Source organism: Dendrobates tinctorius, unplaced genomic scaffold, assembly GCF_039654945.1.
Source record: "Dendrobates tinctorius isolate UK_male_01 unplaced genomic scaffold, ASM3965494v1 ptg000059l, whole genome shotgun sequence".
NCBI lineage: Eukaryota > Metazoa > Chordata > Amphibia > Anura > Dendrobatidae > Dendrobates > Dendrobates tinctorius.
The window spans coordinates 19,401,704-19,545,882 of record NW_027361727.1 but is presented as its reverse complement, the minus strand read 5'-3'; the positions used below and the strand labels follow the sequence as shown (position 1 = coordinate 19,545,882).

Here is a 144,179-nt window from a genome sequence, read left to right as displayed (position 1 = left end):
TAAATGACTTCTCAGGTCTTTACATCCGCTATAACGAAATATAATAAATACAGAAAATAGGCTCTTTTATATCAGAGCGCTAGATATTAAAGTATCTTTAGCATCCATTCTCAGTTTTCATCATCTTCTCCATCATTTATTTCCAAGAATGATAAGTAAATGACTTACAGGGATATAACTGGCATTAATATAACCAGAGGAGTTTTTAAGGGTCGACAACGTAACTCGAGTTTTATCATCTGCAATATAAAATATATATATATATATATATATATATATACAGTATAATAATAAATATTATCATGACAAATTACATGATTATATTATATGATAGTGATAGCTAAAAAAGAATTATAATAATAGAATGAACAATAATACTAACAATTAGTAATATATCTTGTAGAATTCAAAAAAGACTTTCCACTAGTGTGATATTGATTATCTATCCTAAGGATAGGTCACAAATATCTGATCGGAGGGTGCGGACACAGACACAGAATTTCAATAACAATAGGCGCCTGATGAAGAAAGCCGCAGCTTTTGAAACACATTGGATATTGCTCCTCTTAACCAGCCCGACTTTGATTCGGACTTGAGTGACGTCACTCTCCACAATCTGCTTGCGGTGTATCACCGCTCGGGTCGACCGGCAGTGATTCCTCAGCGCACGCCACCAGCTGGGACAGCGCTACTGCCTCTTGATCGTCTCACATACTCCGGACAGCGAATACCCACCACCCGGACCAGCTGGACACCTTGGGGTCCCTTGGTATCCAACAACAGGATCTGTGCACCACGGCACTTTCTCTCATCACTCTCAAGGACTAGAGACAGCGAACCTCACGCATCTATGCAGTGACACAGCAGCAGGTAAAATACCTTCTCCTCCTATAATATCGTCTTATTACACATTTTAACATTAATTCCAGAGACTGACAGCGGCATTTAACATGTTAACAGCCATGGGTGGATCGCGATTCCACCTGCGGATGTTAGGGCCACATTTCAGCTGTTCAAATCAGCTAACATGTGCCAGAAAAGTTGCGGGCTCATTGCCAGAGCCCACAGTAGACAGGGGGAGCCCACCTTAGACATAACTATTCGTCTAAAAAACACCAAGAAAAAGATGGAGTACATAAACCACCAAAAGGGTAATAATGTCCAAAGATGTATTTAAGCAAGATTACATACACATAATATAAGCCATATATTGGCACCAAAGAAGGGAATAAGTGCGGAGACATGCTGGTGCAGCAGAGGAGAAAACAGGAACAAAAAGGCAACCGGGGTAAGTCAGATCATAACTTATATGAGGAAATAATATGGAGATAAATACAGTCATGGCCAAAAGTTTTGAGAATGACACAAATATTAATTTTTACAAAGTCTACTGCTTCATTTTTTCTAATGGCAATTTGCATATACTCCAGAGTGTTATAAAGAGTGATCAGCTTAACAGCAATTACTTGCAAAGTCAATATTTGCCTAGAAAATTAACTTTATCCCCAAAACACATTTCAACATCATTGCAGCCTTGCCTTAAAAGGACCAGCTAACATCGTTTCAGTGATTGCTCCATTAACACAGGTGTGGGTGTTGATGAGGACAGGGCTGGAGATCAATCTGTCATGATTAAGTAAGAATGACACCACTGGACACTTTAAAAGGAGGCTGGTGCTTGGCATCATTGTTTCTCTTCTGTTAACCATGGTTATCTCTAAAGAAACACGTGCAGTCATCATTGCACTGCACAAAAATGGCCTAACAGGGAAGAGTATCGCAGCTAGAAAGATTGCACCTCAGTCAACAATCTACCGCATCATCAAGAACTTCAAGGAGAGAGATTCCCTTGTTGCCAAAAAGGCTCCAGGGCGCCCAAGAAAGACCAGCAAGCGCCAGGACCGTCTCTTAAAAGTGTTTCAGCTGCGGGATCGGGCTACCAGCAGTGCAGAGCTTGCTCAGGAATGGCAGCAGGCAGGTGTGAGTGCATCTGCACGCACTGTGAGGCGGAGACTCTTTGAGCAAGGCCTGGTCTTAAGGAGGGCAGCAAAGAAGCCACTTCTCTCCAGAAAAAACATCATGGACAGACTGATATTCTGCAAGAGGTACAGGGAAGTGGACTGCTGAGGACTGGGGTAAAGTCATTTTCTCTGATGAATCCCCTTTTCGATTGTTTGGGACATCTGGAAAACGGCTTATTTGGAGAAGACCAGGTGAGCGCTACCATCAGTCTTGTCTCATGCCAACTGTCAAGCATCCTGAAACCATTCATGTGTGTGGTGGCTTCTCAGCCAAGGGAATGGGCTCTCTCTCAGTCTTGCCTAAAAACACAGCCATGAATAAAGAATGGTACCAGAATGTCCTCCAAGAGCAACTTCTCCCAACCGTCCAAGAGCAGTTTGGCGATCAACAATGCCTTTTTCAACATGATGGAGCACCTTGCCATAAAGCAAAGGTGATAACTAAATGGCTCAGGGAACAAAACATAGAGATTTTGGGACCATGGCCTGGAAACTCCCCAGATCTTAATCCCATTGAGAACTTGTGGTCAATCATCAAGAGACGGGTGGACAAACAAAAACCTTCAAATTCAGACAAAATAAAAGCATTGATTTTGCAAGAATGGACTGCTATCAATCAGGATTTGATAAAGAAGTTGATTGAGAGCATGACAGGGAGAATTGCTGAGGTCCTGAAGAAGAAGGGTCAACACTGCAAATATTGACTTGCTGCATTAACTCATTCTAACTGTCAATATAACCTTTTGTTACTCATAATATGATTGCAATTATATTTCTGTATGTGATAAAAACATCTGACAAACACACATAAAAACCAGAGGCCAGCAGATCATGTGAAAATATCATATTTGTGTCATTCTCAAAACTTTTGGCCATGACTGTAGAATAAAGGGTACAGAAAAAAACACTGATAACTCAAAGGTACAAAATACATGAAACACCAAACTCATATGCACCCCATTGTTACTCCTGCTCACCCATTGTAGCTGGCGATGTCCATGTGTCTCCCTGCTGGCCCCCTTGATGTAAATTTTTGGATTTTATTATCTTTTTGGTGGTTTATGTACTCCATCTTATTCTTGGTGTTTCCTATCCATGGGGGTATTCCATCAGTCTATGCTAGTTCTCCATTTATGCATCCAATCTGGGAGCGTGGGCTTAGCCTCCCTCGGCCTTGGTATTTTGAATTGCTTATTTTGACTTTTGTTCTATATAACTATTTGTCTAAGGTTGGATAAGGCTTAACATAGCAGTGCTGAGTCTATAATATTTATTTATTAATTTTACTCAATTATATGACGCCATTAATTCCACAGCGCTTTACAGACATTATCGGCATATGGACTAGTAGGCGCTTTGTTTATTGCGATGCTGACTTAGTGGCAAAGACTTACATGGGTAGGCTTCATCTTCACGGTTCTTCTCTTTATTTGCAGGATGAGCGGCCACAGCCCTTGATTATAGGATACCTATGGGCTGAAGCCTCTAAAAAAAGTGAGAAGAACATATTAGAGCTTAGTTAACTATTGAATGCTGTAGATAAGCCCCTGATGGCGGTGGCCGCATCTCATAGGACAAAAATGGAGGTGACAGATTCCCTTTAAAGACAAACGGCTCTGGAGCGCAGTGTGAGATTCAGTAAATGTTCACATATCAAATCTATGGTAAAATATTGCAGTGTCTAGAAAGTGGAATAAAGTGTGTAACTGTAACTTCAGCTTAATGATGACACTGATTGTCTTCTGACATGTTTTTTTTTTTTTTTACTTACTTCATACTCCGAAACGAAGCCTAAACCGTGATTTGCGTGCAGGTTTTTGAACAAAGATTCATAGTTTTCTTTCTTAGTAGGGCAGTTTCTGAAGGAAAATAAAATAATTAAAGAGTAAGATGAGAGGAATTCATGAAAAGAGACAGAGACGCAGAGATACACATAGAGTGCTGCAAATTTCTATTGTTTATCTCCACCCCAGTGCTGGATTTACAGATACACAGATCATTACTGCTCTATAATGTCATCCATGCTGGCGCTAAGAAAGTGCTTCAGAGTGATCTCCTCATACAGTGGGGAAAATAAGTATTTGATACGCTGCTGATTTTGCAAGTTTTCTCGGAGAGGTCTGTAATTTTTATTGTAGGTACACTTCAACTATGAGAAACCGAATCTTTAAAAGAAAATCCAGAAAATCACATTGTATGATTTTTACATAACTAGTTTGTATTTTATTGCATTAAATAAGTATTTGATCACCTACCAACCAGCAACGATTCTGGCTCTCACAGACTTGTTAATTTTTGTTTAATAAGCCTCCTATTCTGCACTCATTACTTGTATTAATTGCACCTGTTTGAACTCGTTACCTGTATAAAAGACACCTGTCCACGCACTCAAGCAATCACACCCCAATCTCTCCACCATGGTCAAAACCAAAGAGCTGTCTAAGGACACCAGGGACAAAACCGTAGACCTGCACAAGGCTGGGATGGGCTACGGGACAAGAGCCAAGCAGCCTAGTGAGAAGGCAACAACTGTTGGCACAATTATCAGAAAGTGGAAGATAAACAAGATGACTGTCAATCTTGCTCAATCTGAAGCACCATGCACGATCTCGCCTTGAGGGATAAGGATGATTCAGAGACAGGTCAGGAATCAGGCCAGAACTACACGGAAGGATCTGGTCAATGACCTATAGAGAGCTGGAACCACGGTTTCAAATATTGCCATTAGTAACACACTATGCCATCATGGATTAAAATCCTGCAAGCAAAGCATAGTCCCCCTGCTCACGCCAGGACATGTCAAAGCCTGTTTGAAGTTCACCAATGACCATCTTGATGATCCAGAGGTGGCATAAGAGAAGGTCATGTGGTCAGATGAGATCAAATTAGAACTTTTTGGTATCAATTCCACTCACTGTGTTTGGAGGAAGAAGAAAGATGCGTACAACCCCAAGAACACCATCCCAACCGTGAAGCATGGTGGGTAAACATGATACTTTTGGGGGTGCTTTTCTGGAAAGGGACAGGATGATTGCACTGTATTGAAGGGAGGATGGATGGGGTTATATGTCACAAGATTTTGGCTAGTAACCTCCTTCCCTCAGTAAGAGCAATGAAGATGGGTCGTGACTGGGTCTTCCAGCATGACAATGACCCAAAACACACAGCCAGGACAACTAAGGCATGGATCCGTAAGAAACATTTCAAGGTCCTGGAGTGGTCTAGCCAGTCTCCAGACCTGAACCCAAAAGAAAATGTTTGAAGAGAGCTGAAACTCAATGTTGCCCAGAGACAGCCCTGAAACCTGAAAGATCTGGAGAAGATCTGTATGGAGGAGGTGGCCAAAATCCCTGCTGCAGTGTGTGCAAACTTGGTCAAGAACTACAGGAAATGTCTGACCTATGAAATTGCAAACAAAGGTTCTGTTTTCTTTTGTATCAAATACTTGGGTCCCCCCTCACACCCAGGGCAGCAGTGCCAGGGGGAATGTGTGTCACAGCAGCGGTGACCCGGTCCGTGGCCCTGGGCGCCCAATATCAATGGCGGTGTTAATGGTGTAATAGTTTATTTGGATAGTTCGTGACGCCACCCGTGGTGTTTGGCAAGTAAGATGTTGAGCCAACGCTGTATGCAGATCCACTGGGACTGATGGTGTGGTGCAGCAAAGATGGTGTAGCTCCCCACAGGTGGAGCTGTAGTCCCAGGGCAGTGTAGGTGCAATGGATGAGGAGAGGCGCAGAATGGTATAGATGTTGTTACCCAGATGTAGCGGTGCTGGAATAACTGGAGGACACCAGAGTATGCGGTTCCAAAGCTTTACTCACTGTTTGCAGTTCACACAACTGCCTGCCTCCGCACTGTGTTCCTCAGGTCAGGGCCCCAGCCAACCTCCAGGCAGGATAGGATTCTCCCCTCCGCACTCCGCCAATATATACCTTACTGAGCGACTCCTCCAATGCGCCTTTAGGTGCGAGGCACTCCAGTACTTAGTTACCCTGGAATGCCTCTCTCTAGGTGTTCCTAGTCTCTACTTGTATGACAGACAGCTGTAGCCTACTTCGGGGACTCCTCTCTGCGTCCCGCCTCTCTATTCAGTTGCTGTTGTGTCCCAAGTCTATGATGGGAGTAAAGGTACTGTCACACTAAGCGATATCGCTGGCAATATCGCTATAACTTGTGACGTTATAGCGATATTGCTAGCGATATCGCTGTGTCTGATACTTACCAACGACCCGCTCCCCCGCTGGTTATCGCTGATCGTGCGAGAACGTCCTGGACCGCTTCTTGTCGTTAGCTTCCTGCGGCGCTTCCTGTGGAGAGACGAGCGACGAGCATGGAGCCGGGCGGGAGGACGCAGGATCGCCTAGTGTGACAGGTAAGTAGCGACCCCCGTCCCCAGCGATGTCGCTGGTGAGATCTGCCTGTGTGGCAGCTCACTAGCGACCACTTAGCGATGTACCAGCGATCCTGACCGCGTCATATCGCTGGTCGGGATCGCTGGTACATCGCTAAGTGTGACAGTACCTTAAGGCGTTAGTGGCTCACTACTCCTCCGGTGTCTGTTGCCGGACATAAAGATCCAATCAACCTCGGGACCGGGCCCCAGCCTTTGCGCTCTGGACTGGAAGGGTTCTCTCTCTTTCTGAACCTGCTTCCCACCGTCCTTCTATTCTCCTTCGTTCCGATCTGTTCTATCTCTCTTATGGAATCTGTAGTCTCCCGTCTACGTCTCCTTCCTTCTTTTCCTTTCCTGCGCCAGCTGACTCAGGTCACTGAGGCAGCTGCAGCACTCCTTCCTCCATCTCTCTTCCAGGGATCCCCACTCCTCCTGAGTAGCTTCCTTCCTCACTGACCTTCTGTCAGACTGACCTACTGACTGACTTGAAATCCTACACCTTCCCTCTCTTTTATAGCTAACTCCACCCACCTCCCCAGCACCTCCCGTGTTACGAAGCCAGGGACCACAAAAGGCACCCTATGACCTTTCCAGCATAAAGCATGAATGGGTCCCTGCTGAACTATCCTGTTGTGAGTTCATTTTCCCCTTTACCACTGAGGCCCGATGAACTCCCTCTTCTAGTAAAGAAAGATAGTGAGCCTGATTATCAGGCATCTGGGTCTAATGATGATGATTGGCTGAGTGGAGTTTCTGACTGGATATAAGGCTGTCCACGCCCGTCTGCTCTGCGGGTGATTTCTCTGTGGATCCTTGGATACCAGTCTGAATTCCTGCTCTCCAAAAGCTAAGTTTTCTGCTCTGCCGTTTGCATTTGTACGTTGTTTTTGTTTTGCTGGATTTCTGTCATTCCCTTCTGGGGGTGATCTGAATTCCTTCGGCTCTGTCTTCAGAAAATACCTGAGTGCTGATATAGTTTTTGAAGCCTAGCTGCTTCAGGGCCTTTTTCCATATCAGCCTGTTGGCTTATGTCTTTTCAGGGTTTTTGCAGATTGCAGACAGCAGCTGTCCTATCCTGTCCTATTTTAGTGAGTTTGGGCCCCATTGTTTGCTCAGCCTATCTTTCTATCTGTGTGTGTGTTTTTTCATCTTGCTTCACCGTCATTATATGTTGGGGGCTGCCTTTTACTTTGGGGTCTCCTCTGGAGCAGTTTAGTTTTCCTTTTCTGTCTTTAGGCTATTTAGTTTCTCCGGCTGTGATCGAGGGGTCTAGGGCACCGTAGGAACCCCCCCACGGCTACTGCTAGTTGTGTTGTTAGGTTCAGGGGTCTGCAATCTGATAGTTGCCAACTTCTCCGGTTTTCTGGACTTAGCTGCTATTTTTGTGTCTGCCTCCTACGGTGACTCATTCATAACAGAATCACCCGCCGAACCGCAGATCCTAGGGTACTCAATAGCAGGAAAGAATTGTAAAATAACAAAAAAAAAAAGTGTGTATATTTTTTCCTCTATATCTCTGAGGCCGTAGGAGGATTTTTTTTCTCTCAATGGAGATAAAGCAATTGTCTGATCGTGTGGAGCAGCTCACTGCGGAAGTGCGGAGAATTTCCGCCTACCTTGCTCATTCTCATACTCCTGAACCAAAGATTCCCACACCTGATGTATTTTTTGGGGATCGGTCTAAATTTTTGAATTTCAAAAATAATTGTAAATTATTTTTTGCCTTGAAGCCTAACTCGTCAGGGAGCTCCGTGCAGCAGGTTAAAATTGTCATCTCTTTGCTGCGTGGCGATCCCCAGGATTGGGCGTTTTCTTTGAAACCTGATGATCCTATTCTGACTAATGTGAACGCATTTTTTCAAGCCTTGGGGTTGTTTTATGACAAACCTAATGCCATTGATCAGGCTGAAAAGACCCTGCTGGCATTGAACCAGGGTCAAGATTCTGCAGAATCGTACTGTCAAAAATTCCGAAAGTGGGCGGTACTTACTACCTGGAATGATAATGTCTTGGCTGCTCTCTTTCGGAAGGGTTTGTCAGAAGCCATAAAAGATACTATGGTGGGATTTCCTGTTCCCTCTGGTCTTGACGATTCTATGACATTAGCCATTCAGATTGATCGGCGTTTGCGCGAACGCAAAACTGCACGAGTGGTGTTGCCACTTATTGAACGAGTGTCTGAGCCTATGCAATGTGATAGAGTTTTGTCCAGAGAGCAGCGTCAGGAGTTCAGAAGGCGTAATAAGTTGTGTTTTTTCTGTGGAGATGCCTCGCATATTATTTCTGTCTGTCCTAAACGAGAGAAACGCTTTGCACACACGTTTTCTGTTGGTGGTGTTCAACCTAAGTTTCTTCTGGCTATTACTCTGATCTGCTCCCTGTCCACATTTTCCGCCAAGGCTTTTGCTCTAAACCTAATGGACTTGGATTTTGCTAAACGTTGTGGATTTCCGATGACACCTCTGCAGACGCCTATTCCTTTGAGGGGGATTGATGCTACTCCTTTGGCAAAAAATAAACCTCAGTTTTGGACCCAGGTGGTAATGCGGGTCGCCCCAGACCATCAAGAAAATTGCAGATTTTTGGTGTTGCATAATCTGCATGATACCATTGTTCTGGGGTTTCCCTGGTTGCAAATTCATAATCCAGTTTTGGATTGGAAATCTGTGTCTGTGGTGAGTTGGGGTTGTCGGTGTGCCTTTAGTGAGGCTCTGGTGTTTTCCACCTCTCCTCAGTCGCATGATGTTCCTGATTATTTGGCGGACTTTTATGATGTATTTAGTGAGAATGAGTCTGCGTCTCTGCCTCCTCATAGAAGTTATGACTGTGCAATTGAACTGAGCCCGGGGTGTAAATTCCCCAAGGGTCGGCTCTTCAATTTATCTGTACCCGAGCACGAGGCTATGCGATCCTATATTAAGGAGGCGTTGGAGAAGGGTCATATTAGACCATCCTCGTCACCCTTAGGTGCCGGTTTTTTTTTGTAGCCAAAAAAGATGGATCATTAAGACCTTGTATTGATTATCGTGCCCTCAACAAAATTACTGTTAAATATCAGTATCCGTTACCCCTGATTTCGGATCTATTCTCTAGAGTTAAAGGTGCTTGTTGGTTTACCAAGCTTGACCTCAGGGGGCGTATAATCTTATTCGCATTAAGCATGGGGATGAATGGAAGACGGCGTTTAATACTCCGGAGGGACATTTTGAGTACCTGGTGATGCCTTTTGGGCTCACTAATGCCCCTTCTGTTTTCCAGTGCTTCATGAACGATATTTTCCGAGATTTTGTCGATAAATTTTTGATTATTTATCTGGATGATATTTTGATCTTCTCCAAGGATTGGGATTCTCATGTGGAACATATTCGGACTGTGTTCCGGATCTTGAGGGAGAATTCCCTGTATGTCAAAGGATCTAAATGCCTTTTTGGAGTACAGAGGATTTCTTTTTTGGGATTTATTTTGTCTCCGTCAACTATTGAAATGGACCCGGCCAAGGTACATTCCATTCACGATTGGGTTCAGCCCACTTCTTTGAAGGCCCTTCAGAAGTTTTTGGGTTTTGCTAATTTTTATCGGAAATTTATAGCAAAATTTTCTAGTATTGCCAAGCCATTGACTGATTTGACTAAGAAGGGTGCTGATGTGTTAAATTGGTCTCCAGAGGCTGTTTCTTCCTTTCAGGAGCTGAAGCGAAGATTCACCTCCGCCCCGGTTTTGCGGCAACCTGATGTCTCACTTCCGTTCCAGGTAGAGGTGGATGCTTCTGAGATTGGTGCAGGAGCTGTTTTGTCCCAAAGGGATCCTGTAACATCTAAAATGAATCCCTGTGCTTTCTTTTCCCGAAAGTTCTCTCCATCTGAACGTAACTATGATGTGGGGAATCGGGAACTGTTGGCCATGAAATGGGCATTTGAGGAGTGGAGACATTGGTTGGAGGGAGCTAAGCATCAAGTCGTGGTCCTCACTGACCACAAGAATTTGATTTACCTAGAGTCGGCTAAGCGCTTGAACACTAGACAGGCTAGGTGGGCCTTGTTTTTTACACGTTTTGATTTTGTGGTTTCTTTTCTTCCTGGAACTAAGAATGTCAAGGCAGACGCCCTCTCTAGGAGCTTCTTTGCTGATTCTCCTGTGGTGAACAAACCTGCTACCATCTTAGGCGAAGGGGTAGTTCTTTCTGCCATCTCACCCGATTTGAGACGTGCTCTGGAAGAGTTCCAGGAGGACAAACCTGAGCGTTGTCCCAGTGGAAAGTTGTATGTTCCTGACCAGTGGAAGAGGAGAGTGATGTCTGAAGTTCATTTCTCTGCTTTGGCTGGTCATCCAGGTATTTTTGGTACTACAGATTTGGTGAGTCGGTCTTTTTGGTGGCCCTCCTTGTCTCGTGATGTCAGGAGTTTTGTGCAGTCCTGTGGGACTTGCTCCCGGTCTAAATCGTGTTCTCGCTCTAGTGGGTTGTTGATGCCTTTGCCTGTCCCCAAGAGGCCATGGACCCATATTTCAATGGATTTTATCTCTGATATGCCTGTCTCTCAGAGAATGACTGTTATTTGGGTAATTTGTGATAGATTCTATAAGATGGTCCATCTTGTACACTCCCTAAGTTGCCGTCTTCCTCCGAGTTGGTACCCCTGTTTTTGCAACAGGTGGTTCGCTTGCACGGGATTCCTGAGAACATTGTATCTGACAGAGGGGTTCAGTTTGTGTCTAGATTTTGGAGAACTTTCTGTTCCAAGCTGGGAATTCAGTTGTCCTTCTCCTCTGCTTTTCACCCTCAAACCAATGGGCAGACAGAGAGAACAAACCAGACCTTGGAGTCATATTTGAGATGTTTTATTTCCGCTGATCAGGATGATTGGGTTTAATTTTTGCCCTTGGCCGAATTTGCTTTAAATAATAGAGCTAGTTCTGCCACTTTGATGTCACCTTTTTTTGTAACTTTGGGTTTCATCCTCGATTTTCTTCAGGGCAGGTGGAGCCCTCTGCCTGCCCAGGTGTTGACACTGTGGTGGAGAGAATGCACCAGATCTGGGACCAAGTGGTGGATAAGTTATCTCTCTCCCAGGAAAAGGCCCAGCGGTTTTCCAACCGACATAGGACCATTGGTCCCCAGTTTAAGGTTGGTGATATGGTGTGGTTATCATCAAAAAATATTGCTATGAAGGTGGCTTCTCCTAAGTTTAAGCCTAGATTTATTGGACATTACAAGATTTTGGAGATTATTAATCCGGTCTCTTTTCGTTTGGCTCTTCCTGTCACATTTAAAATCCATAATGTGTTCCATAAGTCTTTGCTGAAGAGGTTTGTTGAACCTGTTGTTCCTCGGGTGGCACCTCCAGACCCTGTATTGGTTGAAGGTAACATGGAATATGAGGTAGAGAAGGTACTGGATTCCCGTCTGGCTAGACGGAGACTCCAGTATTTGGTTAAGTGGAAGGGTTATGGTCAGTAGGATAATTCCTGGGTGGTTGAGGGTTCGGTAACCCCTCCTCAAGGGGGAGGTACTGTTGTGAGTTCATTTTCCCCTTTACCACTGAGGCCCGATGAACTCCCTCTTCTAGTAAAGAAAGATAGTGAGCCTGATTATCAGGCATCTGGGTCTAATGATGATGATTGGCTGAGTGGAGTTTCTGACTGGATATAAGGCTGTCCACGCCCGTCTGCTCTGCGGGTGATTTCTCTGTGGATCCTTGGATACCAGTCTGAATTCCTGCTCTCCAAAAGCTAAGTTTTCTGCTCTGCCGTTTGCATTTGTACGTTGTTTTTGCTTTGCTGGATTTCTGTCATTCCCTTCTGGGGGTGATCTGAATTCCTTTGGCTCTGTCTTCAGAAAATACCTGAGTGCTGATATAGTTTTTGAAGCCTAGCTGCTTCAGGGCCTTTTTCCATATCAGCCTGTTGGCTTATGTCTTTTCAGGGTTTTTGCAGATTGCAGACAGCAGCTGTCCTATTCTGTCCTATTTTAGTGAGTTTGGGCCCCATTGTTTGCTCAGCCTATCTTTCTATCTGTGTGAGTGTTTTTTCATCTTGCTTCACCGTCATTATATGTTGGGGGCTGCCTTTTACTTTGTGGTCTGCTCTGGGGCAGTTTAGTTTTCCTTTTCTGTCTTTAGGCTATTTAGTTTCTCCGGCTGTGATCGAGGGGTCTAGGGCACCGTAGGAACCCCCCACGGCTACTGCTAGTTGTGTTGTTAGGTTCAGGGGTCTGCAATCTGATAGTTGCCAACTTCTCCGGTTTTCTGGACTTAGCTGCTATTTTTGTGTCTGCCTCCTACGGTGACTCATTCATAACACTATCCTGTGTGTGGGGTGCAGGTGTTGGAATGCGAAAGGGAGTTCCCACCCTACCTGGATGGTGGGGCACCACACCTTAGGAGAAGGTGCAGTACCTCTGTGGCGACTGAAGCCTCAGGGGCGCCACATACTTATGTCATGCAAATGCAAATAAATTATTTAAAAATCCTACAATGTGATTTTCTGGAATTTTTTTATGATTCTGTCTCTCACAGTTGAAGTGTACCTACGATAAAATTACAGACCTCTCCATTGTTTGGAGGTGGGAAAACTTGCAAAATCAATAAATATCACTTATTTTCTCCACTGTATGTACACAGTGACTGCACCAGCAGAATAGTGAGTGCAGCTCTGTGGTATAATACAGGATGTAACTCAGGATCAGTAATGTAATGTATGTACACAGTGACTGCACCAGCAGAATAGTGAGTGCAGCTCTGGAGTATAATACAGGATGTAACTCAGGATCAGTAATGTAATGTATGTACACAGTGACTGCACCAGCAGAATAGTGAGTGCAGCTCTGGAGTATAATACAGGATGTAACTCAGGATCAGTAATGTAATGTATGTACACAGTGACTGCACCAGCAGAATAGTGAGTGCACCTCTGGGGTATAATACAGGATGGAACTCAAGATCAGTAATGTAATGTATGCACACAGTGACTGCACCAGCAGAATAGTGAGTGCAGCTCGGGAGTATAATACAGGATGTAACTCAGGATCAGTAATGTAATGTATGTACACAGTGACTGCACCAGCAGAACAGTGAGTGCAGCTCTGGGGTATAATACAGGGTGTAAATCAGGATTAGTAATGTAATGTACACAGTGACTGCACCAGCAGAATAGTGAGTGCAGCTCGGGAGTATAATACAGGATGTAACTCAGGATCAGTACATGATTAGCAATGTAATGTATGTACACAGATACTACACCAGCAGAACAGTGAGTGGAGCCCTGGGGTATAATACAGGATGTAACTCAGGAGCAGTACAGGAGCAGTAATGTAATGTATGTACACAGTGACTGCACCAGCAGAATAGTGAGTGCAGCTCTGGAGTATAATACAGGATGTAACTCAGAATCAGTACATGATTAGCAATGTAATGTATGTACACAGTGACTACACCAGCAGAACAGTGAGTGGAGCCCTGGGGTATAATACAGGATGTAACTCAGGAGCAGTACAGGAGCAGTAATGTAATGTATGTACACAGTGACTGCACCAGCAGAATAGTGAGTGCAGCTCTGGGATATAATACAGGATGTAACTCAGGATCAGTAATGTAATGTATGTACACAGTGACTGCACCAGCAGAATAGTGAGTGCAGCTCTGGAGTGTAATACATGATGTAACTCATGAACAGTAATGTAATGTATGTACACAGTGACTGCACCAGCAGAATAGTGAGTGCAGCTCTGGAGTGTAATACAGGATGTAACTCAGGATCAGTAACAGTGGTTCCCCCCCACATATCAGGTATTATCGTACTCAGAACAAATTGCACAATAACGTTTGCAGTTCAATTTCTCCTGTTACCCTTGGTAAAATAAAAAAAATTGGACCTGTAGTAATTTTTTTGTGAAAAAAAAGTTAAATGTTCAATTTTTTTTTAAACATTCAAAAAATTCCTGTGAAGCACTTGAAGGGTTAATAAATTTCTTTAATGTGGTTTTGAGCACCTTGAGGGGTGCAGTTTTTAGAATGGTGTCACTTTTGGGTATTTCATATCATATAGACCCCTCAAAGTGACTTCAAATGTGATGTGGTTCCTAAAAATAAAATGGTGTTGTAAAAATGAGAAATCGCTGGTCAACTTTTAATCGTTATAACTTCCTAACAAAAAATATTTTGGTTCCCAAATTGTGCTGATGTAAAGTAAACATGTGGCAAATTTTATTTATTAAGTTGTTTGTGTGCCATATCTCTGTGATTTAAGGGCATAAAAATTCAAATTTGGAAAATGGCAACATTTTCAAAATTTTTGCTAAATTTCTGTTTTTTTCACAAATAAACGCAAGTTATATGAATGAAATTTTACCACTGACATGAAGGACAATATGTCACGAGAAAACAGTGTCAGAGTCACCGGGATCCATGGAAGTGTTCCAGAGTTATTACCTCATAAAGAGACAGTGGCCAGAATTGTAAAAATTGGCCCGGTCATTAACGTGCAAACCACCCTTGGGGGTAAAGGGGTTAAGCATGTGAGTGGATCAATCAAGCTGAAGGGGTTGTGTTGCAGCCAATGGCATGGAAAAGATTTTACAAGTAAAGGGATGAATGGATTCAATGAAATTTCAACAAATTCTTAATGGAAACATAACACCATCTGTAAAAAGGATGAAGTTAAAAGGGGATGGCTTCTACAAATGGATAATGATCCTAAACACATGTCAAAATCCAAAATAGACTATCTCAAAAGGCAGAAGCTGAAAGTTTTACAATGACCCTCACAGCACTCTGATCTGAACATTATTGAAAATCTGTGGCAAGACCTCAAAATAGCAGTGCATGCAAGATGATCCAGAAATCTCACAAAGCTGGAAGAATTTTCCGAGGAAGAATTTTGTAATTTTTAAAATGTAAATGATGAAAATATATATTTTTTTGCCTAACATGCAAAGAAAATATGTCATGTGTAACTTTAGGCCTTTTAGAGATCATTTCCTCTTCTACTTACTTAACTGTTCCCTATAACAGTAATTTTGACCAGGAGTGCCCAAACTTTTATATTCCAAAGTATATGAATTGGGCTATGCTCCAGAACTCTCTCCATAGGAGTGCATTAGACATGTGACATACATGTAGATTGCATGTCAAGAAAGGGATATATTGTTGTTAAGCACAACACTACTTGTACCCTAGTTTACAAGTGTGCAATAAAAAAGGATGATCAGCAGCCATGTGTAATGGTAATGACTATACAAAGCAGTCCAGTGCTATGTATATTCTGCTGAATTGTAATGATCCATAAAAGAAAGCTCAAATATACATGAAATACGCTGACTTCATTAATTACTTTATTCAAGTTGGCTAATGTGGAAGTTTCCATTAGAAGTCAGGACAGTAGTCTTAAATTTGGCCCTGATGATGATGGGTCCTTGACTCCTGAAGAGTCGTCCTTTAACAAGAGAGGAAAAACCCCCAGTGGAGGAAACCTCTAGGGAACCAAGGTTAAAGGAGTGCCCTTCCCTTGGGCTGTGGATAGGTGAGAACAGAGACCGAGCCCGGAATCTGCCTCTTCTTACAGCCGGTACCTCACTTGTGTCGTGGGTACACTTGGCTGCTGAAAGTCTGGTAAATGTCATATGACTGGATGAGAGCAGTCCAAGCCTGGAATCTGCCTCTTCATGCAGCAAGTAAGTCACTCTTCTGTGAGCATGCCTGACTGTGGAAAGTCCGGTAAGTGTCATATCAATTAGGTGAGAGCAGTCCAAGCCTGGAATCTGCCTCTTTATGCAGCAAGTAAGTCACTTGTCTGTGAACACGTCTGACTGTGGAAAGTCAGGTAAGTGTCATATCCATAGGTGAGAGCAGTCCAAGCCTGGAATCTGCCTCTTCATGCAGCAAGTAAGTCACTTGTCTGTGAACATGTCTGACTGTGGAAAGTCCGGTAAGTGTTATATCCATAGGTGAGAGCAGTCCAAGCCTGAAATCTGCCTCTTCATGCAGCAAGTAAGTCACTTGTCTGTGAACACGTCTGACTGTGGAAAGTCCGGTAAGTGTCATATCAATAGGTGAGAGCAGTCCAAGCCTGGAATCTGCCTCTTCATGTAGCAGGTAAGTCACTGATCTGTGAGCATGCCTGACTGTGGAAAGTCCGGTAAGTGTCATATCAATAGGTGAGAGCAGTCCAAGCCTGGAATCTGCCTCTTCATGTAGCAAGTAAGTCACTTGTCCGTGAACACGTCTGACTGTGGAAAGTCCGGTAAGTGTTATATCCATAAGTGAGAGCAGTCCAAGCCTGAAATCTGCCTCTTCATGCAGCAAGTAAGTCACTTGTCTGTGAACACGTCTGACTGTGGAAAGTCCGGTAAGTGTCATATCAATAGGTGAGAGCAGTCCAAGCCTTGAATCTGCCTCTTCATGTAGCAGGTAAGTCACTGATCTGTGAGCATGCCTGACTGTGGAAAGTCCGGTAAGTGTCATATCAATAGGTGAGAGCAGTCCAAGCCTGGAATCTGCCTCTTCATGTAGCAAGTAAGTCACTTGTCCGTGAACACGTCTGACTGTGGAAAGTCCGGTAAGTGTCATATCCATAGGTGAGAGCAGTCCAAGCCTGGAATCTGCCTCTTCATGCAGCAAGTGAGTCACTTGTCTGTGAACACGTCTGACTGTGGAAAGTCCGGTAAGTGTTATATCCATAGGTGAGAGCAGTCCAAGCCTGGAATCTGCCTCTTCATGTAGCAGGTAAGTCACTTATCTTTGAGCATGCCTGACTGTGGAAAGTCCAGTAAATGTCATATCCATAGGTGAGAGCAGTCCAAGCCTGGAATCTGCCTCTTTATGCAGCAGGTAATTCACTTGTCCGTGAACACACCTGACTGCAGAAAGTCCAGTAAATGTCACATCCATGGGTGAGAGTAGAGACCAATCCCGGAATCTACCCTGTTGTGCAGCAGGTAAGTCTCTTGTCCGTGAACATGTCTGGCTGCAGAAACGCTGGTAAGTGTCATATCCATGGGTGAATGCAGAGACCAATCCTGGAATCTGTGTCTGTTTTGCTTCATCACTGGTTGCCTGATCCTCACATGGTAGCCACCATGTAAAGGAGTTTTAGTGGAGTTGTCCCCTCCTGCTGGATTCCTTTTCAAAATAAAAAAATAAAATTAAGTACTGTAGATAAAGCACTGAAGGAATTACAAACTCATTTCTGTACTGTATCAAGTGTAATCATCCAAATAATGGGACAGGGCAGCAATAGTTAAATCCTGTGGCCTGCTGGAATACTGCGATGAAGCATTGCACGTCTACCATTTAACAAGAGACAGTATTTGCAGAACACGTACACTGCACCTTAAATGCCATGAAATCTCCCCTATTAGTGGCTGTAATAATTCCTCACCCAAGACCCCAGTCTTTTAATCAATGAACCTATTCCCATCACAATGGTGGGAACATGTTTTGTGGCTTCACAAATGCCGCCGATCAACATGAATTTGATGAGCTGAGGCTGCCACGCCACCCAACCTGCCCAAGCTCTGGCACTTTATCAGAACTGGGTGAAAATGGCGTGAGAATGCCAAAAGCCACAATATTTTAGCGCAGCCTGTAGTTTCACCAAAATGTTGTGACATTTCAAAGCTTTGTAATGTCAGAATACTGGGGTAAATGAGTTGATAAATCAGGACCCTAAATCCTTTTGAAATAAATCTAAGATGATCTTCTGAAAACTTTGAGCTGAGATAGTAAAACACTTACTTCTTTTTATACCATCCTTCTTTGTTTCAGAAATATCTCATTTGACGTCCAGGTTGTGAGGACTCAGAATCATAGATATAAACATATCGATCCTCCGATTCTTGAAAGGAAACGTTTTTCCCTTTGCTTTTATTTTTCATGGGATTTCTTCCTTTTAGAATAGACGGAGGTGTCTGTCTGTAGCCATCTAAGTCCGGATTAATCTTGGACTCTTTCACCTCCATTATACTGGCCTTGTGCAGCATTGTAATGTCTCCAGATGCACAGAAAATGTCAGATTCTCCTGTAACGCAAAATATTGAAATTAGATTTAATAAAATACAAAATTCTATGTGATTGAGATTATTAACACTTACAGGTTATTATAACGTCTAAATAGTATATTAGACTGAGAAAAGAGGGACCCAATCCCTAGAGAAAAGCTCCAGCAATTCAGAGAAAGCAAAGCTTAAAGAGCCACCCGGGACTAAAGTGAGACCTGACTGGCCCAACGCTGCTCCCAGTCGGCTTCCCCCTGCGCTGCTGCACTTGCTGGACAGGTCTACTCTAATGAAAGATATGGGAGAGACCTGTCAGTCAAGGAGATGCCAGCTTGGGACAGCACCAGATTTGTCAAGTCTCTCCATGTGGTCACTGGTCAGCTCTGCAAAATATGTTTTCTACAGATATCTGATATTATCACCCCTAGAATGATACATTGAATTATGACAACAGAAGGGCTGTGTCTCTATAGCTATCAATATATTAACGGCTTGTTCTCTGACAAGTTCCAATAGAAGACCATTTTTTAATTTATATATTAGGTTGTTTTTCTATTAAATCTATTTCACGAATGCTCGGAGAACTTACTGTCAGAGGAGGTGACCTCATCCTCGTCTGGGCTGTTATCGATTATTACATCAGGAGGTCCAGGCACTGAGATCTTGTTGCCTGTGAGGACGTCTCTCTGTTCATTCCCGGGTCCATGAAGCAAATCACTAATGGTAATTGGTATGTAGTCCTCACGTTTTCCTGTAACACAGAACATGGAAATCAACATTTCTAAAATAAAAGCTTCCATCATGTTTCTCGTGAATGCCCTGAGAACTTACTGTCAGAGGAGGTGACCTCATCCTCATCTGGGCTGTTATCGATTATTACATCAGGGGATCCAGGCACTGAGATCTTGTTGCCTGTGAGGACGTCTCTGTTCATTACCGGGTCCAAGAAGCAAATCACTAATGGTAATTGGTAAGTAGTCCTCACGTTTTCCTGTAACACAGAACATAGAAATCAACATTTCTAAAATAAAAGCTTCCATCATGTTTCTCGTGAATGCCCTGAGAACTTACTGTCAGAGGAGGTGACCTCATCCTCATATGGGCTCATATCGATTATTACATCAGGGGGTCCAGGCACTGAGATCTTGTTGCCTGTGAGGACGTCTCTCTGTTCATTACCGGGTCCATGAAGCAAATCACTAATGGTAATTGGTATGTAGTCTTCATGTTTTCCTGTAACACAGAACATAGAAATCAACATTTCTAAAATAAAAGCTTCCATCATGTTTCTTGTGAATGCCCTGAGAACTTACTGTCAGAGGAGGTGACCTCATCCTCATATGGGCTCATATCGATGATTACATCAGGGGGTCCAGGCACTGAGATCTTGTTGCCTGTGAGGACGTCTCTCTGTTCATTACCGGGTCCATGAAGCAAATCACTAATGGTAATTGGTATGTAGTCTTCACGTTTTCCTGTAACACAGAACATAGAAATCAACATTTCTAAAATAAAAGCTTCCATCATGTTTCTTGTGAATGCCCTGAGAACTTACTGTCAGAGGAGGTGACCTCATCCTCATATGGGCTCATATCGATTATTACATCAGGGGGTCCAGGCACTGAGATCTTGTTGCCTGTGAGGACATCTCCCTGTTCATTCCCGGGTCCATGAGGCGAATCACCAATGGTAATTGTGATGTAGTCCTCACGTTTTCCTGTAACACAGAACATAGAAATTAACATTTCTAAAATAAAAGCTTCCATCATGTTTCTACTCTATGTCTAGGGCTATCACAATGTCTTTCTTATGTGTGGACTGGAAGCTGGTTTCTCATTATAAGTATATGGAACCTCACACTGAGTCTCATAGGAAACCACTACTACAACCACACATAAGACATTTTGTGAGCGGACAAAACTGAATTGCGGTCATATGGTTCAGAAGACGACTAGAATGGTGCTGGAAAACAGAGTAGATTGCAAATAGTAAGTATTTTATCACCTGTACACTAAACTACTGATATCTCTAGAAGGGATTAGACAATACATGTGCAGCTGGAGAGCTTCTGGAATGTCAGATTTGCTAAGCTACAACTGAAACTAAAAAAGAGCCTCCTAGTATATACAAAACTTTTACATAAAATTGTCATAAAAACCTGTCCTTCAGCACGGGGCCTGTCTACTGGACTATTAAGTGACACTGATTTCCGGTGGAATCCAGTGGAGGGAAAGCTATGTTCTGATCGTTTTGGTCAACTTATTTGAAACCTTTACTCCTGATGAAACCCTTGAAATAGAGGGGGAAACACGTTGGAAGCTACAGTCTATCATGTTCTGAAAAAACATCAGGTATAATGCTTATTTATATGTAGACAGATGATATTATATTATGCTGTATATGCACCACTGTTTTTTGATTACTCATGTGCATAAAACCAGTGATCATTAATCTGAGGTTTAGGGAATATTATCCCTTTGTCTCTTTTTGTGTTTGCATCTGGTGTTAAATGGCCGCCGGACGGGTCCTTGAGGGGAGATATATCTCATTGCGGCTCGTAGTCGCAGTGATGTGATCTCGGAAGCATGCTCCAGCACATATAGTGCTGCCAGAGTTATTAGGCTATTACTGGGCCGGGATTTAGGAGCAGTCATGAGAGATGGGTGGGAATGACCGCTCACATATCCTCATCCCCGGGGTGTGGCTTTGCAGATAAAATGGAGGCCGAGTGTCTCATTCAGTGTCTGGAGCCGGAGATGCGTGGATCTCCTGTTTGTTGGGCTGTGCTAAAGCCTCAATAACCGGACACTATCCTGAGCGGGCGGACCCGCTACATGATGTATGGACTTTTTACTTTATGCTGTCACTTTATGCCAGAAGAGGCCGTTCTTTTGCTTTGCTATCCTCAGCGGTTTATGCAGTTTAAATAAACCTGCCCGGACATTTCAGCCATACCGCTTCCTATGCCGACCTCCACCGCAGCCGAGTGAGTACAAACCTCCACACTGGAGACTTCCTAATAATGGTTCGGTATCTGAGGAACGGATTTACTTCTACTACATCCTAAGTGATGGTGCATGTGACTCCCGGCTTAATATTTAGATTGGAGGTGGGAGTATACGACATCCACTAAATCCTGTGTTCTGCCTGTTTTGTGTCCTGGAATATCCTTTGGTTACAGTGCATTTTGCTGGCTGAATATATAGGATGTATCGGGACCATCTGACCTGATTGAGGTGATCTATTTGATGCTTGTACCAGATTTACCACTGACATTTAAACTATCTAAAAATGATGCAGAAAGCCAGTCTGGTGCCGGCGCTCCCGAAAGTTATATCATCTGCTAAAATGGGTTTTTGAAAGTTTTTTTATTCTACATATACCAAGTATAAAAACAATGCGTTTCGGCTTTAAAAGAGCAAAAGCCTTCATCAGGTAAATTATACTTGGTATAAGTAGATCAAAAAATTTTTTAATAAGCCATTTTAACCCGTGATATAATTTTCGGGAGCACCGGCACCAGACTGGTTTTCTGCATCTTTTTTACTTTCACCTGCGGACGATTGAGGATCACCTCATGGGCCAGAAGCCGAGCAGCAGACCGAGTCACCAGGACTTTGGTTGGGATTCCTCCAGGGCCAACACGCTGTTCCTTCATCCTAAATCTGGGGAGCGCATCAGCTTTGCACTTTTCTTTGTGCTATTTTGAATATTGCGCTTAGATCCTGCATTGCGCTGTCCCCTTTATAGTCCCAGTCCTCGGGGTATTACATGAAAATGTAAACTATCCAGTAATATCAGCCGTATTCCTCTATATATCGCTATAACAGTAAGGATTCTAACACCATCTTTTGGGATTATGGCCCTTTAGTATTTTTATCTATTTGAGCTAACTTGGTCCTCTTTTGTAACCGTGACCAAATGCAAATTTTTTGTGCTGATTCTCAAAAACCATCTTATTAATGGCCTCTTTTTTTGTGACGTGAAAATGACATTGTTGCTGTTTTCATTATTACTGTCACCTCATCACACTTTTCTGGTGCATAATAGGGTCTGGGAGGGAGAGCCGACAAGGAGCGGGGGCGCCATATCGCAATATTAGGGTGTGAACCTCCGCAGAAAGGTAGGGGCATTTTTTTAGGCTGCTTTAGGGCCAGGCCCACTTCCCTCCTGTGACTCTATTATATCTATAAGTCCCCGTTTTTATGATAACTTTGAATAAAAATGTTATATATAGTAGGGGGGCTTTTTTAGTGTAAGTTGTTGTAATTTTTTTGGCCCTCTATCCCTCTGATTCAGTTTTGCAGATTTATCCGGCTGTAGTTACCATTTAGATTGGTGTTGCTCTCTCTAAAGTCGTTGGCACAATTTTGACTTTCAACATCTTTCATTGGTTTCTTCTTTTTCAGACAACTATAAAAGTGAAAAAGTAAAAATCACAATGTAAATTACAAAGTAAAACATGTCTGTATTCTGCAGAATGTAAGAATGAAACATGTTGTCTAGTCCTATCTGTAGAGCGATCACCAGTCAGTCATTTTGGTGTCTAGGACAATCAACAAGTTATTTTAATAAAGTATATACAAGTTGTAGCAGAGCCAGGTAGGACAGGGTTAAGTCCGAGCTTTGCAGGATTTGATTAGATGCACCCACTTCACTTAGCTTTTTTTTTTTACTACAGCCAGGACCTCTGTTCACTATTTGTGTCTGCTAGATGAAGCAGAGTCGAGTGTACTGGAGCTAGAGAGTGTTCAGCCAACATTTGAGCTATAGCTGAGAGGAAGATGTGCCGGGATCTCTCTGTGAATGGAGACAGCATGGGTCAGCTAGGAAAGCTGAGCAGTCTGTGTGCAGGAGCGGCAGAGATCCGTTCGTCAGCTGCAGCCTGTATAGTATGAACCGGGCCCAGGAGTTGAACACTTCTGTTTGGCACTGGAGGCTGCTGGAACTCGTACTGAAGGGGATACCGAGACTGGTGGGATCGTGCCTCTTCTATGTTTGAAGTTTGCTTTTGGAGAAAGGACTGTAGTCTGTTCAGGTGAGATCGCACGGACATATGGGCCCTGCTAAATGCATTATTTGCTGTGACACCTTTGTGCCTAGAAGAGAATGTTTTTGGTTTGGAATCCCTTGGAATTTTGTGAAAGCAATAAAACTGCACCAGTTTGACCCAAACCGCATTGACTATGTGAATGGTACCTAATGCCTATCTGAGAGCGTGAATCCCTACAAAGTCTAATATATGCCCATCAGTTACCCGCAGGGCACAGCTCCAGGGTGATGTGTGTGTGAGCCACAAGAGGCCTACACTAAAGTATTCCCATTACTGGAGTAACCTGAAGATGTGACATTTCCTCTACAGACTCCTGTGTAGCCCATAAATCATGACTTACTATACTTACCCATAGATGATAGCAATGGGACGCATGAATACTGCGAGGATGAAGAGAATGGCGGCAGGTATAACCATCCTATAGACGGCATCCTCAGATGGTTCTGGAGGCACGGTGACATTCTCTAAAAAGAGAAAGAACATAAGTGATCAGGTAACCAGAGCTGGAATGTGTTCAGAAGTGGAAACCAAATCCCTGGACCGGGCGGCCTGAGGAGCCAAGTATGACTATTAACAGAGGGGAATTTAGTGTGGAAAATGGTGGATTATTTTTATGTCACATCAATATATAATGGACAATACAGAGATCTGTTCCTTTATATTTCTGGAATAAGAAACAAACACATGATGGGAGACGACACCTGTAATTACAAGTAACACATGAAGAATCCTCCATTCCATGTATGATGTGACGTCATCTAAATCTCCAGTCACAGAAGAGAAGTGACAGAACCCCTAATGACCCGGAGCCTGACGCTCATACACCGGGCCCTAATCATGGAGCCTAATAGTGTCTGGGGCCGGAGGTGAAATGTTCCATGTGAGGGACAGACCTGATTTCTGAGCTGCTGATCGCCTGTCTCTTGTGGGCGCCTTCTGCTGCATGTAGTAGTCGGTGCCTCCAGCCCGGAGAGAACAGGATTAATGCTCGGCGTCTCCTCTATGTGACCCTGGAAGCCAAACGGCCTCTTTCCCCAATTTCACATTACATGGTAAAATGAATAATGTAATTCACAACTACAACTTGTTCAGCAAAAAGATAAACAAGTCCTCATACGGCCATATGAAGGGAAAAAAGTTATGGCTCTTGGAAGAAGAAGAGGAGAAAAAAAAGCCCAAAAATGAAAATTGGCTGCAGAAGGGAAGGGGTTAACCCCGTAGACAGAGTATTTCTGGTAATGCACTTACCTTCGTTAATCCTGATCTGCTCTAGTGATCGAGGGTTGCGGATAAAGATGGGAGCACCTTCCGCGGGTGCTAATAGCACGCTGAGAACTAGAAGTAGTCTAAGCAGCATTGGAGCCTGGAGGAATATCGCTTACTGTGTGCGGCACAATCAGCTTCTCCAGACAAAGGGTCTGACTGCAACATCGCTGGTTAGAACCAAGCATTCCGTGACATCACAGCTGGAACCCAATAGTGACATCATGGTGGGCAGGGCTACACATGAGTGACATCATGGGGCGGGGCTACACATGAGTGACATCATGGGGCGGGGCTACACATGAGTGTTGTCACAATTGGGGCTCATCCACTAAACGTTCCCAATGTATATAATAAGAATATACAAAAGAAAGAAAAGGAAAGAAGAAAAATAAATAACTCAAAAAGGAAAGAACACTTTTTTTTCACATACTCACATTTATTAGATTTTATGTCCTTTTATACAACAGAAATGTGTTCCCATTTGGGAGAATAATCATTCTCACATTCAGTCATTGACTTTTTTCAACATTCTTTACACACTTTTTTTTTTCATTATTTTGTTTTCCACTTTAATTGCATTTTTATTCATTTGCACATACGGTTCATATTCACATAGAAACTTTTCTCCTTTCTACCTTTTTACTAGGTTTTTTCACCATCATTATCACTTACAGTCACATTTTTCCTTTTTTCCACAATATCTTTCTCCCAATTCCCCTTCCCATTAAATATCACTATTCCCCTTTGTTCATAGTCATCAACAGCCATATTATCACAAAATATCTTCACCAACTCTTTTTCCAATGTTAAAGATGACCGCCATGATCGTTGTGCACTGTCCTGACTGGCTAGCTGGTCCCACATCATGAACCATGATATTGTTGCACTTTATTGATGTGTTTCTTGCTGCCGGCCGGCAGCAGATGTCATGCCCATGCGCACGCGGCAGCGCTCAATAAGGTGACGTTTTCCCTGATGACCCATTTGCAGCAGCTGTATTCGCACTTTATTAGCCAGCCGATACCCCTCCACCACACGTCCTGTCACAGCGGAAGCGAAACGCGTGTTGGATTTGTGGCATGCTCACTTGGTCTGTATTATCATATACTCTATCATGTCATTAATTATCAATACAGGATAAGTGAGGGCCCTGTTTGCAAGCTTACAATCTACAAGGAATTGGGAGGGGCACAATAGGTGAGAAGCACTTGTTATTTCAGGTCCAGCCATTATAATAAATAGGGGTTTTCATATAAACCTGCATGATCCAGTCATCAACCAGTATGTTTAAATGCAGATATCAAGTGCGGTTTTTATGTGCATGGTGTCATGATCCATGCTGGATCATGACTGATATAAAGCACAGGTAACCTTTTTTTTCCCTAGGCTGTGATTAAGGTGTTTTTGCCCCCGGTGGCCATTAGGATTATTGCACTGTGTGTCGTTTGTTCTAAGTTTTCCCCCCGGTGGTGGTGAGCGTCATTGCACTCTAGCTTCTTTTGTTTAGTGCACATGATTATAATGCAGGTGTGATTGCTGGCTCTGCTATAAAAGAGTCACAGGTGTTGCAATCAGTGTTGGTGACAGTGTTCATTTCAACCATCCTTGGTGGAGGAAGGTGAGCTGTTCTTATTATTTAGGGTCCCACCTTATTTGTAATAACTAGAAAAGGCAAAGCAGACAACTGTGAGCTGAAATTAATAGGATGTGAAGCACCATAGTTATTGGGCCCTTCCCAGCATAATAAGACCAATTCACTTGCAGTATAAGCCAGCCTAGGCCTGAACTTTTTTGCTGTAAAATGATGGTTGAAAGTGGTTGGGGGTTGCAAAAGGAAGTAAAATTGGGTTAGGAGCAGGACAGCTGCTCTGCAAACAAATGTGGATAGCAATTTCACTTAAAATTACAGAGAATAAAAAAATATAATAATTATCTTGAACCAGGAGGCAGATGCCAAAGTGAAGAGGTGTAGATGGATGTGGCAGTGTAAGTGGAAGAAGCATGGGAGGAGGTATCCAACACTGTTTTTGTGGAGTTTTTGTTTTTTAGGGAATTTGCTTTAAAGTTTTGTTACGGTAATTGCTGGGTTCTGTAGGTGTACTATACAGTGGGTACGGAAATTATTCAGACCACTTTACATTTTTCACTCTTTGTTTCTTTGCAGCCATTTGGCAAATTCAAAAAAGTTCATTTTTTTCTCATTAATGTACACTCTGCACCCCATCTTGACTAAAAAACCTGCAATGTAGAAATTTCTGTAAATTTATTAAAAAAGAAAAACTGAAATATCACATGGTCATAAGTAGAGATGAGCGAAACAGGTCGGCCAGATTCAGAAGTCGCCGACTTATGCCAAAGTCGGGTTTCACCAACCGAAACCCGACCATAGCGTGAAGTCGGCCATGCGGTAGGCAAAACGATCACCAAAGTTGGATTTCCCAGAATGCTTGCAGGTGCCTTTTTTTCAGCCAATGAGCAAGGACGTACACTGTGGGCAACGAGATGACATGTGCAGCGTCCGCCACCATCGTAGAGAAGGGCATTGCAGTGATTGACTTGCTTTGGGGGGCGTCATAGTGTCTATAAAAGCCCTGACCGACAACCTCCATTTTACTTCTGCCGATCTTAACAGTAGGGAGAGGTTGCTGCTTATCAGTAGGGAGAGAGATAGGGCTGTAAAGATATAAGCAGTTCTTATGTGCTTGTGCTGATAGCAATTGTGCTGTACAGTTAAGGGGGTTTTACACTAAGCAATATCGCTAGCAATATCGCTAAAACGTCACTGGTTTTGTGACGTTATAGCGATATTGCTAGCGATATCGCTATGTGTGATACTTACCAGCGACCGACTCCCCCGCTGCTCATCGCTGATCGCGCGAGAATGTCCGGCTCCATTTCTCGTCGGGCGCTTCCTGCTGAGACTTCCTGCTGTGACGTCCAGCGACGCGTGGAGGCGGGCGGGAGGACGCAGGATCGCTGTGTGTGAAAGGTGAGTATCGTGCGCTGCGTCGCTGCTGCATCGCTGTGAGATCTTTCTGTATGAAAGCTCACTAGCGATCATTTAGCGATGCACCAGCGATCCTGACCGGGTCGGATCGCTGGTTGGATCGCTGGTGCATCGCTAAATGTAAAAGGGCCTTTAGTGTGCAGTGACAGGGGAGGATTTTCTTGTGTGCAGCAGTGCTGGTTATTAGGCTGCCTGATAGCTGCATTGCTGTCTGTACACTGCTGTGCAGACTGCTTTTTACACAGCACTAATACTTTTATTCTTTTTTCTGCACAGTTACCGACCATTCATTTTTCAATCTCGAATATAAATACAGAAGGGATCTAGAGTATTATCATAAATGTATATCCTCTAAAATTGGTACTTTATTAATAAAAAACCACTATTGTAGTCATACACCAAAAAAAGTGACAAATTCAAAAGAAAAACGTGTTCAAACAAAAACCCATAATTGGGACAACTAGGAATCCCTGATGAATAACCTGAGCTTACACCTGCCTGGCTGCGGAGGTTGGCACCCTAGGGGGGAACATTGTGGCGCCCCCGCTCAACGATGGCTATCCCTAGGGGCCCTGATGCACCCTGCAGCCACTAGTGATACCCTCTACCCAATAGCTGAGGAGACCCCTGGTTCTAGACAAAAGGTAAACCTGCTCTTTAGAGGGCCCTGTGTCCCATAAAAGTTAAAAACATTAGAACACATATGGCATCAGGAGGTATAAATGGGCAATAAATTGCAATTATGATGTCCCACATAGGGTAACAGTCCTAAGACATGATGCATAGAAAAACATGGGATTCATTACCGGACATATAAGATTCATTCGGCAACATCACAACCTAGCACATAAGAGATATATTCGTGCGAATAAGAAAATTCAGTACCACTAGCGGCATAATTCACTAGTATCACAATGATTTATATCCCATTTGTACCCTTTTGTTCAAAGGCATGCCTAAATAAGCATCCATTTAATGAGCAATAAACACAGAGCTGCAACAGCGATACTCATCTGTGTCACCCGCCACCTGCCATCAGCCAGTTAACGCCTCAACGCGTTTCGCCTGTTTAGGCTCATCAGGAGACCAGATAATGCGATATCATGTGTCCTGTATAAGCTGTTGCAGCTCTGTGTTTATTGCGCATTTTTTTTTTGGTGTATGACCACAATAGTGGTTTTTTATTAGTAAAGTACCAATTTTAGAGGATATACATTTATGATAATGACCATTCATTTTTCCCACACCGTATAGAGCTGTACGCTTCTCACACACTACCGTGTATCGACTGGTATCACGGACAAATACATGCTGACTATCTGTGTGTGTGACTCCGGAAATAAATACGGAGATTTAAATTTTCCCCTACACCGTATACAGCTGTACGCTCCTCATACAGTACTGTATATCTGCTGTTTGTATTACGGTCAAATACAAACTGAGTGAGGGTCTATGTGTGACTCAGGAAATATATATATGGAGATTTAAATTTTTCATTGCGCCGTATACAGCTGTACGCTTCTGGTACAGTACCGTATATCTGCTGTTTGTATTACAGTGAAATCCATACTGAGAAAGCATCTGTGTGTGACTCCGGAAATAAATATGGAGATTTAAATTTTCCCGTATACAGCTGTATGCTCCTCCTACAGTACCGTATATCTGCTGTTTGTATTATGGTCAAATTCATACTGAGTGAGCGTCTGTGTGTGACTCCGGAAATAAATACGGAGTGTGGTACAGTAAAGGGTGTTTAACTGGATGGGAGATACATTTCTCCCAGCAGATTAATGTTTGGCTGGGTTTTTACCTAAAGAAAGGACCTGCGATGATGTCATGGTCACGTGATCAGCCCATGTGATGAGAGGGATTATGGGCTATGTAATGGAGGTTGGTATTTGGCACATGGTGAGTGTGTGTCTGGAAGTTACAGGAACTTGGCTGGACTTAGCATGAACTTGTATACAGGATCCCCGTGCTGCAGGACTATAGCAGCAAGACTCTCAACAACCCTGGGAATAGCACCTGGCGGATGCCGCAGGACCTGGCAGCCGCTTAGTTAAGCCTGTCCCGTGCAAGGGGTGAGTCTGGGACCAGTGGTTCTCCAAGCTGGAGTATATTTATGTTTTTCCTTATTTTCTGTTAACCTGCTGTTTGCAAAGTGACATTAAACCTCTGAAATTAGACTTTAAGCCTGTGTGTTGCCTCGTTACTGCAGCCCTGCCATTACCTACCAAAGTGGATCGCTACAATTGGTGGAGAACGCAGTGAGGCCAGGCTGTTTTTGCTTATTTTTGATCTGTACCCCAGCCTATGTCCTGAGTGATACAAGTGGCACAGTCCCAGGCGGGGAACTTTCCAGAAATGGAGGCCACGGTCAAAACACTCATAGAGGCCATGCGACAGCAGGCTATGCAGCAGCAGGAAACCAATCAGCTGTTGATACAGCATATCACAACAGCACAGACAAAAGGAATGAACCAGGGAATCCATGATCCATACAGCAGTTCCAAAAATGGAAGTCAGACGATGTGGAGGCATACCTGGAGATGTTCGAAGGAGTCACTGACAGAGAGAAGCTACCCTGGGACCAGTGGGCAGAAATCATTGTTCTATTTCTGGCACTAGGACCTTTGAAAGCGTATCAGGACCTACCCACGGAGCAAAGTTCGGACTACATGGTCGTCAAAGGTGAGATACTGGCACGTCTTGGAGTAAATGTGCTAGTTCGGCCCAGCGGGTACACGAGTGGGAGTTTACCCCCTCCAAGCCGGCTCGACCCCAGTATTACAACCTGATGCACCTGTTACGAAAGTGGCTGCAGCCTGAGGTGTTGTCCCCCACGGCCATGCTGGTCCGCGTAGTGACTGATAAGTTTTGGAGGGCTTTGCCCCCCTCCCTCCAGACATGGGTCAGACAGGCATCCCCTACTAATGCCATGCAGATGATAGACCTCATAGAAAGGTATGGGGCTACCAAAGAGCTACAGGGAGGACTCCTCGGAAGGTAACAGGACGGTTCCCTAAGTCTTCACCCTTGGTTCGGCGAGCGGAGCCCAGGAAGGCCGCTTAGGACTTATCTGGGGAAGTAAGGAGCCCCATAATCTGCAAACGATGCCAGGATCCAGGGCATATGAGAGCTGATTGCCCCCACCTGGCTGAGCCCATGGACACCAACTTTGGGTACCACCAGTCTCACTATGCCGAACCGATGTGTTCAATGGGCACCCTGAAAGGTCCCAATATTGAACATTTGTGTGAGGTTGAGGTGGAGGTCTCCCCGGCTGTGGCCCTATTGGACTCAGGGAGTCTTGTAACCCTGGTACGAGCCAGCTGGATACAAACCAGCGAGTATACGGGTCGGAAAATTGGGGTGTTGTGTATACATGGGGACTTAAAAGACTATTCCACCGCACTAGCGGTGATCAGCGCACCAGCGGGGAGGCGGTGCCACGAGGTGGGTGTTGTGACTAATTTGCATTATGAGGTAATAATTGGAAGAGACTTTCCTTTATTTTCTATGCTGTGGCCATCTGTTGTCTCACCCACGGATCAACTGCCGGCACCAGAGGCAACCAGGTTACATTCTCCAGAAGTAGGGCATGAACCTGGTGGCCCGGAGGAAGAAGTGCTGGCGGTAGGTGTAGCCTTCCCTTCGGTGGATGAGGGGAAGAATTCTCCCATAGAACTATTGGCTGGAGAGTTGGAAGACTTGCCGCCGGGACCCGAGTTGTCAGACTTGAATGTGTCAGGTACACAACAAAGAGCAGCCGACAGCACAACGGAGGAGTAGATGCAGGTTCAAAGGTTCATGGACACAAATGAACAATAGTCCAAATGAGGAAGAGGAACAGCATCCGGTCTAGGTGAAAAATTGTATCAATTGATGCAATTTTTCACCTAGACCGGATGCTGTTCCTCTTCCTTATTTGAATGTGTCAGGTGACAATTTTCGTATGGCGCAACTCCGAGACCCTACTTTGGCCCGGGCCAGAGAAAATGTATTGTTTGTCAATGGGGAACCCCAACAACCTGGGGCAGCTACAGTGCTGCCACGCTTTGAGCTACACCAAGATTTGTTGTACCGAGTGGAGAAAATATGTGGGGAACTGGTAGATCAGATACTCATACCTCAGACATATCGTAGGCTGGTAATGGACTTAGCGCATGTGCATGTACTTGGTGAGCATTTGGGCCAAAAGAAAACCCTAGACCAAATTCTGCAGTGGTTCTACTGACTAGGGGTCCATGAAGAAGTTAAACGGTACTGTAATTCCTGTCCAGTGTGCCAGGTAACCAGTCCCCAGCCTCACTTTCGGAGTCCTTTGGTGCCTTTGCCAATTATAGAAGTACCCTTTGATAGAGTGGCAATGGATCTGGTGGGGCCTCTCAATAAGTCAGCAAGGGGGACACCAACACATCCTGGTAGTTCTAGATTATGCTACCCGATATCCTGAGGCCATTCCTCTGAGCCATACATCAGCTAAGCTTATAGCAAAGGAACTCATGGGTATGTTTTCGCGGGTGGAATTCCTCAAGAGATTTTAACAGACCAGGGAGCCTCCTTTATGTAAAAAATTATGAAGGAACTCTGCCGTTTGCTAAATGTTAAGCAGTTGCGCACATCGGTCTATCATACCCAAACAGACGGTCTGGTAGAAAGGTTCAATAAGATGCTGAAAACCATGTTAAAAATGGCAGTTTCCAAAGATGGGAAGGACTGGTATCTCCTATTGCCATATTTGTTGTTGGCAGTGTGGGATGTCCCTCGGGCATCTACGGGGTTCTCGCCCTTTGAACTATTGCACGGCAGACATCCACGGGGCTTACTCGATATAACCAAAGAGGCCTGGGAGAACCAACCTACCCCCCACAAAAGTGTGATAGAACATGTTGCAAAAATGCAAGAAAGAATGGAGACAGTCTTACCCTTAGGGTCGAGATCGCTGATTTTGCGACACATCAGCGATCTCGCCAGTGAGATCGCTGTGCGTGATGGGGATCAGTGACTGACCCCTCTGCCGGTTATCGCTGATCATGCTCGAGCGGCCTGGGCTTTTTTTCGATCGCTGGTCTCCCGCTGCCCAGCACGCATCGCTGCGTGTTGCAGTGAGAGACCAGCGATCAGCGACGCTGGATGCTGGTTTCTAATGTAAATGTCGGGAATCCAGGAGCCGCGGCTCCTGGATACTCGCTGTTTACCTTGGAAACCGGCATACACGCTGGTTTCCAAAGTAAATGTCGGGTATCCAGGAGTCGCGCGGCTCCTAGATACCCGATGTTTACCTTGGAAACCAGCGTGTATGCCGGTTTCCAAGGTAAACAGTGGGTATCCAGAAGTCGCGCTTCTCCTGGATACCCGACGTTTATATAGAAACCAGCATCCAGCGTCGCTGCTCCTGATCGCTGGGGCTTTCTAATGATGTCCCAGTGATCCCATCATGTCAGATCGCTGTTGGGATCGCTGGGACATCGTTTAGTGTAACGGGGGCTTTAGTCCGGGAACAAATGGAGTCAGCACAACAGTCAGAGTTGGGTCTATAACCGGGGGGCTCGGGTAAGAACCTTTAGCCCTGGGGATCGGGAGTTGGTACTCGTGTCTACCGTAGATAGCAAATTACTTGCAAGGTGGCAGGGACCCTACGAGATCATGGAAAAGGTGGGGCCAGTAGACTACAAGGTACACAAGCCAGGACGGAGAAAGCCAGAACAGGTTTACCATGTTAATTTGCTTAAACCATGTAAAGATAGAGAAAACCTTGATGGGGATAGTCCGCTGCCTGCGTTTCAAATGGAGAAGGCTCCATTACCTCGGAGCGAAGCAGGAGAAGCCCAACCCGCAGTCAAAATTGCAGATACTTTGTCTCCTAGACAGATTCAGGAGGTCCGGGATTTCATTTGCCGAAATATAGATTTTTTTTGGAGCTCCCCGGACGCACCTCCCTAATCCAACATGACATTGTCACGGAGCCACAGGCCAAAGTCCGACTAAAGCCATATCGGGTGCCTGAGGCCCGGCGACAATCCATCTCGGAAGAGGTGAAAACTATGCTACAATTAGGGGTCATAGAAGAGTCCCAAAGTGAGGGGGTCAGGCTAATTGTCTTAATACCCAAGCCTGATGGGTCACTAAGATTATGTAATAATTTTAGAAAGGTTAATGACATTTCAAAGTTTGACGACTACCCCATGCCCCGGGTTGACGAGTTGATAGAGCGATTTGGGCAGGCAAGGTATTTTACAACTCTGGACCTCACAAAAGGTTATTGGAAGGTGCCCCTAACAGAGGCGGCAAAGGAAAAAACGGCTTTTGGCGCTGTGTGGGGCTTCTCTTTGGCGCTGTGTGGGGCTTGTCTTTGGCGCTGTGTGGGGCTTGTCTTTGGTGCTTTGTGGGGTTTGTCTTTGGTGCTGTGTGGGGCTTGTCTTTGGCGCTGTGTGGGGGCTTGTCTTTGGCGCTGTGTGGGGGCTTGTCTTTGGCGCTGTGTGGGGGCTTGTCTTTGGCGCTGTGTGGGGCTTGTCTTTGGCGCTGTGTGGGGCTTGTCTTTGGCGCTGTGTGGGGGCTTGTCTTTGGCGCTGTGTGGGGGCTTGTCTTTGGCGCTGTGTGGGGCTTGTCTTTGGTGCTGTGTGGGGGCTTGTCTTTGGCGCTGTGTGTGGGCTTGTTTTTGGCACTGTGTGGGGCGTGTCTTTGGCACTGTGTGGGGGCTTGTCTTTGGCCCTGTGTGGGGCTTGTCTTTGGCGCTGTGTGGGGCTTGTCTTTGGTGCTGCGTGGGGCTTGTCTTTGGCACTGTGTGGGGCTTGTCTTTGGCGCTCTGTGGGGGCTTGTCTTTGGCACTGTGTGGGGGTTTGTCTTTGGCCCTGTGTAGGGCTTGTCCTTGGCACTGTGTGGGGCTTGTCTTTGGTGCTGTGTGGGGCTTGTCTTTGGCGCTGTGTGGGGCTTGTCTTTGGCTCTCAAATTCTCCCCAATTATTTATTTTCCCTAGGGTAACAGGAGAAATTGGACTCCAAAAGTTGTTGTGCAATTTGTCCTGAAGAGGCTTATACCCCATATGTGGGAGAAAACTACTGTATGTGCACCCGTTGGGTCTTGGAAGGGAAATAGTGACGTTTTGGAATGCAGACTTTGATGGAATGGTCTGCGGGTGTCATGTCGTGTTTGGAGAGACTCTGATGTGCATAACCTGTTGAAACCCCCCACAACTGACCCCATTTTGGAGACTACACCCCCTAAGGAACTTATCTAGATGCATGCTGAGCACTTTGAACCCCCAAGTGCTTCACAGAAGTTTATAACGCTGGGGCGTGAAAATAAAAAAATCATATTTTTTCCACAAACATGATCTTTTAGTCCCCATTTTTTTATTTTCCCAATTGTAACAGGAGAAATTGGACCCCAAAAGTTGTTGTCAAATTTATCCTGAGTACGCTGATACCCCATTTGTTGGAGAAAACTACTGTATGGGCAAACGTCGGGGCTTGAAAGTGAAGTAGTGATGTTTTGGAATGCAGACTTTGATGGAATGTTCTGCAGGTGTCATGTCGTGTTTGGAGAGCCTCTGATGTGCCTAAACTGTTGAAACCCCCCACAAGTGACCCCATTTGGGAAACTAGACTCCCCCAAAGAACTTATATAGTTGTGTGGTGAGCACTTTGAACTCCCAAGTGCTTCACAGAAGTTTATAATGTAGAGCCATAAAAATAAAAAAATCATATTTTTTTTCCACAAAAATGATATTTTTGCCCCCAATGTTTTATTTTTCTAAGGGTAACAGGAGAAATTGGACCCCAAGCGTTGTTGTGCAATTTTTCCTGAGTAGGCTGATACCCCATATATGGGGGTAAACCACTGTTTGGGCACATGGCAGTGCGTGGAAGGGAAGGAGCACCGTTTGACTTTTTCTATGCAGAATTGGATGAAATTGAGATCAGACGCCATGTTGCATTTGGAGAGCACCTGATGTGCCTAAACAGTGGAAACCCCCAATTCTAACTCCAACCCTAACCCCAACACACCCCTAACCCTAGTATCAGCCCTAACCCTAGCCCTAGTCCTAACCCTAGCCCTAACTCTAGTCCTAACCTTAGCCCTAATGCTTACCCTAGCCTTAGCCCTAACTGTTATGATTAGGTAACCAAGGAGGATAACCAGGGAATAGGCTAAGCAACCAGATAACCAGAAAGGTTGGTAACTTAGCGGATTGCAGACCCCTAAAACTGACAACACAACTAGAATTAGCCATGGGACGTACCTACGATGCCCTAGACACCTCAGCACAGCCACAGAATTAAGTAAGCCAAAAGCAAGAAAGGGGAAAGCTAAACTGCCCCGGAGTAGAACCCCAAAGGACTAAATAACCCCCAAACATATATTTTTTCGATGAGACAAGATGACGCATAAAACACAGGCAGAAAATAGAGTGAGCAAATGATGGGGCACAAACTGTCTAGATAGAACAGGACAGGAAAGATACTGTCTGCAATCACGCAAAAAACCCTAAGAAAAATCCAACACGTCTGATATGAAAAAATACTGAGGCCACACGACCTCTCCCCCACTAGATCAGAATTCTGGTGTGAACTGGAAGCAAAACAAAAGATACTGATATAACAGGGGACTGACATGAGCTGTGGCATATGGAACGGGGTCCAGCACAGGTCCCAGCAGGGAACAGGGCTGAACTCACACCAGCAAAGCAGAAATCAGAGAAAGGCTAAAACTGGATCAAAAGCAAAAAGATTTCAGCAAACAAATAACTTCTGAACGATGCAAGACCAAGCACGGGGCAAGCAGACAACCAAACTGCACAGGAAGAAAACCAAATCACCAGCAACAACTGAGGGAAGGTTGCTCACTTAAATCTTCCCAGTCTGTAAAACCTGACCTCCAATCATCCTCTTCAGGTGATTGACTTTTGTCAACCAGACCATCTCCATTACCCGCAGCAACTACCAGAGGGAGCCCAAACTCGGAAGCCAGGTCAAAAGTGTTCACAACACCTAATCCTAATGGGAAAATGGAAATAAATACATCTTTTTTTAAATTTTAGTATTTTTCCCTAACAAAGGGGGTGACAAAGGGGGGTTTGATTTACTATTTATAGCATGCGTTTATGTTTGGCAGCTATCATACGCTAAAAGACTCTTTTTATTGTAAAAATAGCTTTTGTATCACCACTATTTGAGAGCTATAATTTCTCCATATTTTGACCCACCGAGTCACTTGAGGTCTTATTTTTTGCAAGACGAGTTGACGTTTTTCTTGGTACCATATTCGAACACATGACTTTTTTTATCGCTTTTTATTCTGATTTTTGGGCGCAGAATGAACAAAAACCTTCATTTCATTAATTTCTTCTTTTGGGGGGGTGGGTCTACATTGTTCCGCATGTGGCAAAATGTATAAAGCGGTTTTATTCTTCGGATCAGTACGATTATACCTCATTTATGTTGTTTTTTGTTTTGGTGCTTTTATGCAATGAAAACAATTTTATATAAAAAATAATTATTTTTGCATTGCTTTATTCTGCGACCTATAACTTTTTTATTTTTTTGCTGATGATGCTGTATGGTGGCTCGTTTTTTGTGGAACAAGATGACGTTTTCAGCGGTACCATGGTTATTTATATACGTCTTTTTGATCGTGGGTTATTGCACTTTTTGTTCGGCAGTATGATAATAAAGCATTGTTTTTTGTTTTGTTTTTTATTTTATTTTTTAAGGGGTTCACTAAAGGGGGTTAAATAGTTTGACAGTTTTATAGGACGAATCGTTACGGATGCGGCAATACTAAATATGTGTACTTTTATTGTTTTCTTTTTATTTATTTCCAAAAAATGAATTTATTAGGGAATATATATTTTTTTAATTTATTTAGGGATTTTTTATAAATTATTTTTACACTTTTTTTTACTTTATTACTTTGTCCCAGGGGGGACATTACTGTGAAGTGTCAGATCGCTGATCTGATATTTAGAACAGCGCTGTGTCAGATCTGCGATCTGACAGGTGCTGCTGCAGGCTTTCTCAGGCCTGCATTCTGCAGGCACTGAGGAAGCCGCCTCTCTGCAGGCCCCCGAAGGCCCCCGTGGGCCATCTTGCATCCGGGGGCCTGCAGGGAAGGAGAACTTCGGAGCAATGCAGCACATCGTGCTGCTCCGTTGGTCTCAGGGAAGCATGTAGGGAGCCCCCCCCGCCGATGCTTCCATAATCCCCTGGTACACTGCAATCCTGTTTGATCGCAGTGTGCCAGGTGTTAACGTGTCGGGGGTGGTCCGTGACTGCCCCTGACACATAGTGCCGGGTGTCAGCTGTGATAACCAGCTGACACCGGGCCGCAATCAGCGGTGCCCCCCCAGGAGCGCCGCTGATCGCTTAGATGTACTACCCCGTCCCCGGTCATACGGGCCTGGGAACCGTGGACGGGATAGTACATCTGATGTCAGAAAGGGGTTAATTTGCTGATATAGTGCTATTAATTTCTACATTGCTTTATGTTGCATGCTCATTTCACTTACAATGCATTCTATATATCATCGAACATACGTATGTCTTTAGTGGGTCGCCCTTCCAGGGCTGTGGGGTACTCAGTACCGGGCCGGTATCAGTGGGATGTGTCACAGCAGCGGTGACCCGGTCCGTGGCCCTGGGCGCCCAAGTAATGGGGTCATATGTGAATGGTTGAATGAATAAACAGTTCGTGACGCCACCTGTGGTGTTCGGCAAGTGAGGTGTTAAGCCGACGCTGCTTGCAGATCCTCTGGGGCTGGTGGTGTGTTGCAGCCAAGATGGTGTAGCTCCCCACAGATGAAGCTGTAGCCCCAGGGCAGTGTAGATGTGGAATTAGAGGGGAGGCACAAGCGGTGTAGAAGCTGGTACCCAGATGTAGCAGTGCTGGGTGCGTTGGCACTAGAATGAATGGAGGACACCAGGGCTTGTAGTTCCAAAGCTTTACTCACAGTCTGCGGTATACACAGGTACCTGCCTCCGTACTGTGTCCTCCGGGTCAGAGACTCAACCAACCTCCAGGCAAGATGGAATGCTCCCTTCCAACTCTCCACCAACATGTGCTTTCTGAACGTCTCCTCTTATAGCGCCTGTGAAGTACTCCCAGTACTGAGTTACACTGGAGTGCCTCCTGACAGATGTTCCCAAGAACTCTACTTTTATGGCAGACAGCTGTAGCCTGCTTCGGGGACTCCCTACTCCTGAGTCCCGGATCATTATCCAAGTTGCTGTTGTGCCCTCAAGTCTTTGATGGGAATAGTGCATTTACAGCTCACTACTCCACCGGTATCTGCTGCAGAACCTTTAGTGTCCATACAACCTCGGGGACCGGGCCCCGGCCTTGCGCTTGGAACTTCTAGGCAGGGTTCTTCCTCTAACCCACGTCCTCTGTGTTCCCTTTTACTCCTACGTTCCGTACTTGTCTTTCCTTCTTATGGAAGCTCAGGCTTCAGTTCAATGTCTTTCTCCTTCTTTCCTTTCCCGTGCCAGCAGACCCAGGTCACTGAGATCTGCTGCAGCACCTCCTTCCTCCATCCCTCTTCCAGGGATCTCCTTTCCTCACTCCTCTCTGAGAGACTCCCTCCAACTGACTGACCTCCTCTCCAACTGCCCTGTAATCCTATATCTTCCCACTCTTTTATGTACTCTCAACTCCACCCACCTCCCAGCACGTCTCGTGTTCCAAGCATGGAACCACCAAAGGTACTCTGCTACTCTCCAAGCAAAGAGCCGCAATGTGGCTTTGCTGAACTATTGTGTTGTGTGGGATGCGAGTGTTGGAGTGTGGTCAGGAGCCTCCAACTTACCTGGATGGTGGGGCACCACAACTCAGGAGGAGGTGCAGTACTTCTGTGGCGACTGAGCCTCAGGGGCGCCACATTAGTATATTCTTTTTGCAATATGTTCAGATTTTTTATAAAATATATATTTTTTTATTACAACAATGCATGTTTTACCCCTTTGCTTACATTAGGTAGTGTTCCCTTTACTTATATGGCTTTTCATCAGTCCATATCGGTGGGTCCTATATTGCTTGTGGGTCGCCCTCCCAGGGCTGTGGGGTACTCGGTACCGGGCCGGTGTCAGTGGGATGTGTCACAACAGCAGTGACCCGGACCGTGGCCCTGGGCGCCCAAGTAATAGGAGAATCTGAATGGTGAAATCTAGTTAGATGAATAGTTCGTGATGCCACCTGTGGTGTTCAGCAAGGGAGGTGTTAAGCCGACGCTGCATGCAGATCCGCTGGGACTGATGGTATGGTGCAGCAAAGATGTAAAATCTCCCCACAGGTGAAGCTGTAGTCCCAGGGCAGTGTAGATGTGGTTGGCACGAGGATGTAGCGGTGCCGGAAAGGTAGGAAGCAGACAAGACACAGCGGGGTGCAATTTCAGTACCTTTACTTGATAACTGCAGTCCAGGGTCCTGATTACAGATGGTACCGGAGCAGGCTAGCCTGGAAGCAATTCAGGGATTCTCTCTCAGCAGATGGGCTGTGCAGTCTCCTTCCTAGCGCTAATTTGAGGGATCTCCAGTACTGAGTTACACTGAAGTTCCTTCTGTCAGATGATCCCAAGAACTCTACTTGTAAGGCAGACAGCTGTAGCCTATCTCGGAGACTCCTCTCTCCTGAGTCCCGGCTCACTATCCAAGCTGCTGTTGTGCCCTCAAGTCTTAGATGGGAGTAGGGCATTTACAACCTCCTACTCCTCTGGTGTCTGTTGCAGGACTGTTAGTATCTGTACAACCGTTGAGACCAGGCTCCAGTTCATGCGCTCTCATTGGAGATGAGCCTTTCCTCTCTGCTCAATCTCTGCGCTTCTTCCTCACGTCTGCACACTTCACCCTCCGCAGACTAACAGACCACTCCTTCCTCTTGGCCCTCAGAGAGCACTCCTCCCCATAATTCTGGTTCAGAGTTCCCCCTGCTGGCCTGGAGTGGAACTGTATTGCATGCATGGGTAAACTGCTGGAGAGACCCCTCACTGCCTCCAAGCCTGGCATTACCCTCCCTGAAGGAAGGCAAAGGCACTGTGGCGACCATACTCCTGGTGGTGCCACATTCCCCCCTAGTCCAAGTCAGCACTCCTGGGCTGAACAAAACATGAAACATGTATAGACAGTATGAACAATAATAATTGTACAAGATTTAAAAATGAAAAAGTTACAAAAAATCAAGTGTTTCAAAAATGGTCCTATGATGATATGTCCAAGCATCAATGTCCATGGTCCATTCCTGGGCAAATGGCGAACTATATACAAATTGGTGACCACACAAGTCCTTTGGTACAATGTCCATAAAACAAGGTAAAAACTGGAAAATTCCAAAGGAAACTCTTACAGATTACCTGTAGGCACAAACTTGAAAAACAGTTACATATATACAGGTACAGGTTAACATCAATTTAACTTACTGTATATGCGATATCTGATGGGTGGTATACCTCGTGTAGTATGGGCAAACCTGCGTAACTCTGGTGTAGTGCGTAATGTACTGGATACACTACTGGGGGCTCTGTGTAGCACGAGGATACTAGATTGTCTGTGACCTCTTAGACTCACCAGGGGCATAACAGGTTCACCACTGGCAGGGCGAGGGTTCTCTGGCTCCACTGCTGGTGTGGCATCTGTTGCCTGATTTTCCTGATCTTCAGGATTTCCTTGAGTCACGTCTTAATGTGCTACCAATTGGGGGAATGTCAACACAGGCACCACTATAGCATCATTTACTTTAGTCCAATTTGCAGGGAATTCTCCAAGTATTGTGCTGACCTTCTCTTCTTCCTCTATGGGTTGGATGTTATCTGGTTCTTCTATTCTTTCTTTTAACAAGTCAGGACATAGCTTCAGATGATCTCTTGATATTGCTGCTGAGGTTTCTCCTTCATCTTTGCTATTAAGACATAACTTGGTATTGCCAAAGTTTGAGGGGAGAATGGTGTAGGGTTCAGCTTCCCATTGATCATCCAGCTTATGCAATCTTCTTTTCCTTTTGAGAACTTGTTCTCCCGGCGACAAAGGAACGGCAGGTGCATTTTGATTGTAAAGCTTCTCCTGCTTTTGTCTTGCCTGAGCTAGACTCTTTTCCACGCATTCTTGAACTCTTCTGTACTGTTGCTGTCTTTCTGTATCCCAGTCAGCATCTGGTGACGTTACTTCAGGTATCAGGACTCCCATGTCCAAATCAATAGGCAGTTTACCACGTCTCGCTCTCATTAGGTATGCTGGAGTGCAGTTGGTGGAGTTCACTGGTATATGGTTGTAGAGGTCTACCAGATCTGGCAACTTTTCTGGCCACAGATTTCTCTCCTCCAAGTGAAATGTCTTCAGTAGGTCAATCACTACCTGGTTCATCTTCTCACACATGCCATTGGTCTGTGGGTGGTACGGTGTTGTCCGGATCTTCTTACAACCATACAAGTTACAGAATTCCTGGAACACTTCTGCCTCGAAAGCTGGACCTTGATCTGTAAGCACTATTTCAGGATATCCATGTGGTCTACAGAAGTGCTATTGGAACACTCTGGCTGCTGTCCTGGCTGTTTGATCTTTGACAGGCACAACTACCAGGAATCTTGAGTAGTGGTCCACAATGGTAAGAGCATAGATGTAGCCTGACCGGCTTGGAACCAGCTTCACATAGTCCAGGGCTAACAACTCAAGTGGCTGTTTGGTGATGATTGGCTGTAGAGGAGCTCTCTGGCTGTTTCGATCCTTTCTGCGCAGGTCACATTGTCCACACTCCCGACACCACCTCTCGATGGCTTTCCTCATACCGACCCAATAGAATCTCTCTCTGAGCAAAGCTTCCAACTTCCTCCATCCAAAGTGTCCAGCTCCATTATGGTATGCTTCCAAGACCATTGATGCCTCTCTCTTTGGGACTACCACCTGCCAGACCAGCTCATGAGTACGGGCATTGATACTCCTCCGATACAGCTTCCATTCATAGATGAACAGCCGGCCTCTCTCCTTCCACAACTTCTGGGTTTTTTCAGGAGCATCCGACTCTGGACATAAGTCAGCTTGTGACAGTAGCTCCTTCACCAGGCGGACTGCAGGGTCACTATCTTGCGTTTCTGCCCAGTCATGATGGGGCAATGAATTGAGGGTGACCTCTTTCAAGCCAGACCATCTGTTTCTCACTCCTTGAGCACGTTGAGCTGCAAGTGGCCGGTGGAAGGGAGGCACCTCTATTTCTTCAAGAGCCTCCAAGTCTTCTCCTGCATCAGGCAAATTAGGCATCCTGGACAGCGCATCAGCATTGGCATTCTTGTGCCCTGCTCGGTACTTGATGGTGAATTCATAATTAGACAGCCGAGACATCCATCGCTGTTCTAGTGCATCCAGTTTTGCAGTTTCCAAGTGGGTCAACGGATTGTTGTCCGTGAAGATGGTAAACTTGGCTGAGGCTAGGTAATGTTTGAATCTTTCAGTCACAGCCCAGACTATGGCGAGGAACTCCAACTTGAAAGAACTGTAGTTGTCAGGGTTCCTTTCAGTGGGACGCAGCTTCCTGCTGGTGTAGGAGATCACTCTTTCTTTGCCATTCTGCACCTGTAACATTTCAGCCAGGTGCTCCAGATGATCTTCATAGGTTTTGGAGAAAACAATGACATTATCCAGGTACAACAGGACCGTCTCAAAGTTCATGTGTCCCAGGCAGAACTCCATCAGCCTTTGAAATGTCCCTGGAGCAGTGCAGAGCCCGAATGGCATATAGTTGAACTCACAGAGACCCATTGGAGTGGTAAATGCTGTTTTCTCCTTGTCTGCCTCTGCCACAGGAACCTGCCAATACCCACTGGTGAGATCCAAGGTTGAAAAGTAATTAGCAGTTTTAAGGGTGGCTAATGATTCCTCAATTCTAGGTAATGAGTAGGCATCTTTATGTGTAATGCTGTTAATTTTCCTGTAATCAACACACATTCTAATGGTACCATCCTTTTTCTTTACAAAAACCATTGGAGCTGCCCAGGGGCTACAACTGTCTCTGATAACCCCTGCTTCCTTCATCTCTCTCAACATACTCTTAGCACATTGGTATTGTGTTGGGGGTATAGGTCTGTACCTCTCCTTTATGGGTGGATGGTCTCCCGTGGGGATATGATGTTGGACCCCTTTTGCCTGCCCAAAATCTAGTGGGTGTTTGCTGAATACCCGCTCATACTCTTGTGTCACCCTGTAAACCACATTTTTCTGGTATGAGGGTGTAGAGTCAGTTCCCACCTGCAGTTGCTGACACCACTCCTCTGACTGCTTCACAGAGCCATTGTCCTCCTCCTGATCGGATGAGACCAAAGGCTCTGCTGCCTGCAATGAGTTGTTATTAACAGTGAGCAGCTTAGCAACTGTGGCGTACCGAGGTATTGTGGCCTCCTCTTCCCCACAATTCAAAAGGCGTACAGGTACTCTTCCTTTACGTACATCAACCACCCCTCTGGCTGTCAGGACAGTGGGCCTGCTATCAGAGTATACTGGTTTGACCAATGCCTGGTAGTCTTTCCCTCTGAGACCTATGGCTGCCCGACACCAAGTCATCATTTCACATCTGGGGGGTATTGCAATGGGGAAAGGATCACTCACTCTGACGCTGCCAATTTCTCCACCAGAGAGTTCTACCTGTTGTCTTTGCATCAGGGCTCTGATCTCCTTCTGCAGGACTCGTTGTTCACTGGAACCAGCAGTCTCGGCTACCTGTTGCAACAAGACAATAACCTCGGAAAGACAATTTTCAATTACATTTGTACCAAGAGTCATCATGGGATTACATTCTCGTTGATCAATATCCACAACTATCAGACCTTGAGATTTCAACTCCACCCTCCCCAATTTAACAGTAATTTCTTTACTTCCTATCTGCGGCAAAGACTGGCCATTACTGGCAACTACTGTTAGTTCATCAGTTGGACCACAGGTGAGTTCAGAATCAGCCCAATACCGTTTGTAGAGGATATAGGGTGTTATGAATGAGTCACCGGAGGAGGAAAAAACAAAAACACAAGCTAAGTCCAGAAAACCGGAGAAGTTGGTAGCTAGCGGATTGCAGACCCCTGATCCTATTCACCACAACTAACAGTAGCCGTGGGGGGTTCCTACGGTGCCCTAGACCCCTCGTCACAGCCGGAGAGCTAAATAAGCCTAAAGAAAGAAAGGGGAAATCTAAACTGCCCCAGAGCAGACCCCAAAGCAATAGACAGCCCCCAACATGTATTGTCATTGAAAAACAGATGAAAACACAAACGCAGACAGAAAGACAGGCTGAGCAAATGATGGGGCCCAACTAACTAGTTAGGAAAGGACAGAAAAGATGCTGGCTGCAATCACACAAAAAACCCTGCCAAAAATAATGTCCAACACATCTGATAGAAAAGACCCTGAAGTCACTAGACTTCAAAATCTCTATATCAGCACTCAGGTATATTCTGAAGACAGAGCAAAGAGATCAACTGATCAGAGACAAAAAATGGAGTTCAGCCCGTCCCAACCAGGGCAGGCTGAATACAAACACTAAGTAAACAGACAAAATCTCATGGAAAAATAGCAGAGCAAAAACTTAGCTTTTAGTAGACAGGAACTAAACTGGATGCCAGAGCTCAGAGCTGAAAGGATCACCAGCAACCCTGTAGGGCGTCGGCTGCCGTATATCCACTCAGAAATTCCGGATGTCCAATCACACTCATGACAGGTTCTTCCCATCCAGATCAATTTCACCACCCCCTTTCACCAGCAGAGGGAGATCATCAGACATCAGAGGTGAAGGAGAAAATGAACTCATAACAGTACCTCCCCCTTGAGGAGGGGTCACCGAACCCTCATCCACACCACCAGGGCGATCAGGATGGGCCCGATGAAAAGCACGAACCAATCTTTCGGCATGAATATCGGATGCAGAGACCCAAGAATTATCCTCCTGGCAATAACCTTTCCATTTAACCAAATATTGGAGTCTCTGTCTAGTCAGACGAGAGTCCAGTATCTTCTCAACTTCATATTCCACATTACCTTCAACCAATACAGGGTCAGGAGGTGCCACCACAGGAACTACTGGCTCAACAAACCTCTTTAACAGAGACTTATGAAACACGTTATGGATCTTGAATGTAACAGGAAGAGCCAATCGAAAAGAGACCGGATTAAGAATCTCCAAAATCTTGTAAGGTCCAATAAATCTAGGTTTAAACTTTGGAGAAGCCACCTTCATAGAGATATTCTTTGATGACAACCAAACTGTCATGGTCACGTGTCTCTGGACGCAGCGGTTACCGCAAGGCGAACCCATAACACACGTGACCCTGGATACACCGCCTCCAGTGGGGCGCATTTAAATAATAAAACGTGCAGGTGGATACGCCGCCTCCACCTGGCGAATTTAGGTATTACACGTTATACAATAACATTCTGGAAACCCCGCCTCCAGTACGGCGAATTTAAATAATAAGGGGGACCTGGGAAACATTAACAGTGGTGGGCCCTGCGATAGGGAAAAGGGAATTGGAGACCTCCTGAGCTCCCTGAGCCAGTGTCCCTGCACTCCTAACATTCCCTATGCCGGTTTCGCATCGGGAGCCGCACGCGTACCTCGAAGCCCTAGCTCGCCCTGACCCTAAACCCTCACTAGGGAATAGGTCGGTGCGGAAACTAATCCCACCACTGCACTAATAACACACATGAGGGAAAGAGACAATACAGGGGGACACCACTTAGCTTTATGCTCTGTGCTTATGCTCCTGCAACAGAGCCCTCCACCTGCGTGCGTCTTCTCCTCCACCCGGATCCATCACCATAACAGGATCCTGCACCATAGTGCTGCCTAGGAGCAGGGTCCACCACCAGTTGCTGCAGCTTAGGAACAGAGTCCCAAGGATGAGTTCAGCTTCTGCCACGAAGTCAAGCATGCTTGAGTCCAGCTCAGCAGCCAAGTCCCACATGGTGAGTGCCACTCTCCATAGTAGCCACTCCACCAGACCATGCAGACACTTCCCGCTGACACCATCACTGCGACCCCACCACGCCATGCCAGCCCTTCGTCCAGACACCATAGCTGAAACACGTCCCCCCTGGCTAAGCTGCGCAGGACTCCTCTCCAGCTCCATCCTTCCACCAGGCTCCCAAACTCAAAGTGAACACAATCTCACAATATCACAGGCAGAGATTGCACACCCCTAGCACACCTTTATAGGGTGTCACACCTGATCCATAATTAAGTGCACAAAAGCCTAAAGTGCAATACCACTAACCACCACCGGGGACAGTCAAGACACCTTGGAACTTTCCAAAGTAAAAAAAGTTCACCCAGTGCAATTTAAAACTGTCAGATCATGACAGTACCCCGTCCTTAATGAGGGGCCTCTGGACCCTCAAGACCACCCCTCATTAGGGAAATACCTACAGCGGGGACGCCCAGACCCTGAGTTCACCCCACCACTACCTGACACTTCAGGTTTATGACAAACGCAACGCTGGTATAGGCAATAAAGTTCATTTTGGAGGCACTACTCCTCTCCACCGCGCCGGCCTGGGGAACGAGTTTATGTATGTGTATGTTTGTTAAGAGCTGATCAGACTCCAAAACACATTTCCACAAGATGTTTTTTGGTGGCACCATACACGCTCGTTCACACACAGGTCCGGACCTGAACGTTTATTGCATACATTCGTTTGTCATAATTGGCGAACTCATTCTGAACTAGACAGCAGAGGCGTCCCCCTGTGTCACCACACTCACACCCCCGCTATTCACCAAGGGACACCACCCTCCAACCCTTTCACCATGAGGTCTGCGCCTCCAGGGTTGGTTAATGGCGAGGGTTGAGATTTGTCCCTACTCCCCCGCAGCACACCTGCTGCACACACCAGGAAGAGAAGGGGACGGGAAATGGAGGAAATATACACTCGCTGGTCGCCTCCACACGACCAGGAGGGGCGGCTTCTTCGATGGTATAGAAGATATGGCGTAAACCCCGCGGACTATCACACCAGTCAGCTCACCACAGGGGCATACCCCTTCACCTTGGGGAATACCAGGCAGCTCCGTGGGGCACCATTCCTCCCACCTGCCTGGGTGCGCCCGCATGCATGAACCAGTCCCGCTCCCCAGCAGCGACTCTAGGGGGCTTTAGCCAGACTGCAGCCGCCATTTTTTGATTTTCTGGTTAGCTGAGCAGAGGCCCCAGACCCTGATAACTGCTGCTGCAGCGGCTCTAACACACCATGCCGCTCCCCACTCACCTCAGTGAGGCCCGGCAGCAATTACTAACAGGTCTCCACATGGCCAAAGCTCACCAGAAAAAAAAAAACTGTACGGCCTGTGATAATGTCATGGTCACGTGTCTCTGGACGCAGCGGTTACCGCAAGGCGAACCCATAACACACGTGACCCTGGATACACCGCCTCCAGTGGGGCGCATTTAAATAATAAAACGTGCAGGTGGATACGCCGCCTCCACCTGGCGAATTTAGGTATTACACGTTATACAATAACATTCTGGAAACCCCGCCTCCAGTACGGCGAATTTAAATAATAAGGGGGACCTGGGAAACATTAACAGTGGTGGGCCCTGCGATAGTGAAAAGGGAATTGGAGACCTCCTGAGCTCCCCTGAGCCAGTGTCCCTGCACTCCTAACATTCCCTATGCCGGTTTCGCACCGGGCGCTGCACGCGTACCTCGACGCCCTAGCTCACCCTGACCCTAAACCCTCACTAGGGAATAGGTCGGTGCGGAAACTAATCCCACCACTGCACTAATAACACACATGAGGGAAAGAGACAATACAGGGGGACACCACTTAGCTTTATGCTCTGTGCTTATGCTCCTGCAACAGAGCCCTCCACCTGCGTGCGTCTTCTCCTCCACCCGGATCCATCACCATAACAGGATCCTGCACCATAGTGCTGCCTAGGAGCAGGGTCCACCACCAGTTGCTGCAGCTTAGGAACAGAGTCCCAAGGATGAGTTCAGCTTCTGCCACGAAGTCAAGCATGCTTGAGTCCAGCTCAGCAGCCAAGTCCCACATGGTGAGTGCCACTCTCCATAGTAGCCACTCCACCAGACCATGCAGACACTTCCCGCTGACACCATCACTGCGACCCCACCACGCCATGCCAGCCCTTCATCCAGACACCATAGCTGAAACACGTCCCCCCGGCTAAGCTGCGCAGGACTCCTTTCCAGCTCCATCCTTCCACCAGGCTCCCAAACTCAAAGTGAACACAATCTCACAATATCACAGGCAGAGATTGCACACCCCTAGCACACTTTTATAGGGTGTCACACCTGATCCATAATTAAGTGCACAAAAGCCTAAAGTGCAATACCACTAACCACCACCGGGGACAGTCAAGACACCTTGGAACTTTCCAAAGTAAAAAAAGTTCACCCAGTGCAATTTAAAACTGTCAGATCATGACACAAACCATATCACCCACCTTAAACCGGGGACCAATGGTCCTATGCCGGTTGGAAAACCGCTGGGCCTTTTCCTGGGAGAGAGACAACTTATCCACCACTTGGTCCCAAATTTGGTGCATTCTCTCCACCACAGTGTCAACACCTGGGCAGGCAGAAGACTCCACCTGCCCTGAAGAGAATCGAGGATGAAACCCAAAGTTACAAAAAAAAGGTGACATCAAAGTGGCAGAACTAGCTCTATTATTTAAAGCAAATTCGGCCAAGGGCAAAAATGAGACCCAATCATCCTGATCAGCAGAGATAAAACATCTCAAATAAGACTCCAAAGTCTGATTTGTTCTCTCTGTCGTCCATTGGTCTGAGGGTGAAATGCAGAGGAAAAGGACAACTGAATTCCCAGCTTGGAACAAAAAGTCCTCCAAAATCTAGAGACAAACTGAACTCTTCTGTCAGATACAATGTTCTCAGGAATCCCATGCAAGAAAACCACCTGTTGCAAAAACAAGGACACCAACTCTGAGGAAGATGGCAACTTAGGGAGTGGTACAAGATGGACCATCTTAGAGAATCTATCACAAATCACCCAGATAACAGTCATTCTCTGAGAGACAGGCAGATCAGAAATAAAATCCATTGAAATATGGGTCCATGGCCTCCTGGGCACCGGCAAAGGCATCAACAACCCACTAGAGCGAGAACAAGGTTTAGACCGGGAGCAAGTCCCACAGGACTGCACAAAATTCATGACATCACGAGATAAGGTGGGCCACCACAAAGACCGACTCACCAAATCTCTAGTACCAAAAATACCTGGATGACCAGCCAATGCGGAGCAATGAACTTCAGACATTACTCTCTTCCTCCACTGGTCAGGAACATACAATTTTCCAATGGGACACCGCTCAGGTTTGTCCTCCTGAAACTCTTCCAGATCATGTCGCAAATCAGGCGAGATGGCAGAAAGAACTACCCCCTCACCTAAGATGGTAGCAGGCTTGGTCACCATAGGAGAATCAGCAAAGAAACTCCTAGAGAGGGCATCTGCCTTGACATTCTTAGTGCCCGGAAGAAAAGAGACCACAAAATCAAAACGTGTGAAAAACAAGGCCCACCTAGACTGTCTAGGATTCAAGCATTTGGCCGACTCAAGGTAAATCAAATTCTTGTGGTCAGTAAGGACCACGACTTGATGTCTAGCTCCCTCATACCAATGTCTCCACTCCTCAAATGCCCATTTCATGGCTAACAGTTCCCGATTCCCCACATCATAGTTGCGTTCAGATGGGGAGAACTTTCGGGAAAAGAAAGCACAGGGATTCATTTTAGATGTTACCTGATCTTTTTGGGACAAAACAGCTCCTGCACCAATCTCAGAAGCGTCCACCTCTACCTGAAACGGGAGTGAGACATCAGGTTGACGCAAAACTGGAGTAGAAGTGAACCTCCGCTTCAGCTCCTGAAAGGAAGAAACAGCCTCGGGAGACCAATTCAGCACATCAGCACCCTTCTTAGTCAAATCAGTCAATGGTTTGGCAATACCAGAAAAATTAGTTATAAATTTACGACAAAAATTTGCAAAACCCAAAAACTTCTGGAGGGCCTTCAAAGAAGTGGGCTGAACGCAATCATAAATGGCCTGTACCTTGGCCGGGTCCATTTCAATAGTTGACGGAGACAAAATAAATCCCAAAAATGAAATCCTCTGTACACCAAAAAGGCATTTCGATCCCTTAACATACAGGGAATTCTCCCTCAAAATCCGGAACACAGTCCGAACATTTTCCACATGAGAGTCCCAATCTCTGGAAAAGATCAAAATATCATCCAGATAGATGATCAAAAATTTATCCACAAAGTCCCGGAAAATATCATTCATGAAACACTGGAAGACAGAAGGGGCATTAGTGAGCCCAAAAGGCATCACCAGGTACTCAAAATGTCCCTCCGGAGTATTAAACGCCGTCTTCCATTCATCCCCATGCTTAATGCGAATAAGATTATACGCCCCCCTGAGGTCAAGCTTGGTAAACCAGCATGCACCTTTAACTCTGGAGAATAGATCAGAAATCAGGGGTAATGGATACTGATATTTAACAGTAATTTTGTTGAGGGAACGATAGTCAATACAAGGCCTTAATGAACCATCTTTCTTGGCCACGAAAAAAAACCCAGCACCCAAGGGTGAAGAGGATGGTCTAATATGACCCTTCACCAACGACTCCTTAATATAAGATCGCATAGCCTCGTGCTCGGGTACAGATAAATTGAAAAGTCGACCCTTGGGAAATTTACACCCAGGGCTCAGCTCAATTGCACAGTCATAACTCCTATGAGGAGGCAAAGACGCAGACTTATTCTCACTAAATACATCATAAAAATCAGCCAAATAGTCAGGAACATCATGCGACTGGGGAGAGGTGGAGAAAACAGGAGCGTCACTAAGAGTACACCGACATCCCCAACTCACCACAGACACAGATTTCCAATCCAAAACTGGATTATGGATTTGCAACCAGGGAAACCCCAGAATAATTGTATCATGCAAATTATGCAACACCAAAAATCTGCAATTTTCTTGATGGTCTGGGGCGACCCGCATTACCACCTGGGTCCAAAACTGAGGTTTATTCTTCGCCAAAGGAGTAGCATCAATACCCCTCAAAGGGATAGGCATCCGCAGAGGTGTCATAGGAAACCCACAACGTTTAGCAAAATCCAAGTCCATCAGGTTCAGAGTCGCTCCTGAATCCACAAAAGCCTTAGCGGAAAAAGTGGACAGGGAGCAGATCAGAGTAATTGCCAGAAGAAACTTAGGTTGTACACCACCCACAGCAAATGTGTGTGCAAAATGTTTCTCTCGTTTAGGGCAGACAGAAATAATATGAGAGGCATCTCCTCAGAAAAAACACAGCTTATTACGCCTTCTGAACTCCTGACATTGCGCCCTAGAAAAAACTCTATCACATTGCATAGGTTCAGACATTTGTTCAACAGGTGGCAACATTTCTCGTGTAATTTTACGTTCACGTAAACGCCGATCAACCTGAATGGCTAATGACATAGAATCGTCAAGACCAGAGGGAACAGGAAATCCCACCATAGTATCTTTTACAGTTTCTGACAAACCCTTCCGAAAGAGAGCTGCCAAGGCACCATCATTCCAGGTAGTAAGGACCGCCTACTTTCGGAATTTTTGACAGTACAACTCTGCAGAATCCTGACCCTGGCTCAATGCCAACAGGGCTTTTTCAGCTTGATCAATAGCATTAGGTTCATCATACAACAACCCCAAGGCTTGAAAAAATGCGTCCACATTAGTTAGAATAGGATCATCAGGTGTCAAAGAAAACGCCCAATCCTGGGGATCGCCGGGCAGCAAAGAGATGACAATTTTAACCTGCTGCGCAGAGCTCCCCGATGAGCTAGGCTTCAAGGCAAGAAATAATTTACAATTATTCTTAATATTCAAAAATTTAGACGGATCCCCAAAAAACACATCAGGAGTAGGGATCTTTGGTTCAGCAGCATGTGAATGAGCAAGATAGGCGGAAATTCCCCGCACTTCAGCAGTAAGCTGCTCCACACGATCAGACAATTGCTTAATCTCCATTAAGAAAAAATTCCTCCTACGGCCCCAGAGAAAAAGAGGGAAAAATATACATTAAAAAAAAAAATTCTGACACTTTTTTTTTTTTTACAACTCTTTCCTGCTATTGCGTACCCTAGAATCTGCGGTATGGCTGGTGATTCTGTTATGAATGAGTCACCGGAGGAGGAAAAAAGAAAAATGCAAGCTAAGTCCAGAAAACCGGAGAGGTTGGTAGCTAGCGGATTGCAGACCCCTGATCCTATTCACACAACTAACAGTAGCCGTGGAGTGTTCCTACGGTGATCCTAGACACCTCATCACAGCCGGAGAGCTAAATAAGTCTAAAGAAAGAAAGGGGAAATCTAAACTGCCCCAGAGCAGACCCCAAAGCAATAGACAGCCCCCAACATGTATTGTCGGTGAAAACAGGTGAAAACACAAAGACAGACAGAAAGACAGGCAGAGCAAACAATGGGGCCCAACTAACTACATAGGAAAGGACAGAAAAGATGCTAACTGCAATCCGCAAAAGCCCTACCAAAAATGTCCCAACACGTCTGATAGGAAAAACGGCCCTGAAGTCACTAGACTTCAAAATCACTATATCAGCACTCCGATATATTCTGAAGACAGAGCAAAAGAGATTTAACCGATCAGGGACAAAAATGGAAATTCAGCAAAGCCCCAGCCGGGGCTGGCTGAACACAAAACTAAGCAAATCAGACAAAATCTCATGGAACAATAACAGAGCAAAACTTAGCTTTAGAAGACAGGAACTGAACTGGAGGCCAGAGCTCAGAGCAGAGAAATCACCAGCAACCCTACAGGGCGTCAGCTGCCTTATATCCACTCAGAGATTCCGGATGTCCAATCGCAATCCACCTGTTCAGGTGACAGGTTTCTCCCATCCAAATCAGTTTCACCACCTCCTTTCACCAGCAGAGGGAGTTCATCGGACATCAAAGGTGAACGAGAAAATGAGCTCACAACACACTGGCCTGTAATTTTGTGCAGTGAGATTTTCATGTAGCAAAATCTCCCATCCTTCTTGGACATTTCTGTCCTTTAGAACATCCAGCCATTGGACCTTTCCTATCCTCTTTCAACATTATTATTATTTATTTATATAGCGCCATTAATTCCATGGTGCTGTACATGAGAAGGGGGTTACATACAAAGTTATAGATATCGTTAACAGTAAACAAGTTTCCACAACAAATTTACAATGACAAACTGGTACAGAGGGGAGAGGACCCAGTCTTGTCGACTTACATTCTACGGGATAGCGGGGAAACGACAGAAGGTCGGGGGTGCAGCAGCTCTGGTGGTGATGAGGCGGCAGAATGGTTATTGCAGTCTGTAAGCTTTCCTGAAAAGATGGGTTTTCAGGTTCCGTTTGAAGGATCTGTGGGTGGTGGATAATCGGACGTGTTGAGGCATGGCATTCCAGAGGATAGGGGATATTCAGGAGAAATCTAGGAGGCGGTTGTGTGAGGAACGAATAAGTATGGAGGAGAGTAGGAGGTCTTGGGAGGATCGAAGAGTATGTGAGTGAAGATTTTGGGAGATTAGTTCAGAGATATAGGGAGGGGAAAGGTTGTGGATGGCTTTGTAGGTCAGTGTTAGTAGTTTGAACTGGATTCGTTGGGGAATTGGGAGCCAATGGAGGGATTTGCAGAGGGGAGAGACAGGGGAGTAGAGAGGAGAGAGGTGGATTAGTCGGGCAGCAGAAATGAGGACAGACTGGAGTGGTGCAAGAGAGTTAGCAGGGAGACCAAATAGGAGGGTGTTGCAGTAGTCAAGGCGGGAGATGATGAGGGCATGTACAAGAGTTTTAGCAGATTGATCAACCACTCATACGTACACAGCCCCTACTAGAGACCCTGCCACAGCAGCGCAAAGTATGTCAGCGACCCCACCATAGCAGCACAGAGTATGTCAGCAACCTCGCCACAGCATTTCTCTTTCTCACTGTTTGTCTCTGTGTATCTGTCTGTGTCTCTGTGTATCCATCTGTGGCTGTTTCTCTCTGTGTATCTGTGTCTCTCTGTGTATCTGTCTGTCTCTCTGTGTATCTGTCTGTCTCTCTGTGTATGTCTGTTTCTGTGTTTCTGTCTCTCTCTGTGTATCTGTCTGTCTCTGTCTCTCTGTGTACCTGTATCTTTCTGTGTATCTGTTTGTATTCACTTTGTGCATCTGTTTGTCTCTGTGTATCTGTCTCATTCTATGTCTGTCTCTCTCTGTGTAGATCTCTCTCTGTATCTCTCTCTGAATCTCTCTCTCTGAATCATTTTCTGTGTATCTCTCCCTCTGTGTATCTCTTTCTCTCTGTGTCTCTCTGTCTGTCTCTATGATGAGGAACATGTTTGTGCTTTGGGGCGGCCTATGGGCAGGTCAGGAAGATTATACTTTGCCTACAGTCCCTCCACGGAGCACTAGCATCTCATTAACTGAAAACTGCTAACACTTATTACACAAGAACCACAAAATGGATTTCTTCACCCTAGGCATCATTTTAACCAATCTAACAGTGCCAACATAACAATGCCTGTAGTATACTTAGCAAAAACATGCTGACAAGTTCACTTCAATGGTCTATATGATAGCATGTTAAAGTGTGTGTATTTCTGTATGCAGTGTTCAAACTGATGAACTTATCCTCTGCAGCACAAGTAATTATTGGTCTTCCTTTCCTTGGGATGTCCACACAAGAGCCAGTTTCATTACATCGATTGATAGTTTTCATAACCACATTTGAGAATACTGTTAAGGTTCAATTTCCAGATGGACTGCTTTTCATGTCTTAAAGTAGTGATGTACTGTTATTTCTCTTTACCTAAATTATGGTTCTTGCCATACTTTGGCTTAAAACAGTTATTGAATAGGTCTTAGCAAGACGACTTGTGCATTGGAAGCCATTATAGGTGACTAGCTGATGCCAAGAAAGTGCCATGGGTGTGTAAAAATGCTAGAATAAATAGGGGCTACTTTGAGGAATCTTAAGGCCCCATTACACGCTTCAATGTCCCAGCGATCCCACCAACGATCCGACATGGATGGGATCGCTGGGACGTAGTTAGCTGATCGCTGGTGAGCTGTCACATAGGCAGACTCACCAGCGATCAGGACCAGCGAGCATGCTAGTATCCAGGGTAAACAGTGGGTAACCATGCGCTGCGTGGTGCTTAGTTACCCGCTGTTTACCCTGAATACCAGCTCCCAGTGTCTGGTGTATGGTGTTGGGAGCTAGCTGATCGTTGGTCTCTCGCTGTCACATGCAGCGATGTGGGCTGCTCAGTGGGAGACCAACGATAGATTTATGGCCCAGACCATTAGGCAACGATTAACGATCAGCCAACTGATCGTTGCTACATGTCACACGCAACGATGTCGTTTCGACATCGCTGCAACGTCACCAAACTGGTGACGTTGCAACGATATCGTTCACAATGTTTCTTTACCCCTTACTTCCACATGTCTTCGCTCGTGACTTTGTTGCCTTCTGTCAGAATCTACAATTTTTACATTCCAACAAGAACAATAAAACCCTTTCGTGAACAGGCTTGTCCAAACCTTTTACCAGTGCTGTATATATTATAGCTTAAAAACCAGGCATCAGAAGACTTGGAATAAGAATATCTATATCTTGTACTTTTAATTATAAAAATATGGTGAGGGTACCTGTACAATAAGCTAGGATCCAGTGGCCCATTGAAATAGGAATGAGTCTTTGATCCACCACCCACAAGAACTCCTATCTTATTTGACTGCGCAGAACTCATAATCAGTTCTTGCTCAAATATGTAGGTGACATAAGTTTCCGTTAGCTTGTTCTTAAAATCATTGTATGTTCTACTTAAAGCACCCCAAAGTGGGTGGTTTCCTAAAAATTAAAGTAAAGAGTTCATATTTATAAGACATGTCCAAAAAAGCACAACAGCACTTATAGTGTAAAAGGTAGCAAACTGTCATTGTGCACGCCTTAAAATTATTTCAAAGGGGTTTTCCCATTCAAATGAGCTCTGTTCATGAGATCCACCTCTATTCATAGATGGTCTTACCGTTCATCTCTGTTGTTACTACGACAGCATATGCCACTATTGGTCCATTTGATGCATCAAAAGGGGAGAAAATAATGTCTAGTGAACCACTGAGTGCAGAAGGACTTATTTGAACGGCATTAGGTTGATCCGGCAGACCTGTTGAAAGATCATGGATAAAACAAGTTCAAGTGGATTCAGAATCTGTAAATTAACATAGTTATATATTGTCATATCATTTACATTGCAAAAACTCTTCAAGTAATTATTTAATTTTAGCTTAAAGGGGTCTACCCAAAAAATCAATGTATTCCCTTTTCACCTACAGTGGGGAAAATAAGCATTTGATACACTGCCGATTTTGCAAATTTTCTCACCTACAAAGACTGTAGAGGTATGTAATTTTTATCGTAGGTACATTTCAACTGTGAGACAGAATCTAGAATAAAAATCCAGAAAATCACATTGTATAATTTCTACCCTTTTTTTCGTATCAACTCCACTTGCTGTTTTTGGAGGAAGAAGAAAGATGAATACAACCCCAATAACACCATCCCAACAGTGAAGCTTGGTGGGGGAAATATGCTGTGGGGGTGCTTTTATGCAAAGGGGTCAGGATGATTGCACCCTATTTAAGGGAGGACGGATGAGGTCATGTATCGTGAATTTTGACAATCTCCTTCCCTCAGTAAGAACATTGAAGATGGGACATGGCTGGGTCTTTCAGCAAGAAAATTACACGAAACACACAGCCTTAGCAACTAAGGAGTGGCTCCGTAAGAAGCATTACAAGTTCCTGGAGTGGCCTAGCCAGTCTCCAGATCTGAACGCAATAGAAAATCTTTGGAGGAGCTGAAACTCAATGTTGCCCAGCGACAGCCCCGAAACCTGAAAGATCTGGAGAAGATCTGTATGGAGGAGTGGGCCAAAATCTCTCCTGCAGTGTGTGAAAACTTGGTCAAGAACTACAGGAAATGTCTGACTTCTGTAATTGCAAACAAAGGTTTCTGTACCAATTATTAAGTTCTGTCAAATACTTATTTCATGCAATAGAATGCAATTTAGTTATATAAAAATCATACAATGTGATTTTCGGGATTTTTTTTAAGTTTCTGTCTCTCACAGGTGAAGTGTACCTACAATAAAATTACAGATCTCTCCATTCTTTGTAGGTGGGAAAACTTGCAAAATCGGCAGTGCATCAAATACTTAATTTCCCCACTGTATGTATGACATTTTGGGAGGCAAACATTGGGTTCCCCACAATCACTTTGTTGGGTTCCTGAGTGCTTCATTTTTCCTCATTGCACTCATTGTTTTGAGGGGCATTTGCTTAAATGTAGCATTGGTCAAAGGAGCTGCCACTTCATTCAAAGTCTGTGCGGTTGTCTCAGACAGCCAAGTAGTTTCCATCACAGAGATATATTAGTAGTTGAGTGCCTGGAAATGCACATGGTGAACCATACACGTTCTTCTGTGATTTGAAAACACAAAACCTAAATGAATTTTTTTTTTTTTAATGGCCTTCGGCTTGATCTTGAGCCATAGCGAATTGGTGGATGAACAATCTGTGAGACGATCGATCTTGTGCAAGTCTAGATAGATCCACCAGGGTCTTGCTCACCATTATTTTGATAGGAAAAAAACAACAGTTTGTTGGTCTTCCCCTTTGTTATGAAATAGCAGTAGAATTTCTCACCCAATAGTGGGATTATTAAACCCAAGTATGTAAGAAAGCTTGTGGTAGAATACAAACCTATGGCAGCAATAAAAAGTTAATATATTCCTTAATTTATAAAATGTATTAGATTATTTTACTATATGTGGGTGTATAGACACTGTCTGATAAAATCACATTTTTTGCCACAGTGTTTACAAAATTGCAAGAAAACACACAACTTGACCAGAAAGGATATTTGCACATGGAACCGAATTTACAGCCGCAAAAATATGTGCCAAATTTTACATATTTCAATACAGAAATGCCACACTGAAGGTGTTCTAGTGTGGCCTCCACTCAAGTCAGAGTAGACGTGCTAGAGCGCCTTGGTTAGTATTTATCTCATAGAGATGTTTTTCCCCAATAGTCAACCTCACAGTTCAAGCTGGAAATTGAGGTTTTAAGCCCCCGTTACACATAGCGATATCGCTACATGTGATACTTACCTCCGACCGCTCCCCCGCTGATTATCGCTGATCGCGCGAGAAGATCCTGGATCATTTCTCGTCGGGCGCTTCCTGCTGGGCTTCCAGTGGCGCCGACGAGCGACGCGTGGACGCGGGCGGGAAGACGTCAGGATCGCCGCGTCTGACAGGTAAGTAGCGACCCCCGACCCCAGCGATGTCGCTGGTGAGATCTGCCTGTGTGGCAGCTCACTAGCGACCACTTAGCGATGCACCAGTGAGCCATATCGTTGTCGGGATCGCTGGTGCATCGCTAAGTGTAACGGTACCCTTACTCATAAAGCATGAGATGTAGTAAGGAATTTTAATCAGTTTTCTGTAAAAAAAAAATTGCAATGTGTTTCACTCTATATTTGCGCAAGAATTTGCAACAGGTCATGAATGTCAGATCAGTGGGGGTCTGTTACCCACCCTCTGCTGTGCAGCAATTTACTATGGGAGCTGAGCTGCAGCACCTGAACAAACAATGATATGTTAATAAGCCACTACTCTGCATACAATGGCATATTTGAGCAAAAACTTTTTGTACCTCCCTGACTTTTCTCATGTATATACAGCTCTGGCAAAAAATTAAGAGACCACTGGAAAATTTTCAGTTTGTCTGATTTTTCTCTTTATATTTTTGAGTAAAATGTAAATTGCTCTTTTATTCTATAAACTACTGACGACATGTCTCCGAATTTCCAAGCAATAAATTTTGTATTTATTTTCTGAAAATGAGAAATGGTCAAAATAATAAAAAATACAGTGCTTGCAGACCTCCAATAATGCTAAGAAAACAAGTTCATAATCATTTTGAAATACTAATCAATACTAATGTTTTAATTCAGGAAGAGTTTAGAAATCAATATTTTGTGGAATAACCATGATTTTTAATCACAGCTTTCATGGTGCTTTTGAGTAACCTTTTGCCACTCCTGGTACAAAAATGTAAGCAGTTCTTCTTTGTTTGATGGCTTGTTACTATCCTTCTTCCACCTGATTACATTCCAGAGTTTTTCAATGGGATTCAGGTCTGGAGATTGGGCTGGCCATGACAGGGATTTGATGTGGTGGTCCTTCATCCACACATTAATTGACCTAGCTGTGTGGCATGGCGCATTGTCCTGCTAGAAAAACAAGTCCTCAGAGTTGGGGAACATTGCCTGAGCAGAAGGAATCAACTGTTTTTCCAGGATAACCTTGTATGCGGCTTGATTCATACGTCCCTCACAAAAGATTAACCTGCCCAATTCCAGTCTTGCTGAAGCATCCCCAGATCATCACCGATCCTCCACCAAATTTCACAGTGGGTGCAAGACACTGTGGCTTGTACGCCTCTCCAGGTCTCCGTCTAACCATTAGACGACCAGGTGTTGGGCAAAGCTGAAAATTAGACTCAATAGAGAAGATTACCTTACTCCAGTCCTCTGTGGTCCAATCCTTATGGTCTTTGGCAAAGTTCAGCCTGGCTCTCCTTTGCTTCTCGTTGATGAAAGGCTTTTTTCTAGCTTTACATGACATGAGCCCTGCCTCGAGGAACCTGTTACACACTGTTCTTGTCGTGCACTTCACCCCAGCTACCATTTACCAGTCCTTTTGTAGGTCACTTAATGTCATCCTGCGGTTGCTGAGTGACATTCGAATAAGATGATGGTCATCCCGGTCGGTGGAGAGTCATTTTCGCCCTCTGCTGGTCTGTAGCTTTGTTGTCCCCAATGTCTGCTCTTGACCTTGTTGTAATGGACTGCCGTCTTAGAAATTTTAAGAATGGAGGCAACATGATGCTCACTATATCCCTCTGCTAGTAAAGCCAGAATTGAGACCTTCTTTTCCTCACTCAAGACTTTACTTTTCAACTCCTTTGGCATAGTTAAATGTTATTTTTTCTTTCCTATTACTTTTGGCATATTATTAGCACTTGTTTTGCTATCCAACTTCTCCTATTGCAAGAGGATTGTGAACACCACAGCAGGGTTTTTTATACTTTCCTTCAGTAAATAAGATTTGGTTCAGGTGATCACCTAATCAGAAGCACATTAAGTAGAATGAGGTGCACTCTGGTTGGAATTCAACTGACACAAGAATGGAATGGCTGCCAGACATGTAGAGAAGCTGATTTTAAAAAAACAGTGCAGTGGTCTCTTAATTTTTGCCAGAGCTGTATATATATATATATATATATATATATATATACTCCTTCTCACCCCCACCGGGAGGTGGTCTTTTATTATCCTTTCTCATTCTCAGGTCCTCTATCAGAGGCCTGGGAGTTTGAGGGTTCTGCCCAGGATCTTAGTTGTTCCCAACATTGCATTCCCAACATATACATATTTCTCTCTATATATGTATATGCAACGTGGCGCCGGGCAGTAGCTGTGGGCAAGGTACTGGTATGTTGTGCCCTGACACATTACAGGAAGGTGGGGGTCCTGACTGGGTGTGTGGACCTGTGCTGTGAGGGAGTTATGCCTGTGAAGGACGCATGTAACCGATGTTGCTGGTTTGTCAGGCCAGGTGTTGAGGGAGATCAGTTCAAAGAGATCAGTTCAGTGAGGGAAAACACCATTCAAAAATAAACTTTTTGATGAACCGGAACTTGGTAGGGAATACACACAAGAGATAGTGGGTACAAAGTCTTATGAACGCTTTCTTTACAACTCTTCTTGGTCTCTATCTTCACCTTTCCTCTTCACTCTTTCTACTGATTCCCTGTTTCCACTGTTTCTCACTAATTCACCACAACCCAGCTCAACACTGCTTAGTAAAAGTCATGGCTTTGTCCCACGGCCCTGCGTCTTCTTTCCCTTAAGGGTGCCAGCACTCCTCTTATGTTGACACTCTGCAAGTCTCGCCTGGGGCACTTTACTACTCTCATGTACTCAGTCCTGTTTAGGCTCGTTACCTTTAAGAGTTATAAATTTTACATGGGGAGTTCATATGTGATCGCCTTGATTTAACAGAGAATGAAAGAATGCTAATTACGTGTCGTCCTTAACCTATTGCTATGTTAAGGTACAAAACGGAGTTAAGATAGAAAGAATGTGGAGAAAATATTGTAAAGGGAACATTTATGATATACAACTGAACAGGACTAGCGAGATTCTGGGAACACAAGTTTAGTTACTTTCCCGGAATCGTGATGAACTAAAGAATACTAGAAGTATTTTAGAAAAAAAAAGTATTTGAAGGACTCCTTGCCAATTGTTAAGTGAGGTGAGGTTTTTGCTTTTCTTTTGGGGTTATGGGATGACAAATCTTATTGGATTTATGCAGAGAGAGGAAGGAATGTATTGTACTAAATACACGAGACTGACAAAACTTTTGGGATGCACCTCACTGAATTCGTATGTGGCCATGTAATAGGGTATCACCATTGCAACAAGTAAGTTTCTGAAATTTCTTCTTTCCTAAACATTTCAAAAATAAAGTGTGATTGGTATTATTGAAAAATGGAAGCATTTAAGAACAAAAAGAAATCCAGCCAGTGGTCACCAACTTAATGTTACAGAGATGGGTCGCCAAGTGCTGAGGCATATAGCGCTTAAAGGGAATCTGTCACCTCATTTTTGGCATATGAGATGCGGCCACCGCCATCAGGGGCTTATCTACAGCATTCTTTAATGCTGGAGATAAGCTCCCGATGTAACCTGAAAGATAAGAGAAACAAGTTAAATTATACTCACCCCGGGGTCCGGTCCAGACCGATGGGTGTCGCGGACCGGTCCAGCACCTCCCATCTTCTAGCAATGACGTCCTCCTCCTTACTTCTGCCGCGGCTCCTGCGCAGGCGTACTTACTCTGCCCTGTTGAGGGCAGAGTAAAGTACTGCAGTGCGCAAACGCTGGACCTCTCTGACCTTTCCCAGCGCCTGCGCACTGCAGTATTCTGCTCTCCCCTCAACAAGGCAGAGTAAGTATACCTGCACAGGAGCCGCGGCAGAAGTAAGAAGGAGGACGTCATCGCTAGAAGATGGGAGGCGCCGGACCGCGACACCCACCGCACCCACCCCTCGGTGAGTATAATCTAACTCGTTTTTCTTATCTTTCAGGTTACATCGGGGGCTTATGCACAGCATTACAGAATGCTGTAGATGAGTCCATGATTGTAGATAAGCCCCTGATGGCGGTGGCTGCATCTCATATGCCAAAAATGAGGTCACAGATTCCCTTTAAAAGACAGTATAAATAAAACACTAGCTCCACAAAGCACACATCAAAAGCTGCTGGGAGATACAGATGGAACTTTTTCAAAGGACGTATCAAAGAAGTATCCCAACAGTGTGTGCATTGCACACTGTCACAATTTGATAGTCTGGAGTCACAGAATAATTGCAGAGATTTCTGCTCAACCTGGAAAACGCCTTTAATATTATTCAAAAGGTACTGTATACTACTATATTGGGTAAGATCACTTATTGTTACCAATGGGTATCACATCAACCGTTAACCATCATCTATAGTTCTCCAAATATATTTTCAATTATGGATGTGCATCCAATACATACTACATATAATAAATAGTGTAAAGGCATTCAATTTTGTCAGAGAGAGACAAAGATTATTTTTTTGTAACCTATACCCCACACAATCACACTTCTTTTCCTCCTTCCACTCACCACTCCACCATCACACTTCTTTTCCTCCTTCCACTCTGATACCAACTCCCAGAAGTCGTGATAAGAGGCTTCAATTTCACAATTTTTTATTCGAATGGCTGGTATTAGATTGAAGATTTTTTTTGTTTGTTTCATGAATAATAAAAAGGAAATGTAAATAGAAAAAAAAATAACTTACTGGTGGTGACGTTGCGGCAACAGCTGATGGAGTCATTCCCATAGTAGATCACATACTGTGTACCAGGCACAAAGCTCATGAGAGACGCGTTATTCCAGCTGTTATCAGATTCCCAAATCAAATTTCCATATATATCAATTATATTTTGCAGGAAGAATCCCTCTTCCAGTCCTGTGATATTTATTCGGGAGGAGGAAATCTGGATGCTGATGGTTTCACATTCAGGTACTTCTGTAATAAATAACACATGTAAACTTGAAAGCTGGCCGGTGATTGAGTACATCTAGATTGCCATACACAAGAAGTGATTTTTTTTAAAATGGGGCTTGTGAGCAGTCATGTTTTAGCATAAAAATGCAAAAAAAAAATGGACCAGTCCTTAAAGGGTTAAAAGAGATGTAACATTCTCAGTTCACCCACCTACGTAAAGAAGAGAGATTGGTAGATGGTGACCAAACGAGAGACAGACCTTTGGGATTCAGAGATCTGGAGTCAGTCTGATGGGCGCGTAAAGTGTGTCCCTTTAGTGGCCATAAATCTTGATGTTAAATCAAGACCTTGTGCCAATGATAAGTGGTTCTCAACTTGAATACCTTTTTTTTTCTTAGTCATTCTTAAAAGTATTATATCCAGTTACTTTATTATTGTTTCACTGGGTAGATTTTTCTCTTATATTTTATGTTTAGACTTTCCAGTATATGTTTCTTCATGGCACCTTGGTAGATGTATTTTTTTGGCACCTCTGACTTATTAAATTGCTGTAGTGCAATGCTCTCTTGGCTAATTGGCCAGCTATCTCTACCAAATCATTTATCCATATTCATGCGCAGTTTGGCTAAGCATGCATGTGTAATTAATGGGAAGAACAGAAAAAAATAGCTGTCACGCATTTTTTTGAGGCATCTTATCTACTCTGGAAACAAAAGGGTCGAGTGTGATAGTTCTATAGACCTGATCATACTTTACCCCTACATCATCTGGCAGTGGAAAGTCAGATGCCCCCATACTTCTTAGAAGGTCAGCCATCACAACTGGAATTAATGGCTTTAGAAGTCTTTTATGATGTTCTCCAAGGTGGTGTTCAAAATGGCCTCCATCATATATTTCAAACAGCAATCCATCATAAGAACGCATGAGGATGAGTTGCAGCCTGAAGAACCACTGATTTAGATTTGTGAACTGACTGACAGGCTGAGAGGCAAAATCATGAACAATCATAAACGATATCTCACTCAACCTGAGAGATTTACAACTGGATGTGGAGCAGGGTTAAAGCAAATCTATCATCAGGATTTTGCTTTGTAAACTACAGACACTGTCAGGACGGTGCCATTACACTGAATAAAATAATACCTGGGTTGATGAATTCCATGGTTGTTGTTTAATCTGTATTTGCAGTTTTCAGTTAATGAGATTTTTGTGCTCCTGGGTGGGATTGTAGGTGGGTCTTTATTTGGTGCTCTGTTCTCATATTCATACTCATGGGCTTAAATGACAGGTCACTGAGCCTTCATTAACCTGCCTCGTATATTAAATACTGCACTTGTGCAGTTCATATTTTGGTACTTGAAAAAAAATAAATAACTACAGCAAAATGGCACTGGCGCATGCGCAGCAGCATCTATCACTTGGTGATAGATGCTACTGAGCAAGCACCGCTGTTGGCGCCATTTTGTTGCAGGAAAAAAAAATTTGGCTGCAACAAAATGGCATCGGTGGCGATGCTTGCACGGTTACATCTATCGGCAGATAGATGCTACTGCGCATGCGGCGGTGGCACCATGTTGTTGGAGGAGAAAAATATTGGCTGCAGATAAAATGGAGCCGGCGGCAGCGTTTGCGCAATAACATCTAAACTCTCTTTGATGGAGTATGTGATGCCAGCCAATTTGGAAACATTCTCGGAAAGTCCCTATATATCTATGTCTAAAAGGCGACCTCAGGGCTTGTGACTATAAGAAAAGCAACATCATTTTATTTTATTATCATGGTCTGGATATCCCAGAAAGTAACAAACTGCAAAATTATCTACAGAGGGAGTACAGTATTGAATTTTTTTTTATAATACTTGCTTGTTCTTAGCTTTAGGTAAAAGTTAATTAATACAGGACTTGCCATCACAGGTTTTGACCTAAAACCAAAAAGAAACACCAATCAAGCATAATGAAAAATATACTTATATATGTCATAAGGTAACAAACAGTAAAACAAAACTCAATATAAATATGATCTTTTCATTTCTCATATATTACATAATTATTTTGAATGATTTTCCTATTTTACTTTCCTCCTTGGGGTTTTAAGTGAAAATTAAAACTTTTTCTGCAATAATCTGACACATGCCCAGCTAAATCATTGTATTTGTGTATTTTGCTTCATAACTACGGTAAGTTCTTTATTCGGAAAAGAGATTTTCCAGCCTCCAGAAAACTTACCTCTCCGACATGCAAACAAAGAAAGAGCAGCAGACAAATCCGCAGCAGCTTCCTAGGATCCATTCTCCACAAAGCCGCACAGATCACCTACTGATATTCTGATCTATTTACAGAAGATATACAGAATCCACCACCATTGACTGCATAGACACTTTCCATGTGGATGAAACGGATAATGTTCAGGTTGTTCCCTGCAGTTGAACTAAAAGCAGCTAAATATTATTTTTGTGTCAATACTTCCTCATTCTATGGGACACGATATTTCTAAGTGGTATTTTTTCAGCCAGATACAACCCTTGCCCTGCAGATATTTCATGAAAATTTTTACTTATGGCAGCCAAAATATTTCCTAGACATTCATCAAAAATATAGAATTAAAAAATGTATCATAACACCTAATGTCATCTACTGTCTGAAAATAAATTATCCCCTTAAAGGAAATCTGTCACCCCATTTTTCGATTATCAGTTGCCGGCACCGCCATCAGGGGCTTATCTACAGCATTCTGTAATGCTGTAGATAAGCTCCCGATGTAACCTGAAAGATAAGAAAAATGAGTTAGATTATACTCACCCCGGCGTTCGGTCTTGTCCGATGTGTGTCGCCGTCCCATCCGGCGCCTACCATAATTTAACCGAAATAAACTTTCAGAGGAAAACTTACGAAAACTCCTAACCCCATGACTCTCAACCAAAGCTACTTTCTGCCATGGGGCCATGACTTTAAAATAATCAATTCCCCACCAGTCTATCCCTTACCATGTGCTGTTTTATGTGGAAATAAAAATAAAGTGCCAAACAAAAAGTAAACATAAATAAGGTTTCTTACAAAAGTAATATGTATAAAATATTGATAAAGTGCCAAACAAAATGGACGTAAGTACGTTTCTTCCCCCAGAAGAAGGCAATAGCCCAAACGTACGTAGGGGCAGGCACTGGCACCCACCTAGAGGTCATTTTTTTGTACTAGTTTGATTTTTTTCTTGTAGCCTGTCACACCTTTTTAGGAGATATGTTGTTTCATTATGATCCTTATGACCTTTTTTGGATGTATTAGGCTGGTTTCACACTTGCGTTTTTTTTTGCGGGATTTTAGCGCTAAAAAACGCATGCGATTTTTTTTCCTATACTTTGCATGGGATGCGCTTATGTGCGCATACACATGCGTTTTTATGCGTTTTTCCGCGCATGCGTTTTTTTGCGGTATGCGCTCGGGCGCACAAAATGCATTCTGTTGCATTTTTTGAGCGTCCAACTTGCCTCAAAAAAACGCATGCGCACGCAATGCGTTTTTTTACAGCAAAACACCCATTATAAGTCTATGGGTGCGCATATGTGCGCATTGGCATGCTTATGTATGCGTTTTTTTGCGCATGCGTTTTTTTTTTTACCATTAGTTGGACAATGGAATTTAGGGGTTTGGGTTAGAGTTAGGGTTAGTTAAGGGGGTTTAGGGCTAGGGTTAGGGTTAGCTAGGGTTTAGGGTTAGGGTTAGTATGGTTTGGTTAAGGGTTAGGGTTAGGGTCAGGGTTAGGGTTAGGGTTAGTATGGTTTGGTTAAGGGTTAGGGTTAGGGTCAGGGTTAGGGTTAGGGTTAGTATGGTTTGGTTATGGGTTAGGGTCAGGGTTAGGGTCAGGGTTAGGGTTAGTATGGTTTGGTTAAGGGTTAGGGTTAGGGTCAGGGTTAAGGTTAGGGTTAGGGTTAGGGTTAGGGTTAGGGTCAGGGTTAGGGTTAGGGTCAGGGTTAGGGTTAGGGTTAGGGCTAGTAAAGTCATGGTTTGGGTTAGTGTGAGGGGCCACCTAATGTTGGAAAAAACGCAAACGCAGTAAAAACGCATTAAAAACGCATACAAACGCATAAAAACGCTGCGTTTTTTTCATGGATGCTCATAAAAATGCTTGAAAAAAACGCAGCATTTGTATGCGTTTTTTCAATGCATTTTTTTGCTGGAAAAACACGCTGCAAAAAAAAGCAAGTGTGAAATTAGCCTTAACCTGTGAAGTGTGTTAGCTTATTTTTGTCTATGCACAACCTCTTCATAACATGTGGTGGGTTCTTGTTGCCAAATTATTGGTTTCTCACTTTTTAACCTTGTCTGTTTTTTGGTTTCTTTTTGTCAATAAAATTTTGTATTTTTTTTATTATGATTGGTTCTTGTGTACATTTTTTCTTTTTCTGATCTAAATTTACTGTATATGTATACTTATATATATATATATGTATATATATATATATATACTGATATAAACGGTGCTATTTACTCAGTGCCCCAGTATATCGCTAGGCATGATGAGAGCTAGTTTGAAACAGACTCATCATGTTGTCTTGTTACCTTTTCGAGAAGTACAACAAAGTGTGACAATATTTAACCTTATCTTTTAGTGTGTCGGTTTCCTGTACCCCAAGTGTCAGTGTCATTATCCCATACCCCAATTATCAGTGCAGGAGACATGTGCATCTCCAAACACCAAAAAATGTTCTTTAGGCTATGTGCCCACGTGGCGTTTTAAAACGCTCACTAAAAACCAGATTCCTTCCCAGAAATCGCGCGTTTTTTTCAGCGCGATTTTACCGCGATTTTACCGCGATTATGATCGCAATTTTGCCGCGATTTTCGTGTGCGATAGTCAAGCACTTTCCAAGCGATTTGAAGCATCGCTTGGAAAGTGATTGACAGGTTGGTCACACTCGTCAAACATAGTGTTTGACAAGTGTGACCAGTTTTTTACTATTGAGGCCGCCTATGCGGCGTCAATAGTAAAAGATAGAATGTTAAAAATGATAAAAAAAATAAAAAAATCGGGGTATATTTACCTTCCGGCGTCCCGCTCTGCATTCTCGGGCCTCAGCGTTCCCAGTAACTCCTTGCGAGACCTGTGATGACGTAGTCTCGCGTTGCTATAGCTAGAGTCACGCGAGACTACGTCATTACAGGGCCTTGCCGCAAGGCATTACTGGGAGTGCTAAGGCCGGGAATGCAGCGCGGGACATCGGAAGGTAAATATACACCGATTTTTTATTTTTTATTCTTTTTTTTACAGGGGTATGGTACCCAGGGCCTGGAGGACAGTCTCCTCTCCTCCACACCATGGGGACCAACCGCACATGAGACGCTTAACTTCCCGCATGTTGGGCATAGCCACATGCGGGAAGTCAGCGATTCTCATGCTTTCCCATGGGTGCGGAATCGCGGCAATTCTTTGCGATTCCGCTCAAAAGAATGAGCATGCTGCGATTTTTTCAGCGATGCGATTCTGCCGCGGAAAAAACCGCAGCATTACTACACCATGTGCGGAATGCCATAGGAATGCATGGGGGGCGTTCTGTACACGATTTTTAAACGTTTTCGCAGCGTTTTCGCACCGAAAATCGCGGCAAAAACGCTTAAAAATCGTAAACGTGGGCACACAGCCTTAAGAATAAAGCTCTGCATGCTTTTTGGGGACAATCATATATTATCATAAAACTGTTAAGTAGTGGCAAATATTGAACTACTAAGGGGGAATGATAACATTAAAACCATATGTGATGGCACAGTATTTATTCTTAATTATCCAGATGTATTATTTAGGTTTCCATTTGTGGAATGGCTGCTGATTAGCTATTGTATCTGTCCTAGTATTACGGTCCTAGTAATGTTCTACTATCCTTGGGAAACAAAGGCACAGGATAATTAAACAATGTTTGTTAATATGTTGATGACCTATTGGTGCTCTGCAAATATGAAGGACAATCCATGCATGTTGTTTTAACACTCCAGCAAGGAGGGATGGCCTCCTTCTACCTTATGTCAAGCCTGTGGAAGAATGCCTGAATGAGAGTTGTGACCTGAAAAAACGGAGGATCTGCCTGTGTTTAGAGAGACTCTAAATTACAGTAGCCATGGCATCATGGCTCCAACTGAAGAAATACAGAGCTCTTTCATTGAGCATCATTGAACCCTCAAAGACATTTAAAGAATCCAGGTTGGGACAATCAAGTCACCTGGCATCGAACATCATTGGGCTGCCAGCTCCCTATCTTGTTGTTACCTCTTCTTGGTGGGTGCCCAACAAAAGCGGGCTGCCACTGACTGGGGGTAGTCAGCCCTAGAAAACCCAAAGTTGCAGGTGCTCTAATCTTGGCAAGCCAGTGGAAGGGTGAGACTCTGTAATGTGCACCATATTGAGTATTTCCTGGGTGTGTTCTATATGCTATTGCTTCTTGGTGGTTCAATAAATTATTGCCACACTGTTTTATCCTCACATGTTGTCTGAGTAGTATTACGTCCACGGTAAATGGAGAGCAGCCATTCAGTGGGATGAGCCCTGGTCCATATACGGTTTCGGCTAGCGGACTAAGGCTGTGTGTCCACGTAGCGATTTTTAAGCGTTTTTGCCACGATTTTCGGCGCAAAAACGCTGCGAAAACGTTTAAAAATTGTGTACAGAACGCACCCCATGCATTCCTATGGCATTCCGCACATGCTGTGCTAATGCTGCACTTCTTTCCGCGGCGGAATCGCATCGCGGAAAAAATCGCAGCATGCTCATTCTTTTGTGCGGAATCGCAAAGAATTGCCGCGATTCCGCACCCATAGGAATGCATGAGAATCGCTTACTTCCCGCATGTGGCTATGCCCACCATGCGGGAAGTTAAGCGTCTCATGTGCGGTTGGTACCCACGGTGTGGAGGAGAGGAGACTGTCCTCCAGGCCCTGGGCACCATACCCCTGTAAAAAAAGAATAAAAAATAAAAAATCAGGGTATATTTACCTTCCGATGTCCCGCGCTGCATTCCCGGCCTAAGCGTTCCCAGTAATGCCTTGCGAGATCGCTATAGTAACGCGAGACCAACGTCATCACAGGTCTCGTAAGGCATTACTGGGAACGCTGAGGCCCGGGAATGCAGCGCGGGACGCCGGAAGGTAAATATACCCCGATTTTTTTATTTTTTTTAGCATTTTAACATTCTATCTTTTACTACTGATGCCGCATAGGCGGCCTCAATAGTAAAAACCTGGTCACACTTGTCAAACACTATGTTTGACGAGTGTGACCAACCTGTCAATCACTTTCCAAGCGATGCTTCAAATCGCTTGGAAAGTGCTTGAATATCGCACGCGAAAATCGCAGCAAAATCGCGATCATAATCGCGGTAAAATCGCAGTGAAATCGCGCGGAAAAAAACGCGCGATTTCTGGGAAGGAGTCCGGTTTTTAGTGAGCGTTTTAAAACGCTACGTGGGCACATAGCCTAAAGCACCCACTGTCTTCACACAATAATACTAGAAAAGGCGTTGATTTTCACATGCATGCAGAACTGTTCCATACTGACAAAACCAAAGAAAAAAAAACAGAATGAGCAAATACCCTGAAGTAAATAAATAAACAGCAACAGTGCATGAAAATAATACAGGGTACTTGGTTAACATATTTTTTATAAAAAAAAGTAATCATCATCCCACCACATCACGGTGACCCTATTTGAGTCGGTCCTAACCTCTAATGCTAAAACCTTACCATGTGTATAACGATGTAGTGTGAATAAGGGCTCAGAACGACTGAGGCCTCGACTAATGAACACTCAGCAGTGGGGAGCTTTTTAAACGTAGTGCCCGGTTCAAAGAAAAGGGAGGTCATGCCCTGTAATGATAAGTAAGATATGTCTTCCCTGTGACATTCCAGAATCTTCCATTCTCTAAACTACAGATGAGACTCTGCCTGTCACATAGCTGCGGACCCTACTTCTTCCCCCACAGCTCACACACACTCACACCGCAACTCTGTGCCTGCTCGTAACCCTGCACCAGACACTTCCTGTGCAAACATTCTCCTCTCCACAGCTAAGGAATGTTAATTAGCTAAGTGGAAAGGATGTTCTTTGTTCTCTACCATGAGGCGAATTCAAGTATGGGGAGATATTAGCAAAGCTATAGCTCGGACTCTGTTCGCGGCAGAAAAATGAAACAGACATTTATGTGATATGCTCTGATCCGGCTTCACTATGGTGGTTCTTGCGAAGTTCTAACCCCAGCAGAAGCCGAGAAATGGGTTTCTGCTAAGTGGTGTGACATAACGACTTCATGTTTAGTTGTGGATGAATGCCAGCGACACGCTGGATAAGATGAGACTATGTGGGTGTTTATACGAGGTACCCTCTGCGAGATATGGTCATTATTAGTTTAGTAGTCAGATTCTAGCTCCAAGAGCAGGGGGAGGACCTTCCCCAGACTGCCCCTCTGGTGATGTCACACACCCAAAGGGATAAGGTATTCCCTCCCAAAAATTAGTCATTCAAGCTGGAGATTTCATGCCAAAAGGAACTCAGATGCAGGGAGATGTCTGGCCCCGCCTCCCCACATGGTTAGCCTAGAACCATCTAAGCACATGTAAGTGTTAACCTCTCTTTTAATCCCGCTTATTTTATATTTGCATTGTACATACCTAATGTCTCAACTTTGTAAATTTCTTTTTTCTCTGTAATCACTGCCCGTCTTTGGGAATAAACTATAAACTTATTAGCTCTGTCTCCATGCTCTAATAAACGAATTTACGTGACTTTAACATAATTACGCTACTAATTTGGGGGTTTGTTATGGGCCCTCTTAATTAACTCATTGATTAGGAGAATCGTAGCTGGTGGCGGCGAAGTGTGGTCTGGGCCCCGGGTACTGCTGGCTGTGACGGAAAGGGATTTTATAAGCTAATTGGGTGGCTGCGGCCAGAGCATTTTTAATTCCCTCACTGCAGCGTGCCGGGTGGCCAGACCTCATTGAGGCAGCCGACCGGTGACCAATTATCCCAAGTGTAATTCCCTGACTGACCTGAGGGTAAGGGGGCGCCGGAGAGCTGCGAGTTCCAAAGGGGAACTGAAAAGTTTCGTGAAGTACTGTGGGCAGCGGTGGGACAACCAAAATAAACCCCCCTGCAGTAAATTGTTCGGGCAAGACTAGCTTGCTGGTTTTTTATCACTTGGTGCCAGCGGTGGGATAACTAAGATAAGCCCCCCTGTGCCTGTGATAGCCGTGTGTTGGCAGTACATCGCGTCCCTTTGTCCGTGACATACCGGTGTCAGCGGCGGGATCATGACATGCCCCTATCTGCCCATGGTGCAGAAACTGAAACAAAGAAAAACATTGAACTGGAATGTAAGTTGGTGTGCATGCAGCATGTAATTACATGTTCACAAAAGAAATGAGCAAATACCCTGCAGTAAATAAACAGCAACAGTGCATGAAAATAATATATGGTACGTGGTAACAAATTTTTGATTAAAAAAAAAACGTAAAAGCCATCTCACCACATCATGTCTTTGCCTTTGCTTGCTCTTTCAATTTCTGCACCACGTGCAGATAGGGGCATGGCCTCCCTTTTCTTTGAGCTGGACATAACATTTAAAAAGCTCCCCTCTACTTGGTGTCTCATAGTTGTAGCCTTGGTCTTTCTCAGCCCTTATTCACACTATGTCATAAGACATATGGTAAGGTTTTAATACTAGCGGTTAGGATCGTCCCGAATAGGGGCCCCATTACCACTTGAGCTCCAGTGCAGCTGCACAGGTTAAATCAATGGCATGTCTGCCCTTGTCTTTAAAGGGAACCTGTTATCCCCCAGGGTGTTTTTCACTAAAAGAGCCACCTTCAGCAGCACTAAGGCTGCACTCTGTGAAGGTGGCTCTTCATTTTCTGACCCCCATTAATGCCAAAATATAGACTTTTATAAATCGCTCCTCATACCTGGATTCTGTCACAGAGGTATGGAGTGTCCCTCTGTTAAGGCTACTTTCACACATCAGGTTTTCGGCGTCAGGCGTGATCCGGCGTCGTGCCGGAACGCCGGATCCGGCAAATGTTTTGTAAAACCTGATGTGCCGGATCCGGTTTTCTGCCGGATCCGTCTTGTTCTTGACAGACAAAACCGGATCCGTCTCATCCGGTTCATCCGTTTTTCTATCCGTTTTTCGACGGATTACGCCGGATCCGGTTTTTAAAATTGACCCTTGTGGCCTTCTGAACGGGATTGGCTACTGGAAAACTATATATAGCGTGTTCCTACAGCCCTTCTTTGACAGGTTGTAGAGGAGAAAGTGCAGGTTGGAGAGAAGAGCAAGTTGGCGAAGATGGATGTTGTGATTGGAAATATTTTGAAGAATTTGGCGGATTTTATAGCGGAGGCGAATCGTTTGAGGGTGATTGTTCTGGAGAAGGAGAGAGCGAGACAGCAGCGCATCAGGCATCGTAGATGACGTTTGTGGATCCACCCCATCACAGCCAAGAGAATGACGCGTGGGGTCTATTCTACACTCTGCATGGACCTTCGACGAAACCCGGATAAATTTTTTGGATATGTTCGGATGAAAATGGAGAATTTTGATTACTTGGTGGAGCGCATTGCACACCTCATAAGAAAAGCGGACACCTATTGCCGCTTCTCTGTTTCACCCGCAGAGCGTCTGATGGTGACTTTAAGGTAAGCCACATTTATTGGATGTGATCGCATCAGAGCACACTTTCACTGCAATCTTGTTGGTGGTAGTTTGTATCTCCAAGTGTTATAGCTGAGTTTTGGTATGTAATGCTGTGATTTAAAACTAATTGATTGTTTTTTAATTCCCCACAGATTTCTTGCAACCGGACAATCCCTTTCGTCACTGCATTTCCAGTACAGACTCGGGATTTCCACCATATCTGGAATAGTGAAGTACACATGCCGTGCACTGTGGGACTCCTTAGCTGAAGAGTTTTTACCAGAGCCCACAACAGAGAGGTGGATTGAAATTTCAGAAAAGTTTCAACAGATATGTCAGTTTCCCAACTGCTTGGGCGCTGTGGACGGGAAACATATCCGCATTGTAAAGCCAGCTGGATCGGGATCGGAATATTTCAATTACAAGAAATATTTTTCAATTGTCCTCATGGCCATCGCTGACGCGGAATACAAATTTATTGCTGTTGATATTGGGGCCTATGGCCGCTCCAATGACTCTCAAGTTTTCAAACTGTCTGCCATGGGGCGTAAACTGTATGGAAACACCTTCCAGTTCCCACCACCTAGACCGCTGCCGCAAACATCTGGTCCACCTATGCCATTTGTCTGTGTAGGGGATGAAGCCTTTCAGCTGTCAGAACACCTTTTGAAACCGTACTCTAGCAGAGGATTGACAAGACCAAAACGCATTTTTAATTACCGCCTCACAAGAGCAAGAAGAATGGTTGAATGTACCTTTGGTATTCTGACAGCCAAATGGCGGGTCCTATTGACTGCGATCAACCTCAAGACAGAAACTGTTGACGAGGTGATCAAAGCTTGCGTGGTACTCCACAATTTTGTTATCTGCAAGGAACCCATTTCCATTGAGGACACCTCTGAAGAAACCACCTTGCAAGATTACCATGACATTACCACTAGAAGTTCTGTGACGGTTTCAGTAATGAGGGACAATTTTGCACTATACTTTATGTCACCTCAAGGCAGAGTACACTGGCAGGATGACAGAGTGTGAAAGATTTGTGCCCAACCAAACTTGTGTACCTTCTGTACCAACAGTATATACCTTTGCCAACCAAAGTTGGCTATCTTGTCATGGTCTCTATTTTTAGCTTTAGGCCACAGGTGTGTACCTGGTTGTGTTTTATGCAAAGTATTTCACCTTTTAACAAAAGTTGTGTACATTGTTAGGAAATCACCAACAATAAACACAACTTTTTAGGTGAAATACTTTGCTTCAAACACAACCAGGAACACAACTGTGGCAAAAAGCTAAAATTTACCCACAGTTATATACCTGGTTTTGAATACCTTTTTACCTTTTAAATACCCTGTATTTAACCTTTTTTTTAAACATATTTCGCCGCAGAAAGAAATGACAGACAACCAGTGTAAACAATAATTTAACTTTTATTTAAAATATTTTTTTTTTGTAAACTGTTTTTAAAGTTAAAAAAACTTTTTTAATCAAGGTTTGAAACCAACTGGGCATTTTTATTACAAAACACATCATAAATCTGTGTAGTGTGGGGTGGAAATACTGCTGGAGGGGCTGCGGGACACTTCGACAATGGGAGTGTGGAGAGAGGACTGGGATCGTGGTGGGGAAGGAACAGTTAGAGGTGATGGTGTGGAAAAAGCTACAGAATGGGTGGACATGTGGGAGGCAGAAGAGGTGGTGGGCGGTGGAGTGGAGGGTTGGGCAGGGACTGTAGGAGCAGATGATGTTGATGGAAAGTTGTATGGGGAAGGAGTTTGGTACGGGGAAGGAGTTTGGTACGGGGAAGGAGTTTGGTACGGGGCAGGTTGCTGGAAGTGGGGAGATGTCTGGTACTGGGGAGGTTGCTGGTACTGGGGAGGTTGCTGGTACTGGGCAGGTTGCTGGTATGTAATAGGAGGGGGAGGATGGAAAGTGGCTGGAGGGGGTGCAGATGTAATAGGAGGGGGAGGATGGAAAGTGGCTGGAGGGGGTGCAGGTGGAGGAACTACAGTGGTGGGAGGTGGAGGTTGGGAGGTAGCCTGCTGTAGAGCACCGTGGCACGAATGCATTACATGCATCTGCTGGGTAGGAGATAGTGTTGCCATGCGCTCCACAACAGACCTGAAAAAGGTGTGGTTTGGCGAAGATCTTGGTTCTGAATGCATGGTTTGCAGAAGTGTCTTCACCTCCAGAATGCTGGAGTTGATCTGCTGATAGCCTGCGGAGATTTGCTCTGACAAGACTTTTAGACAGTTCTGGAAAGATGCATTCAGATGCAAGAACTCTGGCGCATAACTCTTTTCCTGACCCCTCTGCCGCTGCCGCCCAGTACCCGCAGGTGTACTAGAGGTGGCAGGGGCAGAAGGGTGGGGTAAAGGGAAAGCGATCTCCTCACCAGCAGCTTCATGTAATGTAGGCGGCCACGATGCTCCTGTGCTGGTGGATGGGACAGATGGGTCGAATGTGTGGGAAGGCTGGGAAGGTGCAGATGTACCGGGGAGGTCGAAGTGTCCCTCGGTGCCGGTCTCCTCATGGATCGCCTCAGAAGGGTCCAATCGTGCAGGCTCCCGAGTGCTGCTCACCGTGCTGTGGAATAAAGAGAAAAAAAAACAATTAAAATAGTGACATGGTATGGCCCTGGCTGAAAAAAAAAAGTTACATCTAAACATTTTTTTGTCACATGTGGTGTGTAATATTTACCTTCTGGTGAGCATTGTCTCCCGGAGGAACGACAGGGCTCGTGCGTACTTGTACTTGCTCCTGCGTCCTCCAGATCCACTCGGGGCCCGCATCTCTTTATTGAACTCCTTCTTGAAACGATCCCTCACAGACCGCCACCGCTTCACAATTCTCTCCCCTGAAACGAGAAAGGACAAAGTGGTTAGTATACAACATCAGTGTTTCCCAAACTCCAGTCCTCATGGTCCCCAGGGGTCATGTTTTCAGGATTTCCAAAGTAAATAGAAATCCTGAACACATGATCCGTGGGGACCACGAGGACTGGAGTTCGGGAAACACTGGTTTAAATCAAGCAACTGGTACTGTATATACTTACGCTCTTTAATCTGGGCCCGAGCTTCGAGGTCCTCCCAGCGGTCCACAAGGAGCGAACAGATTTCCTCCCAGAGTCGTCGGGTAACGATAAGGTCAGCGTGGCGGCGGTCAGCCATATTCCAGAGCGGCTCCCTTTCTCTGACGAGATCGATGAGGTGGTCCACATCAATCCCTCCATCCTCACCGTCAGAGTCGGGAGCACGCTGTGAAGGCTGTTAAAGAAAAAGACAAAAATAACATAATTAGCCTCCACAAAAGAAATGAAATAAAAAGTGCAAAAAAAACAAAGCAAAAATATTTATAATTACACGCTGGTGACCGCCGCGTTGCTGTCGCCGACGACCCTGGGAGGCACTGCGAGGACCTCTTGGCCGAGCACCAGATTGGGAAGACTAGAGAAGAAAACAAAAAATGTTATGTCTTTGGATGTAGGCATTTGTTTGCTGTGTGTGGTCTGCAGAACATTGTTTTCTATGTGTTGTGTGTAGTGTGATGTTGTGTTTCTGCGTTTGATGCAAAAAACTTACCAATTGTGAGCCCACTCCAAGTGTCTGTCCACCCCTTCCTTCTTCTTCTGGGAGCTCCTCTTCATCTTGTGATTCCTGTTTTGAAATAAAAGGCAATGAATAGACATATATTACAGAGATGATGGATTTTGGAAATAAAAACTTACCGTCAAACGCTGACGATGCGAGGGAGGGCTCCCAGAAGAAGATGTGCTGTCTTCCTCATGGCCAGACTCCATGGCTGTGGGTGGTGTTCCTGCTGCTGCCATTGCTGCTGCTGCATCTATTGGGCGGCTGTTGAATAAAGAGAAACAAAGGGCCAATGAATATCTTGATATTCCATAGCCCTAGTTTGGAGGAATGGGGGATTTGATAATTACCATCTCTCATCTGCTGCTGGACTCCCCTCCCGTTGTTCAGCATGCTGCTCCATTTGGAGTGGTGGTGGTGCTGATGGTGCTGCTGCAGATGTCTGCTGCCTTCTCCTGCTCCTGGTTCTTGGCTTGGGTGGCATGTTGGGTGTGGCTGAGGGTCCCACTGTCTTGCTTTTATATATGTCTTGTGGGCAGAGCTACTGAGCATGCTCAGACCCAAAAAAATGGATCCGGCCACCGGATCCAGCTGTCGCCGGATCAGGCGCATTGCGGCGCTCATAGGCTTTCATTGTATGAAAAAGCCGGACACGCCGGATCCGGCGTGTCCGGCTTTTTCGCCGGAGACAAAAAACGTTACAGTAGCCGTTTTTTCCAGACGACGGATCGCGTCACATTGCCGGATCCGGCGAAAATCGGATGAAATGCATGGCCATCCGGCTCGATCCGGCTCTAATGCAAGTCAATGGGGGGGAAACCGGATCCGGCATTGCATTTCGCCGGATCCGGTTTTAGTCAAAAGCGCCGGATCGCGCCTGACGGCGAAAACCTGATGTGTGAAAGAGGCCTAAGCTGCCTCCCAGCTGTCCATCAAACCCCCGTTACAGCGTCCCTGTGGGTCGCCCTCCCAGGGCTGTGGGGTACTCGGTACCAGGCCGGTCTCTCAGAGGGGAATGTCACAGCAGCGGTGACCCGGTCCGTGGCCCTGGGCGCCCATGTAAAAGGGATTAAGTGATGGAATAAAGTTTATGAGTGAATGATTCGTGACGCCACCTGTGGTATTCGGCAATGAAGATGTTAAGCCGACGCTGCTGGCAGATCCTCTGGGACAGATGGTGGGGTGCAGCAATGATGGTGTAGCCCTCCACAGGCAGGGCTGTAGTCCCAGGGCAGAGTAGGTGAAGAGGGTAGGTGTTGAGGAAGAGGGTGTAGTGTTTGGCACAGAGATGTAGCAGTGCTGGAGAGTTTGCAGGAAGAAGGCAAGGACACAACATGGTGCAGTTTCTTTACCTTTACTTTGCTTGGTAAATGCAGTCCAGGATCCAGATTACAGATGGCCCAGGAGCTGGCTAGCCTGGAAGCAACTAAGGAATCTCTCTTGGCAGATGAGTTGTGTAGTCTCATTCCTAGCGCTTAGTTTTAGGTACTTGCAGTACTGTGTTACACTGAAGTTCCACTTGCTTATTCTCTTTAGAACTCCCTCGTATGGCAGACAGCTGTAGCCTTCCTCTTCTGGCTCACACCTCGCTGTTGTGCCTCCGAGTCTTATGTGGGAATAGAGCATTTACAGCTTCCTATTCCTCCGGTTTCTGTTGCAGGACCATCAGTGTCCATACAGACTTGGAGACCGGGCTCCAAATCATGCGCTATAGCTGGGAATGAACCTGAACTCTCTGCTCAATCTCCCAGCTCCTCTCCTCACATCCACACACGTTGCCCTCCTCACACAAACTCCTCATTTCCCCTTCCTGGCCCCCCAGAGAACAGCTCTTCCCCCAGTTTTGGTTCAGAGCTCCCTCTGCTGACCTTGAATGGGAACTGTGTTGTGTGTTGTGGTTAACTGCCAGAGAGATACTTTATTGCTTCCAAGCATGACATCACACTCCCTAGGAGGACGGCAATGCCACTGTGGTGACCATACTCCTGGGGGTGCCACATTCCCCCTAGTGCAATTCAGTACTCCCAGACTGAAGGTGAAACATGTAAACATATAAACAATTATAAATGTAACAAGATTTCAATGAAAAATACAAAAACCAAAGCTCAAAAATAGTCCTGATGACGATTTGTCCATGCGTCAATGTCCATGGTCCATTTCCTGAGCAGTTGGTAATTATATACAAGATAGTTTTGACCATACATAGTCCTGTGGCCCAATTGTCCATCAAAAACACAACCAAGACTGTTCAAAAGAGTTCTTACAGAGTCTCTGTAGGCACAAAACTTGAAACGTTGCATATTTACAAATTAACAATTACAAAACTTATCTGTATGTGGAACCTTAAGGGTGGAATACCTTGGGTACTACGGACAGACCTACGTAGCACTGGTGTTGCTGGGGACCTTACTGGATGCCTTGTGTTAACTACTACTGGTGTAGTGTGTGTTGTACTGGCTACATGACTGTTGGTTCTGCGTAGCACAGGGATACTAGATTTCCTAGGACCACTTCTACTCACTGTGGGCATGACAGATTCACCACTGGCAGGGTGAGAATTCTCTTGTTCCACTGCTGGTGTGGCATCCGCTGCTTGTACTTGAGGGGTTTCAGGGTGGTCTTGAGTCACTTCTTCTTGCACTACCAGTTGGGGAAAAGTCAAAACTGGCACCACTATGGCTTGATTCGCTCTAGTCCAATTTGCAGGGAATTCCCCGAGTACAGTACTGACCTTCTGCTCTTCTTCGTCTATGGGCTGAAGGTTGCTTTGCTCTTCCATTCTGTCCTTTAGTTGGTCAGGGCACAGTTTCAGATGATCCCTCGATACTGCTGATGATGTTTCTCCTCCATCCTTACTGATAAGGCACACATTGGTGCTGTCAAAGTTTGATGGTAAGATGGTCTAGGGTTCAGCTTCCCATTGGTCATCCAATTTATGCATCCTTCTTTTCCTCTTTAGGACTTGTTCTCCTGGTGACAAGGGAACTGCAGGTGTATGGTGATTGTAGTTCTTTTCTTGTTTTTGTCTTGCCTGAGCTAGACTCTTTTCTACGCACTCTTGTACTCTACGGTACTGCTGCTGCCACTCTGTATCCCAGTCAGCATCTGGTGATGTCACTTCAGGTGTCAGGACTCCCATATCCAAATCAATAGGCAGCTTGCCAGGCCTCGCTCTCATTAGGTAGGCTGGAGTGCAGTTGGTGGAATTCACAGGAATGTGATTGTAGAGATCGACCAGATCTGGCAACTTCTCTGGCCACAGATTCCTCTCTTCCAAAGGCAAGGTCTTCAGTAGATCGATCACCACCTGATTCATCTTTTCACACATGCCATTGGTCTGTGGATGGTACGGTGTTGTCCTGATCTTCTTGCAACCATACAAGTTACAGAATTCCTGGAACACTTCTGCCTCAAAGGCTGGACCTTGATCTGTAAGCACTCGCTCGGGATATCCTTGTGGTCGACAAAAGTGCTGTTGGAATGCTCTGGCTGCTGTCCTAGCTGTTTGATCCTTGACAGGCACGACTACCAGGAATCTCGAGTAGTGATCAACGATGGTAAGAGCATAAATATAGCCTGGACGGCTTGGAACCAGCTTCACATGGTCCAGGGCTACCAACTCAAGTGGTTGTTTGGTTATTATTGGCTGCAAAGGAGCTCGCTGGCTGTTACGGTCCTTCCCGCGCAGGTTGCATTGTCCACACTCCCGGCACCAATTTTCAATGGCCCACCTCATACCAGCCCAGTAGAATCTCTCCCGGAGCAAGGCCTCCAACTTCTTCCATCCGAAGTGTCCAGCTCCATTGTGGTATATTTCCAAGACCATTGATGCCTCCCTCTTTGGGACTACCACTTGCCAGACCAACTCATGAGTGCAGGCATTGATACTCCTCCGGCACAGCTTTCCCTCATAGATGAACAGCCAGCCTCTTTCCTTCCACAACTGTTGGGTTTCTTCAGGAGCATCTGGATCTGGGCATGAGTCAGCTTGTGACATTAGCTCCTTTACCAGGCGGACTGCGGGGTCGCTATCCTGCGTTTCTGCCCAGTCATGATGAAGCAATGGATTTAGGGTGGTCTCTTTCATGCTAGATCATCTGTTTCTCACTCCTTGGGCACGCTGGGCCGCAATTGGCCGGTGGAAGGCAGGTAACTCTATTTCTTTGAGTGTTTCAGGGTCTTCTCCTGCATCTGGCAGATTGGGCATTCTGGACAGAGCATCAGCATTGGCATTCTTGTGCCCCACTCGGTACTTGATGGTAAATTCATAGTTAGACAGCCGGGCCATCCATCGCTGCTCCAGTGCACCTAGTTTGGCAGTTTCCAAGTGAGTCAACGGGTTGTTGTCCGTGAAGATGGTAAACTTGGCTGAAGCTAGGTAATGCTTGAATCGTTCAGTCACAGCCCAGACTATGGCAAGGAACTCCAGCTTGAAGGAACTGAAGTTGTCAGGGTTCCTTTCAGTGGGATGAAGCTTCCTGCTGGCGTAGGAGATCGCTCTTTCTTTGCCATTCTGTACCTGTGACAGTACTGCTCCCAGTCCCACATTGCTGGCATCAGTATACAGAACAAATGGTTGGTCGTAATCTGGGTAGGCCAGAACTTCATCTCCTGTGAGAGCCATCTTTAGTCGAGTGAAAGACCTCTCCAGTTCCTCATTCCATTCAAATGTAGGACTCTTCTTTCTAGCTTTCTTGGGCTGGCCCACCAGAAGATTTTGCATAGGCGTGGCTATCTCAGTGAAGCCTTTGATGAACCTTCGGTAGTAGCCTACCAACCTGAGGAATTGACGTACTTCATGGAGGTTGCTGGGCTTCTGCCAGTCTCGGATGACAGTGACTTTGTCAGGATCCGGTGCCACACCTTCTGCACTCACTACATGACCGAGGTACTGTACCTTGGGCTTCAGTAGGTGGCATTTGGATGGCTTCACTTTCAGGCCAAAGTTGGACAAGGCTTCAAACACCTCAGCCAGGTGCTTCAGATGGTCTTCATAAGTCTTGGAGAAAACAATGACATCATCAAGGTACAACAGGACTGTCTCGAAGTTCTTGTGTCCAAAACAGCACTCCATTAGCCGTTGAAATGTCCTGTGGCGGTGCAGAGCCCGTATGGCATGTAGTTGAACTCACAGAGACCCATTGGTGTGGTAAGCGCTGTTTTCTCCTTGTCTGCCCCGGCCGTGGGAACCTGCCAATCCCCACTAGTGAGATCTAAGGTGGAAAAATAGTTAGCAGTTTTAAGTGCAGCTAATGACTCCTCAATTCTGGGTAATGGGTAGGCATCCTTATGTGTAATGCTGTTAATTTTTCTGTAATCAACACACATTCTCATGGTACCATCTTTCTTTTTCACAAAGACTATTGGGGCTGCCCAGGGGCTACAACTGTCTCTGATCACCCCAGCCTCCTTCATTTCCCGCAACATACTTTTGGCACATTGATATTGTGTTGGGGCTATAGGCCAGTACCTTTCTTTAATGGGTGGATGATCTCCAGTGGGGATATGGTGTTGAACCCCTTTTGCCTTCCCAAAGTCTAGAGGGTATTTACTGAATACCCGCTCATACTCCTGAGTCACTCGGTAAATCCCATTCTTTTGGTATGAAGGGGTGGAATCAGTCCCCACAAGCAGCTGCTGACACCACTCCTCCAGCTGCTTTACAGAGCCATTGTCCTCCACCTGGTCGGATGAGACCAAGGGCTCTGCTGCTCGTATTGCATTGTTACTGACAGTAAGCAGCTTAGCAACTGTGGCATACCGAGGTATTGTGGCCTCCTCCTCCCCACAATTCAAGGGGCGTACAGGTACTCTCCCTTTGCGAACATCAACTACCCCTCTGGCTGTCAGGACAGTGAGCCGGCTATCAGAGTACACTGGCTCTACCAATGCTTGGTAATCTTTTCCTCTGAGGCCTATGGATGCCCGACACCAAATTAACATTTCACATCTGGAGGTATCGCAATGGGGAAAGGATCACTCACTCTTCTGCCAATTTCTCTGCCAGACAGTTCTACCTGCTGTCTTTGCATCAGGGCCTTGCTCTCCTTCTGCAGGACTCGTTCACTTGAACCAGCAGTCTCAGCTACCTGTTGCAACAAAACAATAACCTCGGCAAGACAATTTTCAATCACATTAGTACCAAGGGTCATCATTGGGTTACATTCTCGTCGATCAATGTCTACAACTATCAGACCTTGAGATTTTAACTCTACTCGCCCCACTTTAATAGTAATCTCTTTACAACCTAATTGCGGCAAAGACTGACCACTGCTGGCAACTACTGTGAGTTCATCACTTGGGCCGCGAGTAAGTTCAGAGTCAGCCCAATACCGCTTATAAAGGATATTTGGCATAGTTGTCACCTGAGAGCCAGTGTCCAGCAAAGCGTTCATGGGGATGCCGTCAATCACCACTGGGAGGACCGGTCACCCTCCAACATACTTGGCTCGCCAGTTCTTTGGGCCTTGTGGTCCTACTCCTGGGGGTTGGCCCTCTGCCCCAGGGGTTTCTCGTTTAAATAACAGAACCTTGCGATGTGGCCGGCCTTGTGGCAGTGACGACAGATGGGACGTCCGTCCAGGTCATAGCGATCGTCTCTCCCTCGGCGTGGCGGGATCCTCTTCTTCCGTAGCCACGGGACATCCCCTGGACTGGAGGCCAGCTGGATCTTCTCCTTGGATGACACCTGCAGGGACTGCACAGTTTTGGCAAGTGCAGCCATGTTTTTGGTCAGCTCCTAGACCTGAAGACGCAGTTCGGTAGAAGGGTCTTTGTCCAGAGTCTGTGCATCAGCCTCCACAGGGCTGAGAGGGAAAGATGCCACCTCCTGATGGTATGTGATCACTGGGCGCCTAGGGGGCGCTGGACGGCTAGCAGTTGGTTCATGCAGCACCCGAATAGCCCGGACTTTGAAGTCTGCGAAGTCCAGATCAGGGTTTTGTAGGGCTATGATGCACAGCTGTGCTCTGTGGGTACTGGATAGGAGTCCCTCAATAAACTGCTCCTTTAGCAGTCTGTCTCCATCTTTCACACTGTCGGGATCAATCTGCTTTATGGCTCGCAGCGCCTCCTGCAGGTTAAGAGCATAGTCCCGTATACTGTCCTGCGCTCTCTGCTTACACCCAAAGAATCTCATCTTTTTTTCAGCTGCAGTGCTTCTGTCAAAGGTGCTTTTTAGCTTAGCCATGATTTTTTTAACAGTCTCTTTATCAGTGTCCTGCCAGGCTTTTACTTCCCTCTGTGCTGCACCAGTTAGCTGTCCAATAAGGATGTTCACCTTCTGGTTTTCAGACAAAGGATACACCTCAAACAAACTGCACAGTCTCTCTTTAAATTCACTCAGGGTATGTGACTCCCCTGAGTACTGCGGTAGCCAGGCTGCTCCCGGTATATAGGCCATGGACAGCGGCATGATGGGGACCGCTGTGGTGGGTGCTGATTCTTGCGGTGCTGTGGAGGCAGTGCTGGCTGCTGGATGCAGCGGCGCTATGGGAGCCGCAGCTGCGCTGGGCCCTGCAGCTTGCGGCACTGTGGGGTTTGCAGTGGTGTCCGCTGCTGCGTCTGCTCTTGCTTCAGACATTCTCTTCCCCCCCTAGTTAACGTTTGCCAGGCCCTGGGCTGCGCTGGCTTACCAGTTACCGCTCCACCGGCTGGACGATCGGGGGACGCCGGGACTGCAGGCCTCGGCTTCTCACTTCTCGCGCGCTGGCCTCTTCCCGCACGGCACTTCACTTTTCGCACTCTCCGGCTGGCTCCGCCCATGACGGCCCGCCCCTTTTGATTCCCGCGCGCGCGCCAAGCAGCGGGGTAATGGCGGTAATTGCACAAATAGTCTGTGGCACAAAACACAGTCTCTGGCACACAGGACCCGGAGGTATCGGGCTCCGTAAATCCTGTTTGTGACGCCAAAATGGGTCGCCCTCCCAGTGCTGTGGGGTACTCGGTACCGGGCCGGTCTCTCAGAGGGGAATGTCACAGCAGCGGTGACCCGGTCCATGGCCCTGGGCGCCCATGTAAAAGGGATTAAGTGATGGAATAAAGTTTATGAGTGAATGATTCGTGACGCCACCTGTGGTGTTCGGCAATGAAGATGTTAAGCCGACGCTGAAGACAGATCCTCTGGGACAGATGGTGGGGTGCAGCAATGATGGTATAGCCCTCCACAGGCAGGGCTGTAGTCCCAGGGCAGAGTAGATGAAGAGGGTAGGTGTTGAGGAAGAGGGTGTAGTGTTTGGCACAGAGATGTAGCAGTGCTGGAGAGTTTGCAGGAAGAAGGCAAGGACACAACAGGGTGCAGTTTCTTTACCTTTACTTTGCTTGGTAAATGCAGTCCAGGATCCAGATTACAGATGGCACAGGAGCTGGCTAGCCTGGAAGCAACTTAGGAATCTCTCTTGGCAGATGGGTTGTGTAGTCTCCTTCCTAGCGCTTAGTTTTAGGTACTTGCAGTACTGTGTTACACTGAAGTTCCACTTGCTTATTCTCTGTAGAACTCCCTCGTATGGCAGACAGCTGTAGCCTTCCTCTTCTGGCTCACACCTCGCTGTTGTGCCTCCGAGTCTTATGTGGGAATAGAGCATTTACAGCTTCCTATTCCTCCGGTTTCTGTTGCAGGACATCTGTGTCCGTACAACCTTGGAGACCGGACTCCAGACCATGCGCTGCAGCTGGGAATGAGCCTGACCTCTCTGCTCAGTCTCCCAGCTCCTCTCCTCACGTCCACACACGTTGCCCTCCTCACACGAACTACTCATTTCCCCTTCATGGCCCCCAGAGCGCAGCTCTTCCCCCAGTTTTGGTTCAGAACTCCCTCTGCTGACCTGGAATGGAAACTGTGTTGTGTGTTGTGGTTAACTGCCAGAGAGATCCTTTATTGCTTCCAAGCATGACATCACACTCCCTAGGAGGAAGGCAATGCCACTGTGGCGACCATACTCCTGGGGGCGCCACACCTGCATCGCCTCCTTATTTTGTATTTGTCTTCTTCCAGGGGTGTGTATTCATCGCCGAAACGTACGTAGGGAAGCCTGGCGCCACAGCACATTGTGGGTATTAACCTCATCACTGCTTATTTGCACATTTGTTTATAAATTTGCACAGTACTTTTTATTCAGTAGTTAAAAGCGCATTGTAGGCATTAACTTTTTCACTGCGTATTTCCACACTTGTTTGTTATTTTGCACTATACCTTTTATATTGCAGACTTACAGTGGGGCAAAAAAGTATTTAGTCAGTCAGCAATAGTGCAAGTTCCACCACTTAAAAAGATGAGAGGCGTCTGTAATTTACATCATAGGTAGACCTCAACTATGGGAGACAAACTGAGAAAAAAAAATCCAGAAAATCACATTGTCTGTTTTTTTTCATTTTATTTGCATATTATGGTGGAAAATAAGTATTTGGTCAGAAACAAGCAATCAAGATTTCTGGCTCTCACAGACCTGTAACTTCTTCTTTAAGAGTCTCCTCTTTCCTCCACTCATTACCTGTAGTAATGGCACCTGTTTAAACTTGTTATCAGTATAAAAAGACACCTGTGCACACCCTCAAACAGTCTGACTCCAAACTCCACTATGGTGAAGACCAAAGAGCTGTCAAAGGACACCAGAAACAAAATTGTAGCCCTGCACCAGGCTGGAAAGACTGAATCTGCAATAGCCAACCAGCTTGGAGTGAAGAAATCAACTGTGGGAGCAATAATTAGAAAATGGAAGACATACAAGACCACTGATAATCTCCCTCGATCTGGTGCTCCACGCAAAATCCCACCCCGTGGGGTCAGAATGATCACAAGAACGGTGAGCAAAAACCCCAGAACCACGCGAGTGAATGAACTGCAGAGAGCTGGGACCAATGTAACAAGGCCTACCATAAGTAACACACTACGCCACCATGGACTCAGATCCTGCAGTGCCAGACGTGTCCCACTGCTTAAGCCTGTACATGTCCGGGCCCGTCTGAAGTTTGCTAGAGAGCATTTGGATGATCCAGAGGAGTTTTGGGAGAATGTCCTATGGTCTGATGAAACCAAACTGGAACTGTTTGGTAGAAACACAACTTGTGTTTGGAGGAAAAAGAATACTGAGTTGCATCCATCAAACACCATACCTACTGTAAAGCATGGTGGTGGAAACATCATGCTTTGGGGCTGTTTCTCTGCAAAGGGGCCAGGACAACTGATCCGGGTACATGAAAGAATGAATGGGGCCATGTTTCGTGAGATTTTGAGTGCAAACCTCCTTCCATCAGCAAGGGCATTGATGATGAAACGTGGCTGGGTCTTTCAACATGACAATGATCCAAAGCACACCGCCAGGGCAACGAAGGAGTGGCTTCGTAAGAAGCATTTCAAGGTCCTGGAGTGGCCTAGCCAGTCTCCAGATCTCAACCCTATAGAAAACCTTTGGAGGGAGTTGAAAGTCCGTGTTGCCAAGCGAAAAGCCAAAAACATCACTGCTCTAGAGGAGATCTGCATGGAGGAATGGGCCAACATACCAACAACAGTGTGTGGCAACCTTGTGAAGACTTACAGAAAACGTTTGACCTCTGTCATTGCCAACAAAGGATATATCACAAGGTATTGAGATGAAATTTTGTTTCTGATCAAATACTTATTTTCCACCATAATATGCAAATAAAATGAAAAAAAAACAGACAATGTGATTTTCTGGATTTTTTTTTCTCAGTTTGTCTCCCATAGTTGAGGTCTACCTATGATGTAAATTACAGACGCCTCTCATCTTTTTAAGTGGTGGAACTTGCACTATTGCTGACTGACTAAATACTTTTTTGCCCCACTGTATGTACTTTAATGCAAATAAGGGATTAACTTATTTATACATGCTTTTGTTGCATAAATTCACGTTGTCTATTCATTTTTATATGTTGCTCGGTTTTTACCTTCAAGCTATGAATTGTTTTACTATATAATGATTTGTGGCATCATCTTGTGGCTAATTTTAGGATTATCATTGTGAGGGAATGATATTTTTTATTTTGAATCTACATGTAATAATAAAGAAATATACATTTTTATATATTTTCTGCGGTTTAGTTCATTTTTACAGCTTTTATCTATAGGATTTACTTTATTATGGTGTAGAACCACTTTTGTCCGGTTCATTTAATAGGGTTATCCCTATTTTTATTGTGTATGTCACATTTTGATGCTTTTATCTTTGATTCTCTTCAAGTGCGTGGTAGAGGTACCAGAAGACGTGCGAGAAGCATGTACCAGTGAGGATGTGTGTGAACTGGGCACCAGAGATAAAACAGTTGGTGATACTGTCGACTAGGGAAGTCACAGTGAAGCGGGTGGCTATCCTGAGGGATATGCACCTACAATGCCTCCGTACGAAACAGATGAGCCTGTTGAGGAATAAGGCCGCTCGACATTTGCAGTGCCCAGAAATCTGGTGAGGAGAGTCATTGGGAGACGTGGAATGCTGTTGCAAGAACTCGTAAATAGATCCAGTGTGGCGACAGTGCGGATTTCAGCTGAAGATGAAATTCAGGTAGCTGGTAAAGAAAGGATGGTCCAATTCGTCATTGTCGGCTCAGTGGAAAGCCTTAGGAGTATCCGAATGCTTCTGGAATATCGGATGACATACCTAAGGGAGATAGAGCAGCTAAGGCTACTTTCACACATCAGGTTTTCGGCGTCAGGCGCGATCCGGCGTCGTGCCGGAATGCCGGATCCGGCAAATGTTTTGTAAAACCTGATGTGCCGGATCCGGTTTTCTGCCGGATCCGTCTTGTTCTTGACAGACAAAACCGGATCCGTCTCATCCGGTTCATCCGTTTTTCTATCCCTTTTTCGACGGATTACGCCGGATCCGGTTTTTAAAATTGACCCTCAAGGCAGAGTACACTGGCAGGATGACAGAGTGTGAAAGATTTGTGCCCTAACCAAACTTGTGTACCTTCTGGACCAACAGTATATACCTTTGCCAACCAAAGTTGGCTATCTTGTCATGGTCTTACTATTTTTAGCTTTAGGCCACAGGTGTGTACCTGGTTGTGTTTTATGCAAAGTATTTCACCTTTTAACAAAAGTTGTGTACATTGTTAGGAAATCACCAACAATAAACACAACTTTTTAGGTGAAATACTTTGCTTCAAACACAACCAGGAACACAACTGTGGCAAAAAGCTAAAATTTACCCACAGTTATATACCTGGTTTTGAATACCTTTTTACCTTTGAAATACCCTGTATTTAACCTTTTTTTTAAACATAGTTCGCCGCAGAAAGAAAAGACAGACAACCATTGTGAAACGATAATTTAACTTTTATTTAAAATTTTTTTTTTTTGGAAAAATGTTTTTAAAGTGCAAAAAACTTTTTTAATAAAGGTTTTAAACCCAATGGGCATTTTTATTAAAAAACACATCATAAATCTGTGTAGTGTGGGGTGGAAATACTGCTGGAGGGGCTGCGGGACACTTCGACACTGGGTGTGTGGAGAGAGGACTGGGATCGTGGTGGGGAAGGAACAGTTAGAGGTGAAGGTGTGGAAAAAGCTACAGAATGGGTGGACATGTTGGAGGCAGAAGAGGTGGTGGGCGGTGGAGTGGAGGGTTGGGCAGGGACTGTAGGAGCAGATGATGTTGATGGAAAGTTGTATGGGGAAGGAGTTTAGTACGGGGAAGGAGTTTGGTACGGGGAAGGAGTTTGGTACGGGGCAGGTTGCTGGAAGTGGGGAGATGTCTGGTACTAGGGAGGTTGCTGGTACTGGTGAGGTTGCTGGTATGTAATAGGAGGGGGAGGATGGAAAGTGGCTGGAGGGGGTGCAGATGTAATAGGAGGGGGAGGATGGAAAGTGGCTGGAGGGGGTGCAGATGTAATAGGAGGGGGAGGATGGAAAGTGGCTGGAGGGGGTGCAGGTGGAGGAACTACAGTGGTGGGAGGTGGAGGTTGGGAGGTAACCTGCTGTAGAGCACCGTGGCACGAATGCATTACATGCATCTGCTGGGTAGGAGATAGTGCTGCCATGCGCATAACTGCCAGAACTCTTGCGCATAACTCTTTTCCTGACCCCTCTGCCGCTGCCGCCCAGTACCCGCAGGTGTACTAGAGGTGGCAGGGGCAGAAGGGTGGGGTAAAGGGAAAGCGATCTCCTCACCAGCAGCTTCATGTAATGTAGGCGGCCACGATGCTCCTGTGCTGGTGGATGGGACAGATGGGTCGAATGTGTGGGAAGGCTGGGAAGGTGCAGATGTACCGGGGCGGTCGAAGTGTCCCTCGGTGCCGGTCTCCTCAGGGATCGCCTCAGAAGGGTCCAATCGTGCAGGCTCCCGAGTGCTGCTCACCGTGCTGTGGAATAAAGAGAAAAAAAAACAATTAAAATACTGACATGGTATGGCCCTGGCTGAAAAAAAAAAGTTACATCTAACATTTTTTTTCACATGTGGTGTGTAATATTTACCTTCTGGTGAGCATTGTTTCCCGGAGGAACGACAGGGCTTGTGCGTACTTGTACTTGCTCCTGCGTCCTCCAGATCCACTCGGGGCCCGCATCTCTTTATTGAACTCCTTCTTGAAACGATCCCTCACAGACCGCCACCGATTCACAATTCTGTTCCCTGAAACGAGAAAGGAGTGGTTAGTATACAACATCAGTGTTTCCCAAACTCCAGTCCTCATGGTCCCCAGGGGTCATGTTTTCAGGATTTCCATAGTAAATAGAAATCCTGAACACATGATCCGTGGGGACCACGAGGACTGGAGTTCGGGAAACACTGGTTTACATCAAGCAACCGGTACTGTATATACTTACGCTCTTTAATCTGGGCCCGAACATCGAGGTCCTCCCAGCGGCCCACAAGGAGCGAACAGATTTCCTCCCAGAGTCGTCGGGTAACAATCAGGTCAGCGTGGCGGCGGTCAGCCATATTCCAGAGCGGCTCCCTTTCTCTGACGAGATCGATGAGGCGGTCCACATCAATCCCTCCATCCTCACCGTCAGAGTCGGGAGCACGCTGTGAAGGCTGTTAAAGAAAAAGACAAAAATAGCATAATTAGCCTCCACAAAAGAAATGAAATAAAAAGTGCAAAAAAACAAAGCAAAAATATTTATACTTACACGCTGGTGACCGCCGCGTTGCTGTCGCCGACGACCCTGGGAGGCACTGCGAGGACCTCTTGGCCGAGCACCAGATTGGGAAGACTAGAGAAAAAAACAAAAAATGTTATGTCTTTGGATGTAGGCATTTGTTTGCTGTGTGTGGTCTGCAGAACGTTGTTTTCTATGTGTTGTGTGTAGTGTGATGTTGTGTTTCTGCGTTTGATGCAAAAAACTTACCAATTGTGAGCCCACTCCAGGTGTCTGTCCACCCCTTCCTTCTTCTTCTGGGAGCTCCTCTTCATCTTGTGATTCCTGTTTTGAAATAAAAGGCAATGAATAGACATATATTACAGAGATGATGGATTTTGGAAATAAAAACTTACCGTCAAACGCTGACGATGCGAGGGAGGGCTCCCAGAAGAAGATGTGCTGTCCTGTTGATGGCCAGACTCCATGGCTGTGGGTATTGCTGCTGCTGTTGCTGCTGCCAGTGATGCCATTTCTGCTGCTGCTGCTGCTGCTGCTGCATCTCTTTGGCGGCTGTTGAATAAAGAGAAACAAAGGGCCAATGAATATCTTGATATTCCATGGCCCTAGTTTGGAGGAATGGGGGATTTGATAATTACCGTCTCTCATCTGCTGCTGGACTCCCCTCCTCAGCATGTTCCATTTGCTGCTCCATTTGTGGTGGTGCTGATGGTGCTGCTGCTGCAGATGTCTGCTGCCTTCTCCTGCTCCTGGTTCTTGGCTTGGGTGGCATGTTGGGTGTGGCTGAGGGTCCCATTGTCTTGCTTTTATATATCTCCTGTGGGCAGAGCTACTGAGCATGCTCAGACCAAAAAACCGGATCCGGCCGCCGGATCCGGCTTTCGCCGGATCCGGCGCATTGCGGCGCTCATAGGCTTTCATTGTGTGAAAAAGCCGGACGCGCCGGATCCGGCGTGTCCGGCTTTTTCGCCGGAGACAAAAAACGTTACAGTAGCCGTTTTTTCCAGACGCCGGATCGCGACACATTGCCGGATCCGGCGAAAACCGGATGAAACGCATGGCCATCCGGCGCGATCCGGCGCAAATGCAAGTCAATTGGGGGGAAACCGGATCCGGCATTGCATTTCGCCGGATCCGGTTTCTGTCAAAAGCGCCGGATCGCGCCTGACGGCGAAAACCTGATGTGTGAAAGAGGCCTAAGACTGGACAGGCTACAGATTAATAAACAGCTGCAGGAAATAAGATGGCGACCGCTTTCAACTCAAGGTAAAGGGAAGAGAAGGGGTCCTCCAAATAAAGGAATGGCTGACAGCCAAAGATGTTCAGCAAGACAAGGAGGCCGAGAATCTGAAAGTGGCAGTTCTACTCTCAGTAGGACTGTGAAAAATGAGGATGACCTGGCTAGTCATTGCTTGCGTTGAGAAACATGTGATGGTGTCTCTGCGGCTTGTGTTTTGCATGTTTTTGCATATTTCCCATAAGGGATGGGGGCATTGCTCTAGAATCATTGCGTTGAGAAAAATGTGATGGTGTCTCCGCAGTGTTGGATGTTGATCTCCATGAGTTCATTCATCCTCATTTTTCACAGTCTTTTACTAGGCATTGCTCCTACTAGCCAGTTTCCTAATCCACACTGATGAGGGGCAATACCCCGAAACAGGTGTCTGTGGATGGATACCATGTTTTGGCATAGGTGGTTTCCTTCATTGGAGACTGCCCTTCCCGTGGTTGCTCCTTCCCGGGGAAAGACTTGGCTAGTCATTGCTTGCGTTGAGAAACATGTGCTGGTGTCTCCGCGGCTTATGTTCTACTCTCAGTAGGAGGCTGAGAGACCTGGACAGTAGCCCCTGTAGCATAGTAGAGTTGTCAGACTTAAACCAGACAGTAGGCTTGACTGTAAGTGGGTCTTATGACCGCCCCAAAAGTGGGAGGTGGCCATGGAGAGAAAGGTCGGGTGAAGGGGTGCACTTGGAAAGTGTGGTGACTAAAAAGGGTTTGGTGACACAGACAAACTGTGACTTAAGGGCCAAAGCTTAAGTCCTACATATTGACCGCTAGGGGCAGGGAAGGCCTAACAAGGGTGTGATAATGAATGACGCTCAAAACCGACAGAGACAGTTCTCTCGACTGGTAGGGCAAGGTAGTGTGCGTGACCTGTCCCGAGACCTCTGGTGTGTGACAAGTGTTCAGCCCCACAAGTTTGAACAAAGGGGGGGTACGAACGTCATTATTGTAAATGGCCGGTATGTGTCGCAGAGGAAGTCTGGGCTGTAAGCCCGAATTGTTGTTGCTCTGGGACTTGTAGTTGCACAAGTGTTTGTGTAGTTTTTAAGGGTGGCTTACAGGGTTAGTAGGAGAGCTGGGTGGGACTGACTAACCACACACATCGTCCACCTATTGGGGTGGTTACAGCTACATAATGTGACCAGGGTTTGGGTCACATGTTCGTTGTTCTAAGGTCCTGAAAGGTCTATGTGTTGGAAGGTCCCAGGAGGGGACGGACTTCCTGAAGAGCACAGGCTGAGACTATGGACTGGAAGAGTCTGTGACGGCCCTGCATTGGGGAAGCTACCATCCATCTGAGGGTCTGGAACTGTCAGGTGGCCTGGTGGGCAAGGCATTGTCCGGGACGGTGATCCCAGTTCGGCAGCTTCCCTGGGAACCAGGACTAACAGGAGGTCAGTGTGTGGAGCACATATTTATACTGCTCCATGCAATAAAAGTAACATTTTTTATTTTGCAAGGTGAGTGTAAAATCCTTTATACACCTATATTGATAGAAAGATAAAAAGTAATTGGCTCTTGGAATGCAACAAAGGAAAAAAATTAATGTAAAAAATGTTGAATTCTGATGGGTGTATTTTATTACTGGTTGCAGTCTTCTGCCGTTCCCAGTGCTGCGCTGTTTCTCTCCTGCATCTTGTGACCGCAGTTATAAATAGTGTTTGCTGTGTGACTGGAAGTTACTTTCTCAGTTTAAGTCTATGAGCTCAGAACGAAGCTGTTGTGAAAGAGTCCAGGGTCTTAGTCGTGGCCCACAATGGTGGCTGTTTCAGTGCACCCTGGCCCTCCGTCACATGCACACAATGTCCCCTTTGTAGCGTACCTTTCTTTGCATTTTCCCATCCATCAAGGTCCTCTCTGATCTGCTGAGGATTTCCTTCTGACGGTTTTGAACAAAGAGAGACAGAGTCCAGTTCTAACGTCAAATAAACAATTTTACTTGGTTCCATTCTCAGCATGTCCATCTCAGTCACATAAACATCATAGGGATCATCACAGAGTACATTATTTTCTTTCCATGGGCTTTCCCTTGCTTCTTCCAGAATTCCCCAGGGTCATACCGACTCGTCCGGTACTGCAGTGTTCCTTTTGTCCAGCCTAAGTATCTTCAGGAGTTCCCCTGTCCGTTTTGCCCCAGACAAAAGGGCATCAGCCCACGTAGTTGTCCGCCACATATTGGAGCTGCCCTGCATCCCCTTGCTGCTGTGACCTTTGGCCCACAGGCCCTGGACGACTGGGCTTCTTGCTGAACGTTACATTGCCAACTGCCCTGTCCGGGCTCTCAAGCCCTACTGACTAAATTGGGGAAACTCACTGACTTACTCACAGTTGGCCCCTCCTATATTAACTATATTAATATAGGGGACGGGAAGAAAAACATTAAACTCGCACATGAAGCCAGAAAATTTACTGATGAAGGCTATGAGGTGTGGCAAAGAAGACCCGATGCAACATACTCAGAAGGGAGGTAAGAAAATTTCTAAATCAATCCACAGGGAGGAGATTGGAACAAAACATAATCCTCTAAACTGCATGCTCACAAACGCCAGAAGCCTGACAAACAAGATGGAAGAACTGGAAGCAGAAATATCTACAGGTAACTATGACATAGTGGGAATAACCGAGACATGGTTAGATGAAAGCTATGACTGGGCAGTTACCTTACAGGGTTACAGTCTGTTTAGAAAGGATCGTAAAAATCGGAGACGAGGAGGGGTTTGTCTTTATGTAAAGTCTTGTCTAAAGTCCACTTTAAGAGAGGATATTAGGGAAGGGAATGAAGATGTTGAGTCCATATGGGTCGAAATACATGGAGTGAAAAATAGTAACAAAATTCTCATTGGGGTCTTTTACAAACCCCCAAATATAACAGAAATCATGGAAAGTCTACTATTAAGGCAGATAGATGAAGCTACAACCCATAATGAGGTCCTTGTTATGGGGGATTTTAACTACCTGGATATTAACTGGAAAACAGAGACCTGCGAAACCCAAAAAGGCAACAGGTTTCTGCTAATAGCCAGGAAAAATTATCTTTCACAATTGGGGCAGAATCCAACCAGAGGAGCAGCAATTTTAGACCTAATACTATCTAACAGACCTGACAGAATAACAAATCTGCAGGTTGTTGGGCATCTAGGAAATAGCGACCACAATATTGCACAGTTTCACTTGTCTTTCGCTAGGGGGACAAGTCAGGGAGTCACAAAAACACTGAACTTTAAGAAGGCAAAGTTTGACCAGCTTAGAGATGCCATTAATCTGGTTGACTGGGACAATGTCCTCAGAAATAAGAATACAGAAAATAAATGGGAAATGTTTAAGAAAATCCTAAATAGGCCCTGTAAGCGGTTTATACCTTGTGGGAATAAAAGGACAAGAAATAGGAAAAACCCAGTGTGGCTAAACAAAGAAGTAAGAGGGGCAATTAGCAGTAAAAAGAAAGCATTTCCACTACTAAAGCAGGATGGCACTGTTGAAGCTCTAAAAAACTATAGAGAAAAAAAATACTTTATCCAAAAAATTAATTAATGCTGCCAAAAAGGAAACAGAGAAGCACGTTGCTAAGAAGAGTAAGGCCTCTTTCACACTTCCGTTTTTTTGTTCAGTTGCAATCCGTGAAAAAAATGCAAAAGACGGATCCGTTTCCGTTGTGACACCAGCGTATGCCACCGGACCGTTGTTTTGATGGATCCGCTGAAGTCGGAAATTTAAAGGAACCGCAGCCTGGAAAAGGAGAGAGAGAGCGAGAGAGAGAAAGAGAGAAAGAAAATATGTTTTTTTCTGCCGCCAGAACGGGATTTGGGGTTAAATTTCTGGCAAGCAAATTCTTCCGGGCATGCTTAGTGTAAAAAAGAGGATCCATGCAGACAAAAAACGTTTCATTGTCCGTCCACTCAAGTCAGCGGACGCCAAAATTTTGGCGGATCCGTCAAAAAACGGATCAAACGGATGACCATCCGTCAAAGTCCGCCGCTAATGCACGTCAATGGGAAAAAAACGGATCCGCCCAAAAAAAATGGAGGATCCGTTTTTTTTTGCAAAACGGCGGATTTTGACTGATGGAAACAAACGGAAATGTGAAACAGGCCTAAGGCTGGTTTCACATTTGCGTTTTTTTTCCGCGGTATTTTAGCGCTAAATAGCGCATGCGTTTTTTTCCCCTATACTTTGTATGGGATGCGCTTATGTGCGCATACACATGCGTTTGTACGCGTTTTACCGCGCATGCGTTTTTTTGCGGTATGCGCTCGGGCGCACAAAATGCAACCTGTTGCATTTTTTGGTGCGTCCGACTTGCCTCAAAAAAACGCATGCGCGCTCAATGCGTTTTTTTACAGCAAGACACCCATTATAGTCTATGGGTGCGCATATGTGCGCATTGGCATGCTTAGGCTAGTTTCACACTTGCTTTTTTTTGCAGCGCGTTTTCCCGCAAAAAAACGCATTGAAAAAACGCATACAAAAGCATACAACTGCTGCGTTTTTTTCAAGCATTTTTATGAGCATGCATGAAAAAAACGCAGCGTTTTTATGCGTATGTATGCGTTTTTAGTGCGTTTTTACCGCGTTTGCGTTTTTTTCCAACATTAGGTGGCCCCTAACACTAACCCAAACCATGACTTTACTAACCCTAACCCTGACCCTAACCCTAACCCTGACCCTAACCCTAACCCTAACCCTGACCCTAACCCTTAACCAAATCATACTTAACCCTAACCCAAACCCTAAACCCTAACTAACCCTAACCCTAACCCTAACCCTGACCCTAACCCTAACCCTAACCCTGACCCTAACCCTAACCCTAACCCTGACCCTAACCCTGACCCTAACCCTTAACAAAACCATACTTAACCCTAACCCTAACCCTGACCCTAACCCTTAACAAAACCATACTTAACCCTAACCCTAACCCTAACCCTGACCCTAACCCTAACCCTGACCCTAACCCTTAACCAAACCATACTTAACCCTAATCCTGACCCTAACCCTGACCCTAACACTTAACAAAACCATACTTAACCCTAACCCTGACCCTAACCCTAACCCTAACCCTAACCCTGACCCTAACCCTAACCCTAACCCTAACCCTGACCCTAACCCTTAGCCAAACCATACTTAACCAGCCTTAGACTAATCCCAAACTGTTCTTCAACTATATCAAGAGTAAAAGAATAAGTGAAAGTGTAGGCCCCTTAAAAAATTATGAGGAAAAGTATGGTTGTAGATGACGAGGAAAAAGCTTATATATTAAACACCACCTTCTCCATGGTATTCACGGTGGAAAATTAAATGCTACGTGAAATGCCAAGAGACAAAGAAAACCCTATATTAAGGGTCACCAATGTAACCCAAGAAGAGGTGCGAAACCGGCTAAATAAGATTAAAATAGATAAATCTCCAGGTCCGGATGGCATACACCCACGAGTACTAAGAGAACTAAGTAATGTAATAGACAAACCATTATTTCTTATATTTAGGGACTCTATAGTGGCGGGGTCTGTAACACAGGACTGGCGCATAGCAAATGCGGCATCCCAAAACTTGGTTTTGGCAACGTAAAGTTCAATGAACATTTCATAAGTGATCTCACTGTAAAGGATCTAAAAACAAATTTTTCACTAGGTCTTACAACATATGAGACCACTAGAGGTCTCCTCTGTATCACAAGTCCACTACTTTGCCTCCCTTACAATATAAAGACTTTATTAACCCTATGTGTGTTTTGTTTTATGTAGAACTGTAACTATACAACTGCAAAATTTAGTGTTGTACCTCTGAAGTGCATCATGAGCCTCAAAAGCCATGTTCTTACATAATACATTGGAATTATTTATATTCACTAAGTGCCGACTTGCAGGTCTACAAATTGAGATTCTGGCTTGGCTTTTATCCTAAGTCATATTTCAAGGATCATTAAAGGGTCGACATTGACTTTTAGGATTGCTACTTCCAAAAGGTCGAACTAGAGTTCAAGTCCTCTTCCTCTCCGAAGAGGCAATTTGCAGACCTGAGAGTTGTATGGACTAATCAATGAAAGATCAGAACAAAAATTATGAGCCGATTTGCGTTAAAACATTTTTCACCATCATTATTTCAACTGTTTTAAGATCCAGGTATAATTGAGTGAAAATTATAGCATCATCTTATTAATTTGGTACATAACTCTGTCCTAAGTACATGCTAACAAAAAACATGAATTACTTAAAGGGATTTTCAAGTTTCAGTAAACTATCGCCCCAAGGCAAAGTTCATTATAAAAAAAGGAAAAAAATGAACATTTGTTTGCCCTCTCTGGGTCCAGCAAAGTTTCTCCTTCACTGTCCCGGTCGCTATTGTTTGTTTGTAGCGCTGACATCACATTGACAGTCCTGCAGCCAATCACCAGCTCATGTTGTCTATATCAGCAAAGGCGCTGAGATCAGTAATTGGCTGCAGCGCTGTCATTGTAACAAGCAGTTTTGCAGACAAAAAACAGAAATTTGGTCTGTAGAGGAGACACAGCAAGGGACCCCAGAAGGGTAAGTAATGCCCACCAGACCTTAATGTACTGAAACAAGAAAAACAGTTTAAATGAATGTACTTAACTAGTCCCCAAACTGGGAGGGGAAAAAGAGACCGTGACTGTGATAACGGAGGCATTAATGGTGCAAATTCTTAGCACCTGAGCTAGTAGACTTGTAAATAATGCATTGGCTCCACCTTTGTCCTCAGCATAAAATCATTCATATTTATTTGGTCAATAATTTGAAAACACATAAAAATCTCTAAAAGAGTCTCTTTCACCAATATTTCTGCAATAAAAGAATGGATAGCTCTCAATGTCCCCCAAAATGGCTTGACTTTATAACAACGCCAAACTGCATGTTGCTACTGAGCAGCCTGTGTGGCCTAAGCATGTTACCATGGCTTGCAGCATCTCCAGACTTGTCTCCCATAGATCACGTCTGGGATGTCATAGGTCGGCATTTGCAAAGGCAGCTGCCAGCAAAGGATCTTGATGATTTACGTGTCCAAGTGCATTCAGCGTGGCAGAACATTCGTCAGACAACTATTAATAACCTCAATGATAAAGAAAATGCGGCTTGGCCTTGTCAGGCACATTGTAGAAATGAACATACCACTTGTCCCACAACCAAATCAGTGTAATGCCAAGAGGTTAGTGTACATTCTGCAATTAAGAATAGATGGATCTGGCAACTGTATATTATGCTACTTCATGCCGTAATTCTGGGTGTAGGACCTGTGTGACGTTCCCTTGTGAAGGAATTCAATTGACCTCACGCCACCGCTTTCAAAGGTGCAAAGCAAGACAGCAATGGAAGCTGGAATAGAAGTCTATCCTCTTCATTGAAGGGTTCTGCTCTTGTCTTGGACACAATGATACTGTTAGAAAAGCGCCAGTGCCTCTGCATGTGTCCCCTTCTCCCTCTGAGCAGGGACTCCGGCATGTTCCCTCACTTTGCCATGTTTCTCCAATCCCATTACAGTTTGCTCAGGCCATGGAATCTGCTGGTTCCCAGGCTTCTTCTGTCTCAGACCTGTACCAGGAGGTCTCCTGCCAGAAAGATCAGCAGGATAAAATCCTTTCGTACATTTAAACTATGACCACTCGCCTAGATACGCTGACAAACCCGGCTGCATCCGCAACTCCCCAAGCTGCCACAACCAAGGCCATGACCCTTCAGCCTGCAAACTATATTCCTAGATCCAACCCCATCTGTCAGTTCCTCCACGTTATGTCGATGACCCTACCCTACATCGGTGGTTCATCAATCAGTGCACTTTGAAATCTTAGCTCATCAGTTCGCCTCGGATGGGGCCAAAGTAGCTTTCATCACGTCCCATCTCACTGGCGAAGCTCTGGCATGGCTCTATCCATTATGGAAGAGAGGGGATCCTCTTCTTTCGAACCTTCTGACCTTGAAGCCTTCCGTAAGGTATTTGATGAGACTGGCCTCACTACTTCTGCATCATCTTCTCTTCTCAGGCAGGACCAGGGAAACCTTACTGTGGGCTAGTGCGTTGTTCGATTCCATACCTTGTCCTCTGAGCTCCCCTGGAAAAATGAGGCGTTGGTGTCCACCTCCTGGGAGGATCTTTCCGGGAGAATGAAGGACAAGCTGGCCAGTCGCGATATTCCCACCTCACTGGATTACCTGGTGTCTCTTGCAACCCGGATCGACATCAGGTTTCAGGAGCATTCCAAGGATGTGTCCCGCAACAGAAGACCTGTGTGCCTGGCTCCTACCTTCCAAAGGCCGATCTTACAGCAAGCCTCAGCATCCTTGCCAGAGTCCATGCAAATTGACAAGGTGACAATGGCCAAGCATCGTTAGGAGGGCCGTCGTGCCAAGGAAAGATGTTTCTATTGTGGCAGTCCTGAACATTTAATCAAATCCTGAACAGAGAAACCAGGAAACTCCAGAGCCTAGAGTCTGTTGGGGAGGCCATCCTGGGTAAGAATCACCCTTCTCCTTTGGTGACTGTCAGTATCCATTTCCTGTGGCAACATCCGTTTTGTTGAGTCAGACTACATTGACACTGGTTCTGCAGGTTATGTTGTAACAAGGTGGAACGGGGTGGTAGTTGCAGGCGAGTCTACTACGGAAGAGTCAGTCCACACCCTGGCCCCTTGCACATAAAACACAGACAGGACAGATACAGTCCCCAGGCGAGTTACCTCTTCTCAGCCAGTCACTGCAGTCCAGGCAATCAGGATCCAGGAACACAGTTATAATCCAACAGGGAAACTATTTATTTTTAGGATAAACGAGATAGAAAAAGGTAGAACAAATGGTTGCAGCAAATCTAATAAAACTTCCTTGTCTTCCCCTATTACTCTTCACCACCATATCAGTGGCAGCAATAGCAACAGTCCACAGTGACAACTGCCAGTCAAACTTCTGAGTGCTGATAGTCCTCAGCGGGGCACCACACAGTCCTGTGCCCACTTCACTGCCCGTGGGTCCGGGGCAGCAGTCTCTGTTCCCCTCCAAGGGTCCGGCCAGCTCCCAGCAGGGGAGCACAACCCGCCACTGGCACGCCTGCCCAGGCTCTGACTAGGAAGTAGGGGCTTCCTGCTCCCTTGAGGCTGCAAGTCCAACCCACAAATTAACCATTTGATGTCCCTAACCTAACATTACACAATACAGGTTCATAACAGTGCAAACACAAGAGACATCACAGCACATACATTACAAGACAATTTAAGGGGAACTCTACATAGTCAAACAATGCAAACAGAACATATCAATAATACGCATAGACTTCACAGTAAGACATTGAAGCATAGGTACACCCTCCGGGTACCGCACAAAGTGCACAGGACCAGCCCCTAGGAGACAGGGGAGGAGAATGAAGTTCTTTCTTTGTCACCTCCCTACAATGTCATCCAACAGGCCATTGTGGAGCGATATAAAATCCTGATCCAACATCTATAGGATCCAATAGTGGTTTCATCGGTGGATGGAAAACCTCTTTCCGAAACCATCTCTTTTGCTACCAAGCCTGTGGAATTTTGGGTAGGAATGCTACGCCCGGAGAAGATTACTCTTTATGTGCTGTTGGGTCTATCTCACCCTCCCCTTCTAGGTCTGCCATGGCTGCAAAAAACACAAGCCTGTCTTGGATTGGAAATCTGGAGAAGTGCTCTGGTGGGAACAAGAGAGCCAACAAAGTTGTTTAGTTACCATTCATCTTGCTCGATCTCCAGCCTCTCTATCTAATTTACCTGGCGTGCCTGCTGCATATTGGATACACGTTGATGTTTTCGACAAAAATGAGGCTGAGATGCTACCACTTCAAAGGCCATATGACTGTCCAATCGATCTTCTTCCAGGCCCATCTTTTCCACATGGTCAAATATACCCCCTGTCGCAGTCAGAAACATGAGCAATGTCTGAGTATATTAAAGAGAATCTAGCCAGGGGCTTTGTCCGAAAGTCAGCCTCCTCGGCCAGAGCTGGATTCTTCTTTGTGAAGAAAAAGGACAGCTCACTTCGACCCTGTGTCGATTATAGAATCATAGAATCATAGAATCGTAGAGTTGGAAGGGACCTCCTGGGCCATCTGGTCCAACCCCCTGCTCAAAGCAGGATTCGCTAAATCATCCCAGTCAGATGTCTGTCCAGCCTCTGTTTGAAGACTTCCATTGAAGGATAACTCACCACTTCTCGTGACAGCCTGTTCCACTCATTGATCACGCTAACTGTCAAAAAGTTTTCTCTAATATCTAATCTGTGTCTCCTCCCATTCAGTTTCATCCCATTGCTTCTAGTCTTTCCTTGTGCAAATGAGAATAAAGATGATCCTTCTACAATGTGACAGCCCTTTAGATATTTGTAAACAGCTATTAAGTCTCCTCTCAGTCTTCTCTTTTGCAAACTAAACATTCCCAAATCCTGCAACCTTTCCTCATAAGACAGGGTTTGCAGACCGGTCACCATTCCGGTCGCTTTTTTCTGAACTTGCTCCAGTTTGTTGATGTCTTTTTTAAAATGTGGTGCCCAAAACTGGACACAATATTCCAGATGAGGTCAGACCAAAGAGGAGTAGAGGGAAATAATGACTTCACGTGATCTAGACTGTATGCTTCTGTTAATGCATCCTAGAATTGCATTTGCCTTTTTTGCTGCTGCATCACACTGTTGACTCATATTCAGTCTGTGATCTATTAGTATACCCAAGTCTTTTTCACATGTGCTGTTGCTTAGCCCAATTCCTCCCTTTCTGTATATGCTTTTTTCATTTTTATTGCCCAGATGTAGTACTTTGCATTTTTCCCTGTTAAAAACCATTCTGTTAGTTGCTGCCCACTGCTCCAGTTTATTTATATATTTTTGAATCCTCTCTCTTCTCTAGTATTAGCTATCCCTCCTAGCTTTGTGTCATCAGCAAATTTAATCAGTTTACCCTCAATTCCTTCATTCAAATCGTTGATAAAGATGTTGAACAATACAGGGCCCAGGACAGAGCCCTGTGGTACTCCACTTGAGACATTCTTCCAACTGGATGTGCAGCCATTTACGTCCACTCTTTGGGTCCGATCAATAAGCCAGTTAAGATTATAGGGTACTTAACCAAATAACGATCAACAATAAATGTCCTCTGCCTCTTATCTCCATTGGATCGTCTAAAGGGTTCCAGAGTATTCACGAAACTAGACCTGTGGAGGGCATATAACCTGATTAAAGTTCGTCAGGGAGACAAATGGAAGATGGCCTTTAACACCTGCGATGGCCATTATGAGTATCGTGTTATGCTGTTTGGGCTCTGTAATGCCCCAGCAGTCTTCCAAGAACTTCTGAACAACATCTTCCGGGACCTCTTCTAGACGTGTGTAATAGTTTACCTGGATGACATCTTGGTGTTTTCTCTCAATCTGCCGACACACAGGAGGGATGTTCGTCAGGTTCTGCAGAGAGTAAGGAAGAACTGTCTGTACGCCAAGTATGACAAGTGCGTATTCGATCAGACCTCTTGTTCATTACTTTGGTAGGTCATCTCCGAGACCAGTCTGAAAATGGATCATGAGAAAGTGTTCGCTGTCTTGAAGTGGCCTCGTCCTGACGGTCTGATGGCGATCCAGCACTTTCTTGTGTTTGCTAATTACTATAGCCAGTTCATACCGCATTGCCAGTTCATACTTCTCCTCTCGGACTGCTCCAAACTCTGCGCTTACCTGAAAGGGAGCTAATCCTAGGATGTGGACTCCTGATGCTGATAGCGCCTTTGTCTCCTTAAAGCAGGCTTTAGCCTCCATCTCTGTGCTACACCGTCCAAACAACAATAAACTATTTTTTTCTGGGGATGAATGCCTCTTCCTCAGGTGTCAGAGCTGTTCTCACCCAGAAGTCTCCCTCCAGCTGGATGGCGACCTGCATTTTTTTCTCTAAGACTTTCTCGGCTCCAGATTGCAACTACTCGACAGGCGATCGAGAACTCTTGGAGATAAAACTGGCTTTAGAGCAGTGGCACTTCCTACCTGAAGGTGCAGTTCATTCTGTTATTATCTACACAGGCCACAAGAACTTGGCCTACTTGCATTCCGCACAGAACCTGAATCTACACTAAGTCAGGTGGTCTTTGCTCTTTGCCCCTTTGATTTTGTCCTCCATTTCTGGCTGGCCAACAAGAACATCAAAGCGGACACATTCACCTGGTCTTTTCTTTCTTCTGACCAGGAAGAAGAACCTCAGAGCAACATTGAAACCTCCAAGACGTTTACTGTCACTTCACTAGACCTGTCTTGGATTCCACCTGGAAAGACTGTTGTCTCTAAACAGGACAGTAAGCAGGTTCTTCACTGGAGTCACTCGTCGAAATTGGCTGGACATGTCAGACAGAAAAAAATGGCTCTCTTCATTTCCTGGCATTATTGGTGGACCACCCTGAGCAAGGATGTTGCAGATTTCATCTCGGCCTGTCCCTTTTGGGCCCAAAACAAGACTCTGAAGCATCTCCTTCGATTATCACCTAGGAGTTCTGTCATCTGGGTGATTGTGGACCGCTTTCCGAGATGGCCTTTTTCACTCCACTGTCCAGTGTCCAGTCTGCTCCAGTGCTTGATGTAAAGGTCATACTACATATTTTCTGCCTGCATGGTTTACCTTTCCATATAGTCTCTTGATAGAGGCGTCCAGTTTACATCTCGCTTCAGGAGGGCAACCTGTAAGCTGCTGAATGTCACTTTGGATTTCTTTTTGGCCTACCATCCATTGTCCAATGTACAGGTGGAACGAGTCAACCAGATCATGACCAACTTCCTGCGCATTTTGTCAATGGCCACCACAATGATTGGCTCGAACTCCTACCATTGGCAGAATTTTCACACAATAACCATGTAAGTGAATCTTCTTCTAAATCTCAGTTTTTTAAGGTCCCAATATTCTGTTCCCTGTCTCTACTACTACTACTGACATTCCTGCTGCCGAGTCCCTTGTCTAGGGCTTTTCTAAAATCTGGGAAGACACCAAGACCGCCTTATTGAAATCCTCTGAACACATGAAGAAGCACGCAGACAAGAGAGGTCTGGATCCACCTCTGTCATCCAGGTGACAAAGTCTGTCTGTCCTCAAAGTATGTCCATCTTAAACTACCCTCGTATATTGAACCCTCGCTTCATCGGCCTGTTCAAGGTTCTTAAGCAGATCAAAAACCTGTAGCCTATAAGTCAAACTCCCAGTCTCTATAAGGATCACCAATTCATTTCACACGTCTCTCCTTAAGCCTGTCGTCTTGAGTTCCTTCTTCAAAGATCCAGGTATCACTTCGGGTCCAGTCATCTCTGAGGACGTTTTCAAGGTAGAGAATATTCTGGCCACCAAGAGAGTAAGAGGAAAAACCTTTTTTCTTGTGGATTGAAAGGTGTTTGGTCCTGATGAGAGGTCATGGGAGCCCAGGGAGAACATCCATGCCCCTCACCTCCTGGAGAGATTCCTTCCGGGCTTGAAGAGGAGGGAGCGTAAATGGGGGTACAGTAGCACGCTGCCCCCCTCTCCTGGCAGGGATGCCGACTCACTCACTGCCAAGGCCCTGCACTCCTTCTCCTGCTGCTGCCCAAGTTTGTGCATGGTTTGCAGATCCCCAGGCACTGTGCTTATGGTGCTCACATGGTCCCGCCCTCCTAAAGGGACAACATGCACCATCCTAAAGTGTCCTCAGGCAACGGCTGGGAGACACTTATTGTTTAATGCACCTCTACCTGATGGGAGGTGTCTGAGCAAAGTGGCTAGTTAGTATTTAGTACGACTGCAAGTTGTCAGGTCCATAGTACCAGTCAGTTACCTGTTTTGTACCTGTCTATCCATACTTGTCTTTTGTATTCCAGTCTGCCAGTATATCAAGCTGTATCCGCCTGCACCAGCCTGCCTCTATATCAGCCGTGCCCGCCAGCATGAGCTTGCCTGTGTATCAGCCATGCCCACTAAAATCAGCCTCCCTGTATATCAGTCAGTAAAGAGAAAACAGCTGCACTCTGGGAAATTTTGATTTTCAATGCAAAAAAATTTTTATTGAAGACTCCACAGGGGAATAGTGCACTATTCATAGAATCGTAGAGTTGGAAGGGACCTCCTGGGCCATCTGGTCCAACCCCCTGCTCAAAGCAGGATTCGCTAAATCATCCCAGTCAGATGTCTGTCCAGCCTCTGTTTGAAGACTTCCATTGAAGGAGAACTCACCACTTCTCGTGGCAGCCTGTTCCACTCATTGATCACTCTAACTGTCAAAAAGTTTTTTCTAATATCTAATCTGTGTCTCCTCCCATTCAGTTTCATCCCATTGCTTCTAGTCTTTCCTTGTGCAAATGAGAATAAAGTTGATCCTTCTACAATGTGACAGCCCTTTAGATATTTGTAGACAGCAATTAAGTCTCCTCTCAGTCTTCTCTTTTGCAAACTAAACATTCCCAAATCCTGCAACCTTTCCTCATAAGACAGGGTTTGCAGACCGGTCACCATTCTGGTCGCTCTTTTCTGAACTTGCTCCAGTTTGTTGATGTCTTTTTTAAAATGTGGTGCCCAAAACTGGACACAATATTCCAGATGAGGTCTGACCAAAGAGGAGTAGAGGGAAATAATGACTTCACGTGATCTAGACTGTATGCTTCTGTTAATACATCCTAGAACTGCATTTGCCTTTTTTGCTGCTGCATCACACTGTTGACTCATATTCAGTCTGTGATCTATTAGTATACCCAAGTCTTTTTCACATGTGCTGTCACTTAGCCCTATTCCTCCCATTCTATATATGCTTTTTTCATTTTTATTGCCCAGATGTAGTACTTTGCATTTCTCCCTGTTAAAAACCATTCTGTTAGTTCCCCTGTGGTGTTTTCAATAAAAATAATTTTTGCATTGAAAATCAAAATTTCCCAGAGTGCAGCTGTTTTCTCTTTACTGGATAACCCTCTGGACTAAGTTCCAGGTTCAGCTCGCACCTACCTCATATCCACTGAGTGCATGCCTTGTCTGTATCACTACTGTATATCAGTCATGCCAGCCAGTACCTGCCTGTGCCCTTTTGTATACCAGCCTGCACCTAACTGTGCCTATCTACATACCAGTCATACCAGTCTGCACCTGCCGGTACCAGCTGTATTCTCCTCCAGGCCGTTCCAGCTACTTGTCCCTTGGGGGTTGGCTGCCATGCGTCCGAGGTCTACCCTGGTGAAGCACCTGATGTCCATTGGCAGCAAAATCTAACCCCACCATTAGGAGCTCTAATGAAGAGTCAGGTGTTCACCTAGTTACGCCCCTCCAGGCTCTCCTCGAACCACGGTACATTGGTTACGCCACTCCAGTTATGCCATTTCACTTTTAAAGTGACTTTGAGAGGTCTACATATTAGAAACCCCACATGCAAAAATTATCCTAACTTAAAAACTGTTCCCCATTTTTTCCACTAAAATATTTCTTTAACCCAAAGTTTTCAATGTCACAAGTGGTGAGAGAAAAAAATTAAAACTACAATTTTGAGCAAAAACAGAAAACAGAAATACCCCATATGGGTTTGGAAACTACTGTTCTGACAGAGTATAAAATGTGTGTAAATGCATATGGTTTCTAAAAATAAAAGGGTATGGTTTGTCCCCATAAATTAGCCCTGCTAATTCTCCCTGAAGGCACTACTCAAAATTGGGAAGTATGAGATGAAGATGTTATTCAACTGGACCTGAAACATTACTACTCATTCCAGTCAAACCAGAGGGCATGATCTGATCTATAGACAGCACTATTTCGGGGGTTTTGCCCCTCATCAGTATATATTCATTTTACTCGCTTATAAAGAACCATTATTTTCCACATCGCTTTAACCATTGGGGGCCCACAAATCTAAATTCCCTATCAATATGTCTTTGGAGTATCAAAGGAAATCCACACAGATTAAGGGAGAACTTAAAAACTTCTTGCAGATTATGCTTTTTGCGCTGCCGATCTCTGATTCCACTGTGCCGTCACGAGACTTCAAAAGCCGTGGGGATGATGCAGAAGTGTCATCCCCTTCCATCACGATAGAAGAGGTGATGTTTGAAAGGATCGGGGTGGCGCTGATCACAATCTTGATTCACCCATTGGACCTGACCTCTCACCTTCTGTGGCGCCCCTGAGGGTTCAGTCGCCACAGAGGTACTGCACTTCCTCCTGACGTGTGGTACCCCACTATCCAGGTAAGGTGGAGACACCTGACCACACTCCAACACTCACAACCCACATGCACACCAGTAGTGTAGCAGAGCAACCTTTGTGGCTCCCTGCTTGGAACACGAAGAGTGCTGGGAGGTGGGTGGAACTTAGACTGCACAAGAGAGCGGGAGAATATTAGGAAAGAGTCAGTTGGTGGGAGAAGATCCCCGGAGAGGGATGGAGTGAAGGAGGTGCTGCAGCACACTCCTGTGACCTGGAGCTGCTGGCACAGGAAAGAGCCATAGAAAGCCTGATTCTTCAGAGGGAAGAAAGATTAGTGCGGAACGTAAGGAGAAGAGAACTAAGGACTAGGGTCAGAGCAGAGCCCTTCCTTAAGTTTGAAGCGCAAGGCCAGAGTCCGGTCTCCGAGGTTGTATGGATACTGATGTTCCTGCAGCAGACACCGGAGGAATAGAAGTTGTCACCACTTTATTCCCATCTAAGACTTGGGGGCACAACAGCAACGTGGGTGACCCAGGACATGATAGCAAGGAGTCCCCGAAGCAGGCTACAGCTGTCTGCCATACAAGTAGAGTTCTAAGTAACATCAAGAAGGAGGAACTTGAGTTTAATACGCAACTACAAGTACTTCAGATTAGGCGCTAGTGTGGAGACGTTCAGAGAAGGCACATGTTGGAGGAGTGCTGGAAAGGTGTACTTTACCTTGCCTGGGAGTTGGCTGAGCCCCTGACCTGGAGGACACGGCACTGAAGCGGGCACCTGTGCGCACTAGACTGTGAGTAAAGCCTTTGGAACTACATGCCCTTGTGTCCTCCACTTATTCTTGCGCCTTGCACCCGGCTCTGCTACATCTACTCCTTCACACTATCTCCCCATTTACCAACCTCATCTACTCTGCCCTGGGACTACAGCTCCACCTGTGGGGAGCTTCAACATCATTGCTGCACCACACCATCTGTCCCAAAGAAGCAACCCTGCAGCGCTGGTCAAACTGACCAGAAACCACAGGTGGCGTCACGAATCATCCACTTATAAACTTTAATCAGCCATGCTTAACTCCCTTTTACATGGACGCCCAGGGCCATGGACCGGGTCACCACTACTGTGACACTTCCCTCTGCGATACCGGCCCGGTACCGAGTACCCCACTGCCCTGGCGGGCGATCCACTTCCATACGAAGGACTTTTTTTAGGGGTATGCAGGGACATCTATGAGGATATAAAGGGGTTGTAGGAACCCCACTTACATGACCTTAAAGGTGATGGGCATTATTTATAAGCCAAAAAAAAATGGTGAAATGTTCCTTCTAAACCATAGAAAATTATAATTACAGCATTTTGAGCTTGAAGATTTCCTATAGTCCATAGTGAATTAGAGGAACCAATGATGCGACTGACGCCAGAATGGCATTACACTGGAAAGCGCCTGTCACAGCCACAATTAATGATAATAGAGGAACACACAATTGCATCAGGATGTTCTGTGTTAAACTAATTAGGCCTAGGGGGTGTTAAGACCTTTCGAATGTACCGTGACGTGTTTATAGTCCAATTTGTGCCGTATAAATACATGTGCAGAAACTAAACAAGAGCAAGGTCTCCAGAACGTAAAGAGCCACAACTACAAACTGAATACCGCCGATTTTCTTACATAAAAGGACCGAGACTGCAAAATACATAATTGAGTCTTCATGAAAGGACTAAGCTACCTTAGATAAATAACTAGAACAATGGTGAGGATGCTTCAAGAAAATTAGGCCGTCGGCACTGATGATAACGCTTATTTTCATATTCAACATTTTTTTTTGTAGCGCACCCAAAAGGCGATTGCCTGGATATCTGCCATGTTCCTGATAGCCCTCGTAGCCGACAGTAGTGGAGGCACAAAGGTAAGAAAGCTGGATGGTTCATGCATGGACTTATTAGATGTTTGTGTGTGGATATTAGCGTCTCAGTCTATCATTCTATTCCTATATCCAGGTTTTAACTAGAAATTGGGGTCCGCAATCTACACTGTATCTCAAAGGAAAGCGTGAGTCAGCCTTTCATTTTAAAATCGGTTGAAGTGACAATAAATTAGAGATATTGTTCATTTCCTTCATTTTTCACTATTGTTATTATATGTATGGACATGTTGGCTGCCTTAGAATTCAGTAGAACTAGACATGTCTATGCTGCAGTTCACACAGCCATTCTCACAGCTTCTTCTTCCCCTGTAGAAGTTGACGAGGCGGGATCACTGACTTGGAATCCGGTTGGGCCATTAATGCACCATTTAAGGGGTATTCTGGTACAAGATGGAGTAAGTGGGAGCTTCTAGATCGGTAGAGACCCAATCTCATTCTCAGAATGGGGCACCTTTGTCCTCCATCAGCATGTAGCGAGAGTGTTCATGCTTGACTGCTACTTCACTCAATCTCCTTGGAACGTCCATAGAAAGCGGAGTGGGGTACTCAGCCGCTTCTGGGGTCCCTGTACCATTATTGAAGTAATAACCTATTAATGGACCTATGGATAGGTGATAATTTATAGAAATCAGAATACCCTTTTAAAGAAACGCTCCAGCCATCATATTATACAGCACTGCGCACTTACAATTGCTCATTTTGCCTTTCTACCCAGCGAATTCTTCTCTATTCTCTGATCTATGTAGAAACAGGAAGTCTCCTTTCCCTGCAAAAATCACTCCCCTCTGCTTCTTGTGATCCAGCTGCTCCCTCCTCTCCCCTACCAGGGACTTTTGCAGTGACTAATGACTCATACACGGAAAATAGATCTCCTGTTTCTACATAGAGCATAGAAGGATTCAGCTAGTCAGTTTTTAATCACATGATGTCATAGACCTAATGGGAAAGAGAAAAATCATCTGGGTAGAAAGGCAAAATGAGCAATTGTAAGTACACAGTGCTGTATAATATGATGACTGCAATATATTAATCATCCATTTTCTCTGTAGATGGCAGAAGAGATGTGCTAGAAATGGAAGATTTTCCTGTATTAGGACATGTCACCTGGACGAATGAAATACACAAAGGAGTACTAGGTACGTAGGTCGGAGGAATCAATAAAGTATATATATGTGTGCCCTGGCAGCCCCTGGGCAATAACAGTATATGGGCCCCTTGCAGTCCTAGAGTTCATCATATTGCTCGGTTCCTCCTGTTTTTGAGGTGGAAATGGGCTACCCGTACCTCTTGGGCACCTGTGCGGCTGAACAGGCTGCACCAATGTCCACTAGTGGTGAGCGAACATGCTGGGATAAGGTGTTATCTGTGCATGCTCGGGTGCTAACCAAGTGTCTTCGGAGTGCTCAAATAATATGTTCTAGTCCCCGCGGCTGCATGTCTCACAGCTGTTCGACAACCGCAACACATGCGGGGATTTCTTGTTTGTTAGACTATCCCTGCATGTGTTGCGGCTGTCGAACAGCTGCGAGACGTGCAGCCGCGGGGACTCGAACACATTATTAAAGCATGCCAGAGACACCATGTTAGCACCTGAGCATGCTCAGATAACACCTTATCCCAGCACGTTTGCTCATAACTAATGTCCACCCCTGTATGTGGGAATAAAATGCTATGTTGCTCTCTGAAAATTTTTGTTCTAAGTCCACAACATTTTCAAGATCATATATTGAGAGGCTAAAAATCTGTCCTGATGTCCTCCTATGAGATGTGTCTCTCAAAAACGCAGTTGAGCTCACAGAGCATTGCTTGGACTAGATTCAGATGTGTCTTTTGAGATCACAGAGCATTGCTTGTAATAGACCTAGACTCAGGTATGTCTTTTTCTCACCTATGTGCTGGATGAGGATTATGTAGAATTCCATGCCGGAGAATGTACTCGAATGCACAGTCTCTTCCAGAAGACCCCATCTGCCATATGCTCATGTGCCATTCCAGTATTAAAGGGAATCTATCATCAGATTTTTGCTATGTAATCTGAGCATAGCATAATGTAGAGGCTGAGAGCCTGATTCCAGCGATGTATCACTTACTGAGCTGCTTGCTGTCATTTTGATTCAATCCCTGTTTTCTCTGCTGCAGATCTAACAGTTCTCTAAATGTTGCGCTCTGTATAACCCCGCCCACACCACTGATTGGCCGCATTCTATGTACACTGCATCAGTGCTGGGGGGCGTGGTTGGACCAGGAAGCACAAGACACATAGTCCTGTAGTTATAATCTGCTGATAAAACACTGATTTTATTGAAACAGCAAAACACGGCCCCAATAAGTGACACATCGCTAGAATCAGGCACAGATTCCTTACAATGTGCTGCTCTTGAATAACATAGAGAAAACTTGCTGACAGAGTCCCTTTAAGGTAATTAGTATTACTTGAGCATGAAATAGAATAAGACTGTTCATGCTGAATTTAAAAAAATAAAATAATGGTCATTTAGTAAAAATAAATAGTGCTGGTGTTGAAAAGATATTTACTCAATCGGTCCAATCACTATATAGGTTTAATAAGTGACAAACCATTTTCTGAGCAAGTTCCCGCCCCCCCGTCTTCATAGGAAAATACACTTTTCTCATCAGGTATGGGGCAGCAGAAATAATTTATTAAACCTGGCTCTTGCCTCTTATTAGTAGCTAGGAGAAGCTATGGATGTGGTAGGTTAGCCCCAGAGAACTTCATGACCATTTGTGATCTAAGAATTATTCATTTATTGCTCTTCTTCTTTTAGGTTCGCAGGAGCCAAAGTCAATGCTGCAACAGATATACAAGAAACTAAATCTTTACAAATATTGACGCGCGAATACTTTGATTTTCCTTTCTTATAAAATACATGTTGTTTTCCTACCATTGTCTTCCTGTTTTCTGTTATCTCGTCAATGCCCCAAAAAATGCATGTCAGTAGGGAACGGCAGTGAAACATTAAACACTAGCATCTTACTATCTGCATTGGATCTTTTGCTTAGTGATAGGTATCATGTTCCCAGGTTGTAAGGGACCACAAACTAAGTAATTATTTGTTGGTTGCATGATGGTTCGGCCTGCAGCCAACTCTCCCGACATGTCCTGGCATCGGAGCACTCACTCTACCGATACCTCCAAGTGTTTTCTACAAGAGAGCCTCTAGAAGACTTTTCTGGTGGCAGTCTATCTCGCCTAGAAGAAAAGGATCAACAGTCTGAAATCAGACATACCGGATCCTTATCATCTGTTAGACTTCAGCCAACGCTTGTCTACCTTGTATATGGGTCTTTACTCAGTAGAAATGAGAGTAAAGATTAGAAGGATCCTGGTCCAGCGTCTATGTCAGTAATTCTTGGGTGCCCGGTGAACCACCTTCAACCTGTCGGAATCCCGGGCGCTCCTTCTGATTTGTAGACCCGGCAGGACATCATCATTGTGGTGTGACACATACTGTGATGAACTGATGGTATGAACAGCAACCAATGGCACCCAATGTCTGAGCAATGCATTCAACGGTACAATATTCTGGCAGGACCCCCAGTAGATTCATTTTATAGGGTGTCATTTAAACTTAAGTTTCTCATGCACTTAACATAGCTCTCAGATAACAATTATCTCTCCTGACTTTTCTTTTCATTGAACATTTGCGTCAGTCAAATGTTCATTTGTTTTCAATTAGGAGAGGGGCCAATATCAAGGAAAAAACAAAAGGATCTGGCTTTTAGGATGAAGGCCCCCATCCACATTAGGCTAGTGTCTGCCAAACCCGCTGATATTAACGGATTTAACCAATGGTCTAGTGTGGATAGGAGCTTCAGCTGCCTTATGGTTGAAAAGATGTTTATTGCACATGACTGATTTTGGACTGACGATCGCATTGTTCTTGTAGCAGCTGATGTGTCAGTCGGTGGCTTTCTCATAGAAAACACCGGAGTGCTCGGCCAAATGAGTGCTCCTGTATATGAGAGAGTCTGTTGGCTGAATGATCGGCCAAAGCTCCGTTATGTTGACAACCATCTAATGTGAATGACCGGCTTAAAACAGACGATCTTTCTCTCCTCCGACACCAACTGTCAGAAGGACTGACTCAACTGTAGGGCCACCACATTCAAAATTGTTGAGTTTGGTTGAGATTATTCTAATGTATATGAGGGCCTGTACACTCCTATTTGAGCAACCAGTATTCTACATGTTAGTGTGACGGGATTTTCCAATGGTCTATTATCTCAAGAACTTTAGCATAAAAGGAAAAGGTATACAAAGGGCCAAAATCGCGATAATGAAGTACGGTAAGTAGTTCTCAATATAAGGCAGCTTTCATTTCAAAGTAGACTGCCTCTAGTTCTAAAATCCATGGGCTACTTTCAAAGAAAAAAAAATCATTGTACTAGTATTATGTAAATTACATGCTGGGTGCAATGGGAGTAGACCGGAGCACCATTCGTCAGTCAATCTGGCCCTCACTTACTTGACTTCCCCGATGTGTCAGGAGCTGAGATCACAAGATGATGGAGAGGGACTGGAGCAGAAGATGGCGGTTTGGTAAATATATTACTAGGGTGAGGGAACATGGATTAGTGACACGACTTTGGTGGTGAAATAAAAAAGAATACTAGAGAGGTGCCTTAAGGGGTTAAAGGACTGTGGACATCAATTGTCCATAAGTGATGGAATATAAATGTGACATCATGCAGAACAGATCAACAGTATGATATCATATGGAGATCGGAGTGAGCAGGCAAGAACAGGCAAGTCAGCAATAGCGGTTGACAGGCAAGGCAAAATGGGACCCAGGCAAAGGGTCAGTCATTTATGATCACCTGATGTGTCCAGGGATGAGGAAAAAGCGTATTCAGAAGTACTGATAGAGCAGATGAGAACTTTCAGAAGATTCCTTGTATCAGCCTGTTCACCAAGCTGTGTTATTTTTATGTGTATGGGCCTACAGCCTGTTACGAATGTCCGCTTTCCGCAGAATCATCAATGCTCAAATATAGTGGGAGAATGAACTTTGTTAATTAGGACAGGTACCATAATCTGCATCATATCACGACATGGAGGATTACAAAAAGAAGCTTACAAAAACACTAGAATTTAGAGGAACAACATGGAAATTAACACTGTATGTCTGCTGTCTTCTCTAGATAGTCCCTCCATAGCATAAACATCCAGCTGTTGTACACTCCAACAAATCATAGCCTCATTTTTAGCACGTACAGTGGGACAAATAAAATATTTAGTCAGCCACCAATTGTGCAAGTTCTCCCACTTAAAAATATGAGTGAGGCCTGTAATTGACATCATAAGTAGACCAAAACTATGAGAGTCACAATGAGAAAACAAATCCAGAAAATCACCTTGTCTGATTTAGCAAGATTTATTTTTCAAATTATGGTGGAAAATAAGCATTTGGTCACCTAAAAACATGCAAGATTCCTGGCTCTCACAGACCTGTAACTTCTTCTTTAAGAGGCTCCTCTGTCCTCCACTCATTACCTGTAGTAATGGCGCCTGGTTGACCTTGTTATCAGTATAAAAGACACCTGTCCACAACCTCAAACAGTCTGACTCCAAACCCCACTATGGTGAAGACCAAAGAGCTATTGAAGGACACCAGAAACAAAATTGTAGCCCTGCACCAGGCTGGGAAGACTGAATCTGCAATAGGCAAGCAGCTTGGTGTGATGAAATCAACTGTGGGGCAATAATAAGAAAATGGAAGACATACAAGACCACTGATAATCTCCCTTGATCTGGGGCTCCACACAAGATCTCACCACATGGGGTCAAAATGATCACAAGAACAGTGAGCAAAAATCCCAGAACCACATGGGGGGATCTAGTGAATGACCTGCATAGGGCTGGGACCACTGTGATAAAGGCTACCATCAATAACACAATACACTACCAGAGACTCACATCCTGCAGTGCCAGACGTGTCCCTCTGCTTAAAGCCAGTACATGTCCGGGCCTGTCTAAATTTTGCTAGAGAGCATTTGGATTATCCAGAAGAGTATTGGGAGAATGTCATATGGTCTGATGAACTGATTGGTAGAAACAAAACTCGTCGTGTTTGGAGGAGACAGAATGCAGAGTTGCATCCAAAGAACACCATACCTACTGTGAAACATGGGGGTGGTAACATCATGTTTTGGGGCTGTTTCTCTGTAAAGGGACCAGGACGACTGATGAAAGAATGAATGGGGCCATGTATTGTGAGATTTTGAGTGCAAACCCCCTTCCATCATCAAGGGCATTGAAGATGAAACGTAGATGAATCTTTCAACATGATAATGATCCCAAGCACACCACCAGGGCAATGAAGGAGTGGCTTCGTAAGAAGCATATGAAGGTCCTGGAGTGGCCTAGCCAGTCTCCAGATCTCAACCCCATAGAAAACCTTTGGAGGGATTAGAAAGTCTGTGTCGCCCAGCGACAGGCCCAAAACATCACTGCTCTAGAGTAGATCTGCATGGAGGAATGGGCCAACATACCAACAACAGTATGTGGCAACCTTGTGAAGACTTACAGAAACCGTTTGACCTCTGTCATTGCCAACAAAGGATATATAACAAAATATTGAGAGGAACTTTTGTTAATGACCAAATACTTATTTTCCACCATTTGAAAAATAAATCAGACAAGGTGATTTTCTGGATTTGTTTTCTCGTTGTGACTCTCCTAGTTGTGGTCTACCTATGATGTCAGTGACAGGCCGCTCTCATCGTTTTAAGTGGAGAACTTGCACAATTGGTGGCTGACTATATACTCCCCCCCCCCCACTGTGAGTCACCTGGCTTCATTCAATCCTCTACGCCTGTATAAGGGTTACAGGTTACCTAATTCCCGAGGAATTGAGACCAGGCACAGCGGCGTGGACATCTTATTGTTTGCCTCTAGCAGCCCACTATCTGTTGCTATTATGCCTTTTTTGGGGTCCATGTTCGTTGATAGGACATCAGCGTAATTATGTACTGGAATAAAAGAGCCTGACACAGATCTGGCGCCTTGATCATTACTGGGGGATAAATGCATTTAATTCCCTCATACTATGCAGTGTTGTCATTCAACAAATAGGTGAATGAAAAGTCCATGACTAGACGGCGCTCATCCCAGCCCACCGGGGGTCCGCATGACTTACACTCATTAACAAGACATCCAAGTGTCTGACTGGTTTCTGATGAGGGAAGATCTGTCACATTGGCTTAGCCCACGAGAGCATCGCCTAGAATGGTAAGAAAACTCTTTTATACGTCCACAGCTTTAGGACAGATACAAGATTTCCTACAATCTCTTCTTTTTATATCTCCTAGACCGGGAAAGCTGTTCTGTTCTTCACCTGTGCAGTCTTCTTCTTTATTCTGTCTGAATCGATGTCTGCTCCTAAGGTAACATTGGGCACAACGACTGATACAGACTAGCCGGTGCAGTGTTACTTATAGATTTCTTAGCAGGCTCCTTTTTGTTTGTTTTGCTTTTCTTTGGTTGTTTTATTAATTCAGATTTGCATTTTGTTACTATCTACAGAATAAGTTGATGGCAAGAAATTGGGGGCCCCAATCCATGCTGTATCTCAAAGGCAGACGTAAGTGCTAGATGACTCAGAGTCAGAAACTTGTGACTGCCCGTGTTTAAAATATGTGTCTATGTATTTTTTGTTTAAATTTAAAAATTGCAACATTGAACGGTATAAAAAGTATAGCATGGGTAGATATATGATAGATGATGGATAGATAGATAGATAGACAATAGATGGATAGATAATAGATAGATAGATAATAGATGATAGATAATAGATGATAGATAATAGATAGATATGGGATAGATAGATAGATAATAGATGATAGATAATAGATAGACAGATAGATAATAGATGATAGATAATAGATAGATAATAGATAGATAATAGATGATAGATAGATAGATAGATAGATAGATAATAAATAGATAATAGATTGATAGATAATTCATAGATAATAGATAGATAATACATAGATAGATAGTTGATAGATAGATGATAGATAATAGATAGATAATAAATAGATAATAGATAGATAGATAGATGAGATGATAGAGAGATGATAGATAAATATGAGATAGATAGATAGATAGATAGATAGATAGATAGATAAAAAAAAAGGGCAGCACCACCAAAATTATACAATTGGTGCAAAGCCTATTCATCAGTGTCCAAACAACCGAGTTAATAAATCATAAAAATAGGCAGCACTCCAAATTAAATGTGAAAAAAGTGGATACTTTACTGATCCTCAGGTGGCCACCTGAGGATCAGTAAAGTATCCACTTTTTTCACATTTAATTTGGAGTGCTGCCTATTTTTATGATTTAGATAGATAATAGATAGATAACAGATATATGGATAGATAATAGTTGATAGATAGATAATAGATAGATAGATAGATAGATAATAGATAGATAACAGATATATGGATAGATAATAGTTGATTGATGGATAGATAGATAGATAGTTTAGATAGATAGATAAGTAGATAGATAATAGATAGATAGATAGATAACAGATATATGGATAGATAATAGTTGATTGATGGATAGATAGATAGATAGATAGATAGTTTAGATAGATAGATAAGTAGACAGATAATAGATATATAGATGATAGATAGATAAATAATAGATAGGTAACAGATATATGGATAGATAATAGTTGATAGATAGATAGATAATAGATAGATAGATAACAGATATATGGATAGATAATAGTTGATAGATAGATAGATGATAGAAAGATAGATAATAGATAGGTAACAGATATATGGATAGATAATAGTTGATTGATGGATAGATAGATAGATAGTTTAGATAGATAAGTAGATAGATAATAGATAGATAGATAGATAGATAACAGATATATGGATAGATAATAGTTGATTGATGGATAGATAGATAGATAGTTTAGATAGATAGATAAGTAGATAGATAATAGATATATAGATGATAGATAGATAGATAGATAAATAATAGAGAGGTAACAGATATATGGATAGATAATAGTTGATAGATAGATAGATAATAGATAGATAGATAACAGATATATGGATAGATAATAGTTGATAGATAGATAGATGATAGAAAGATAGATAATAGATAGTTAACAGATATATGGATAGATAATAGTTGATAGATAGATAGATAGATAGATAGATAGATAGATAGATAGATAGATAGATAATAGATAGACAATAGATAGATATGAAAACAAGAAGGAATCCTTTTACTAGCAGGGTGCAAGCCTGTAAGGTGACTGACTCTGTATCCCATCGTACAACAACCCTCCCATGTATGAATACCACTGCAGATCATTTACCACCGTACTTTGGAGTGCTGTCAGTTTTCTGGATAAAGATAGATAGATATGAGGATAGATAGAAAAAGAAGTCCAGTTGCACATTATAGCGATATATGCCCCAATGTATACCTTACACCTTGAGAGCAGAATATTGGGGGATAACTGTTCTTTATGTTCGGTTGCTTTATGTGGGGGTCATTTTCTACACCGTGACTTCTTTCTATTGTTGTCCTCCCATTATATAACACATCTTGGACTGCTTCTCGTCCAGCTTCCTCTACGTGGCGACGTCCGACCGTTATCTCATGTGACCGCACTTTCTTGGCGGCATGACAATGAATGTGATTGGCCAAAGCCCTGACTGACTACATCAGCAATCAGCCCCCCATAGACTCACTCAGTGATAGGAATCCCCTCCTCTAGGCTCGTTTTTCCAATGCTTAGATAAAAATATTAAAAAAAGGCACATTAATTTATTCAACACTTCTAAGGAACATATGCCACACTACTGATTCTAAAAAGTGGAAATTTTCTATTTTGACCCATGGCAGCTTCACCTGTAGTATTTCCCTTCCCACTGACCTATCATTTTTACAGGTGATACTTTCCAGATTTTAGAGACGCCCTTCACATTGATGGGACACTCATGATGCGTTGCTGAAAAAAGTTTCCCCACAGCCACGTTTCCTTTTCTTACTGCACCTCTTCCACACCCACTCTACGCCTCCTGAACCGGGGCTTTGCCCTTCCTGTCCACCGAAATGTCCACACAGTTCAATAGAGAGGTATATACACCGCTTCCAATGTGGAGGACCCCATGTAAGTGCACGTTCCCTTCCACTGAACTGTATGGTAAGTTTTCGGACTGGGAATCTGCAATGTGGGGGTCAGCGGATCCTTATTCTGCGGGTGCCGTCGAGTTATTAATATCTTGTGGATATACAATAAATACTAAAAAAAAATGAAAATATCCCTTTAAACCACTAAGATACAAATTTATAATGTTCCATTCCAGATGGGAGGAGGTTTGTGTCAGACTATGAAGAGCAATATCAGAAGCTGAATCTGGATACTTGGAACACAATTCTGAAAAGTAAGTAATCGATGATACCATCAAAGAAGCATTTAATTTACTGCTAACAGGAAAAGGAAGTACGGTAGTTCCACGACAGGTGTACACTGTAAGGCAGGGGAGGCAAACGGTGTGTGTTACTGGAATTGTATAGGGAATATAAAGTATAAGCAAAATGCCCAGGACTAAAAAAAAATCTAACAAAATAAGTCATAATATTCAACCTCATCAATTTATCCCCATGTCCCATTCTGGCACAAACTTTGTCCCTGCTGTTCTGTACTTCACAGTCTATAAACCCAGCTATAGTCACTTTACAGTTTAGGCTCACCACCAATATCAAAACCGTAGACAAGCCCTTTAAGGCTATCATTATTTTTAATTCCTTCTGGCCTGATATCATTTAAATGCTTACATTTGTTTTTCTCCCCTTCAACACGTGAATTACATGGACAGTGTCACACTGTGACGGTCATCGGTAAGGAAGGAGGGCCTCAAAAAACCTCTGGAACTGGGTCCCTAACTATCCCTGCCCCGGCGGTAGTCTTGAAGGTAGAGAGGCCTTGGTCTCCAACCTTACTTTGCTCCTGCTAAGCCCTAAGCTGTCCCCTCTCCCACCCCATGAGGCAAGGGACAGAAATGTAAGGTAAACAAGACACAAAGACAAACAGGGATAACAGAAAACCTCTATCGTACAAAAGCACTAACCAGCAATAGTGAGGAGAAAAGGGACAGGGAGGAATAAACTAAATTGGAAAAGGGACCAGGAGATGAGCACACACGTGCTACAGCAAACCACAGAGCACTACTAAAACAACTCTACTCCAACCACTTAGCTTTAGGAGACAGCACAAGACAAATCTTTCACCGGCAGGAACAAGAAGGTCTGATCAGTTTTTATGAGGCATGGGACAGAAATGTAAGGTAAACAAGACTCAAAGTCAAACTGGGATAACAGAAAACCTCTATCATACAAAAGCACTAACCAACAATAGGGAGGAGGATAGGGACAGGGTGGAATAAACTAAATGGGAACAGGGACCAGGAGATAAACCCACACGTACTACAGCAAACCACAGAACACTACTGCAACAACTCTACTCCAACCATTTAGCACACAGCACAGGAAGATGAATCTTTCACCTGCAGGGACAACAGGGACAAGAAGGTCTGACAAGTTTTTATAGGAAGAGGTAATGACCAGATCTGAAGCAGCTGAAATGAAGCTGCATGTTTCTGACCAACATAGAAAGGTTCGTAACCTCTTCAGCACCAATGGAAACTAATTTAGTATGGGACACAAATCACACCATCTCTAAAGAAGACCTGCGATTCATTACCCGACATGACCATCTACCGTAACTCCAGGTCTTCTAGGGGGACGTGACACCCTTGTGACAGATATCACGTCAGGAAGGGACTGATTATGAGACAGATGCCACTGGAGCCATTAAATAACGTCCATTTATTTTTCTAGGGTGTCTTTTTGTTTTTGGAACTGAAAACAAGTATACAAGGCTTCTATGGAATTTAGGTTTCAAGAGAAAGAAAACCCAGTGGGCTTCATAAATGAGGTATAGCGACTGTTTTACTACAGTATAGCGACATATTTTCTGAGATATGAGGCTGTACATTTATTACCATGTGTATTATGATTTTTTTTACATTTATTACACTACAGAATGACAAGGTATGTGATCCTACACATTTATTACACTGCTGTGTGCATTATATTAATGCAAAACAATTATTAGCATAATTATTATTATAATTTTTACAAATAAACTGCATTATTACAGTAACGACATTGTAGTATTAATGTGATGACATTCAATTATTGATATTCAATTATTGTATTGCGGTAGGAAAGGATATTATAAAAATGTTTAATAATTACGAGGCTGCAATGTGCCATTGTGTAATTTTTATTGTTATTATGCTAAACAATTACGGTATTATACACTGCAGCGTGATAGCCAAAATCACCAGGGTGTGTGAACTTGTGATCAGGGTCATTTGGATGTTTTGGGTTGTCATTATGATTTACAAAGAGAAAACACAGCAGTTTGACAATAAATGGCGTCACCCAACCACTAACCATGAGTGGAGGAAAAGTTTTGGTGTTATCATTCATATTCTCTGAAAAAAGGCCTAGAAAGAAAAAATTCTGCCGGGGTGTGTAAACTTTTGAGAATGGCTGTATAAGTGAGAAAAATAAATAAATCTTGAAATGACAGTGACCTTTTGAGGTGTGGTGCCCCCCCCATCCCACCAGACAAGTGGCAATGACACCATTGTCAATAAATATGTGCACAGTAAAGATCATTTTTAACATATAAATTAAAAATGTTCATATTTTATAGTAAATCTATCAGAATCAAATTGTAATCTACTCTAGATTAAAAAATACTATATCCTGCGATCATTTATTTTTCTAGGTTACAAAAGATATTTTCTGTGAAAAATAAGAATACTCGAATTTTTTCATCCCCTAAACACTTGGGTCTCACCACCCCGAACAGTATAGTAATTCTACTGGTAATAGGCAGTAAGTACATTGTAATCCACAACGTTTTCTTTCCGCAGCTTAATACACAATTGTCCAAGAACCTCGTATCATTCATCGTAGTAGAGACACATTTTCCAAAAAAAGAGGATTCAGCTACAAGTTTGATGCGTCCGATACACATGATGTTGACAAAATATGATGAATGAATGAAGACTTTTGTTTAATCGTAATCAAGAATGAATCATGAATTTTATAAAAAAAAAAAAAAAAAAAAACAATGTATATTCTCTTGTTTAAGCAAACAAACATACATTGCTGGAAATATATCAAACATCTAAAATAAATCAATTCTAAAGAAGCACTTGCTTTGAATCATGATTTTTTTTTTTCTTTTACTGTATGTGTCTGCTTGTATATTTTGGATTTTGAAACTCCTTGAGTAATATGTCCACCTTGACATCCTCCTGACTTCCAACTGAAATGGCCCCATTCGTGATCTAGTCATTTATAAAGCTTTTAAATCAACAGGGGGTGTGTGTGATCCATATATTATATTGTGCTACTAAGACATTATGAACCAGTCTGAGTCACTATGTCTCTCCGTATAGGGGGAAAAAAGTGACCAGAAGTAAGCACAATGACCATAAATTGAAGAAGTGTGGATGAAACGCGCGTCGGGGTTGAGGGACCATGCATTTGTTATAGCAAGTTACACAGCATGTGAATTTAGCCTGCATGTATTAAGCTCTATGTAGATTGATAAAAACCTCTTCCTTCAGATACTGGTTATACTGGTGGTGCTGGTAGTCCTTATCCATTGTATGATTGACCCATTTAGGACATTTGCTTTAGACACAGCCTCTATTTACGCACTTTAGAAGCACCTTAATTGCATACTGATTGTTTATACTTGCCATGCACAACTACTTTATAATACTTCATAACTGTTTTGAGTTAATTAATTTTACCTTTTATGGGAAAATATTCACACATATATTTTGTCTAACCGCCTTCATACATATATAGCAGCACCCTACCTATCTACTGACACCTTATACATCATAATATTCTTTGTTATAAATGTTTAACGGGGTCCCTAGCCACATGCCTCCCTCACATTAGATGCATTCATTTTATCTCTACATTTTTGTGATATTCTGTGCATTAATAAAGATTGTATAAATTATTTTATTCAATTTATAGTCATTGGGCTTATTTCTGGCCACTTTTTTTTTCTCCCTATATGGAGACACATAGTGAATCAGACTGGTTAAACTGTTTTTTAATTACAAAAGCTTTATGGCCACTTGTAAACCCGTCCTCTGCCTTCCCCGACACGGTCCGTCACCCATGCTTCTTGCAAATTCTGTCATCGTTTAGCATTTTTGACTCGACCATTTCTTCAAGTTACTCAAACCTCATCCTCTGTACTTTTAGGGGCTGATTCATGAATCAGTTTATGTCAGTTCTCTTGCGTAAGATAGTTTGAAATGTTGCAAATGGGACTAGAATTGAGCGAATAGGTTTGGAACCGATCATCAAACATACATTCGGCAAGAATATGGCAGATTCGGATTCGACGAATGTTTCCGAACATATTCGCTCAACTCTAATTACAACAGTTCACTGTATAGTGAGCAGTAACTGTAGAATCATAGAATCATAGAATTGTAGAGTTGGAAGGGACCTCCTGGGTCATCTGGTCCAACCCCCTGCTCAAAGCAGGATTCGCTAAATCATCCCAGTCAGATGTCTGTCCAGCCTCTGTTTGAAGACTTCCATTGAAGGAGAACTCACCACTTCTCGTGGCAGCCTGTTCCACTCATTGATCACTCTAACTGTCAAAAAGTTTTTTCTAATATCTAATCTGTGTCTCCTCCCTGTAGCAGCTCCCTGCTCCGCCTCAATTACTGGAAGAGAGAAGCTGCAGAGAGAATAAAACTTTATTTTCTACCTGTAGCTGCGGCTTCAGCAAGTCAGCTAAACGGGATTTTAAATGCTACCTGTAGTTGACCCCTATATCTACAGGTAAACAGTGTTTTCGAATATGACAGGTTCCTTTTAATTAGCAAATCACTTTTGTTTTTCTTTTATAGAAGGTAATCACCGTATAATTAAAATGGACACTGACTTGTTATATTGACACAAGCCTGACCTAGAAGGTTATTAGGAAAGGTGCCTGTAAGCATGTGCAGTACAAAGCACCAACCCCACCTTTTATGTGTGAAAAGATGTGCTCCAAATGACACATTTTAATCAATTACTAAAGGTACCAGTGTCCATAAGCTAAGAGGAACCTGCTCACATTGCTGTCTACCGTGTTGAGTGACAACTGTGATGTGTAGAAAGCCCATACCATGTACTGTCAAGCTATCTCCAGGTCAAAGCAGTGTAACACGGCTCGGGACCTTAGCCGTGGGTGAGGAACTCGACTTTCACGCCCGCCACACTACAGAAAAACAGGATTCCAGGTCGTGCGTGGTGATGTTGCTGTAGACATCTCCAGGTGCAGCTCTGCCAAGATATTTGTGGCGCTGGACCACCTTAAAAACCTTATGATGAGAAAACCAGACCAGTTAGTAAAAATAAAGTCCTTTTTACTGTCAATCAAACTTATGTACAGAGGGTAGCAGGAGATAAGCCATCTGTTTTCTTCTGTACAATACAGAGGCACCTTCTTATTGGTTCTGGACAGCTGCACAACGTGAATGTTACTGTAACACTGCAGGTTAAACTGAGGACCTCGATCTCCCCAGTATAGTGTCACCCGGGTCGATGTGTGACTACCACACTCCAACTACACTTCCTGAGAACAATGTAAGGTAGCTTTTCCAGCTGTCACTTTACTAAACGTGCTCCAATTGTAACGCTCGCGCCCTGACTGGGTGGCGCAAGCAAGGATTGTGGCCCCACACTGCCACAAACGAGACTACCCTGAAGGTGCGTGACTAAGCAGCTACTCTGGTGTTCACTGGCGCCTCTAGTGGTGAGGTCAGGCTTGTGCGGCAGGTAACTGCCAGGTACCACTCCAGGGCGGTGTCTGGCTGTGGCAGCTGATCCCACTGAGGGACTGAACACTAATAACAGGTGCGTGCAAGAACAGATAGGCATGACTGGAACTCTGGCGGGCACGGCTGGCACTCTGGCAGGCAGGCGAGCACGGCTGGCACTCTGGCAGGCAGGCGGGCATGGCTGGCACTCTGGCAGGCAGGCGGGCATGGGTAGGATAAGAGAACAGGTAGGAACAAGTTCAGATTGGAGGGACCGGAAATGTAGGATGCCGAATGAGAGCAGAGCAGAACCGCAAGGTGCGGAATGGGAGCAGAACAGAACCGCAAGATGCAGAATGGGAGCGGAGCAGAACCGCAAGGTGCAGACCAAAGAGCAGAGCTACAGGGTGTGCAGCAAAGAGCAGAGCTGCAAGGTGCGGAGAAGGAGTAGACACAAGGCTACACAAAGCTGAATAGGGAAGGAAACAGACAAGAACACGGACAGGTACAAGAAACAGACTTAGTACAGACCAGGACGGACATGGGAACAAGCTCAAGACACAGGGATTCAGGCCTGAATATGCAGCCCTCAGGAAGGCAGAACACAAGACACAACAAGCACAGAAACGGGTCTGGGTATTCAGCCCCCAGAGAGGTGGAAAACAGAACATGACCTGGCAACTCAGCAGCAAGGTACAGACTGACAGAGTTTTTTGCTCAGGCATCTCCCCATGGGTGGAGATGCCTTAAGTACCCTATACCTGTTGGCAATAGGCTGTAGCCAAATTAGGGGCGTGCACTCTGTCTCTATAAGACTCAGGAAGTGCCGGCACCGCCGCCCTGAGCATACATCCAGGAAGTATGCAGCAAGCAAGGACATAAGGTCCACAGCATGGACCAAGCAGAGGACAGAACTCACAACATGGCCCGGAGTGGTAAGCAAGATGGTGTATCTGCCTGATGGGAGATGGAAAGCCATGCAGTGATACCAGCAGGGATTTTACAGTACCCCCTTATGTCCCCTCTTCTTCAAGCCCGCCAGGATGATCTGCAGAAGGAGTATAGGACCACACAGAGTCCAGCCCATCACGACATCCTTAGGGAAGAATGAGGAAGGCATGATATCAGGAATCCAGGAATGCCAAGTCTCTCTATGCCCGACAGGACCAGCTCCCACCAAAGAAGATGCAACAATCTGAACCTCTTCCTCCTGGTTGGTGGAAAGTAGAGACACGAAAACTTCTTTTTTGAAATCTTCATCAACCGGCCACATGGAAGCTGAAAGTACCCTCACAGGATCCATCTTCTGCCCGATATCCAGAGAAAAATTTCCTAGAGGCAGGGATGTTCCTGGGAACTGGACACTTGTATAGTCATTGGAGATGTGAGGAGTGAAGGCCACCGCTTCCCCTTCTTTGGAGACATCGGCACACCTTGACTCGATGACTAGCATACCAGATGAAGAAGACACTGGTGACTGACTTTGACGCATGGGAGCCAGACACCTCTCGTGACTTGGTTGTTCCAAATGAAGCACCTTGCTGGGTCTCCAGACCAGAATGAGTAGTAGAGTTCTTGGCTCTGAATGACCCATGGGCATACCAGATAGCATGTGGAAGATGAACTTCTTCATGTATAATCCTCCGACTTGGAGCTGTAGTTGTCCCTGCAAGACTAGACTGCTCTTAAGTAGGGTTCAGCCATCACCAGACAACACCCTCACCGGATTCTGCAGCTGTAGAACAGAGATGACACACCGACTCTGTATGGCTGGCGGCTTAAATACACCCAAACTCCCAGAAGGCAAAGAGACAGTCATTGACTTTAGTGGAGAGTACTCCCGCCAAGGGCAGCCTTCTTGGATTTTGCTTGGGTAGCTGCTTTTTCAGGTTGAGGAATAGGTGGGATTTGGACAGTCGTGGATGGACTTGATGGTTTACCCACAGGTTTCTTTCGTCTGGTCCATCTCTGGAAGCTTGGGGGGAAGACTTTGCAGAATATGCTGAACTAGGCTTATCAAAGACCTTACAGAAGGCCACCAGGAAAGCCGGAAGTTTCGAGGAGATGGGATCCCCTGCTTCCCAGAGGGGGATAAGCCACTCCAAGGCATCTCCTGTTAAATAGGACATTAAAAATCCCACCTTGACCAGATCAGAGAAAAAATGGGGATCATACCATCTGAAGTATCGCAAGCACTGCTCCAAGAACATACGGCACTGCTTTGGATCCCCATCATACTTTGGCAGATCCACTGGGACAGATTCATCTCTTGGAGCGCAAGACGCAAGCTGATTAAATACTTCTGTAGAGCTTGTGAATCAGACTGGTGTAGTGAAAGTCTGAACTTCGGATTGGGTAAAAAATTTGTTCGATTGCTCATGCTGGCAGGGAAAGAGTTCACCTCGCTCTGAGAGCAAAAGGCCATGGGGCTCAGCAGGGACTATGGCTTGAGCAAACTGTAACACTCGCGCCCTGACTAGGTGGCGTGAGCAAGGATTGTGGCCCCACTGTGCCACAAACCAGACTACCCTGGAGGGACGTGACCAAACAGCTACCTTGGTGTTCACTGGACCCTCTAGTGGTGAGGTCAGAATTGTGTGGCAGGTAGCTGCCAGGTACCACTCCAGGACAGTGTCTGGCTGTAGTAGCTGATCCCACTGGGGGACAGAACACTAAGGTCAGGTGCGGGCAAGTACAGACGGGCACAACTGGAACTCTGGCAGGCAGGTGGGCACGGCTGGCACTCTGGCAGGCAGGCGGGCACGGCTGGCACTCTGGCAGGCAGGCGGGCACGGCTGGCACAATGACAGGCAGGCACGGGTAGGATAAGAGAACAGGTAAGAACCAGTTCCGTGGAAAGGGAGAAGAGCAGAATCGCAAGGTGTGGAATGGGAGCAGAACAGAACCGCAAGGTGCGGAACGGGAGCAGAGCAGAACCGCATGTTGGGGAACGGGAGCAGAGCAGGACCACAAGGTGCGGAACGGGAGCAGAGAAGAACTGCAAGGTATGGAGCAGAACCACAAGGTGCGGAGCAAAGAGCAGAGATGCAGGGTGCGGAGCAAAGAGCAGAGCCACAAGGTGCGGAGAAAAGAGCAGAGCCGCAGGGTGCGGAGCAAAGAGTGGAGCAGAAGGAGTAGACACAAGGCTACACAAAGCTGAGTAGGGAAGGAAACAGACAAGGACACGGACAAGTACAGACAAGGAAGGACACAGGAACGAGCTCAAGACTCAGGGATTCAGGCCTGAGTATGCAGCCCTCAGGGAGGTAGAACACAAGACACAATGAACACAAAATGGATCTGGGTATTCAGCCCCCAGAGAGGCGGAAAACAGGACAGGACCTGTCAACTCAGCAGCAAGGTACAGACTGACAGAGTTTTTGCTCAGGCATCTCCCTATGGGTGGAGATGCCTTAAGTACCCTATACCTCTTGGCAATAGGCTGGAGCCAAATTAGGGGTGTTTACTCTGTCTCTATAAGACTCAGGAAGTGCCGGCATCGCCGCCCTAAGCATACAGCCAGGAAGCATGCAGCAAGCAAGGACATGAGGCCCACGGCATGGAGCAGGCAGGGGACAGAACTCACTACATGGCACAGAGTGGTAAGTAAGATGGTATATCTGCCTGATGGGAGATGGAAAGCCATGCAGTGATGCCGGCATGAACATTACACCAACCTTGCTGCTTTCGTCTCTCTGACCACCGCTTCAAGGTCTGGCCAACACTAGACATTCCCAAAAGTCTCTTAGAGATGTTCCTAATATTCTCATGCCGTGGGTCCCCTGATTTGCCTGCTTAAGGAATAACACTGCCGCCACTGAAGATGTCTTGCTGATACTTATGCCATTTTTTCTGGTTCCTTTTCACCCACGCACCCAATGATGATAACCTTCCTCTGGTGATGTCCTCTCTTCTCTCTCTCACTACAGAACTAACTACAAAAAACAGCAACTGCTAAACAAGTCCCTATTACTCCTCCCCAACTATGGGCTGGCCTTACAGTTAACCTAGTTAACCCAGTCACCACTGACTAACAGGAACTGCAGCCTACAAGAGAAAAACATACAATACAGTACATTTAAAACAACAGGGGTTTCCAGAGAGATGCAACGTCATCTTGTCCACCCCTACACTAGCATAGCCTCCTAATTCACATGCTCCCAAGCACCCGAGCTATTAATTTCTAAGAAAGGTTTCTGTCAGTGTAACAAGACTGTGGCCATTTTAATTTACTACTGTGATTACCTGCTTGTACAAAACAAGTGTCATTTGCAAAAGAAACATATTTCATTATTTATTTATAATTATACTTTCTTTATCCTTAGGATAGGTCATCAATGTCTGATCGTCCATGGTCCGACACCCAGCACCCCCCTGGCTAATCAGCTGTTATTGGTGTTGACAACTGCTGGCCGGAAGTGCTGCTCCATCTATTTGTAATGACCTCAGGGTACTACACATCTGCCTCCTATTCAAATCAATAGGAGGCCGATCGTAGTAGTACCCTACAGCAGCCACTATTTGAAGACGGCAAGCTCCGCAAGTGAGTATTTTTGTCCGACGGACACCAACATCGATAACAAATGATTAGTGGGGGTGCTGGGTGCCGGACCCCAGCAAATCTGACATTGGTAGTCTCTCAGAATAATTCCTTGTAATAAAAGTCTCCAACCTACAATTCCCCTGTTGCTACTACACTACCTAATGAGAAACTTTAACCGTCACCTCCTGTGCGGAATACAAACTCTCAAGGTAGGGCCACCGCTCCTTCTGTAACATTATGTCTGTTTTAAGGCTTTTATTATTTATTTTACGTATAAATTGCTATTTTTATTGTCTTTTCTATTGTTGTATACTTACACCCTTTTTTCAATTCATAACTACAGCTCTGTGTAACTAATGGCTTGAAGAACAATATGACTCTTTGTTCTGGATGAAGAAATAACTACGACTCTGTTTAGATTATATATTTCACTTTTATATACTATATGGAAAAAGCAGGAGCGGGAGTAACACTTTTACTTTTATAAGCGTAATAAGTGAGTATAGGTGTGACCATTACAATTAAAGCCTCTCACTTGCCGGGGTTGTGCCGGTAGGGCACAACCCCATATACCTCGGGAACAAATACAGATGGGTGCATCGGACCTGACTACTGTGGAGTAGTCTTCGAAGGAGAGTTGCAACAGAGCCAAAGGCAAAAATTGGATCATTCACTGGAATTGATAAAAAATAAAACTTTATTAAAAAAACACAACGCGTTTCAGCTATACCCAGCTTTCTTCAGGTGTCTAGTGCACAGTGCAGTCGAAACGCCTTGTGATTTTAAATACATCTTTATTTTGATTTTCATCAGTTCCGCCTTTTGGAGCGCTGATCAATTTTTAGCCTTTGGGAGCACCGGTCACCTGGATTTCTTCCTCCTGTTATTTCACTTTTAGACATAACTTTATTTTTATATCTTTCCTCTAGCTTACATATTCTGCAGATCCAAGCAATGGGGCTGTGCTCAGATGGCAGAACCGCTATGCTCCAGCATAAACACATAAATCTGTACAATGGAACCAGAGGGGTTACTTTACTGCGAATATGTGATTTGTTTCATTCCGCTTATATTCAGCATCATTGTGAAAAATAGGCCCATCAAGTAACGACCTTTGGTGCGATTCATATGCTGTGAGAGCTGAGTCTTATGCAAGGAGTCAAAGATGAATATGTTTTAATCACAATAACATATTAGTGATGGCATAATGGTGGTCTCCACTATGACTACAGAAGACATTTATTGTTAAAAGCTCTTTATGTGAATGAGCGGATGTGCTATGTAGACTAATTATGCTGATATGTATAAGAACACGAGATTGATTTGTAACAAGCTATACCCTACATAATAAGCTTAGACACATGAAATGACGGGCCATTGTTGTTCTTACATAAGCACAAACTCAAGTCAGGTTATTAAGATGTATTTGCATTAAAAGTAGCAATAACTGTATAATCTCAATCTCAAAGAACCCGCCGATATCGTCATTCACCCGACGGTCTAATGATGGTCAGGAGAAATTCAGATTGTGAATGTATGTCAGATTTGGGACCGCCAATCGCACTGTTCTCACCAATGTGTCAGTCGGCTGCTTTCTCATAGAGAACATCGGCGCGCTCGGCCGGCCCAACAAGTGCTCCTGTGTATAGGAGTGTCGACTGAGATGGCTGTCGGCCAAACAATGCCTCGACCAACAGTCATTTCATGTGTACGATCAATTTTTCTTATCTAAATTTATATATATTTATTGAAAAGTCTCTGGGTGGTATTCAGAACTCAATATTGATCTTATTACAGAAAGCCTTCCAGAATTTGGAAATGAACCGAGTACCTTGATCAGAAACGATATTCTCAGGAACACCATACTGATATCCAATGTGTTTGATAACTAGTTAACTTAGGATTCGGGAGTTAGGTGACATAGACAATGGGACAAAGTGACACTGTTGTCTTGGAGCTATTTGCCCAAGGCAGATTTAAGGAAACCCGGCATGGGCTTTTATTTTTGGAGCGAACTACAGGATAGAAGTGGGGCAGTTCGCTCTCTCTCATGGCCACAGGTTCCATTTAAAAAACCCTGGAGCAAAGGGTTGGGTGTGTCAGTCTTGGTTTGCAAACTGCAGAGCAGGTGGCTCTACAAGCTTCAGCCTGTGTGAAGTAACATGGAGCCAAGTGGAGCCAAAGGGCCTGGCATCCCTCAGCGTGACACGGTGGTGCAGTAGCCCTCGGCAACCGGTCATGGCTATGGACTGTTGGGATGCCCCGGATGCGTTCCGGAGGATACCGTTTGCTGTTCATTTTGTGAGGTTTGGACTCTAAATACGTGTGCTTTGAACTTTCCTGAGTCACTGCCTCATTACTGCACTGTGTTAACACCGCTGCACTACAACCCCGATGGGCTATTAAAACACAATTTTCTATTTTTGCCAAAATGGTGTGCTGCCTTCTTCTTTTGGAATTAGGTAGTTAGGTAGATAGATAAATAGATAGATAGATGCCTTCTTCTTTTGGAATTAGAAAGATAGATAGATAGATAGATAGATAGACAGATAGACAGATAGATAGGATAGAATGTTTTCTGTATTTGCAAATCATGGAAATGTTTATATTGTTTCCTTTTTTGGCGTTTTCAATCCACAGAATAAATTATCGGTAAACTCTGCATTGTGTATGCATTTGTTCAGTTGCAGTAGAAAGGGAACACGATCTGGGCATCGATACCTACGCCATCAGCACATATTTCCCTCATTAATATGGAATACGCTCTTAGGAAGTGTGACAGAAAGAGCCTTGTGCTAATATAGCAGATGTAGCGGTCACCATTGGATGAGTAGCAGAAATAACCTCTATACAACTTCACTTACATTAATACAGGGATTATCTTTCAATAAACAATACAAATTACGAATCGGCAATGTGCCACAATACGCGGCACTATATATACATACAGGATTTCAGTAGACGATGTGAGAGGTCAGTACCAGTCACATACTAATAGGAATCTGTGATGTAGAAAAAAAAACTTCTATAAAATGAGCTGTTTAACTTCTCCAAAATACACCCCTCAACAGTGACATCGCAACAACAAGAAGGAAAAGTTGTGGAAATATGGAAATCGCAGGATGAATAGACATGCTACTGATCTGCAAATGATGAAAAGATATAAACACAATTTTCAAAACATCTTAATTTATTCACGATGGAGTATGAGTGCCACATGCAAACCGGTGAGGTTATTAGTGGTCGTCTGAGGAACGTTCCACTGCTGAATGCACATGGGCAAATCATCAAGATCCGATGCTGGCAGCTCCTGTGCAATTACCGCCCAATGACATCCTAGTGTTGTGAGTTCATTTTCCCCTCCGTCACTGAGGCCTGGTGAACTCCCTGTTCTAGTGAAGGAAGGTAGTGAGCCTGATTATTAGGCACCTGGGACTAATGAAGACGATTGGCTGAGTGGAGTCACTGACTGGATTTAAGGCAGCCTACGCCCTTTCTGCCCTGCGGGTGATTTCTCTGTGGACTCTTGGACACCAGTCTGATTCCTGCTCTCCTAAAGCTAAGTTTTCTGTTTTGTCTTTTTGCATTTAAGTTTTGTTTTGGTTTTTCTTGCTTTTTGGATTCTGTCACTCCCTGCTGGAGTGTGCAGTGTTCCGTTAGCTCTGTCTTCTGAAAGTACCTGAGTGCTGATTTAGTTTTTGAAGCTTAGTTGCTTCAGGGCCATTTTTATATCAGCTTGTTGGCTTTTGTCTCTGATAGGGTTTTGGCAGATTGCAGACAGCAGCCTTCCTATCCGTTCCTATCTAGGTAGTTTTTGGGCCCCTCTTTGCTCAGCCTGTCTTTCTGTCTGTGTAAGTGTTTTCATCTTGCTTCACCATCATTATATGTGGGGGGCTGCCTATTGCTTTGGGGTCTGCTCTGGGGCAGTTAGATTTCCCCTTTCCTTCTTTAGGCCTATGTATCTCTCCGGCTGTGATCGAGGGGTCTAGGTCATCGTAGGAACCCCCCACGGCTACTGCTAGTTGTGTTGATAGGTTCAGGGGTCTGCAATCTGATAGTTGCCAACTTCTCAGGTTTTCTGGACTTAGCTAGCATTTCTGATTTTGCCTCCTACGGTGACTCAATCATAACAGAATCACCCGCCAAACCGCAGATCCTGGGGTACTCAATAGCAGGAAAGAATTGTGTTTAAAAAAAAAAAAAAGAGAGTGTGTATATTCTTTCCTCTATATCTCTGAGGCCGTAGGGGGAATTTTTTTTTCTCTCAATGGAGATAAAGCAAGTGTCTGATCGTGTGGAGCAGCTCGCTGCTGAAGTGCGAGGAATTTCCGCCTATCTTGCTCGTTCACATGCTGTTGAACCAAAGATCCCCACACCTGATGTATTTTTTGGGATCGATCTAAATTTTTGAGTTTCAAAAATAATTGTAAATTATTTTTTGCTTTGAAGCCTAACTCGTCAGGGAGCCCCGCGCAGCAGGTTAAAATTGTCATCTCTTTGCTGCACGGCGATCCCCAGGATTGGGCGTTTTCTTTGAAACCAGATGACCCTATTCTGACTAATGTGAACGCATTTTTTCAAGCCTTGGGGTTGCTGTACGACGAACCTAATGCTATTGATCAGGCTGAAAAGACCCTGTTAGCATTGAACCAGGGTCGAGAATCTGCAGAGTTGTACTGTCAAAAGTTCCGAAAGTGGGCGGTCCTTACTACCTGGAATGATAGTGCCTTGGCTGCTCTCTTTCGGAAGGGTTTGTCAGAAGCCGTAAAAGATACTATGGTGGGATTTCCTGTTCCCTCTGGTCTGGACGATTCGATGTCTTTAGCCATTCAGGTTGATCGGCGTTTACGTGAACGCAGGATTACACGAGAGGTGTTGCCACCGGTTGAACAGACGTCTGAACCTATGCAATGTGATAGAGTTTTGTCGAAGGCGCAACGTCAGGAATTCAGAAGGCGCAATAAGCTGTGTTTTTTCTGTGGAGATGCCTCACATATTATTTCTGTTTGTCCTAAACGTGAGAAACGCTTTGCACACACGTTTTCTGTTGGTGGGGTTCAGCCTAAGTTTCTTTTGGTGATTACTCTGATCTGTTCCCTGTCCACATTTTCCGCCAAGGCTTTTGTGGATTCGGGAGCAGCGCTAAACCTAATGGACTTGGATTTTGCTAAACGTTGTGGATTTCCGTTGACACCTCTGCAGACGCCTATCCCTTTGAGGGGGATTGATGCTACCCCTCTGGCTAAAAATAAACCTCAGTTTTGGACCCAGTTGGTCATGCAGGTCGCCCCAGACCACCAAGAAAATTGCACATTTTTGGTGTTGCATGGTCTGCATGATGCCGTTGTTCTGGGGTTTCCCTGGTTACAGATTCATAATCCAGTTTTGGATTGGAAGTCTGTGTCTGTGGTGAGTTGGGGTTGCCGGTGTACCTTTAGTGAGGCTCCGTTTTTTTCCACCTCTCCTCAGTCGCATGAGGTTCCTGACTATTTGGCGGACTTCTATGATGTATTTAGTGAGAATGAGTCTGCGTCCTTGCCTCCTCATAGGAGTTATGACTGTGCAATTGAACTAAGCCCGGGGTGTAAATTTCCTAAGGGTCGGCTCTTCAATTTATCTGTACCCGAGCATGAGGCTATGCGGTCCTATATTAAGAAGCCGTTGGAGAAGGGTCATATTAGACCATCCTCTTCACCCTTAGGTGCCGGTTTTTTTTTGTGGCCAAGAAGGATGGTTCTTTAAGGCCTTGTATTGATTATCGTGCCCTCAATAAAATTACTATTAAATATCAGTATCCGTTACCCCTGATTTCGGATCTATTCTCTAGAGTCAGAGGTGCTTGCTGGTTTACCAAGCTTGACCTCAGGGGGGCGTATAATCTTATCCGCATTAAGCAGGGGGATGAATGGAAAACGGCGTTTAATACCCTGGAGGGACATTTTGAGTACCTGGTGATGCCTTTTGGGCTCACTAATGCCCCTTCTGTCTTCCAGTGCTTCATGAACGATATTTTCCGAGACTTTGTCGATAAATTTTTGATTATCTATCTGGACGATATTTTGATCTTCTCCAAGGATTGGGATGCTCATGTGGAACATATTCGGACTGTGTTCCGGATCTTGAGAGAGAATTCTCTGTACGTCAAAGGATCAAAATGCCTTTTTGGAGTACAGAGGATTTCTTTTTTGGGATTTATTTTGTCTCCGTCAACTATTGAAATGGACCCGGCCAAGGTACAGGCCATTTATGATTGGGTTCAGCCCACTTCTTTGAAGGCCCTCCAGAAGTTTTTGGGTTTTGCTAATTTTTATCGGAAATTTATAGCAAAATTTTCTAGTATTGCCAAACCATTGACTGACCTGACCAGGAAGGGTGCAGATGTGTTGAATTGGTCTCCGGAGGCGGTTGCTTCCTTTCAGGAGCTGAAGCGTAGATTTACCTCCGCCCCGGTTCTGCGGCAACCTGATGTCTCACTCCCGTTTCAGGTAGAGGTGGATGCTTCTGAGATTGGTGCAGGAGCAGTGTTGTCCCAAAAGGATCCGGTAACATCTAAAATGAATCCCTGTGCTTTCTTTTCCCGAAAGTTCTCTTCATCTGAACGTAACTATGATATGGGGAATCGGGAACTGTTGGCCATGAAATGGGCATTTGAGGAGTGGAGACATTGGTTGGAGGGAGCCAAACATCAAGTTGTGGTCCTCACTGACCACAAAAATTTGATTTACCTAGAGTCGACTAAATGCTTGAACCCCAGACAGGCTAGGTGGGCCTTGTTTTTTACACGTTTTGATTTTGTGGTCTCTTTCCTTCCTGGAACTAAGAATGTCAAGGCTGACGCCCTCTCTAGGAGTTTCTTTGCTGATTCTCCTGTGGTGACCAAGCCTGCTACCATCTTAGGCGAAGGGGTAGTTCTTTCTGCCATCTCGCCCGATTTGAGACTTGCTCTGCAAGAGTTCCAGGAGGACAAACCTGAGCGTTGTCCCAGTGGAAAGTTGTATGTCCCTGACCAGTGGAAGAAGAGAGTGATGTCTGAAGTTCATTGCTCTGCATTGGCTGGTCATCCGGGTATTTTTGGTACTAGAGATCTGGTGAGTCGTTCTTTTTGGTGGCCCACCTTGTCTCATGATGTCAGGAATTTTGTGCAGTCCTGTGGGACTTGCTCCCGGTCTAAATCTTGTTCTCACTCTAGTGGGTTGTTGATGCCTTTGCCGGTCCCCAGGAGGCCATGGACCCATATTTCAATGGATTTCATCTCTGATATGCCGGTCTCTCAAAGAATGACTGTTATTTGGGTGATTTGTGATAGGTTCTCTAAGATGGTTCATCTTGTACCACTCCCTAAGTTGCCATCTTCCTCTGAGTTGGTGCCCCTGTTTTTGCAACAGGTGGTTCGCTTGCACGGGATTCCTGAGAACATTGTATCTGACAGAGGAGTTCAATTTGTGTCTAAATTTTGGAGAACGTTCTGTTCCAAGTTGGGAATTCAGTTGTCCTTCTCCTCTGCTTTTCACCCTCAGACCAATGGGCAGACAGAGAGAACAAACCAGACCTTGGAGTCGTATTTGAGATGTTTTATTTCCGCTGATCAGGATGATTGGGTTTCATTTTTGCCCTTGGCCGAATTTGCTTTAAATAATAGAGCTAGTTCTGCCACTTTGATGTCACCTTTTTTTTGTAACTTTGGGTTTCATCCTCGATTTTCTTCAGGGCAGGTGGAGCCCTCTGCCTGCCCAGGTGTTGACACTGTGGTGGAGAGAATGCACCAGATCTGGGACCAAGTGGTGGATAAGTTATCTCTCTCCCAGGAAAAGGCCCAGCGGTTTTCCAATCGACATAGGACCATTGGTCCCCAGTTTAAGATTGGTGATATGGTGTGGTTATCATCAAAAAATATTGCTATGAAGGTGGCTTCTCCTAAGTTTAAGCCTAGATTTATTGGACCTTACAAGATTTTGGAGATTATTAATCCGGTCTCTTTTCGTTTGGCTCTTCCTGTCACATTTAAGATCCATAATGTGTTCCATAAGTCCTTGTTGAAGAGGTTTGTTGAGCCAGTTGTGCCTGAGGTGGCACCTCCGGACCCTGTATTGGTTGAAGGTAACTTGGAATATGAGGTAGAGAAAATTCTGGATTCCCGTCTGGCTAGACGGAGACTCCAGTATTTGGTTAAGTGGAAGGGTTATGGTCAGGAGGATAATTCCTGGGTCTCTGGCTCTGATATTCATGCCAAAAGATTGGTGCGTGCCTTTCATCGGGCTCACCCTGATCGCCCTGGTAGCGTTGTTGAGGGTTCGGTGACCCCTCCTCAAGGGGGGGGTACTGTTGTGAGTTCATTTTCCCCTCCGTCACTGAGGCCTGGTGAACTCCCTGTTCTAGTGAAGGAAGGTAGTGAGCCTGATTATCAGGCACCTGGGACTAATGAAGACGATTGGCTGAGTGGAGTCACTGACTGGATTTAAGGCAGCCTACGCCCTTTCTGCCCTGCGGGTGATTTCTCTGTGGACTCTTGGACACCAGTCTGATTCCTGCTCTCCTAAAGCTAAGTTTTCTGTTTTGCCTTTTTGCATTTAAGTTTTGTTTTGGTTTTTCTTGCTTTTTGGATTCTGCCACTCCCTGCTGGAGTGTGCAGTGTTCCGTTAGCTCTGTCTTCTGAAAGTACCTGAGTGCTGATTTAGTTTTTGAAGCTTAGTTGCTTCAGGGCCATTTTTATATCAGCTTGTTGGCTTTTGTCTCTGATAGGGTTTTGGCAGATTGCAGACAGCAGCCTTCCTATCCGTTCCTATCTAGGTAGTTTTTGGGCCCCTCTTTGCTCAGCCTGTCTTTCTGTCTGTGTAAGTGTTTTCATCTTGCTTCACCGTCATTATATGTGGGGGGCTGCCTATTGCTTTGGGGTCTGCTCTGGGGCAGTTAGATTTCCCCTTTCCTTCTTTAGGCCTATGTATCTCTCCGGCTGTGATCGAGGGGTCTAGGTCATCGTAGGAACCCCCCACGGCTACTGCTAGTTGTGTTGATAGGTTCAGGGGTCTGCAATCTGATAGTTGCCAACTTCTCAGGTTTTCTGGACTTAGCTAGCATTTCTGTTTTTGCCTCCTACGGTGACTCAATCATAACATCCCAGATATGATGAATATTTTTATGCAATATACTCACAGTGTCTATGCTATATACACACACAGTGCCTGCTATATACACAAACACAGTATATATGCTATATACACACAGTGTCTATCCCACTGTATATACACACGCAGTGTCTATGCTAGATAAACACACAATCTCTATACTATATACTCACAGTGTCTATGCTATATACACACACACAGTGTTTAGATGAGATATACGTCAGGGTGTCTATCCTACATATCAGCAGAGATCCTTCTGTCTTTCTAACCTCGGTAACTGCACTGATAATGTAAGGCTGACATGATCAGCGCCATTTCTAGTGTAATGGTCAACGTGTGATTGGACACACCGCCTCCAGCAGGGCGAATTTATATGACACACGCGACCCTGGATACACCGCCTCCAGTAGGGCGAATTTAAATAATAAGACTGCAGCCGGACACACCGCCTCCAGCAGGCGAATTTCAGAAATACACGTGAAACTGGATACACCGCCTCCAGCAGGGCGAATTTATATGACACACGCGACCCTGGATACACCGCCTCCAGTAGGGCGAATTTAAATAATAAGACGTGCAGCCAGACACACCGCCTCCAGCAGGCGAATTTCAGAAATACACGTGAAACTGGATACACCGCCTCCAGCAGGGCGAATTTAAATAATAAGGGGAAACACCAGGGAAACAATTACAATGGTGGGCCCTGCGATAGGGAACGGGGACGTGGAGACCTCCTGCACTCCCCTGAGTCAGTGTCTCTACACTCCTACCGATCCCTAGGCCGGTTCCACACCGGGCACCGCTCAGGATACCTTTAAACCCTAGCTCGCCCTGCACCTACCCCTTTCTAGTGAAATGGCCAGTGCAGAGACTAATCCCACCACTGCACTGAAACACACATAAAGGAAAGGCATAAACAGGGAAACACCACTTAGCTTTTCTCTGTTGCTCTTGCTCCCAGCAACAGAGTCCACCACCAGAATGCAGCTTTCCTCCTGAATAGCTGCCACCAAGCTCTGTCAGAGCTGCAAGGAAATCCCCTCAGACTCCTTCAACACCAGAACTCTGACTGTGCTGCAAGGAACTCTCTCTAGCTCCTTTAATAATAATAATAATAATCTTTATTTATATAGCGCCAACATATTCCGCAGCGCTTTACAGTTTAACAGTTTCAAAACACAAGTCATAAGTAACAACGCTAACAATACAATAATTAAAGCAAAATAAGACGAAATAAGACGACCCTGCTCGTGAGAGCGTACAATCTACAATGAGGTGAGGGAGATACAGAGTACAGGTGTGTATTTACAATGGTGTATTTACAATGAAGGTCCAGCCATCTTGCAGGAGTGAAGGATGGATGGAGATAATGAATGGGCTACGCACGCACACTTACACAGAGAATGACTTTGATTAGTGAATGTGATAGGCCGCTCTGAACAGGTGTGTTTTGAGGGAGCGCCTAAAACTATGCAAATTGTGGATAGTCCTGATTTCTTGGGGTAGAGCATTCCAGAGGATAGGAGCAGCACGGGAGAAGTCTTGGAGTCGGGAGTGGGAGGTACGGATTAGTGCAGAGGTTAGTCGAAAGTCGTTTGCAGAGCGCAGCGATCGGCTAGGCCGATAGACAGAAATGAGAGAAGAGATGTAAGGGGGTGCCGCACTGTGGAGAGCTTTGTGGGTGAGAACAAGTACTTTGAATTGGATCCTATAATGAATGGGCAGCCAATGTAAGGACTGGCGAAGAGCGGACGCGTCCGAGTACCGATTACCCAGATGGACGATCCTGGCTGCTGCATTGAGTATGGACTGGAGAGGGGATAGTCAAGTGACGGGGAGGCCAATTAATAGAGCGTTGCAGTAATCCAGGCGAGAGTGGATCAATGCAACAGTGAGGGTTTTTGTTGTTTCCATAGTGAGAAAAGGGCGGATTCTAGAGATGTTCTTTAGGTGTAAGCGGCAAGAGCGGGCAAGGGATTGTATATGGGATGTAAAGGAGAGATTGGTGTCAAACATAACACCCAGACAGCGCACCTGCTGCCGGGGTGTTATTGTGGTACCACCCACGGAGAAGGAAATGTCAGATTTAGGGAGGTTAGTAGACGGCGGGAGCAGAAGAAGTTCAGTTTTGGAGAGGTTGAGTTTCAGATAGAGAGCGGACATGATATTGGAGACTGCGGACAGACAGTCACTGGCGTTCTGTAGTACAGCGGGGGTAAGGTCGGGGGAAGACGTGTATAGTTGTGTGTCATCAGCATAAAGATGGTACTGAAAGCCAAATCTGCTGATGGTCTGTCCAATTGGGGCCGTGTAGAGAGAGAAAAGAAGGGGGCCAAGGACTGAGCCCTGAGGTACCCCGACAGCAAGAGGAAGAGGAGATGACGTGGAGCCAGAGAACAAAACACTGAAGGAGCGGTCAGAGAGATAGGAAGAGAACCAGGAGAGTGCAGTGTCCTTAATGCCTAGTGACTGGAGCCTAGAGAGTAGGAGATGGTGGTCAACAGTATCGAAAGCTGCAGATAGGTCAAGAAGAATGAGCAGAGAGTGGTCACCGTTACGTTTTGCTGTCAGAAGGTCATTGGTCACTTTGATGAGTGCAGTTTCAGTCGAATGTAGGGGGCGGAAGCCGGACTGTGAAGGGTCTAGAAGGGAGTGAATGGAGAGGTAACGGGTAAGGCGGGAGTAAACTAGGCGTTCCAAAAGTTTAGAGATGAAGGGGAGATTGGAGACTGGTCTGTAGTTGTTTGTGCAGGATGGGTCGAGAGCAGGTTTCTTTAGTAGTGGAGTAACGATGGCGTGTTTGAAGGAGGATGGGAAAATGCCCGAGGAGAGGGAGAGATTAAAGATTGTAGTTAGGTGGGTTGTGACGACTGGAGAGAGAGACTGGAGGAGATGTGAGGGAATGGGGTCGGTAGTGCATGTAGTCGGACGAGAAGAAGAGAGGAGTCTGGAGACTTCTTCTTCTGTTATGGGATCAAATGTGGAGAGTGAGCCAGGGGAGAT

The 144,179-nt window shown here is 44.8% G+C and overlaps 2 protein-coding genes across 3 annotated transcripts; both read left to right on the top strand.

Annotated features, from left to right (window-relative positions):
* The first annotated feature begins 63,881 nt into the window (after nucleotides 1-63,881).
* Nucleotides 63,882-114,496, top strand: LOC141092459 (spexin prohormone 2-like). Of its 2 annotated transcripts, none has more exons than XM_073578623.1 (5): nucleotides 63,882-63,952; nucleotides 111,498-111,575; nucleotides 111,667-111,718; nucleotides 112,643-112,729; nucleotides 114,380-114,496. In XM_073578623.1, the coding sequence occupies exons 2-5, from the start codon at nucleotides 111,531-111,533 to the stop codon at nucleotides 114,442-114,444; spliced, it is 249 nt and encodes an 82-aa protein (XP_073434724.1). In that variant the 5' UTR covers nucleotides 63,882-63,952; nucleotides 111,498-111,530; the 3' UTR covers nucleotides 114,445-114,496. The 2 variants fall into 2 exon arrangements, with proteins under 2 accessions (XP_073434724.1, XP_073434723.1); XM_073578622.1 differs by lacking the exon at nucleotides 63,882-63,952 and adding an exon at nucleotides 111,260-111,419.
* A 4,023-nt stretch (nucleotides 114,497-118,519) lies between these two features.
* On the top strand, nucleotides 118,520-124,882 carry LOC141092458 (spexin prohormone 2-like). Its single transcript, XM_073578621.1, has 6 exons — nucleotides 118,520-118,845; nucleotides 118,926-119,000; nucleotides 119,140-119,197; nucleotides 121,956-122,033; nucleotides 123,490-123,586; nucleotides 124,599-124,882. The coding sequence occupies exons 1-5, from the start codon at nucleotides 118,843-118,845 to the stop codon at nucleotides 123,579-123,581; spliced, it is 306 nt and encodes a 101-aa protein (XP_073434722.1). The 5' UTR covers nucleotides 118,520-118,842; the 3' UTR covers nucleotides 123,582-123,586; nucleotides 124,599-124,882.
* Nucleotides 124,883-144,179: the final 19,297 nt, after the last annotated feature.

Excerpts from the sequence above, each read along its gene's own strand:
- LOC141092459 (XM_073578622.1), top strand. Across the intron at positions 111,576-111,666 it reads ACAGTAGTGGAGGCACAAAG|GTTTTAACTAGAAATTGGGG; the intron begins GTAAGAAAGCTG and ends TCCTATATCCAG. Across the intron at positions 111,719-112,642 it reads ACTGTATCTCAAAGGAAAGC|ATGGCAGAAGAGATGTGCTA; the intron begins GTGAGTCAGCCT and ends TTTTCTCTGTAG.
- LOC141092458 (XM_073578621.1), top strand. Across the intron at positions 119,001-119,139 it reads AATCGATGTCTGCTCCTAAG|AATAAGTTGATGGCAAGAAA; the intron begins GTAACATTGGGC and ends TACTATCTACAG. Across the intron at positions 119,198-121,955 it reads GCTGTATCTCAAAGGCAGAC|ATGGGAGGAGGTTTGTGTCA; the intron begins GTAAGTGCTAGA and ends GTTCCATTCCAG.